The sequence below is a fragment of the Amblyomma maculatum genome, chromosome 6 (assembly GCF_055883805.1).
Source record: "Amblyomma maculatum isolate TAMU_Amacu chromosome 6, ASM5588380v1, whole genome shotgun sequence".
Classification (NCBI taxonomy): domain Eukaryota; kingdom Metazoa; phylum Arthropoda; class Arachnida; order Ixodida; family Ixodidae; genus Amblyomma; species Amblyomma maculatum.
This window is the reverse complement of record NC_139349.1, coordinates 106,200,723-106,344,901: the sequence shown is the minus strand read 5'-3', so window position 1 is coordinate 106,344,901 and position 144,179 is coordinate 106,200,723. Positions and strand designations below refer to the sequence as shown.

General features: G+C 44.9%; 3 protein-coding genes across 3 annotated transcripts in view; 2 read left to right on the top strand and 1 right to left on the bottom strand.

Annotated features, from left to right (window-relative positions):
• Nucleotides 1–44,233: 44,233 nt before the first annotated feature.
• Nucleotides 44,234–62,552, top strand: LOC146186512 (atrial natriuretic peptide receptor 3-like). Its single transcript, XM_084608056.1, has 4 exons — nt 44,234–44,460; nt 45,232–45,555; nt 56,130–56,254; nt 62,377–62,552. The coding sequence occupies exons 1-4, from the start codon at nt 44,234–44,236 to the stop codon at nt 62,550–62,552; spliced, it is 852 nt and encodes a 283-aa protein (XP_084464182.1).
• A 271-nt stretch (nt 62,553–62,823) lies between these two features.
• LOC146186511 (atrial natriuretic peptide receptor 1-like) lies at nt 62,824–123,096 on the top strand. Its single transcript, XM_084608055.1, has 21 exons — nt 62,824–62,925; nt 66,995–67,129; nt 67,517–67,655; nt 71,413–71,504; nt 79,035–79,179; nt 80,478–80,562; nt 88,763–88,901; nt 102,050–102,127; nt 102,227–102,304; nt 104,251–104,355; nt 104,838–104,909; nt 105,348–105,501; nt 106,070–106,246; nt 109,969–110,137; nt 112,775–112,924; nt 114,064–114,187; nt 117,285–117,353; nt 119,183–119,357; nt 120,207–120,305; nt 120,796–120,887; nt 123,025–123,096. Exons 1-21 carry the CDS (start codon nt 62,824–62,826, stop codon nt 123,094–123,096), a joined length of 2,451 nt encoding a protein of 816 aa, XP_084464181.1.
• A 20,654-nt stretch (nt 123,097–143,750) lies between these two features.
• Nucleotides 143,751–144,179, bottom strand: part of LOC146186510 (uncharacterized) — a 3,179-nt gene continuing 2,750 nt past the window's right edge. The window contains exon 2 of the mRNA XM_084605699.1: nt 143,751–144,179. This exon is cut by the window's right edge and continues 1,532 nt beyond it. The gene's annotated coding sequence lies outside the window, so the exon portion shown is untranslated.

Below are 144,179 nucleotides of genomic sequence, written 5' to 3'. Positions count from 1 at the left end.
GGGTGATATCATCCGCGTATAAGGCGTGGAATAGTGAGGGGCTAGCGTGAGCAAGGCGAGATTAAAACATAAGGAGGAAAGGACGGATTTTTAGGCGTGCCATTGCTACCGAGGGTAATAGGGCCTGAGAGTAAAGAGCTACAGCTTACTTCATCTGTATGGCTGGAGAAAAACGTGCTTATATGCTCGTAGGTATTGTAGCTGGGATTTAGTAGGGAGAGGTTATTGAGAATAGCTGCGTGGGAGACGTTCTCAAAGGCTATGTTTGTGTCGAGCCCTGGGACAGTTCTTGTACCCGCTCTGATAGAAAGATCGTAATATATCTCTCGAGATTTGAGCAGAAGCCAATCATAGTGGGAGGTAGGAGGTGATTATCTTCTATATAATGGTTAAGCCGGCTTAGAATGACGTGCTCCATCAGTTTACCAGCAGAGGAAGTGAGGGAGATGAAGCGGAGTCTGCTGTGGAGCTAGTGGTTTGCCGGGCTTGGGTATGAAAGCCACCCGTACATGTTTACATGCTGCGGGAATTTCACCCTCTGTTCAGAAATCACTTATAAAGACGGTGAAGGCCTCAATGGATGGGTCATCCAAATTGCGGAGAGTTATGCTTAAAATGTCGTCCGATCCCGGAGCTGAGCTAGGGCGCAGTTGAGTGAGAGTGAATCTTACCTCAGCCTCCGAAATATTCGCATCAAGGGCGTGGTTGGCATTGCCGATTTAGGGGCGGAGGAAAGAGGAGAGAGGTATTGAGATACCGGACACGAAGTTCATCGCGGAGGTCTTAGTCGCAGCCGGTGTGTTTATGAACTATGCGGGAAATGCTGTGCTGGGATGTTTTGCTACCGTTCTGGTCTGAAAGGTAGTGCAGAAGTTTCCAGGTGCAGATTAGCCCGAGCTGGCCATGCATATTGTCACAAACTTCGCTCCATTGGTGGGTAACCAAGGCAAGATTCCGAGCCACCAGTCTGGTGAGGACAAGAACAAACTGCAGAAGTGGGGATATATTCGTGGTCCTGGTTAGGGTAGCGAGCTCCGCAGAGGCGACACGTTGAAAGCTTAGAGCCGGGCAAACGTACTTCGGTGTCCAGTGCTGCCTCCATTTCCAGGAGATCAGCAGAACATTGCTCGCATGTCAGTGTGGAGAATGACTTGTGACCTACATAACCAGCCGATAGGCAGCAATTATTTAGCCACTTTCACTGATGTATTCTGGGGCAGGGGCGTAATCATGGTCACCTAATCTCTTATTTATGACCCTTCTTCTAACAGCTTTCATCTCTCCGTACATGCATTAATTATACATGTGGGCGGTAATCTTTCAGCATTGCATGTTAAACTGATTCCAGTGTCAATCTTCACGCAGTTTCTTGTTAGAACACCGAATAGCTGTGTGCAATTACCCTTTTAAAAGCGGCACAGAACTGTTGGATTACTGAACTGTCGTTGTGGCTGATATGTGCCCTTATAAATAAAAAACAAATATAGTTCTACATGATAGCGGCAAAACTTTGTGAGAGGAATGTTCTGCAGAAGGGGTTTCCCAACAAAAAATTGAAAATGACCAGCAAGCTATTTAAGCAAATAATAAAAATTAACAAACCTGCTTTTCGAGCATGCTCGATCATTCTCTTCCATTTTTGATCTCTCTTAGGTAGCAAAAGTAGAGAATTGATGTTTGAAGCATGTTTTTGACGTCACTGGCATTTATTTCCTTTGGTGATATTGTCCATCGTTTGTGTTGCATGTGTCCAGGACGTCAAAAAGATTGTAAACGGTGTTCAAAAGCTCCTCAGTCGGTCGGATGTCAGAAAAGCCGTTTAGTTTTAGTTCTTTGCATTCAGCTAGAGCTAATTCCTTCGTTTTAGCACACTTTGTGGTGCTTAACGTCTCAAAGCCGCTCAGCCTATCAAACACGCCGTAGTAGAGGGCTCTGGAAATTTTGACCACCTGGAGTTGTTTAATGCGCTCTGGCAACGCACAGCACATGAGCACACAGACGCTGAAGTGCCACTTTATTTTTGGGATCCGCTACCCACATCATATATACCCACAGAAAAAACTCCCACGAGGGCAACAAAATCTAAACACGTGGCGAAAAAACCGGCGCATACGAAAGCAAGGCGTCGAGTTTAACAAACCACAAGTTGATATATCGATAAATGTTTTAGCCTAACCCACGATTAACAGAAAAAGCAACGTGAGATGGAAGCAACATGACGTACCGGCGCGGACAAAACGGAACACGCTATTTCCTTCTCAAATTTTTCACTCGTTGCTGAATTTAAGCTGGTAGTCATGGTATGTGCAAACCGGTAGTAGACGCCAGCGCCTCTCATTTGGACAAACACTGTTTTCTTCTCTACAGTGCAGGAGGCGTGATTTTAATTTCAAGGGAAAATCGTGCTCCGTTTACTTATGTGCGCACCTGTAAGTCCTGATAATATAGCAGCCGCGGCGAAATTGCGTAAAAAAACAATAATTCCCAGTTCTTAACAGGCTTCATTGGCTAATGAGGTGGATGCGCAAAAAAAAAAAAAACGTTTTGTTTATAACAGCTTATTTGAAACCACAGATGAATACATGAGATAGTCAAAAAATGAGTGATACATCTAAGGATGGACAGTGATGTAAATGTTCAAACAAAATCCACAGCCAACTATTAACAAGCCAAAACAAAAACAAAACCAATAATGAATTCAAAAATGCGCCTGATATGGTTATAATTTATGTGGAATGAAAGGCAATGATAAAAAACAGGAATTAAGGAGGCATGAGTCTGAAAGGTTAAAATCTAAAAGAGCGCAAAAACCAGACTACAATTAATAAATATAAAATATATAAAACAATAGCATCCAAAGAGTGGCAATAATATCAATAGTAAAATCAAGCACAACCAGAGAGAAATGCAATTTCTTTGATCGAAAGGAAAACGGAGATGTGCTGACGCATTCATCCTTGTACTTCGCGATCAAGGCGGCTTCCACTATTTCGCGTCTAAGCTTGTTATGGTCGTCTTTTGAAAAGATGGGAACATTTTTAATTGATATCGCATGTGCGACAATGCAATGGTAGGTTTCTGGATGATGAACCTGAAAAAATCATTGCTGTGCTTCATTAAACGATTGTTGATACACCGGCCGGTTTAGCCGATGTATGCCTTGTCCCAAGATATGAGGAATAACTGAACAAGGGTAAATGGGGTACGCCTCAGTTCGCAGATGAGCCAACGTTTCGACAAGTGGACTTGTCGTACCCCATTTACCCATGTTCAGTTCTTCCTCATACCGTGCAAACCATCTTCTTCCTTTCATTCTACCTTGCCCCAAGTTAGGGGGATAGAGTATACAACATGTTCTGCTCATGATACGGCGGGATTCTTGTGCCGTGTGGTACAGCCATTTTCTCTCTTTGTCGTTTCGTTCACCATGCGACAAAGTCCAGATAGGCGGTGCGGGGCCGAAAAGACCATGTGAACACCTGCCTTCTTGCGAATCTTCTTGCAAAACCTTTTGCATATGAGGAATAATTGCTACCTTGTTTCGTTGTTGGACTTCAGCTGAAGGGCTTGTCGTGGTTCCTTTGGTATTTTTTTAACACTTTTCCAACAACAGAAGAAAGAAGTTTCTGCGGGTATCCGGACTGCGTCTGAACACTTGAGCTGAAAAGCTGTCTTGAAGTTCGTGCTCGTATGACTTCGTCAAAGCGCTACTAAAACTAGATTATACAATATTCTCATTACTAAGTTTGAGTAAGCAGAACCATAAGCTTAAATGGGTTTCTTGCTCCTTGGCTCATTTTACATATTTTATATTTTAATTGTAGTCTGTTTTTTTTTTTTTTTTTTTTTTTTTTTAGATTCTAACCTTTCACATTCATGCCTCCTTAATTCCGGTTTTTTATCATTTCCTTTCATTCTACATACCCATGTCAGCCGCATTGTTTAATTCATTCTTGATTTTTGTTTATGTTTTGTCGTGTTAATAGTTGGCTTTTGATTTTGTTCAAACATTTGCATCACTGTCCGTGTTAATTGTTGGCTTTCAATATTGTTTGAACATTTCCATCACTGCCCATCTTACATCTATCACTCATTTTTTGACTATCTCATGCATTCATCTGCGGTTTTAAATAAGGTCTTATAAAAAAAAAAAACGTTTTTTGCGCAACCGCCTCATTAGCCAGTGAAGCTTGTTAAAAACTGGGAGTTATTGTTAACTTTTTTACGCACTTTTGGGGGGCCACGGATACTATTATCAGGACTTACGTCATGTTGCTTCCATGTCATGTTGAGTCTTCTGTTATTCGTGGGTTAGGCTTATAAGTTTATTGATATATCAACTTGTTATGGTTTGTTCAACTCGACGCCTTGCTTTTGTATGCGCCGGTTTTTCGTTGCCCTCGTGGGTGTTTTTTCTGAGGGTATATATGATGTGGTTGGCGGATTACTAAAAATAAAGTTGCAGTTGAGTGCCTGTGTCTCCTACTCGTTCCTCCGTCCTTTGTTCTTGTCCGGCTACGCGCTGCAAAAAAAAAAAAAAAAAAAAGAAAGCGATGGAAAGCTAAGTAGCCCGACAGCTTGTTCTCTTGAAGCACACGAGTGCCTAGCTTTTCGCCTCCATCGAAAAGCGACCACCACGGCCGGTATACGATACCGCATCCTTGAGCACGGTAGCGGAGCGCCCTAACCAATGAGCCCCCGTTACGGGGGTAAAGAATAATCAGATGTGACGCAGAAGAGGAATGCGACAGCGGCAACAGTACAAATTTAAACCTGAAGCTATCGAGAAACAGTACCGCATTTGATGGTAACACGCAACACGAAGTAGTACATTATTTCACGAACATCACATAAAACGTGCAGAAAACATTCTTTGTGTTAATAAAATAACTGCTGTTATATTCAATTGGTTAACTGTATGCGACCAAGTCTGTATTGTCTTGGCAACCAGTTGTAAAACATTTACAAGCTGCATTTTCCTGCTGCTTTCATCTGTCTTTATGCCTATCTAACTACATACAGTGCAATGGCGTGAGTTGATGTGAAGCAAGATGACTTCAAATAGCCGACGTAATTTCATGTTTGTCATGTTTCCTAGGTTATTCATTTTTTCTTACTGTAGCGTACGTCTCACTACATTTACTGAGAGTCAATTTATGCAGCCAGATGTTCCATTAAACACGAACAGCAATAAAGAAATGTTTTTTTTTAAGCAGAAGAATGATTTCTTTTTTTTTTTGAATAACATTTCCAGCGGCGGTATGCATCGGAATAAAGAGACACGTGTTAACTGTCAGTGTTTCCCATAAAGTATTGCTTCCACTTGGGCTGCAAATGTTTGTTTCCGATGGTTGTGCGTATATCTTTTTTCAGACGTCTGTGCGGCGCATCTCATGTCGGCATTTTCTGATTACTCTTGTAACACACGCTTGCTTGTTGCCGGTCGTATCTTATTTCAGAACCTCTGCGCTTCTTCTCGCACGAGGCACTGCTAATAGGATTACCCGCAGAGCTGGATTGGTTTGCGCAACTGTACATCTCTTTGGCATTGTTTTTGCTGACTTTGGTGGTACCTTCTTTTCCGGAGTCATATCTCTCTTTTTTTACAGGTTCAATGATCGCTTCCAGTTTGTGTGGGTTTCGGATGACGACGGTTGTGCTTCAATGCTCTAGATGCTCGTGCTGCGACGCGCACCTCAAACTAGACGTCGATACCTCTCTTGCTACTCGCGCAGCTGGGTTTGTTTGCTTGTCGGTATACCATCTCATGAGTTGCCGACTTCGATAACTTCCTGTGTCAATTGTATCTTTGCTTCGATCGCCTCTAGCAGTATCGCTTCCGTTCCCTAGTGAAAAAAGCCGTATGAGTCACTATAACCTCATAGAGATTTCTCATACTAAGCTCATACAGATGTCATACAGTCTCATATATTTCTCATAGGTTGAATGAGATTTGTATGAGATGGTATGAGATTTTTACGAGTTTAGTATGAGTTTAGTATGAGAATTTGTATGAGGTTATTGTGACTCGTAGGGGTTTTTTCACTAGGGTTGTGACCCCCGCCGGGGTGGCGCAGTGGTTAGGGCGCTCGACTACTGTTCCCAAGGACGCGGGATTGAATCCCGGCCTCGGCGGCCGCTTTTCGATGGAGGCGAAAAGCAAGGCGCCCGTGTGCTGTGCGATGTCAATGCACGTTAAAGAACCCCAGGTGGTCGAAATTTCCGGAGTCCTCCACTACGGCGTCTCTCATAGCCTGAGTCGCTTTGGGACGTTAAACCCCACAAACCAACCATCACTAGGGTTGTGCCTCGGTATCGAACGGCGTTGTACATCGCGATTCGGCTCGTATCCATTTCGGCTCATCTGCGTGATGTACGCTTTACGTACGAGACATCCATCCCACGGCAACACCAGAGTCTGTTTCCAAAAGAAATTTATCGCAGCGCGCGCGCGTCAGGGCGTATATATGTTGCGCAGTTGCCTCTTGCGTCGCGTATATCAGGTGTCACTATCTGCATATCATCTCTTGCAGGTTCAGCGATGGGTTCCAATGTCCATACTTCGTCTTTAGAGAATGCCTCCACTTTGTTGGTTTAGATCGAACGACGAGGGCCGTGCACGCACGCTTCACCCTTTCGCGGCTATCAATGCCAGTCGTCGAAGCAGAAGGGAGGACGGGCTTGGTGAGGATGCGACTCCTTACATATCACGTTCGGAACAAAGTCGTCGCCTCGAGTCAGTGTAGATTAACTTCGCGAGCACACACACAAACACCTGATAAAGTAATTTATGGCAGACCTAAAATTCTGCAACGTTAGTGCATCGACGAAATTAAATATTATGAGGCATAGGATTGAGGACAGAGCAAGACAGAGGCGGACATGACTTTTTAAGCACAACACACAATTAACAGACTGAGGTAGCGACAGAGTGAGACTGCCAGCAGGCCTTGCTCGGGAATAAAGAATTATGTTCATGGTGTCGAATAGCACGATATGCCAACGAGCTATTATCACGTTCCGGTGACGCAAGGTCTCTCCGCAATCCATGAAGATCGCGTTCCCACGCTACGCACATACGTGCACGTACAAATTTACTGATTAGGTAGCTAGTCAGTAAATTTGTACATGCACGTAAGTGCATAGCGTGGGAACGCCTACAGAACAAAACAACTCACTCTCTAGTATTTTCATGAGCAGCATGCAAATCGTTTGCACGTCTACACCGACGGTTCCGTCAATGTCGTGCGTTCTTCAGGCTCCATTGTCATCCCCGCAACTACTGCGGATGACACCACCGCATTCACCGGACTTTTTCAACAGCCGCAGAGCTAACCGCTCTTGGTTTTCGCAATTCGGCATATCAGTCAGCAGAGCCCTCAGCAGTCGTCTATTTTCACAGATTTAAAAGCAGCCCTGCAAGCCTTAAAAGCGGCTTTTCGTCGTGGAGCCCATGAGCAATTCGTCGCTGAAATACGAGAACTTCATCCATAAATGGAGGACATGACATCCTCTACCAGTGGCTTCTAGGGCACAGCGGTATAGCGGGCAATCTCCGGGCGGACGAGGTCGCGCGAACAGCCCACCAAGACGGCGATTGTGTGTTGATCCCCTTTTCCAGGGCAGAAGCAGCGGGCAGGCTCCGCGCACTTGCGCGGGAACACACGCTCTCCTTGTGCAATTCTAGCCAGTTTGCGAACTGCCGCTTAAAATCTCTGGACCCTGACCTGAAACTCCGGCTTACACCCGGCCTACCCCGACGTGAAGAAACATTGCTGTGCCGCCTGTGGGTTGGTGTAGCATTCTCAAGCTCTTACTCTTTTGTGATAGGTATGGCAAATAGCCCTGGATGTGCAAACTGCAGACGTGACGCGACTCTAGGCCATTTTCTCTGTGAGTGTCCCACATACAGTGCGGAAAGATAGTGTCTCTGCCGTGTTCTGTAGCGTCTAGATGGACGCCCACTGACTGAAATCAAGATTCTAGGTCACTGACCGCGGCGATCGTGGGCGGTGAAGGCCTCCAAGGCACTGCTTCGCTTCATTAAAAGCACGGGTCTGATCGATAGGCTGTGATTTGACTGTGACGTGATGTGATGTGACGTGATGTGGCTTTGATGTGACTATACTGATTTCATCCATCCCTCTCTTACCCACCACTTTTATATCCACTCACTCCCTTCCCCCAGTGCAGGATAGCAAACCGGTTTCTTTTACCGGTAAACCTCCCTGCCTTTTCTCCTCCTCATCTTCCTCCTCCTTAATGATTAGGGTTAAAACAGAAGGGATGATGGACCAAAGATCTCGCGATATAATTTAAGTTTGCATATTGGAAGTCTATATAGCTGCCGACGAATGTAAACTCCGCGGCCACTCCCGAGTGAGAACACATCATTTTTACGAAAGTGTTTAGAGCCACACGGGCATCTTTCAGTAGCTGATAGTCTGTTCCGGCGGATCGAACTGCCCCTGCCCAGGGCTTCCGACGTGCCGCGGGTCTTTGCAGAAGGAAACCTTATTTTTTATAAGAATAAAAGCGCGAAATGTATGATGCATACTAGTAGCACGAATTAAGTCATAAGTATGTACGCATCTTCAATTTCATTTTTTCAGGCATTGTCAAGGCGAAGCAAAGGAAGCGTAACAGACAGTTTGGAAGAATGCATCGAGCGTGTTTTTTCCTTCTAGAAATGTTAATCTAGGATATAGGTCGCCTCATACTGCGCCTTTCCTTTCCTCACATAGCACATATGCGAGGTAAGAGTGCATGCTTTCTTCGTTTTTTTTCTTTTTTTTTTCAAGGCGAAAGCCTTTAATGTCTCATACTCAAGGACATGGCCCTGTCCGTCCGGCCACGAGAAGTGTCACACGTTTTCGCGAGATTCCGCGCGATACCCCGAGATTGTGATGTCATCACCTGATGGCGTCATCTGCCATGACACCCATGATTGTGAAACGTGCATCATAATCTACATGGTTAAAAAATAAAAAAATAATTCCTGTCTCCACCGGGAATCGAAGCTCCATCTTTTGGATCTCCAGCCGAGCGCTTTAACCGACTGCGCCACGCTGTAAAACTAAACGTGCGGAAGTACTTACTCAACAGACAACATGTATTGGATGGCCTATTTATTAACTTCGCTCTTTTCGTTGTAGCTGCGTACTCTGAGAACACAACTCCATGGTAATGCAGAGCGTTGATCGCACCGCTCAAGCAGCGTTGTGTTCGTGTGCCTCCATCGACGCGTTGACAATCTAGATGGATCAACACGCAACAAGTGCTGTGTACCCACCTCTAACCCACGCATGTGCACATCGACCACAGGGATGTTCTCTCTTGTCCTTCAGTGATATTCTGACGCTACTCCATTTCACCTCCTTGTGACTTTCAATATTTGTGACTTATTTTGTTTGTGCATTATTTTTAAGTGTTTCTTCCAGCATATAATGGGTAACCGCTGCCATTACTGGTTAATTTCTCTACCTGTACACCCTATTCTTGTACATTCATTTTTTAGAACTTTCAGTAATTATGTTCTGCTTTCTTCAGTAAGAAAACGATATGTAGAACATAATGTCATGAACGCTTCCACGCAATTATCATCTGCCATATTGATTTACGGTTCGAAACAACATTTGCGATATAGCTTCTACATTGGTGAAATAGTACAAACTTACCCGTTACTTTAGAACATCTTGTTTTGTCCTTTTTGTTCTGTTTATAAATTACCACAGTGAGGGTGCGTTCGGTCCTGCATGCTTATCCAAAAGAAACCAAGCAGGCAGGCCACCAATAAGCCGTAATCCTCCCAGACATGAAATGCGAAGAGGATTTAGTGATTTGGCGGGTCGATATACTGCGCTTTTTATTTTGTATCATAATTTGTAGACAGGCCCCCCCTGTGTTCTTTCGAAAGACCCGGGTTTACTCGGTTCAAAGATGGTTAAGGGCGTTACACGCGAGTGCAAATAATTCCCTGAGTTGAAAGGGGGGGGGACTTAAGTCCGAGAGGAACGAAACACAACCCGACCGCGCGGATAACAAAAGTGTGGGGGGAAAGAACCACGCATAAAATAATGTAAGCGTTGTTCGTAGCGTCACTATTCGAAAACACGTCCGACATATCCTGCTTGCTATCGACCTTGGATAAAAATATTCGTGCGAGTTGAAACCGTGCACACTGTCCCACACGCACGAATACAAATATAAACTGGGCGAATGTCGTTCTGTTCGTGCCTCTTTTCTTAAGCTTTTTGTCTACGTAGAAGACACGGTGCAGCTTAAACACATTACTGGATGTACGCTTGCAACGACGCCAGCATCACTGAACAAAAGCAGCCGCTCACTATACGATGACAAACTTTTTTTCTTTTTTGTTTTCTTTTTGGTGAACGTGGACATTAAGCAGTCGCCGTGGAGAAAGTCTGATTCGTTAGCTCGGGCATCCTTCAAACCACATGACTGATGGGATCGAAATACCGCTCGATACAAACAAGCTTATGTCGTTAGTATTCCGTACTTTTGTGGGAATGAGTTTGCCTATTTGAAGAGAAAATTTGGAAAGTCATGTGCCAGCTTCGTATACTTGTCTATATTTCTCGCTCACCTCGTTGGAGTCTTGTTTCCACTGACGTAAGCTACAGCGACTGTTCCAACTGCTGAGGAACCATGGGAGCTGAGTTGGAAGAGCGGCACCATACAGTACCACGGAAATAAATAACCCAAACAAGCCCAGAGAAATTTTCGAATGCTGAAAAAATAAGCTAGAAGAAAAAAAAAAAGGTAAGCCTTTAACGTAGTTGAACCGATAAAAACATGCGGAAGCTTATGCGCAGAGATGGAAGTTGATGCGATGCGTAGTGGAGAGTGTGTTGTTGTTTAACACACGGGTTACTCGGCCGAAGTTCCATACTCTTTTCCCAGGAGGAATTCCTGGGTTAGAATCCATTCCGCATCGAGAAGTCTTTTTCTCCTGAGCTGGACAAAGGCTTCACACAAGGTTTGTGGCTGGTTTTCACCACGTTACATATAGTGCTTTCGCACTAAGTTATTTTGGAAAAATATTTGAGACAAAGCGTACAATTTTCTCGTCGAAATATTGGTGACATTGTGAAGATACTTTCCACATACGTCAAAAGTTCGATGCGAAAACACGTTTTAATGAATTTTTGTTCCCGATGTCACTTACTTGGGTGTGACATTGACGGTAGATACTTTCTTCTGTATTCATAGTCATGGTGAGGAAAACAAGACGCCAGCGTAGCGACACTTAAAGATACGAGAAACGGTAGCTGGAGGGTTACCTTTCAGTTTCTGCCCGACGGGTGTTTCATGGATTCCATCCGGCTATAGTCTAACTCGAAGTTGGGAAATCCGGGAGCATGCTGTCGATAACTGTCGTCGCCAAGGAAAAAAAAAAGAGCGTAAGGTGACAGACAAGCCGAACAGTGCTCCTTTTGAAAATGTCTGTCGAGTAAATTGCACCAAATTTCAGAAGTTGATTGATGAGGCGCTGACGTGAAACGCTCGACAATTATGGGCTCGCCATCCGGGTGGCTCTTGCCGATGGAATATGGCAGCTGATAGGACAAGTAATAGAAAAAAAAAATCGGCGAAGAATATAAAGAGCTTCCCGTGTGCTGCCGGCACACGTGCAATGCAGTATTGTACCCTGATCTATTAGCAATTCATTTCTTTATCATCTCGCGTGGCATTTAGCGACGATGAAATCTTTGCAGGAATGACAAATAAATAAATTCTGTAATATTTGCTATGCACAAGGTATTTACTAAGGTGCAGAATAATAAAATGAAGGGAACCTTTAACTTCAATCAGCCAAATGATCAGGCGGAATTTCGTAATGGTTACTTGACAGCGGATCCTATTCACACTACCAACCGGGTGAAATAATAATTCTTGAAATATAACCAACCCTTATATAGTGTTCATACATTACAAAAAACCATTTGACTCAGACGGAACCTCATCTGTCATGTACGCATTGAGGAATCAGGGTGTAGATGCACCATATGTCAAGATACAGGAAGATATGTATAGTGGCTGCACCACAACCATAGTCCTCTATAAAGAAAGTAATAAAGTTCCCACAAAGAAGGGTGTTAGGCAAACCGACACGTCCTCTGCAGTACTATACACCGCTTCATTAGAGGAAGTATTCAGAGGCAAGAAATGGAAACAGTTAGGTTTAAGATTCCATACAGAATGCCGCGGTAATAACATTGTTTTGCTAAGTAACTCAGGGAATTGGAAATAATATTTAATGGTCTAGACAGGCAAAGCATAACCGTAGACGCAAAAAAAAATGGAGAAGAATAGGAGTTACAATTACTGCATCTCCCGTAATCGAGAATAGATTTGCCACCCTCGGAGACGACGAGGAAATCGTTCTTTAGCACAGCGCCTCTCTCGCCCTGGAGCTGCCCTCTCTCAAAAGCTCCTGACCGCAAACGGGTGCTATTGAAGTGCATGGTGCAATGTATCTGTGTTTTGACAAATAACAAATCAAATCATAACTTGATTCATCGCATTTTAAATGGGCAGCTTGAGTTCTCAAGTCATCAACGAACATTGATAAGAAATTTTTAACCGATTTTTGAAACTCGTTTGAGCAGAATCTAGCGTTTGTGTGCCAGTCCTGTGCGAGGGCAGAGGGCCCGTCTCGTTAATGATGGCCAGATGCTCCCGTTTCGGAGCCCGAATGGCGGTTCCCTGTTTTAGCTCGACGTCACTTCAAGGTCGCCAACAACGGGAGTAGCAACCGCTGCCATCTGAAAGCCCTGATTGCGTCTTACTTTACTGACCTACTGTAAAGCCATCCCAATGGCAAAGTACTTCATTTCATACATACGCCACAATCCGTACAACACCTGTTTGAGAGTTCCACGCCGACCAAGCTGGAGAGCGGACGTGCAATCGATGGGCTTCATCGACCACGAACGCTTGCGCTCTATTTCGGCCACTGGATTTCGGAAATTTTCTGGGATTCGACTCTATTCAGGAAGCGCTCACCGCGGATTATCAAGACTCCAAGGTGGGCCGATTCTTTCGCACATTTTTGAGGCTTTGAAGAACTTCGCAAGCCACGGGGGACACTAGGCCTAGTTAGGCCTAGGCAAACAAAGGCACCCCCGGCCGTTTAGAATTTCGGCGAAAATAATGGAAACCGTGGAGGGAACGAGCATAGACCCTGCGGAGCTGAAAGAACCTGGCCAGTGGTTTATTGCCAAGAAAAGAGGAAAGGCGGTGCCACTTGAGAACGAGGGACGCAGCGTCACCGATGATCAAGGGAGAGAGCGAGCCGCGTCCAAGCTCGCCGGGAAGAGATTGGCAGCAAAGTCGGTTGAAAGGCAATCGATCAAGATACCTGACGGAACTGACAAAATAATTCTCCGCCCACGGGGAGGAGTCAGCCGCCTACTTAAGTATGGCAACATTGAACTTGCGGAGTTGATCGCTCGCACCGCAAATATAAACATCAGAGAGGCCGCGGAAGACACCTTCTCGGTCAACACAAAACAGCAGTCTATCCTCATCGCAACAGACAGCGAAGACCGGAAAAGAAAATACGTCGCACTACGCGTCCTCGAATTCGAGGGCCAGAAAATTGAAATCACGGCGTACGTTGCTATGCCCGAAGACTGCGGTAAGGGGGTGGTACACGACATTCCCCTTCGCATCACCGAGGAAGAAATAGTGCAACGGCTACGCACGATCAAAGGCAACCCCCCCGTGCTAGGAGCCAGGCGCCTGGGCAGGAGCTCAACCACCGTGCTCATACTGTTTGAAAAACCAGAGGTGCCGAGGTGGGTGAAACTCTCACTTACATGGCAAAGATGTGTCTTATACAGAAAGAAATACGAGGTTTGCAACGCATGCGGGCGCCTAGGGCACCGCGAAGATGTCTGCCCAGATCCGAATAACGCTAAGTGCAGAGGATGCGGAGAAGAGCGCCCAGATCAGGGACACACCTGCGAAATAAAATGTCAGCTGTGCGGTAAAGACCATCCGCTTGGCGACAAGAAGTGCAGAGAACTCTACAGGACTCCCTACCAGACCAAAAAACGTCAATGGGAGCAGAAAATTGCCGAACAGCAGCAGCAACAGCAGCAGCAGCAGCACAACGAGCAGCATCAATATCCCAACACCACACCTGAGAGCGGCCGCAGAGGACGCTCGAAATTCAGAAGAGACCACCGTGACCAACGCGGATATTCTCAAGAAAGGGACGGAGGCTTCCGGGCGCAGAGCGGGGACTTCCCGCAGTTGGAGGACGCCAACCGACGTCACCGATCAAGCTCCCGCAGCAGCAGGGAGCGGTCCGGATCCAAGTCCAGGTCGGGGTCCAAATCCAGAGTCACGGCTAACTCCACGGACCCAAGGAACCCGTCGGCCACCCAAAAGCGAAGCCCGAGCGGGGACAGTAAAACCGTGAGTTTCAGCAGTGGGGTTCCCCAGGCTAAAGATGAGGAAAACAAAGAAAAAGATAAAGAAATAGAAAAGTTAAGAAAGGAAGTTGCGGAACTGAGGGAGATAATTAAGAAACTCACTCAGGACCAATACCAATCTAAATCACAGCCAAATTCCGGGGCTCCCCCGCCTCCACAGGCTCTCCCCGCAAAACAAGTAGCCAAACCGACACCTCCACCTGCGACGCCAAAGGTGCTAACACCACCCGCGGCGTCAGACACGGAGGAGGACGCTATGATCACTGAACAGTGCAGGCCACCTCCCCCGCAGAAACGAAGAGGCGGGGAAACGGATCCGCTGGCGGCAATAGAGCGTAGACTAGACGCCAAATACGGGGCGAGACTCGAGCGGCTTGAGACAGGCATGGCCAATATCATAGGCGCCCTAAACCGAATTCAGGAACAATCTAAACAAACAAACGCGGCTCTTGCTGCTATGGCAGAAAGGCAAACAGTGAGAGAAGAGATACTTGACCAATTCCAACATGGGCAAAACGCAACCAAAGATTAATTCGACGATATGGCAGTGGAACTGCCGAGGATTCCCGCGCAAGCGAGCGTTAGTGCAACAACACCTCGAGCAAATAGTTGAAAAACCTCTAGCCGTAGCCCTACAGGAAACTGGCAAAGGAGTAATTAAATTATCAGGATATCAAGCGTTTGCTAGTGGCCGGGGAGAAAAATCCCGGGTCACTACATTCGTCAAAAGGAACGTAGCGGTGATCGAACATGAAATTAGTTCTCGCGACATTGAGGCGGTTTTCGTTGAAATCATCACGGGCAGGAAGAAGGAACCCAGTATTTTCGTCCTAAACATATATAGCTCTCCTCAGCAGCGCAAAGTTAGGTTCAAGACATTATTTCGCAAAGCAATGAAGGCAGCCGGAGCTAACCCCCTGCTAATTGTAGGAGACTTCAACGCCTGCCACCAAGAGTGGGGATATAATAGGCAAGATCCGAAGGGCAGGCAGTTATGGGAAGATTTTCACCAATTAAACCTCACCCTGCAGACAGACTCTGGCTGCCCGACGAGGGTGGGAAACAGTGTGAGCAAAGACACAACCCCAGACTTAACATTTACCAAAAACATAGAGGAGCTTAGGTGGAACAACACAGAGCTCAACTTTGGAAGCGATCATTACGTCCTCGAAATAACGCTTAAACGGGGAGTCAAAGTAAGACGAGAAAAGATCATCAGCGCAATCGAATGGGAGAAATTCAGACAAATTAGGGAATCTGCCAACATGGACCAAAATATTGAAAATATCGACGATTGGGCAGAAACCCTCATGCACCACGTTAAATCCGCTACCATTACCCTAGAGGGGGACGATGCACCGAAAACAGTCGACAGGAAACTCCTACACATGTGGGAAGCAAAAAAAGGTATGGAAAGACGCCTCCGGTGTCAGAGATGGAACCGAAACCTAAGGCGAAAAATAGCCAGGCACAATAAGGAAATTGAGGATTATGCAATTAAACTCTGCGAGGAAAACTGGTGTAACAGGTGCGATGAAATGGAGGGCAACATGAGCCTTTCAAAGACGTGGAGCCTGCTACGATATCTTCTTAATCCCGACAGTTCGAAAACACAGTCAAACACAACAATAGCAAAGGCAAGACACGCGTTCGAGGGGACTGACGCGGAACTAATAACTAAACTCGTAGACACATATGTCGGCGATACAACATCCCTCCCTCTTAGGCAATACGCGGGCCCACCGAACGAGGCCCTCGACGCGCCCATCTCAGAAGCGGAAGTTAGAGCCGAAATCCTTAGCTTAAAGACGCGATCAGCTCCCGGCCCCGATGGAGTAACAAATAAAATGCTACGAAACCTAGACGACGCTTCCATAACGGCACTCACCAACTACATGCAAGAAGTATGGAGTAGCGGTCGTCTTCCCCAGCAGTGGAAAACTGCAAACGTTGTGCTAATTCCAAAACCTGGCAAGCCCCCGAAATTGGAAAACCTGAGACCTATTTCTCTAACCTCATGCATTGGAAAGCTTATGGAACGCGTAATCCAAACAAGGCTAACTAATTTCATGGAGAAAAACGACCTGTGGCCGCATGAGATGGTCGGGTTCCGACCGGGCCTGTGCACACAGGATGTAATGCTCCGATTACAACATGACATAATTGACTCGAAATCCAGAGACGCGAAGGTAATTCTAGCACTAGATCTAACAAAAGCATTTGACAACGTAAAACACCAGGCAATTCTCGCGGGACTACAGGAATTAGGAGTCGGCGAGAGGACATATAATTACGTAATGGATTTCCTGACAAACAGGACGTTGAAACTAAAGTTTCAGGACCTAGAATCCCCCACTGTCCACCTGGGAAGTAAAGGAACTCCGCAAGGCTCGGTGCTCTCCCCCTTCCTTTTTAACGTGGTGATGAGAGGCCTTCCTGCTGCCCTTAAAGTCATAAAAGACCTGAAGTTCAGCATTTACGCGGACGACGTTAATCTCTGGATGAACAACGGCAGCGATGGCAGCATAGAGGAACGCCTACAGGCGGCGGCGGACACCATTGTGTCCTACGCGGCCGAAAGGGGTCTTTCGTGCTCTCCGCAAAAATCCGAACTTTTCATATATAATCCAAAATCAATGAGGTGCAAGGGCGACTTTAACGTAGAAATAAAGGTCGACGGCAAAACCGTACCAAGAGTCCAGCAAATCAGAATCCTCGGACTTTTTATTCAAGAGGACGGGTATAATGACGGAACGATAAAAAAACTCACTACCTACGCGACGCAGGTAACAGGAATATTTAGGAGGATTGCATTCAAAGGCAGAGGCCTCAAAGAGAGAAGCCTCTTGAGACTGATGCAGGCGTACATAATAAGTCGAATATGCTATGCCACACCGTTCCTCAACATCAGGACCAATGAAAAAGAAAAGATAGACGCACTCATCAGGCGTTGCGTCAAGAGGGCACTGGGTCTACCCATCTCCTCTTCTACGGAACGCCTGATAGAAATGGGAGTGCATAATAGCTGGACGGAACTTGCTGAAGCGGTAAGAATCGCCCAACATGAAAGATTAAGTAGGTCGAGCACGGGTCGAACCATCTTAGAATGGGTGGGTCGAAAAATAGATAGGGGCACAGCCGACAAGGTTTTCCTACCACCACAATGTCGCGAGAACATCATTGTCCGTCCTCTCCCCCGCAACATGCACCCAGAATACCACAAGGAGAGACGGGAGAAGAGAGCAGAAGCACTGGTTAAAAGTGCAAAAGAATTCAGAGTAAAAGAAGTTGCCTACGTAGACGCTGCAAGCGGCCTATCAGGGGCGGCAGTCGCCGCGGTAGTCGATGGTAGCGGCGCACCAGTCGTCTCCGCCACCATCCGAAGTAGAAACATAGACACGGCTGAAGAGGTCGCAATAGCGCTCGCTTGCGTCGGAACGAAGGCTAGATTGATCTTTAGCGACAGTAAAACTGCTCTCTGGAATATCGGAAAAGGCAGGGTCTCACAAGAAGCCGCCCGAATTCTAAAAGCTGCAACTAAAATTGATCGCAAAATCACCCTAATTTGGGTCCCAGCACACACGTCCGTCCCCGGCAACGAGGCGGCCCATGATTTAGCCCGAGATCTCTACTTCCGGGCAAACGCGGAGCCGCCCGACTGCCAGGCGATGGACGAACGTTTGCAAACCTATAAAGAAATCATCGAAAATTATAGATTAGGAAGACGTCTGATGCCGCCACCGGATCCTAGCTTAAATAATAAAGAGGCCATAGCCTGGCGGCGATTACAAGCCGGAAATTTCCCGAACCCTGTCTGGTTGTTTCAAACCCAGATAGAGGAGAGAAAAAACGATAAATGTAAAGCCTGCGAAGCGAGGGGGACCCTCGACCATATAATTTGGGAATGCCCTAAGTCTCCGGGCGCTAGGGACAACATTAAAAGTAGAGAAGCCTGGGTAACCCTGCTGCGAAGCGACGTCCCCGCTGACCAGCAGAAAGCCGTCCGCCTGGCGGCTGAGGCCGCGAATAACCAATGTATATTCGCCAGTCCTTAGTCGCGGAGGTTCCAGCCCCCGTTCCTCAGGCCTGCGTGCCAGGAGCGGGGAGTAGGGGGCCTCCTAAATCGGTGGAAATTAAAGTTTTAATCAATCAATCAATCAATCACACCTGTTTGACCTCACACTGAGCGGGGAAGGCACCTTCCCCATGCTTTTTCGTTTTCTTTTGCATATTTTTGTCACGGCGCGAATCCATCGTCCACCTAAACTGCAGATGATGTACACTTTGCAGGTTAGGTGGACGGTGGGTTCCCTGCGTGTTGGCTCGCTTTTTTTCTGGGCTCGATGGCTCTGCAGACAAGAAGGCTCGTCATCTCGGCTCATTCGTGCTGCTGCAATAAATAAATATAAAATTCCACTTAAACTGTAACGCTGCAACACGTTTCGCTTATGATTTTAATTATGGACACATTAGAAAAATGGCCGTCAAGAATAGAGTATTGTCAATTTTTGTCATAAAAAAGGTTTGAAATATTATATTTAACAACTTTATTTAATAGCACAACACCTCGCAAGAAAAAAAATGCAGTATATAGAGAAATAGTTCAAACGTCACTTGTGTTCTTGATTAAATTGTCAGAAATAGTTAATTTATTCCATCTTAAGCAATCGTCAACACTGCTAATAATCAGAAAACGACTATATAAGCGTTGAGAAGGCTTTGGATATTGCATAATTTAAAATGTAACTAAATTCCGCAAATACCAAATCGAACTCTTGACACCTACTCCTTAAAGGGAAGCCATATAAGCACTTCTATAGAATGATAACATGCGTTTTGTTTTATATTTATTTCTATACACCGGTTTACATAGTGCAATACATTTTAGTAGCTGATGTTTATAAAGTACTTAGGATTGTTTCTAGGCGAATTCTATAAATATCGAAGGTGCTATAGTTTTTTAAATTGATGTCAAAGTTGTACATTCGTTTATCATTGTGATTTTTGGCCGATTACAAAATATGGTGAAAGAACAAAGAAGTGAAGAACTTTCAGTTATTTTAGAAATAGAGACCTAGGCCTGGATAATGTAGAGAAAACGTTTCAGTGGCAACGCTTTAATAAGTGGGGTCGAATTTTCACAAGCAGCGCTCAGTTTTATACTTATTAAAATTAAATTGGTTCACAGGAAGGGAAAGGCGCAGTAACTGTCACACTTGCTCTGTGGACACCCGAACCGCGCCGTAAGGGAAGGGAGGAAGGTCGGAATGAAAGTGGAAAGAGAGAAAGAGGAGCCGTAGTGGAGGGCTACGGAGTAATTTCGACCACCTGGGGATCTTTAACGTGCGCTGACATCGCACAGCACACGGACGCCACTTCGTTTGGCCTCCATCGAAACGCAGCCGCCGAGGTCGGGTTCGGCACAGTAGTCGGAACTCCGGCACAGTAGTCGGGCGTCTTACCTCTGAACCACCCCGGCGGGGCTCAGTTTTATACTTATTTTTATATTTTGAATCAAGATAATTCACCATTATTTTAGGTCGCATAATTTCTGAGGTACTGAGAATTTTTGAGAGGGATTTTTATAAAAATTGATGATCATGTTTTTCTTTTTTAATTGGAATCGAAGTTGCACCTTTGTGGATGTTTTGGAATCTCGGGCAAATTTGATGCGTTATGAAGAACGGACCTAACAGTCTAGAGTTTCCAAGTTTCCCAGAAATTAACGCAATGATCTGAATAATAAAGAGAAAAAAAATTTACTGCTAGCAACACAACGCCTCATGCCCGTATTTAAGGTTGAAAATGGGCTTTTTTGTAGCGCGTTGCTTCTGGAGCAATGTTTGCGATTTTTTACTAATTTACCTGCAACAAAACAGAATTTTAATATTTCTCATATGCGTAAAAATTCCATAAATATAGTGGGTAAAAAGGAAAGAATGAGAAAATTTTCGTACACTAGCAGCAGTCCTACAAATTCCCGACTTTTTAAAATGGCAAAAACGGCGTTTTCCAACTGTGGTGATATACGATTTTTTTTCCTGGGACATCTACGCCATGTCTCTAAAAACTAAAGTTCATTTATTTCTGTCGAGACATTTCCTCCCCACATATAAAAAATTCATTGAAAAAAAATGGTAATGGGACCTCAATTAACGTTGTTATCTGAACACACACATATAATATATAAACAGTTGAGATGCACATAAGGGACACATGAACAACATATTTCGGGATTATTCAAGACACGCTAAGCGGCGTGGCAAACGATAGCAAGAATCAAGAAGTACAAAAATAAAATCACAATAGCATAGTTTGATCAAAAACCGGAAGGCATTCGCCATTTTAAGTTCAAGTGGAACGGTATTCCATATTTTCACGACAACGTACTGGGCAAGGCGCTGTTTCGAGTACCGGGAAGGTAGAAATTTACATTTCTAACATTCCTGTATTCTTGGCGGCTGTAAAAGATAGTGTAATCGCAAGCATTAAGAATAACATCATTTACAGCAAGACACACTTTCTTTTCTGACGCAAGAGTAAAAGGGAGTTTGCTAAATAGTGAGAATAATGAAAGTGCATAGCTGAATGCCAGAGCGAGAAGATCATTATAAGTACAACCTTTAGTTTTTTTCACGACAATAAATTCTGGTATCCAAGCATGTTTTGAATGTGAAAGTAAATGCACATGACTTGCTGCGGTAAATTAAATAAAATAAATATAGTCGGAATATTTGAGAACAAACACTATTTCAACCATTTGTTTGCAATTTTGCTCGCTTCGCCTGATCCTGGTTTCAACTGACATAATTACAGTGACTGCTGTGACTTCTGGGAAACCTATAACTTTGCGCTTGAGGAGCTGTATCAGTCACGTGTGTGTGTGTGAGGGGGGGGGGAGGGGGGGGGTCTGCACGCTTTCTGGGTGCGTTTCAACTTGTTGCATGTTCACTATTCGCCATTACATTGTGAACGCGCTGTTCAACGTTTCCAAAGGTATGCAAGTTCCTTTGCGCTAGTAGGGGATGTCCAGGCGCAAAATAATGACAGTTGCTTTTTTTTTTCTTCTTTTAAATACAGTGTTTATAATGTATCCAAAGTCATATTCTGGGCTTAACGTACGTCGCAATCTTTACTCAAAACTTCCTGCAATCACCCTTAATACACAAGCGCTTGCCCAAGAGTCCGAGTGTTCAACCTATTGCAAGAGTCGCTTTGCAAGAGTCGCCTTTCTTCAGACAGAGCCGCTGAGGCTTGCAGAGCTGATCACTGCATTCCAAACAACTGCTCCCGTACGTAAAGGCACCTTATTGTGACTTCTAAAGATGCGCGTAGAAAGGCTTCGAGGCCATCGGTGCGGACAAATAATATTGCGGCCTCAGCAGCGGTTTATCAGGAAACGGCGTGAAGAGTTCGATGAACCACAGTATGGACTCTGGATGAACTAATTTAGATAAATTAGCTGCGATGTTTGCTTGAGATTTAGGTATATTTGGTGCGAAATTTGAACTACGTGCCGAGGCGCGAAGGCGGCACCCAGAGCCAGACCAAGGAGTCCGGAAGATGACATAGAAGTAATGCAAGCTTGAACGTGGCTGCTCTTCGGGCGCTGCTCTGGATGGGATGTAAACAAGAGGCCACGTTGGAGGCATTCTTCGGCATATAAGTTGCGGCCTGGAAAATAGTCGTAAATTCGACAACATTAGGTTGGTAGTGGAAAGCTATGCCCGACATTAAGGAAGGCTCATGGTCGTGCAGGATGACTAGGAAGTATGGAGACAAAACTGCGGTGACTTGAATAAAAGCTTAGTTGTGACCATAGGTGACAAATAGGACGGCGCGGTCCCAGAGAGACTGAAAATGATACACTTGGCCATATCATATCGCCAAATTGCGGTTAAAGCGTTCAATCATGCCAATTGTTTGTGAATGACACGCGAAGACAATGCGATGAACGACTTGGCATTCATAGAGGAGGGCAGCTACATCAGAGAGAAAGACGCTACCTCAGTCACTCAGGAACTCTTTGGTGACACTATATATGTCGAAAAATGATACGATGGAGGAGGAAGGAGGCCACATTGCAGACTGTATAACAGATTATTTATATAAGGGCCATTTTTCGCCGTATCGCGTATGATGGTCAATCGCAATGATGCGTTGACTCAGCGGTTGTGGGTGGATGTATTGATTTGGGAAGACAACCGCAGAGGTCGGTTCCAGCGTGTTCGAAGGGCACATCTGGTCAAGGTAGGGGCTACAAGAGAGTACTGAGAGGACGAAGCGGTTTCCTGCTGCGCTTACATTCGGGGCACGCCTGGACACAATGGCAGACGCAACGGTACATCTCTCGCCAGTAGTACCGAAGACAAAGGCAGCTGACAGTCGGCAATAGCTCCGTGGGGCCACACTAAGGAGAGTCGTGGAAGTGGGGAGCACAGAATGGAGCACAGGGGTGTCGGAATAACGAACAGCCACTTACAATCTCTAAGAAGGTGAATCCGGATGTACAAAAAAAAATGGTGGTGGCTTAGCTTGGTTAAGCCTGGATATTAGAAGCGAAAAGCTTCGGCGATGCCATGGCTTAGCTTGTGGTTCCTTGGCGTAGTTGGGGCTTACCTTGATCACGATTGCGCCTTATAGATATTGGCTTATCATCATGGTGAAACGTTGATTACAGCTGTACATCACATAAAATTAAACTGTATTCTGATTCCACATCGTCATCTCCGTTGCACTTCTGTATAGACCAACACTGATCTGTGACGTAAGCACGATGCGGTGGCGCTTCTATCGCCAGCGTGGTCCGACTGGGGGTGAAAAATAGGCTTAGCGCCCATAGGAATACATGGAAGCGAAATATTCCAAAGCAGTTTTCTAATTTCACGGGTCATCTGTGATGTCGTTATTCGGTACAGAGCAATCATGAACATCCTAGAACAGATCACGAAAGTATCAAATCTTAAAACACCGCGAAACGTATGCGGGTGCGAGTGGGGAGGGCGACCCATAGAAACACATGTAAACACAACTTACCGCAACAATTTACTCGGTTCAGCAGCGTTGAACCCTTCTCATTTTTTTGGTGAATGTCTTGTATCACGCCCTGACATCATGTTGCATGGCACATTACATTCCCTTGCAAGTACTGCAAGTCTGACGACTTGCGGGACAGTTCACAGCACAATAAACTGACCGCCCACAGTTGCAGACCACCATGCACCACCCGCTGTCGCTAGCAGACGCTCCGGAGCTAAAAGCGGCCGCGGTGGGTATCGCCAGAGACGCTTCCGTCTGCTGCAATGCGCGAATCTCGTTCGGTTCATATTGTCGTATGGTGTTTGACAACTGCTTTTTAAATGTAATTCTGTCTAGCACGTATCACTGGAGCGACAGTATTATCAAGCTTATTTACCCTATGCGGCAGCATATCAGAACGCGATTCGCTACACCCAGCTTGCCTTTTGGCGGTCTGGATTCATAACACAGGTTATTCGGGGAGTTTTAAAAGTAGACTGTCTCCGTAATGACGCATCCTACTTTATCACACACTTCTTCAAAGCGCTGGTCAACGTTGAACGACCGGCCACCACTTCTGATGCTCTGTGAAATGAGAAAAATGTTCCGGTAAGTTGTGTTTACATGTATTTCTACGGGTCGCCCTCCCAACTTGCACCCCCATACGTTTCGCGGTATTTTAAAAATACTTCGCCTCGTTAATGAGACTTCATACTTTCGTGATCTGTTCTAGGATGTTCATAGTTGCTTTCTACCGAATAACGACATCACAGGTGCCCCGTGAAATGAAAAAACTGCTTAGAAATATTTCGGTTCCATGTATTCCTATGGGCGCTAACCCTATTTTTCACCCCCAGTCGGCTGCGACGCCGCGAGCGCCCCCTTTGTTTGTAAACACGGTGTTGGTCTATAGATATAAACACAGCTCGGTGAAAGCATGCGGCACCGGCTAAAGGTCAACCGGCGGAGTCGCGGTGGCGGTTGCGGCGGCATCGGCGGCTCCGACCAGCTGCGCCTCTCCTGTGACGTCACGTGGTTTGAGCATGCGCAGCTGTGGCTTTTATACTACGTCAGGTCTAACCGCTCGTCGCTGTGTGCCGTGTCTGTGTCCATGACCATGGTCCCCTGGCAGGAGCTGCCAACTTGGGTATCTCGTTCACATGGGACGGTTATGTCAGACTCAGCCTGCTAGGACCCTTGCTTTCACATTACCCCTATAGGCTACGTTCATACGGCTTGGTTAAAGTGGGGCTTTATATGTGTTTCTAACGACGGACCACACGCGAGACTCGGAGTTGACTAGCCTAGTGAAGCTTTTCGCTTCAAAAAAGTGGCCTCAATTGACGAAATGGTGGGATTGGTGGCGAAGAATCTGAAAAGAAGGGCGCTTTGATTGTTTGGTTAGGACATCCAAAACTGAACCAATTCACAGATCCTTGTACTGCTCCGAATCCAGATCGGTGATGTTGAAAGGCAGGAGATTTTAGGGTGGATACAGAAGGGGCTGCTCTAAACGGAACTGTGGAACGTGAGAAAGCACGATAATTTACATGCTCACGTCTAGGCCGGTAACCGATGCTAATGTACTCATAGTATCGTATGCATTGCATCCACCCAAGCGCAGCCATACGGCTACAAAGGAAAGCTTTTCGTATAGCTTTCCTTTGTAGCCGTATAACTGCGCTTGGGTGGATGCAATGAGTAATTACTCCCTTATTACAATTCTACTCCACCTTGGGGGATTCCCCTAAAATATTTGACCTACTCATAGTATCGTTTAGGCCAACGCGTCAGTCGTCTGGGAGTATGTTCGATAGCGAAAAGCCTGTGTGCTTGGTGTTCGGTTACAATGTCATAAAGGCAGTCGTACAAATAAGGATTTTTTTTTTTCGTACATTGACCGGAATACCCGGGTTCGAAGCGGACCATGGCGGCCCCGTTTAGGTGTAGGTGAAACGCAAAAGGCTTTCGTGTACTGCGCGATTTTACCGCACGTTAAATAACTACAGGCGGTCGAAATGACCAAAGCCTTCCACTGCGGTGTCCCTCATGGTTGGTGTTGTTTTGGGACGTTAAATCAGTACACCACAACATACCATACCATAGCATACCATACCATACCATACCATACCATACCATACCATACCATACCATACCATACCATACCATACCATACCATACCGTACCGTACCGTACCGTACCATAACATACCATACCATACCATACCATACCATACCATACCATACCATACCATACCATACCATACCATACCATACCATACCATACCATACCATACCATACCATACCATATATACCATGCTATACCATATATACCATGCCTTGCCACGTTTTGCGGGGTGCAGACGTGCGAAAAACGTCCTTTCGGCACCATCACTCTGGTCAGTCACCAGAAAATCCTGCAGATATTAGACGCATGCATGGTTTACACGCGGGTGGCAATTACCGCGAATTTAGGAAACATATCAACTTAAAAGTAAGCAACCATAAAACACAAGAGAACACGACGTTAAGAGCGCTTGTGTCACGTAGTGTTCTCTTATGTCTTGCGGTTACACGCCTTCGCGTTATTACGTTCCCTAAATTCAAGTTGCACCAATTCGCCTTAAGAAAAAAGTTCTACAGAATTACAAAGTGGTTGGGAGACGCTCGTGCTATGATATTTGCCGATCGCGTTGCAAACATGCACATACCTTAGCGAGGCACTGTATACAGACGACAAATGACATTCCTGTAACGCCCTTAACAGTGATATTTAGCAAGGTGGTATGAAGTCGCCGCGTATATTCAGCGGCACGACCGCATTATCTCCCATAGTGTGCTCGGTCTCTCGTTTAGGCCTACACTCATGCGACGTTGCGGCAAACAGCGCCGGCGCTTCACCGATAAAAGCGTGTCCCTGCGGTTCGCGTGATGGAGCGTCCCAGACGTCGACGTGCCGATCACAGTACCGCTGTGAGCTCAGTTCCCTTTGATCTGCGTTGCAATGACGGTGACGACAGTGATCCGTCAACGGACAGACCAAACTTATCCGTCGGTCGGGGCCGTGATTTATGGAGTGCGCACTTAGAGGGGCGGATGCGACGACTCCGTCGCCCGCCAGAAGCGGCGGCGGAATGTCGGCATGCGGTCATCCCTCAGCGGCATCGGCGGAGCACTGGCAATCAGCAGTCTATTTTCAGAAAATAAGGGCATTAGGAGAAGGAAACGAATATATTGATATGAAACTGGGTGCGCAAGTTTTGTAATCTGTCCTCTCCTTGATCCAGCCCACAGAGAATGGGATGGTTTTGTGCGTTCCTGGGACGAAAGTTGAGTGCCACATACGAGAAGTTTTGCGCGCAAGCGGAGTCGTCGACAACGCTTCAGGAAAAGTGCGCATGTGATAGCAACAGCTTACAACATAATCTGAGTGGCGTTAATGTGCAGGAGTATATATGCCACTCCGGTGGCACATGCGACACGTCATCAAAACTTCGCCGACGCAGGAGCATATAGAACCCGCGTCCAAGCGTCGTTCTTATGACGGTGTCGTAAAAGGCGATGTTTCTTCGGCTCCTTGGGACAGCAGCCGAAAGTTACGGTGTTTGCGAAACAAGACGACGTGCTTTCAGTTCGGAAAATACCGAGGTCGGGAAAAATGTAAAAGGCAGGGTCCGTATTGCCGGGCGTAAGTTTCTAAGCAAAGCGTTTCGATAGCCTGTTAATGATCGAGGGTGCCATGGAAACCTCCAGCCATGCAAAAAAAAAAAAAAAAAAATGCATTGGTCCGGTTTTGAAAACTCCACATAAATTGAAGAAGAGCTGTGTGCTGGTGGCCTTCACAATGGGTGCCTTAAAGGTAGGGGTGGGGCGTTTTAATTGAAGCGAAACTAAACAAAACACGATAAAGGTACGCCGAGTTTTAACCGAAAAAAGCCAATATTCTTAGCATGTAAGGCATAGCTAACTGCATGCTAAGTTCAAGTCCCCCTCTCACAAAGTTGAATGTAACTAAGCAGAGCACGATGAGACTGGCGTGTTGTATAAGAAGCATGGTTCTGCGAATTGACTTATTTCCTCGCCAACTCACACGCTTCTGCAGACCAGGAAGTAACGCCTTCTGCTCACTATATAACTTCTGTCTGATGACTTCCATAACCAGCTTAGTTGCAGTTAGTCGATAACGTGGGTTACCAACCGAATGTAAGAGACTGATACGAGGCAAAGAGTGGCAGGCCACGAAAAAGTATGTTCTGGTTGCCGCGACTGTTCAACGGCAGTTGTATCATTTAGATCATTATGCAGACCACGCGCTGTCTGGTCCTCTTTCTCAACCCAGTGCGAACCACAACGTCGGTGTGCCCGCCTAGCTTTTAAAAGTTAACTGCAAATCTTTTTTTTGTCTCCAGGTATTTTACTAACCTTGAGTTAATTTTCTACTGATAGCTACTTTTTCCTAGAGCAGAGCTTCCAATTTCGCTATTCTCACGTCAAATAACAGTAAAGAAACATTTCATCCTGAAATAACACTGCGATAGTTTCTAAATGACTTTTATACCGTGTTTAATCACCCCGCTGAAACGCAGCAAACCGTCTCTCACTAATTCGTAGAAAACATTTTTCGCCAAAATCAAGCCGAAACTTGCATCTTGAAATAAACGCAGAAAGTTTTCCCAGTGAAGTCACTCATGCAGCTTTTCTGTATACGCGGTGTCTTATTAAACAAAATGTGTACGTTTAGAACACACAGCGCCGTTCTTTCAGTTACTTTGGGTGGTAGGGTAAATAGAGTGGCAACGCATATTTGAGAATAAAGTTTGAACACTTCCCCAACATGTTTCGATTAACTTTTCGGTGTTTCTCTCCGAAACCACCCGTGCAGTCTAAATCAGTGTTTTTCGTATTTTTTTATTTTGTATTTTATTTTCTCCAGTGTGTATTGCTCTCTATGCATCGATTTCATTTTCGAGCCAAAAGGCTGCTTCAGTGGAAAACATACCCACACATGCTTTTTTTAATAATTTGAGAGAGAAAAAAAGCTTTTTACCGCTGTTTTATCGCATATTGTACGCGTTCACAGTAACCATCAATATATCTGCAAGTTTCGAATTCCGCGTTATTAATGATCAACTGCCATCCTGTAGATTGTCTATGGCAGTTCTAATTACTCGTTGTGAGCGCAGGACAAACCACGAAAGCAACATTTTTCGACGCACCGGAAGCTTAGGCCATTTGTTTCAACTTGTTCAAAAAATTATACAACAATATTTGCTTGTTTCTTCATCATCATCATAATCATCATCACCAGCCTGACTCTACTCACTGCAGGGCAAACGCCTCTCTCATATTTCTGCAGTTGTTTCACAATTATGAAAAAAACAAACTGCCCATTGGTTATCTATGCCAGTTTAACTACCAGATGCTACCGCATGAAAAAAAAATTAAAAGCAAAAGTTTCGACGTGTTGGAAACTTAGACCATTCCCATCAACATGTACATAATATTATCTTATAATATTCTATCGCTGCCTCGCAATTTAAAACATGCATCAGAATCTTGTACTCACGAGGAGAATGAAATGTTCAATTAATGTATCTAACGCTGACTGCTTCCACACACAGCCGGCCAAACGAAGTTACCCGAACATTTTTTTTCTGAATTCCAGTCATAGGCAATGTTTTTAGCTGTGTTAGATGTATAACGTCCTCCTCGATGTAGGCATATACATATTCACTTTAATATGATAGCACTAAAGCTTCACTCTCGAGAACATCCGGCGTAGGCGCAATCCTTAGCTTCCCAGAAGGTGTCTCACGAATATAAACGCGACTTGCACCTCGATGCACAGAAAAGAGAAGGAGAGGGATCAATCAGGGAAATATTGGGGCGAGCTTACAGTTATCACCGTCAGAAACCGTCGCTGGTCAACGTGTAGCCATTTTTCATCCCTCTATTTTAGCGAGGGTTCACTTCATGGGGTGTCGCGTCGGCACAGTGTGTCATCAGTTTCAGCTCAGTGCCTTCGGTGGTCGAAGCCCCCCGAATCGCCTAATCGATCCTCATATGACATAACTTGTGAATGGGGTCTGCGCGATCGAAGGCGCCGACTGTTTGCCGATACAGACATAGAGAGAGCGCGTCCTCGCTATCTTCGCAGCACTGCCACAGGATTTACCGGAATCATTTGCACTGTCTTTCTGTCTCCATGCCTCGTTTGCAGATACGGAAGTATGGCGCGACTGGCGTCATTAGGCGAGCGTTTCGTAATAGCAGAAATCCCCCCCCCCCCCCTCCCACACACACACACTTTTTTTTTCCTTTCCCGATGAAACTTAGCTCCTGAACATTAAAATGTACATGAAGAAAGATGTAGAATTGAAGTAGAGATATCGTGCATTCAACGCCGTCGGCGGCGTGAAAACGTTAGAAGCACGTGCGACAGGGTTCATAGAAGTGGCATTGACGAAAAATGTGTCTTCATTGTGTGTGCAGTGTGTGGGTACACGTGTGCGTCCATGTGAATTGTGTATATGTGCGCATGTGTCTGGGTTGTGTGCGCATGTGCGTGTAAATGAGAGCACGAGGTAAATAAATTGTAAATTGGACGTTTTAATCTCCCGAAGTGACATGTGGGCTGTAAGGAACGCCATGGTGGAGGACTCCAGATTAATTCGCAGACCCGGTTGTTTAACGGGATTTGTATCTAGACGCCGCTCGCATCTTGACCCAGGTTTCCTTGACGTGCGCTGACACCGCGTAACACACGTGCGTGTCATGCGTTTCACCTCCTTCCAAAAGCGGTCACCGCGGCCCAGGTTTGAACCTGAACCCTCAGCTCAGGGACCGAGAGCCCTAAAAACTGATTTACTGCAGCAGATTTGAAAAAAAAAATATATGCGATAGCTTCACAGGAATACTGCGTGCACAAGTAATGGCACACCATAAATTCATATGGCGTAGAAAATGTTGATAAGGTTGACATTGTACGCTGATGAACAGCAAGCAAGAGCTTCAAAAAGTCCCCTTGCCTTCGTCTGACTGTGCGTCTGAATAAAGTGCAACACGGGAAAGCCAAGTTTAATCTTTTCCCGAAGGATTGAACTGGAGAGCAAACGCATGCGCCTTCACGTGTAGGGTATGTACAGAACTGGAGCACATCATTACTTTGAGGGCAAGAGAAGTGGCATACAACGATAAATGAAAGAGGAACGTTCATGTGTTCTGCAATAAACTTGTGTTTTATTCCAGTCTGCCAAACGCAGTAATCTTTCAGAGCCGATAGAGATCTTCATGGGTCAGTTCAGCAACCTCCTGTTTACAGTCACGCAGAATCGTGGCCAGGCTCTTTTCGACAGCTTTTCGTCCATTAGGAAAGTGAGGTATGACCGTTACTCGAACTCGCGGGCGGGCAACGGCCACTGCTCTCGGCGTATCTATCGAGTGCTATCGTCGATCACTCGCGGATGAATGGAGCCGCGTCTGTCTTTGTTCCGAGACGTAACATCGGTAAACGCACCGCTGCTGTTTAGCATCCGCGCAGTCGTTTTGCACGATCGTTACGTACACACCTGCTGGGGCAGCATGTTCGAAATAATGTCCACCCTTATTCAAGCGGTCTGGTATAAAGAGAAATTGTCTCTCTCATATTCCGCATTATGTACCGGGGCTGCTTTGACCAGGTTAACTACACCACCGACACAAGTATTTTTCTTCCCTGTTCTCGGAAGCTATGAGCTCGCTGAGTTGCAAGCCGCCCGGCACTACCCCACCAGAGGTAATGCATATATTCCTGTCGTAAATAGTTAATAGCATAACCACGCTTATTCGAGAGTTTAACAATCGGGGGATAAGGTCTGTCTTTGTGCGTCGCCATCAGGTAGAATCGAGTTGAACAGGCCTTATCTTAGCCGGCACGATTGGAGTCGATCAAATTCCACATTAGCTGTGGCATATGTACTACTCTTACGCGTCTTTTTTTTTTTTAAGCTATACTTGGACGAAGCTATCTGTGCGTCAACATTCATGTTCACGCACAAACATTCATGCTCATCACAATATAACGTAACTGTGATGAGTATTAACACCACAAAATGATTAAAAACTGAAACGTACGTCAATGCTTGTCACCGTAAACAATAACATTTAATCTTGCCCAATGGCCCTATGTTATTAAAAATTGTGGTCGCTGTTGTGCCGATGGGTTTATCACACAGTAGCCCACCGTCAACAGGGTTGTGCCAAGGAGTTGGTGGCGTAGCGCTCGTCACCCGTTTCGTGAACGAAGGCTGTCCGCTCCCTGAGCGGTAGCGATGAATCCGAGTCGGCGCTGGTGAGATGAAGAAAAGGCTTTATACACTATGTACAGGCATTTACACAACGAGTTCGGCTCTGGGGCCGAAAGCTAACATAGCCATAGGCGATTGTTCTCGCGCAGCGACAGCCGGGGAGATTCCGCCGCGTCCGCTCTCTCAGGAGCGAACTGCTCCCGATGGACGCTAGTGACGAACTCTCACTCGGAATCTCGAACGGAAGCACTTGAGTCTCCGTAAACCGAGAAACCGTTAACGCTCAAATGGTCCAATCCGACGGCAGCACTTTCACAGGGCCAATGGGAGAGCTTGCTGCGCTCTTGCTTCAAATATGCCGCGGGGCGAGAAGAGGTCCACCGCCAGAGCCACGGCGCCGAGTCGTCTGGATGCTCAGCTCATGTTCAAACACGTCGCTTCTCTCCCCTTGGCACTGCTCGCCTCCAGTGCACCGGTGCTTTGCAGAGCAGTATCCGGATTTTGAGAAGGAGGCGTTCGCCGGAGAAGTTTGGCGTCCGGCTGAATTTCTGGGCGGCTTTGGCCGGACACGACATCGCAAACAAGCATCTTGTAAGTCTTAAATGCGTAAATATAGGTATAAAGTGTAACAAATAACCACTATTATGCAGTCATTGTAGTGTTATTTTATTTTATGTATATAAAGGTAAGAAAAAGATGTTTGCCGACCCCAGTATCCGCTATCCGATATCTGAAGCACCTGAACTGGGCCGGCGGAAATAAAGGGATAGCGAGGAAGCGGTAGAGGAAATCAAAGAGGGGAGCGATAGGGGAGAAAGGACAGGGTAGGTAAAAATAAAAAGAAATATATAGGCTATGGCACAATATACAGTAGTTTGCTTGAGGCCCACCCGCAAACGTCTTAGGTCACTGAGCACTCGGCACATCTGGCGGGCCTCCGCAATAGCTGTGCGTCCATGCAACTGTTCACGACGCACGCACGTGCACCGACATAGCGTGCGACTGCCTGCGCGCTGCAAAGCTTCTGCCTGGAAAAACAAACCAGAGTAGGAAATGCACAGCAAATGCAGGTTCGTGGTGTTTGTATGGTTGGATGACAAATAAATAGGCCAGTGGAGTTGTTTAGCTTCTTGAAGACATAGTTCTTGCTTCTTGAGCTTCTTGGCATCTTTATCTTTGAGGCCAAGCCTGAAATCTGCGGGAGCAATCAAATGCCATGTCGGATTTCCGACCTAAGCAAACTGTAACGTGTTTTCTGTCTGGGAGTGTTTGACTGCAGGCACGAGCGAAAAGCAATGGCACGGGCCAGTCCTCGCACTCCGGAGGCAAAAGACAAGTACATATTAAGCAGAGCTCCAGGTATCGTCAGCCGCTGCAAACATACCGAGGTGTTTTCTCACCACCGGCGTCCAATTAACGCTTTCGGTCCTGGCATCAGTCCAGACTACACTGTCGAGCGTTCGAGTTAATCGTGCTGACCACTATACATCAGACGGAAGTTCGTCTGTCTTTTTGTGGGATTTTTGTATAAAACACTCTCGACGTCAGTTTTATTTTTGTGTTTTATGTTAGTATGGCCTAAGTCTACTAGCCTCTGCGCTAACTAAGATAAGACGGCAGTCGCTAGATTCCCTCGAAAATCATCCTGATCTCTAAGCAGCACTTTGTAGGCGGCAATAAACTCAACAACTTTAAAAGATCAGTGGTCAGGTTTTCATTCTAGTAGAAGTGTTCCTCAATCACAACTCCTGCCATGAGACACACTTAGACATATAAAAACCATTTCCTGGTTTTTGCAGCGTTTGCATAACTTTATCGGCTGCACCTACCGTCACCTATATGATCCCCACAGAACCCATTCATGGTATTAGGGATTATCGAGTGAGAAGTCACAGGTGCTTTCGCGGATCCACTGAAGATGAATACTGTAGCCTGACTGCAAGAAAAGAAAAAAGAAATGACTGTAGATTTCAGTTATTGGCAGAATCGAAAAACAAATAGCCAACGCATTTGGCCCTGGCGTCGTGCCAACGGCACTCGAACGCATCATTGAACGGCGCTGAAGGCACACTATTCGATAAACCACAGAAAACAGAGGATATTCAGTCTGTGCGGAAGGGGCTTAAAAGAACGTTGCTCAACGATTGAACAGACAGCATTGTGCACGCACAAGCGTGCACAATGCCGGCTGTTCAATCGATGAGTAATTTTTTTAACATATTAATTGTTCACTCCCAGCCGACGGAGCAATGGAAGATTTCTGGTAGAGCAGAAGTTTGGAGGCTAGCTGGGGCAAGATCATAATAATGAAAAACATCTCAAACGGCCCGAGATATAACTGAAGGAAAAATAAGACAGCACATGCGCTTACTCGCAGCTCACCATTATTTCCATAGTGGCCAGATTGCGTTGTTTAATTTTCATTTCGATTGCGTTGTTTAATTTTCATTTCGATGTGCTGCTGCTCGGCAGCAGCAGGATGGTCGTGAGGACCATCCTGCCTTGGTCAAGGTCCCTCCCGATTGCTTTTACATCCAGCGAGTGACGTTTGCTTTGAGAGCACAGCACGTGCCGATGTCTGCTTGATTAAGGACCCCAACGTGCCTATCATCACCGTTTCTGCGACTGCGCCATCACAGGGGACGTCACATCACGGGGACACCGACGCCTGTATAAGAAGACTCCCATCGCCGCCTGCGTCCAGTGGGCCCGGCAGCAGCACATCGAGCACAATGCTCAAGAACCCGTTTTGCTTCATTGCGCAGGTTGGTAACTCCTTATCTACCTGTTGTTATTGTAGCGACAACCGCTTTCTGTTGCTGCTGCCCTGCCCACTGTGTATAAGGAATGCTTTATCGTTCGTTTATTCTTTCCAAGAGGATCTTTTAAAATGTGGTGACATAGAATCAAATCCAGGCCCAGAAATGACGGAAAAGGAAATGCTTCAGCAGCTACTCTTGGGCCAAAACACCCTGACGTCGTCAGTCAACGACATTTTGGCAAAACAGGGTTCTTTCGAAGAAAAGATAGATGGCTTGACAGATCGAATTAAAAGTCTTGAAAATGAGGTAGCAACTATCAATACTTTAAAAACGGAAGTAGAGGACCTGAAGTCAACTGTAAATAAACTAGAGGCCACCGTTTCATACCTGTTAAACAAAACTGACGACTTGGAAAACAGGAGCCGTAGGAACAACCTATTGATTTACGGATTAAAAGAAGAAAATGAAGAAACAGAAGCGGAGCTTACAAGCAGAATAACGGAGGAAATTTTTGACGAGAAGTTGGGACTTGCAATAAGCAGCATTGAAAGGTGCCACCGAATAGGTATGAAATCAAAAAAGAACCGCCCTGTCATCATTAAACTGAGCGACTACCGAGAGAAGGCTTCAATAATGAAAGCATGCCCGAAGTTGAAAGGCACAGATTTTTCAGTTAGTGAAGACTTTTCGAAACGAATCCGTGACATCAGAAAAAAGTTATGGGAAAGCGCATCTCAGGAAAAGAGCAACGGTGCAAAAGTTAAGCTGGTTTTTGACAAGTTACGCATCGATGGTGATATGTTCGGATGGGATAATGTAAGAAACGCTCGGTATAAAATCACGAGGAAAAAAAAAATGACACCAGAAAGGGAACAATCCGGATTTCAAAATTCTTAACGTAAATTGTCGCAGCGTCGTCAATAAACTTGGAGAACTCGAAGGTTTACTGTTCTCACATGATGCGGACGTTGCCATGCTTACGGAGACATGGTTGAGCAGTGATGTATTTGACAGTAAATTTGTACCTAAGGACTGTAAGGTTTTTCGTGGTGACCGTGACAGAAGAGGTGGAGGAGTGGCATTTTTGTTTAAATCATCACTGCAAATTTTTAGAATGCCTGATGCTCCAGGCATTGAAGCCGTATTTTGTAAAACATACATCAACAAGGTCCGCTTTGTTCTTGGTGTTTTCTATAGGCCTCCCAGTTCTTCTGTTACGGTCTTGGAAAACTTAAGAGCATATTTACAATGTCATGTCAAAACAGACGATAGACTAATACTGGCTGGGGATTTTAACTTACCTAATATTGATTGGCAATATTTTTCATCACGCTCTGCCCATAATGCTGATTCTACCATGCTCGACATTGTGTTCACATTTGACTTGTTGCAAGTAGTAAAGAATTTTACGAGGGTGCAAGGAGCCATAGGATCCATTCTTGATCTATTTTTTTGTAAGTGGTGCTATCCGTAATCTCATAACCTGTGATGTCACAAATGGGATATCTGATCACAAAGCTGTACTTCTGAGTTTGTCAAATGTGTACCCAGATCGCCAGAATAATGTGCATTTCTTTCCCAATTTTTCGCGTGCTGATGATGAGTCTATTCTGGATGTGCTTGATTTATGTTTTGATAGTTTTAGAAACAGTACTGCTAGCGTGAATGACCTATGGCTGTCGTTTAAAAATATTGTCTCCGACTGTATTGACCGTTTTGTTCCCAAAATTGCAAAACAATCTGTTTACCGTAACCCATTGGATCTCTCGGGAGACGTTGCGCTTACAGCGAAGACTTAAAAGGTTAAAAAAGAAATCAAATAGAAACCTATCATTAAAACCAATCGTGGAAGAAATTTCCGAACCACTTAAGCAGAAAATAATTTGCGACAAAGAAAAATATTACGGAACGTTCCTGCCTTCGTTCATTAGAACGTCTCCTGAGAAGTTCTGGCGCCAAATCACGCCAAAGTCTTCCTCCACGAATGAATTTATTGTAGACGGCAAATGTGTACGTGATGAGGCGATGATTTGTTCTGCGTTCAACAAATTCTTCCAATCGGTATTCACACAAGACAATGGTTGTGTCCCCAACTTTTCGGTATCGCTCCCTGCCATAACTGATGTTGTCATTTCAGAGACCGGTGTTTTTAATTTGCTCCTGGATCTTGACGTGAAAAAATATTCAGGCCCCGATAAGATACCAAACGCATTTTTGAAACGGTATGCAAAGTGGTGCGTGAAATACTTGTCAATTGTATACACTAGATCTTTACGTGATGGTTCTTTACTGGATGACTGGCGGACAGCCGAGATTAAACCTTTGCACAAAATCGGCAAAAAAGCACACATTGAGAATTATCGGCCTATATCCCTGACGTCCACATCATGTAAAATTTTAGAACACATAATTCATAAACATATATTAGGTTTCTTGGAAGAGCACAAAGTACTTACAAATGTTCAACATGGTTTCAGGCGTGGATTTTCTACAATTACACAATTAGTTGAGACAGTACACGATTTCGCTCAATCGATTAATCAGGGAAAACAAACCGATGCCATATTCATGGATTTTCGCAAAGCTTTTGACAAGGTGTCGCATAACAAACTAATTCATAAACTAAGCTATTATATAAAAAACGACCAGATACTTACATGGATCACAGCCTACCTTTCAAACAGATGTCATTTTGTCACCCTAAACCATACTTCTTCCAACAGTGCCCAGGTTGTGTCCGGCGTCCCCCAGGGATCCGTTTTGGGACCACTTTTATTTTTGCTATTTATTAATGATATTGTGTCTGGCCTTTCTGTCCGCGTGAAGCTTTACGCAGATGATTGTATATTGTACAAAGAGGTTTCTTCAGTTGATAACCAGGTGTGTTTGAATAATGATCTAGAAAAGGTGATTGCGTGGTGCAACGATTGGCAGATGTGTATTAATTGTGAGAAAACCGTTTTCATGAGAATTACACACAATAAAAGTCCTCTTCATTTTGTGTACGGTACTAACAACACATCATTATTGGAGGTAACAGAATATAAATATTTAGGCTTATGGATTACTAACAACCTTTCATGGACAAAACACATAGATGCGGTTGTAGCTAATTCACTGCGCAAACTTTTTTTCTTGAGACGCTCACTGAAGTCATCTCCGCCCAGTGTCCGCCTATTAGCTTACAACTCCCTCATCCGTCCACTGTTAGAATATGCCGTAATTATATGGGACCCTTTCACCTTAACTAACATTCATAAACTTGAGCGCATACAGCATAAGGTCGTTAGGTTTGTATTTAATTCGTGGTCGAAATTTCCGGAGTCCTCCACTACGGCGTCTCTCATAGCCTGAGTTGCTTTGGGACGTTAAACCCCACAAACCAACCAACCAACCATATGGCCGTGCGTCTGTCAGCGAGCTTGTGAAGCGTAGTGGATTACCTTCTGTGACTGAGCGCAATCGTATCTGCCGATTAAAGTTTCTTTTCCAGCTCGTAAAAGGTCACTATAATATTAACACTTCCAATTATATTACTTACTCTTCAGGTTATAATACGAGACAAAGGCATGCACTAACAATAACCCCTGTGAACGCTCGAAATAACTGTTTTAAATATCCTTTCTTTCCGAGGACAATTACGGAATGTAATAAACTTAATAGCGAGACTGTAACTCAAAGTTCTTTACTAATGTTTGAAAAGTGCCTGCAAATTTTATGAATTTGAGTGCGTTTATATGCTTGTATTTCTTTTTGTTTTTCCCACCCTGCTATGATCTGTACCAGATCGCAGTACCTATAAATAAAATAAATAAATAAATAAAAAATCATACGAAGCTGCATACATTTCACTGTGTCTACGGAATGGCCCATTTTCAGCACGGTAAGCACAAAGAAAAATCAACAACAATGAAACTCCACTATGTCACAGGCTCCGTACAGGCCGTGTATTTGCAGTTATTCAATATCCATGAAAATACTGTTGTCTTTACGTGCAACACAAATGCCATTGATGAGCCTGAAAGAGCCTAGATCACCCTGGTCATTGCACGAACCATAACGCGCAACAGCACTAACTGGCTGCGTTTCTGTGCGCGTGTTTGAAAAAGTAGCGTCCTTCGTCTTTCCTGCACTTTATCCTCAACATCAGCTGGAACCGTGCCCACCGGACCTTTCTAACTGGTGTCTTGTCAGGAAAGTAACCATTCCTCATCATGAACTCGTGAACGCTTTGCAAGACCACGGCCTGCCGTTGGCAACCACAAAGCAAGAGCCGACCGTCCTCCTCAACGTAGTGAGCGTAAGTGGGAAGGTGATCATTTTAAGGCACATCTATTAGGGCTAAGCGCTCTGTCCATGCTTATATTTGCAAGAATACAGAATGCACAGGTCATTTTTGTCACATTCGTCCTTGCAACCTTCACCACAATGTTTCGGGGAGAATACAAATTACCTGGCTCACGAGCAAAATTTGTGCACCTACGATAACTCATTTACCCGTACACAGTGGATGGACCCCGTTGGCTCACCAAGGGGGAGGATAAATCATCCTCCGTTTGCACCTAGTGTTCCAATATAACAAAGTGCGGACCCGGAAAACGTAAAGAAAGTAAAAAAGAAAACCATCTCTGCAATAATCACACAGAAATTAACAAGCGTTGAAATGAAATGACACATCTAAAAAATTATACATAAAAAAAAAATCTCTGTGCACCCCGATTCTTGGAAGATCTCCCTTTGTGATTACGTGCGATCTGTAATGAGGTCAACGACAATGACACCTACGAATTGCCTTTTGCGCCACCAACCCGAAAGTTAGAGAGCATCAATGTATGCCGAAGTACCAAAAAGCAACTCAGGAACGAGCCACACCGTTTGTAGACGCATGCCATCACCGAGCGCATATTGTCACGTAGTGGTGACAACGCCGTTGGTGACAAATGAGGAGGCTTAAAATTATCTGGAATAAACTCTATTGGGCTGACTTGTGCTCGCAAAAAAACTAAGCAATCGGCGGAGGCAATAGCAGCAAGCGTGCTCGGTGGTCATCTAACTATATATGATTACCTTTTGCGCTTGTCAGGGCTCAATTTAATGTCGTCACAAAAACATCTAAGTAGAGGCGCATAATGTGACTAGCAGAACCGCGAACGTTGTATAAGCAGACGCGCGTGGCTGGGAGCTTTCGCACTACATACCGGGGCGTCCTGCGCAACAAAGAAAAGTGATAACACCCCGTCTCGCGACAACGAGCATGAACAAAGAGTACGAAGGAAGGAAGGAAAAACTTTATTTAGCCCTATATTACTTGGCGGTTTTTGGGGCGTCTTCAGGGATGTCTGCTTGTTGAATCCACAAGAGTCTTCTCCGTCGACCTCGTCCACTTCTGCACAATGGTCGGTTGCCCTCATTCCAGGGCTCCGCTGGTATACTGCCGCCCGTTGAGCTCGCTGTACTAGACCTTGCTGGTCTTCGCAGCGGTCGCTGGACAGCAGAGTATCCCATTGCTCCGCACTCGGGTTTCGAATTTTGGGGACCACATCTATGATTTGACAGGCCCATGTGATGTGATATAGTGTTGGGTTTTGATCTCACCACGGACATAGGGTGCATTTTGTTTAGTATGTGTAGGTTTGGGTATGAACCCATCTGTATTGTCTCCATTTGACAGCTCCCTCTCTGGTGAGAGAAGTGTGCGGTGGGGGATATCGCATTCTTCTTCCTCTATAGTTTTCTAGTATGGCCGAGTATGCCTTGGGTGCTGACAAAAGTTCCGCGGACTTGTCGGATGCTCGGAAAGTAGTGTACGCTCGAGCTATCCTCTCAGCCTCTTGGTTCCCTGCCACCCCCATGTGCCCCGGTACCCACATAATTTTGTGTCTAGTCTTGTTTTCTTCGTGGTTTTGAATTCTGTCGCTCGCTTCGAGGAGTATACGGAGTACGTGACGACCAATCCAACCATTCATGAAATTTCGACAGACTGTTTGAGAGTCCGTGAGTATCGTTAGCGACCGCCCAGTTCTATAGCCCTCCGCCACCGCTAGAGCAACGGCTACTTCCTCGGCCTCTGCTACTGTGCAGTGTCGGATAGAGGCGCTGGTCACTTCGCGCAGAGACGAATCGACCACCGTGGCCACTGTAATTTGGTTGTGTCCTCCTCTCGAGGACGCGTCTGCATACACGGTCAGGTCTTGAGGAGCGTATCTTATTTGAATAAAATCGGCCCTTGCTTCTCTTCTACCTTGGTGGAGGTTAGGGTCCATGTTTCTCGGGATTGGAGCTACCTTGAGGGACTTGCGAAGTTCGTCGGGGATCGTTTCCGTCCTAGCTATTTCTCGCATCTGCTCACAGTGCGAAATTGTTCCATGAGCTAAGCGATTAAGCCGTGTTCTAGCGGATGTTTATAACGGAGGAATAAAGTTTAAAATGATTCGCGGCAATATACAGGCGCCGCCGAACGACGACGCGACTGCCTTGAAGCGTGAATTGATGGGCCCCACATAAGATCTTCATTTTTTTGCATTGACCGCCCCTTTATCATTCCTCATGACAGAAGCTGCGTGGTGAGACCCGCGGGCATTTTCTCGTTTTCTAATCTTATCCTTTCTATGTATTGAAAAATACGTTTAACTACTAGCATTTGATTTAAGCAAACGATACAATATTTCCTCGCTCTTAAAAAGTCACTGAATAGGCAGCCCAGTCACTTGCTATCTCCTAGATCCCATTACTGTCAACACAGCTACGAATAAGTTTAATTCGTCGGCTTTTATTACGTTATTATCAACGCACTTTCTATCCTTCATGACTCGTAACACTACGTGCGCTCATTCACTTTGCTTACTACTGAAATTCCTGCCTTCCTTTTACCTCTACCTCTCCGAAACATACAAAACTCCTCCGCCAGTTATAGCACATACCAAGGTATACAAATCAAGGCCAAGACGTACCAAGGCTATCAGCCACTTTACTAAATTCAGTGTCACGACGTTGCCGCGTCTCTGCTTTTCAGAATGTTACTCGCACGGATTTTGCAAGGACGAGCCACGACAGATAACATAAGGAGGTGAAATAAATTACTTGTTAATAAACTGGTAACATGGTGTCTGTCCAGCTCGAGTAGAACAGACGTGAGTTGGTTTCGTGGCGATTCTCGAAACCATTGCAGCGTCGGAACAAAGAGTCACGATTGACCTTCTTCGCTTACCGCAGGCGCGTGGAGGTCGAGGGCCATTCCCTACCGCACGATAAGGTATATACCGTGCTTGAAGGCTGTTACACGACGCAAGCCCGTCTGGGTCTTTTGCTCTGTACACGCATATATGCTTGTTTCGCTATCGGACGTCGCCGATTAGCTTTTGAAATGCATGCTGGCAGAAAGAAAGATCCCAAGTACTTTGCACACGCCAACGGTACAGGAACAAGTTAGTTTCTTCATTGCTTTTTTTTTTATCTTTTCTCAATCTTTTTACGTTTATTCCCCTGATGTCGGCATACAGTAAGCGACAAGTTTATATGACAAAGCTCTTCCTTTAACACGCAGTGAGTCCCCTGAATGCATTCGTGTTGGCTTTAAAGTGCGGAATGCAGTTGCACAACTAGTCGCAGAGCGAGGTACCGAGCGCGCGGTCGTCAGGAGCAAAACAGGGATGCGTGCAGCTCCGCCATTTCGCGGTCGGTGGAGGGGCGCAAAGCGATGCGCTTTCCCCACCGGTCCCTCCTGGCGGGAACTAGGGAGGCTAGACTTCCGCTTAGCGCCACCAGTGGCGGCATCGGGATAATCACCCCTGGGCACGAACGCAAGCGCGAAAAGCCCCCTCAAAGTTGAGCACCACTCGGCGAGCCACGCGAAATAGAGACCGTCGGGAGGTACGTTTCTTTGAAGCAATAAAAGCACCTCAGGCACACACGAACGCACACCTAAGGGACGCTCTCACTAGTACAAGAGTGCGCTCACGTCATGACCTCGTTTCACCTTTTCTTTTTTTCGTATTGCTGACCATTACTCGCCACGGTCTCCTCTTGTTTTTTGCTTTTCTTCTTGCTGTTGGGAAGACGATTCTCGACCTCTCGGCCTTCTTCTGAGAGCCCTTTTGAAAGACTGAATGCTCGTGTGAGTTTAAAGCCTCTGTTCTTTGCTTTCGGAAACACGTGACCGACACAGACTCCGAAAGACTGCGGAAGATATGAGAAAAAGAAAAAAAAAAGAAAAAGAAGAAGGTCCTATAAAAGACACCAATGAAACCAGTTTCCCAGATAAATCGGCTCCGTGCAACTGTTGAAAGACGGACCAATCAGGTATAGCAGTATTTTTAACGTTGCTGACCCGCAGAAAAAAAAAGCGTGAGCTCCGAACAGCTTTCTTTTTTTTTTTTTTTTTCATTACGTTATTGCCCTTACTTGCTCTCAGTGGCGTGTCTCAAATCAGAGATAAACTTCGCCTTTATGGTCATTCGTTGAAATAAACTTTAGAAGCGTGGAATTTTGGGTCAGCTGGCCGCACACATTAAAACAAGGTAGAGCGCAACGGACACGGTGTGATGGAAAGGGTGTTGGCAGGACGGGCGCTTCTAAGAACCCTGGAGTTCATTTTGAGACACGTGTAACGGCACAGCAAGCACACCTGCTCAATTCGCCACAAAAACATAAAGTGAAAAAACTAAGATGAGACACGAATCATTAGCTATTAAACATTAATAGAGGGATCAAGATTATATAGAGCGATAGCACTTGATGCAGTTGAAGTGCATGAAAGTGCGCTTAAAAGAGTAATAGTATCGCAAGGCCAGTCCTGTCAGTATTAACTACCAACTTCGCCTTCATTCCTGAGTCATTCATTGAAGTCAAGAAAAAAGATCCCCCTTTGATTCAGTTTCAATGAAATGCGCCATTGATAACAGTGCCATTGATAATTTTATGACTATTTCTGCAGGATTTGATAAAGAAAGGCCATACGCCATTTCGCGATTGTTCATAACCAGCAAAAATCCTGGTTTTGCAAAAACACATTGCCCACTTCGGTAACCTTCACTTGGCGTTGTTCACTGATTCTAAAGCCGGCCAGTTTTCAAAATCAGATTGCTCGATCAGCGTTTGTTCATTATAACATCCTTTTAATGGGCATTGCGACGCAACTACTGATGACGTATTAGACACTTCCAATTTTTGTGCTCTTCGACAGCAATCGATAAATTGTCTGAACAATATATTTTTATGGCACCATTAGAAACAAACAGCTGAATACTAATCTTTCTACCCAGGCACAAACCAATCTTAGAATTATCTGTCGGTGTGTCAAGCATATTTTAGTTCGTCAGGATTTTCGTCGCCTTGACAGTTCCCACAACATCTCGTGTATAGGCCCCCTTTCGAGTGTTTTAGGCTCACGCTTTCAATGACTTCTCCAAAAAAGAAAAAAAAAAAGAAAAAAAGACAGCGCATTGTTGCGTCCTGAACGTGTGACCTGCCCAGCTCTGAGCAATTGCCGCACGTGTCAAGTGCTTTTCTCCTGGTACCTGTACGGTGCGGAGCATCTCTCACAGGAAGCGCGCTCGTCACGCCACCAGGAACCCGTACCGGGCGCCGACCGACCGAGGTGTCACGCAACATCACCACATCTCCTTCGCGGCGCATCTTGAGAGTCGGTGCGACGCCAGGCTGGGGCCTCCTTCAGAGTTGGCACTGGCTCCGGCCGGAGCGAACCATGCTCTGTAGCGTGTTGATCTGGATCTTGATTAGCGCTAGCGTAGGGCGCGTTGAGCCCGTCGACTATTACGAGTTCAACGCCACGATAGTAAGCATCTTCCTCAACAGCTCAGAACTGGCTTTCGACTCCAACGTCGTCATCCCGGCCATAGCAATGGCCGTGGATGGGGTGTCCAGGATTTACCCACACATCAAGTTTGAACTCGTTGTGCGGAACAGCTCCAGGTGAGCGCTGATGCCACATTGCAAAGCAACCGAAGTTTCAAGAGCCCATTTTTGAAGCATCCTTTACTATGCAAATGATTCGGAACTTAGAAGGTAACGTAGACACTGCAGTAAAAGCAAAAGCGACCGACTGGTCCCATGTCATTAAAAGTGTCATATCTGTACCTTGTTTGTAGCTTGCTTATGTAGAAGCGGAACTGGATGACGTTATACACACAGCAGAAGTTTGGAGAACATCATTTTAAAGGCGCCCATGGTTTTGGACACGTTCCTCTATTGTACCGATCCATTGTTGCCACCAGAACATTAGCATTCATGCATGCCGTTGTAAATAGATGTTAGGCAGGGACAGCTGTTACCCTCCACCGAACCTATAAAGCCTGGAGCTTGGGCCGTCCGACTGCAGTCTGTTTCTTAGTACGAAGCAATATTCAATGGATACCCGATTCCAGTTTGTCGAAGAGATCAACATGTGGTTAAATTGTTGGGTTTTTAGTAGCGGTCGTTTCACGCATGTTGTCACAGTCAAAAATAAAGATCGCGGAATATTTTTTCGGTACCGACACGCATATGCTCTCTGCTGAACACCGCGGTCCCCAACTTTTCATGGTTATTTTCGTTCCATCTGTTCGCTTAGTAAAACCTTGCCATGCGCGTCATGAGTTCAGCCAAACGGTATTCCCATTTTCGTGGCAATGTTCGAGTTGACGTAAAGTTCTGGAAGTCATCCTGTCCATTCGTCTCACTTGCTATGTTTGCCGATTTTCGCAGATCTTGCATGGAGCACCTCGCGGGAGCGTTGGCTGCCGAGGTGTACTACACTCAGGGTGCGACGGCCTTCGTCGGTCCCGGATGCAGCGCGGCGTTGGACCACGTAGGCCGCATGGCGTCCTTCTGGAACGTGGCCGCATACACAGCCGGCGGCCTCGACGACAGCTTCACGCGCAAGGGGATCTACTCGACGCTCACACGGCTCAGCTTCTCGCTGGACCGCATTGGCGCCTTTGTGATCACCATTCTGCGCGAGTTCAACTGGCACCACATTGCCATCTTCGTCGACGAAAGCAGCCTCCAGGACGTGCTCACATTGAAGAGGTGGCTCCCAGATCTCTACATTTTCACGGCGCGTTATTTCTTCCTATTCGTAGACGTAGACAACACTATGGCAGACAGCTTGAACAAAATTCCTAACTGGAAGCTTCAGCAAGCCTGATTCTTCCTCTGTAATAAAACTGCGCGCTGAAGTATAGGAGTCGTTATAAAGTGCCAGCGTAATGAATAGTTACACCGCAGGAAGAGTGACGCAAGGAACCACAAGCAGCTAAGCCTTAGTCACATGTTCTTCGTGGCCCCGCGACATGCTTTTCATTCTCGCAGTTCAGCACGTCTTGCTGGTGGAAAAACATATTAAGCCACCTTCGTCTAAAGTATCGTTAAAAAACAAAGTGGTCAACTCGGAAAGTTTGATTACCGCTAGCTGAAATTCGTGCTACTCGCACTTCGAGCGTTTGCAGCTCCAGGTCTTGTCTATATTGCAGCGTGCAAGCAAGCGGAACATGCTCTACGAGGTAGGGTTCTCGATCTGCTGGAGCAAGCATAGGCAATTGAGTAGCTGTTTAAATAATTAATTAGCTTGGAACTATCACGAGCATGCGATCTTGTTTCGACTAGTATAAACGTTTCCGAAGCTGCTACCGCTCCTTTTATTAGCGCGAATTCATTGTCTTGTTCATTCGTGTATACAGCTGGGTCGAGCATAGGCAGAAAGGTATTATAAGTACGAGGACACAAGCGGTTCTGCTCACATTACGATTGGCGTTACAGCGGTGTTGAGAACTGCCATGAGCGTCAATGCCAACTGTTTTCGAGATCTTTCCTTTGCCTACATCAGTAAACTGCTTAGCATTGCGCTGGGTGAGAATGCAGTGGTGCATCAATGCATTTAGCAGCGACAACGGTCATAACGAGTGGTGTGACAATGTTCCCATAAAATGGGCATGCAAAATAAAAGAGCTGTATTGGGAAAGTTTAGAAACTATGTCCGTAATTTTGATCTCTTCATCAAAGAATAATTTGCCTCGTAAGACTCCAAGAAGGTGCAGTTTGTAGCCGCACGAAATACGCTTCTAGAAGTTTGTACAAGGTGAGATTACACCGCTAGAATGTGGAGCAGGCTGTTTACCTCGTTTGTATTCAACATTGAATTGAAGTTGTTGGGGAGCCCGCTTTCCGAATGTGAATGAGCTGTAGCATGCGAATAAATACTCCCAAAGAGCATGGCTACACCCCTACTATTATTTCGCTTCCCACTCTTTTCTTCCGTTTATTTGAGCGCTGATTCAGTCGAAACCACAGTGGTCATGCAGGCACTGAGAAATCATGATGTAGATGAGCCATATGTTACGTCACTAGAAGATGTCAATACTGGTTGCACAGCAGCCATAGCTCTCCATAAAGGCAGTAATAAAATTCCGATAAAGAAAGGTGTTATGTGAGGAGAAGTGATCTTCACAGTACTATCTAAAGCTTGCTTAGAGGAATCATTCGAAGACTGGGAGCAGTTAGAGATAAGGGTTGATGGAGAATTAATGCCTCAGTAATATGTACATCCGCTGAGGACATTTTCTTGCTACGTAACTCAGGGGCCGAATTGCAAAGAATAAATAATAACCTAGAAGAGGAAAACAGAAAGCTAGGCCTGAAACTTAATATGCAGAAGACTAAGCCAATATTCACCAGCCTCAGAAAGGAACAGCAATTTACAACAGGTAGCGAAGCATAGGAGATGGTGTCAAGCAGGAAGGGGATATACTAGGAGAACAGGATTAGGATGGAGCGCATTTGACAAGTATACTCGCAGGTTATCACTAGCAGCTTACGGGTATCGGTCAAGAGGAAAGTAAACAGTTGCATCTTACCTGTACTCAGATGTGGAGCTTAAATGTGGAGGCTAAATAAAAAGAGGTTCTACTTAAGCTGAGGACAGCGCAGAGAGCTATGGAGTGGAAAACGGTATGTTCAACGCTAAGAGATAGGAAGCGAGCAGAGTGGTCAGAGAAATAGCTAGAGTTTCTCACATTCTAGTGGAAATCAAGAAGCTAGAAATGGGCGTGGGCCGATCATGTAGTGTGCAGAGAGGATAACTGACGCTCGCTAAGTGTAACAAATTAGATTCCAACGTAAGGAAAGCGTAGCAGGGGACGGCCGCAAATTATGTGGAGGATTAGGTTAAACAGTTCGCGGGGATCAAATGGAAGCAGCAAGCACAGGACCAGGTTATTTGGAGGATTATAGGAGAGGCCTTCGCCCTGCAGTGGGTATACCCACTTCAGGGGTTAAATATAATTCGGATGATGACAATGAACATGAAATTACTACGAATGTGCTAATCTAGCACATTATGGAGAGCTTCAATATCGAATAAATATTACTGCTTACGATGTTCTCGTAACAAGTTTGCCATAACGAAATGATTGACTGGCATTAACCATCTGCCTTAATTTCTTCCTTTGGATTGTCTATGTTCATTACTTTCATCAACATTTGGAATAAAGGGTTAGCGCTCCACCTTAGACCACCATGCAAACGCCTCAATGCACGTCTTACGGCGCTACGATTGTCACTGAGCAACCGTGATGACTTAAACACGTCGCTTGTCGACGAAGGCGAACTATGTCGGCGCTGTAGCGCATAACTGGTCGAAGAGCTTGTATATCTATGTTTAAGCTGCTATTTGGATTGTGCATGTTTAGTCACTCATCCTACAGGGCTACATTTTGTTTGTTTTTTTCGTTTCCTTATCACCTCCTGCAAAGGAAACTTCATCTACTATACTCCGTTATGCAATTTTTTAGCTCACATTTTCCTCGGCAGTATTTGAAAGAAAACGAGAACGCAAATTTTATTGCCAGTAATATAGCAGACACATAGCGGAGAAGAACGAAAAACAACACCTGTTCAGACCACGGCCCTGAATTCTAAAATTGGGACACGTCAGAAGCAAGGCAAACCATTAGGTAGCAGAACGGCAATTAAAATTTACCGCAACTATGATTCAAAATCTAACGACCTAACATTCAGTCATTTGAAGATACTGCTGTTCGACCTTGCATACAATTTCGACTGTTATGTGAGAGATTATTCCAATCTCCCGTGATCCGAGCGCAGAGAGGGAAATGTGCCGAAACGGAGAGAGGCGTTACCGAGATGCAAATGTGGTCTCAGAGCGGTTTACTGCTCTGTAGAGGAATCATCACTGTCTCCTCCTTTTATGCGAGAAATTTCGCGAAACACAACATTTTTGGGGCTGAGGGGCCCATAAATCAATTTCCAAAATATGACCGCAGTATCCCACCTCTCAAAAACAGTCTTTATGGAACGCCCATATATATCCGCCTCTATTCCTGCCACCTCTGGCTCATCAGGTGTGATGCAGGAGTTCGTTCCTTGTGATAACCGAATTTCCGCGATCTTGGAGAATGGCCAAGAGCTCTCACAAAATTTGTCTAACCCAAAGGATTCACCACTTATGGAACAAAGAAAACCCGAACAAGATTTAAGCATTTATTTTCTAGCCACACTAAACTTGCCAAAAAAGCTTCCGGAAATTAGCACATAGCACATAGCATAGCAATCTTGTTGCTCTTTGCAGGCCCAAAATAGTGGTAAAACAGTCCAGCGTTTCTGGTTGTTTGAAGGCACTCATTGACAATTTCTTGATAAGTTGTACGCATCCACAAACGAATAGTCATGTTCATGAGAAATATTTAAACATTCGGTGTCCTAGTATCTCAAGCGCGATGTTTACAAAACGTCTATTATGTTCCAACAGGTTCGGAATATTTTCTCTCATGCTTGCATTGCACTTAAACGCGCTAACTGTCTCGCCTAGATTCAGTTACTGGTCCCCAGCTATTATGCTGTCATCTTAAGTTTAAAGTGACGAAATCGTCATTGCAGTTAACGTTATGTGAAAAATATATTATGAAAATTGATTATTCATTCGTCCGTACTACCTACAGCTTTTCTTTTCGTTCCAACAAATTGCCACACTGAGCACAATATATAGTCGATGTTCAAGAATCAAGAAGTTTTATTCAATGATACAAGGAAACATTTATACACAGATATTTGGACCGATAGCCAATGAGGCTAGTCAGCGGTCCAATACAAAATAACATAGGTCAGCTGTGACAAACACATTGAAGAAAAACTAAATTTGTAGCCTTGCTCCGATTCCGAGAAAATGTCTTTTGCATGCCAGTTTGAAATTTCTAGATTGTTTTATTTCTATTGGCAACGAGTTCCAAATTTTCGCTATTGTAAATTTTATTTATTGTGACAAAAGAGAAGATTAAATTTGCCATTGCTTGCTTTCCTAGAGCTGCGGACTGGAATATTGAATATACTAAGAGGTAAGCGGTAGTTGGTACGTAGAATATTATTAACAATAAGAGATATTTTGTAGTCGTGTAAGGTTGCGAACGACATGAATTGTAGTGCGTCAAAAATGTTATTGTTAGAACTATCGGAGGTAGGTAATCCCATGATTTTCAATGCACGTTTTTGCAGTCTAAACAATGGTGATAAATACGTTTTTATGTGGTTCCCCATGGTTCACTGCAATAATTAAGATGACTGCGAAATAGTGAAAAGTAGAGTGATCTAAGAATAGCGCGTGGAAAGTGCCGCTGTGCATTTGCCAAAGTAAAACAACCGTACGCAACCTTTCTACACACTCAGCTCAGCTGTTCTTCCCAAGACAAGTGGCAATCAAACATAACCCCTAAATATTGAAGTAAGACACACTTTCAATAATATCTTTATCAACACTAATAGAAAAAAACTACTTGTATCAATACACTTTTGTTTTGAACAAAAAATAACGTATTTGGTTTTTTTCACTGTTTAAAGCTAGATGATTATTATGAAACCAAGTGGAGATACGTAGGAGTTCACTGTTTATAGCATTTTGCATTCACTGAATCAAGTTACCAGTAAAACTAAGTGCAGTATCATCCGCTTACATCAAAATTTGATAACATAGTAATGCATTCGGGAGGTAATTAATAAAGAGGGATAACAAAAGAGATCCCAGATCTGAGCATTGGGGTACACAACATGTCATGTATTGGTGTGCAGACTTGAAGTGCTTGAAGACGACTTGCTGCTGTCGTGAGGATAGGTAACTTTTAACGCATTCAAGGGCTCTGCTACGTACACCATATGCTTCCAGTTCCATTAAACGAATGGAATGTGAAACAGCGTCGAAAGCTTTCTTGAATGAAGTGTGAAACAGTATCTATAAATATGCTTACAGGTATGTTAAGGTTATGAAGAGCAGATAAAAAAAGTTGTGATAGAGTAAATACAGCCGTGGACGTGGACCTACTAGAAAAAATATCCATGCTGCTGAGGACAAATGATATGATTAGTACTAAAAATGTTTTCAATTGGGAGGCAATTAATTTTTTGAACAATGTATTGATGATACTTAGTACAGATATTGGTCTGTAACTAGACGGGTTGTTAGGTTCAACACATTTGTGTGTCGGAACAACTTTCGCAGCTTTTAAAGTATCGGGGTATAAGCTAGAGTCTATCGCAGATTGAATATTCTGCATAATGGGACACAAAGCAGATCAGCGTTGTCCTTGAATATCTTGGCCTGTATGCCATCTGGTTAAGCCGCTTTATTCGTGGCCATGTTTGCAACAATACATTTACCTTCTTCGCTGGTAATGTTCGAGAACTTGAATTCATTAACAACTCGAGAAATGTCTGATGTCACTGATGCTGAGGAAGTAGGTTGTGCACTGTTCTGACCGCAGCTTGTGAAGAACTTATTAAACTGGTTGGCAGTCTTTGCTGATAAATTATCAGGAACGATCTGTTTTCTTTTAACTGTACCAGTAACTTCCCCTGCAATCTTCCATACCAGCTTAGTTTCATTTGACTGACAATTAACCAAATTAATAAAATTTCTTTGATTTTCTCATCAGATCCACGGACCTATTTCTGTAGTACTTAAACTAGTAGTAGGCGTTTGTGCTGTTGTTTTTTTAGTTTATTGTAGTATGAATCTTTTCTTTTCAACACTTTGAGTATTTCCTCAGTAATCCAAGGACATATGCATGCTTATAGTTGCGTCGCGAAACCTCCCGTGTTGACTTGGTAATTGCATTTTAAATAGCAGATATAAGTTAGCAAGTTCTATACGAACGTCACTGTGACACAAATTGTCTAAATGAATAGATTCTAATAAACGTCTAATGTGTGCGTAATCCCCTACTGCAATAACCGTGAATGCATTGGTGCGGTTAGGACAATTACAGTTGAGACTCGAACACGGCAGAAAAAAAAAATGTTGAACAATGATCAGTAATGCATAGGTCACAAACACCAGCACAGGCATTAATATCATGGCTGCATAAAATGTGATCAATAATTGTTGCAGACTGATGAGTGATTCTTGTGGGCACATTGATAACATTCTTAAGATTTAATGATTCCGACAAAAATATGTAATCTGGACAGTCATCTTTTGATAGGTCAATATTGAAATCACCAACTATACTAATGGATTATTAAAATACATCAGGAGGAACAAAATGGATTCCATATCAGATACGAATTGACTACTGCACTAGTTTGGCGGGCGATATACTACGCCAACTATGACGATGTGCTACCGAGGTACAAGAAGTTCGCGAAGTATCAGCAAGCTGTTGATAATCTGTTATTTATATTAAAAAGAGCGTCGCCGCCACCTCGTGCGGTGCTGTCGCTCTTGGTAAGGATAGTGATGTGCAACCAGGAATGTAGGGTATCGTATTGGAAATAATGTTGCGATAAATGTACAGTAAGTTGGTCTAGGTTTTTGTTTATGCTTCGGACATTGCAGTGGAAAACGGAAAGGTTCTCGTTCTCGTGCCACTTAGCGTTGATTTCTTCCAAAAAAATGTGATTATATTAGACTACCAGCGCAAGATCACCGTCACAAGTTGTATGCAGAACATGCTAGGTATCCGTCTAGCGCATCAAAATTTTGCCATCTGATATCCATGTGTGTTTCCACTGTTTTTCCTTTTTGGCTTTCCGCGCTTTACCCTTCAAACATTTTTTTTTTTTTTGCTTGGCACAAGTGTTCATTGATAAAAACAGGATTTTCGTCACCGTCAAAGTTCAAAAGTGTACTGTTCAGTCGGTGCTTTTTCGCAGTTTTCAAAATGCAGTCTCTGGCTTTCCTGGAAGAAAACTTGGCAATGATGTTGGGTTTTTCATTGTCTTTTGAGGGTACACAATGGATAACTTCAACATCAGACTCACTAAACTTGGTGACAAAGCAATGAGAGATTGATGTTATCACTGAAATCAGATTTTCACCGGGTGCCGGAGCCTTTGATTTCGAGGTTAATGCTGCAGTTAAATTAATTCGTACCTGAGAGCTTTCACTTCATTTGTGAGTCGGTTGTTTTCCTTTTTCATCTCGTGGTTTACGTTTTTAAAGTCAAAAGGGTCTGTTTGAGCTCAGCAATTTCAGTTCTAAATTCTTCGAACTTTTCATTGGTAAAGCCCATAGACGTTTTGACAGATTCCACTTCAGATTCAATCGCATTCTTTAAATCCAACTTTAGTTCACTTTGGTTAGTGTCAAACTTTGTACTCAATTCAGCCATAGCCTTTACAAGTTCTTTTATGTTTGAATGAGGCTTATCACCCATACCATACGGAGCAATCCAGGAACCTAAAAACGATGTTTGCAATTGAAGATACAGGATACACACCTGGAGAGAGAGAGAGAGAGAGAGAGAGAGAGAGAGAGATTCTTTAATTTGAAAACAGAGAATTTTGCCGGCATTTAGATTTCGCTGGCATGCTACTTTGTGTGGGTAGGGGAATTCGGGAGGGAAAGATTGAAAAAAGAATGGTGAGGGAAATAATAGAATTGAAGGGGTAGATAAAACACGGCCATTAAATTCGTGTTAAGGTGCTTCGTGGAGTAATGATATAAAGTCAAATAATGAAATGGATGATCCGACAAATGTGCTTATATATTTCACAGCTTGCAAAATGCCTGAGGGAAACATGCGAGGTGAATTTAGAGTTTGTCAAGGAGTCCAATGTCTTTCAAGTATGTAAATAAAAAGTTCATCGCGAGTCTCTGTTGCCTAGGGCAGGCTAAGGGACCTAAACCCCGTTCATTGTTAAAGGCAGTGGGGAGAGCTTCTCCATGCTGTGTTCATAGTTTGCACGCTCGTCAGCTTACGCAGTGCACTCAAGTAGGATATGTTCCACAGTTTCAATCGAGCCACAGTTGTCACAATACAGGCTGTTCATTTCACCGAAACGGTAGCGCAATCCATTGTGTATGCACAGTTTAGACGAAGTCGGTGGTAAAGAGTTTCTAGTTGGCGAGGATATTTCGGAGGAAGTCTTGATTTTAGATGTGGGTCAATAGAATATAGAAATTGGTAGTGATGCGTCGGCAAGCTCCAAAGTCGATACTTTGTTTCGAAAGCAAATCTTTTAGCCAGTTGGGATGCATCGGATTTCGTGAAGAAGGTCCTAATGTATCATTGATGTTGGTGGCTTTTGCGAGCCGCTTCATCTGCTTTTTCATTGGCTTTAATGCCACAGTAAGCTGGTATCCACTGAAATGTTATGCAGTGGCCTGCGGCAATAGCCAAATGATGAAGATACCCGATGTCAAGGGAAACAGGATTATTATTGTTTTTCTTCAGCAGGTTATTCAGGATTTGCAGAGATGCTTTGGAATCAGTGAAGATAACCCATCTTCCGGGAGTTTGGCGCAGGATATAGGAGAGAGCTTCTTTAATGCCATGGAGCTCAGCTGTCGTAGATGATGTCTTCCGCTGCAGCCGGTAAGACAGGATATTGTTTTTGAGGGTACATAAAGGCCACAGGATGAAGTCTCTTGAGCAGTTGAACCGTCGGTGAATATATTGTGTGATGCGTATATTCCTTGACTATGTAGGCGAGAGCGGCTTGCAGAAGTGTTGCCTGTGGCATGCGGCTTTTCGCATCCACACCAGAAACAGACATATTCACCTTTAAAGACGATAGTGTCCATGGAGGAAAGGTGACTGATAGTAAACTACGTGGCTGAATAATAGTAGGGAGGGGCAGAAACTGTATTGCTTGACCAAAGCCAGAGTTGCTGTGAGTTTGGTGGACACGATGCAAGAAATGCTTCTTCCCTTGGAGGACATGTCGGAGATGGGTGCGCATAGTTTCTTGGGCGGCAATCACATCTAGCGGGAGGCATCCTGCTTCTGCAAGTGTTCCTGATGCAGAGGATCCCTTTGGGAGTCCAAGGCATATCCGCAAGCAGTTGTTCCGTGCAGCCTCAAGAATCTTCTTGCTTGTTGGAGACAATCTTTGAAGTACCGGTAAATAGTAGCGTAGCGTTCCTTCAACGTAGGCCTTTTCAAGCAGAACCATCGATCGTCATTTGCTGCCCCATCGTGTTCCCGCCATGAATCTGAAAACCTGTAATGCTGCAGTGATTATCTCATGGCGTTTTTTAATCTGAGGGGCCCAAGACAGGTTACTGTCAATTATACCCCTAGGAACCGGTGTGATCGTACTTAGGACAGTGACCGTCCACCCAGAAGGAGCGGGTATCGAGTGATTCTTTCCCTTGTAAAAGCCAAAGCAACACTCTTTTCTGGTGAGAGCCGAAGACCCTGGGGAGCCAGGTACATTGAGATGTGCATTAACGCTCTCTGAATTCGTTGCTGCGTTGTATAACGCGAACGTGATGCACTCCAGATGCAAATATCATCTGCAACAATTGTAATGCATACTCCACGGAGAAGGTTTCTTGTTATATGTATAAGGGCAATATTGAACAGAAGAGGGCTGAGCACAGCTCCCTGAGGTAGGCCCCTCTTCACTGCATAAAAGGCAGTTTGACCATGTGGAGTGCTCATAAAAATTCGCCGATCTTGTAAATAGTGTCCAATCCAGTTGTAAAGCTTTCCTCCGAGGCCAAGGCTGGCCAAGGCTGGCCAAGGCTGCGAGAATTGCATGATGAAATCCAGAGTCAAAAGCAGCCTTGATGTCAAGGAAAACGGCTGTCGAGATGTATCCAGCGTGAAGGTACTCTTGAAGTGATGAGACAAGGATAATAAAATTATCAGTCGCAGACTTATTCTGGCGAAACCCGTTCATTTCTTGAGGATATTCATTTCTGTTCTCGAGGAACGAACCTGGAACACACATGAAAGAAACGAAGAATGCAGTTAACTTGTGTTTCGATGCGAAAGCTGCCTGGATTGCTTCGTGAATGATGTGGGTTTCGTCGTACAGCAATATATAGGAGACGCCGTCGGTGTTGGGCAGTGGTGCGCAGGTGCGGTTTTACGGCAGGGGGGAGGGGGGGGGGGGGAGGTTACGTGGACACGTGTAGGCTTCACCAGTGGTGACGGTGAAGCAGCTTCAGATCTCGTTCCTCAAGGACGCATTTCTGGAAGGAATGAAGAAGGCGGTTAGCCTCTGTTTTGGTGCGAAGGCTGCCTGGATTGCTCCATGATGTTTATGATGTGCAGTACATCCTGTGTCGCCCTTCTTGCGTTCGAACTTGTATAAGGATAAACTCAGTGCTAAGTTGAGTTATTATATGTGCCTACCTCTTTCTGTCGCAGCATCGAGCAGGCCATGAAGCGAGTGCCCGAGTACGAGCTTCTGCCCGAGCGCTACTACTTCTCTCGGAGCGACCCGCCTGAGGCGATCGCCAAGCGACTGCGCACAGCGCGAGACCGCGCCAGGGGTGAGAGCTCCTTTCTCCTTCTCTGCCGGGCAAAACAGACTCGAGTTCATGCCGAAATCGTTAAACTAACACGCGCGATTGAGAAAGCTCGAAGCCAAACAAAAGGCTCGGTGAGAAGTTTGTTTGCGCCTCTGATATAACTTGCGCAAATGACGCCCTCCCGAGATTCGTGCCTGCATCTGGAAAGAAAAGCAAAAGCAACAACACAAAAAAAACGTTTGTTGAGCTTAATTGTTATTCGTTAGTCGCGATGGCAGTCACGCGAGAGATTACGAGTGTTTAGCAGGCTAACGAACGCTGCAGAAAGCGTGAAGCGAGCTGGGTTTTTCGAAGCTTGGTTTGACCTTCCAGAAGCAAGAAAAAACTCATTAAGCTGCACTGAACAAAATAAATATCAAGCACCTGAGCATCCGTCCCTGGTTTTCGACATGTTCGTAACGAGGCACACTTAGACATTCTCCCTTTTAGGATTTGTTCTAGAAGCACTAAAGCAGTTCCTCTCTTTACGTTGACTCCCTATATTCTTCTGTCTCTTCCTAAAGTTTAGCATAGTGGCGTAATCTCCAATTTAAACAATCAAAGGAAATAAGCACTCAACGTGTAAGCAAAAAAAAAAAAATTCTAGTGTTGAACTTCTCCACGTGCATTTTGCTGCAGAAATGAAAAACAAAATATATATATATTACTCTGAGTTTACCTCCGCTTAGACCGATTGCGAAAGTACTGACTGTCATGGTTTTGCTTGGCGGTTTAGCAATAAGAGACCGGCACAAAGTTTGGCAAAGTATTGAACATATATTTAATTCGTCTGGAGTTAGGAGAAAAGAAGAGCGCCGCATCTGTCTGACTTCTCAGTGGACACAAATACAAGCAAGATTTTTGCTTGGATCCGAAGACCATACGAGTGCATCTGATATGAAAGAAGTATTATTAACCGTATAAATGGGGATAATATTAGAATATTAGTACAGCTTAGTGCGTACTTGCTGTCCTATGAGTAGGTGAGCTTTTCGATGCTCTCGACTCTTCAGCCCCCCCCTCCCCCTTCCCCCTTTATAAATTGACTAACAAATCACTGAATTTGAGACAGTCGGCACGAACCAGTGGTGCCAAATTGTACCTTATTACGAAATTATTCTTTGCATAAAGCAATACGCCCCATCCTTTCTTGCCGAGCCGTCGGCCTCGTGAACCTCGTCCCGGGCGCATCGCTGTGACTGCAAACGGGGACGTCTCGCGTATTTTCATCCGAAACGCAGCTTTGTTGGATTAGATAGCACGCCACTGGAGCGCCGACTCACCGTCTTCATTATTTTGTAAAGAGGCAAGATGCGACGGGCTGTCACCAGCGAGCTCAAGAGTGCTCCGCGCGGAGAGGACAGAACTCCGGACATATGCCAACATTCGCTGGCTACTTCTAGGCTGCGCCTGTAAATGCAGACGTGAGGAAAGATAAACAAACAAAAAAATATCAACAAAAACTAATAACATTACAATCAAACCCTGCCACAATGGCGTTGTGGTTAGGGCGCTCGACTAGCTGATGTGGGATCGATTCCCGGTCGCGGCGGCCGCTTTTGTATAGAGGCGAAAAGCAAGGGGCTCGTGTGCTGTGCGATGTCAGTGCAAGTTAAAGAACCCTATGTGGCCGAAATGTCTGGAGCCGTCCGATACAGCGTGTCTCATAGCCTGATTCACTTTGGAAAGTTAAACCCCATAAACCAAACCAAACCAACCATAATTATTAATAAAAACACATCAATAATAGCGAACAAAAAATGAATGGATCTTTGCACTCTCACTGTACGTAGCCTAAAACGTCATGCGCTGTGATAGCTACGGCAGTCTCACGAGGCGTTGTTTGGTTCATATAGACCAACGAGCTATAAGTGAATAAGTTAAATATTTGGTCTACCCTTAGGTTCCGCTTTGATGTGTCCGACGCACAATGATAATACATCCCGCTTGCAGTTCCTTTGCGAATATCTGTTTGCGCACAAGTACTTTACTACTCAGCCATTAATATCGTAAATTGAACACCTGCTAAATGGCACATACTGAGCATCTTACCCTGCATACAGGACACCTCAACCGCGCCGTAAGGGAAGGGAGGGAGGTGGGAGTGAATGTGGAAAGAGAGAAAGGGGAGCCGTAGTGGAGGGCTATGGAGTAATTTCGACCACCTGGGGATCTTTAACGTGCGCTGACATCGCACAGCACACAGACGTCACTTCGTTTCGCCTCCATCAAAAGTTTCCTTCTTTTTTTTTGGTTCAGAGAAGAGCAGAGGTCAGAGTACAAAGAATGAAGTTGTAAGGCAATACCAGATATTATTTAACGCAGCTTCTGTGTTCATTGATGTCTACTTCCGTTTTTCATTACATTGCTTACTTCCGCACTTTTTGTTTAATGAAAAGAGGAACAGCGCACAAAAAGATACGGGCCGTGTCTTTTCGTGTCAAAATTGCACTTTAAAATCATCAAATTTGATTTGTGGGAGGCGACATAGGAGCCATTTTTGTTTTATATATGACTAGCATCGTCTGATTGTCAAAATTCGCATTTTCAAGAAAAAAAAAATAAGGCCAGGCATAATGAGCAACAACAATTTTACGGCGATTTAGGGTTAGTTGATTCAAAGGTGGAAAAGACTACATAATTATGAAGCCGCGAGATGCTGCCTAATAACCTCGTTGTAATACATATTCCCTTCAATGACTACTCTTTTACGGCGAAGTCTAAGGACTAGATTATAACCAAGAGATGACGTGAAAAGTATTCCGTACGTGTCCTTTATATATCCAAAAATTGAGCAATCTCCGCTGTGGCCTCTATCACTATATCAGAATTAAGCTTGCCTTAATTGTGATTCTGAGGTCACTTAATTAAGTTACCTCAGGAAGCTATCCTATGGGCTAGCTCAGTAGCCATCGGAAAATTTTGGAATTGATTCTCAATGCCGAAAATTCAAGAGCGTCGCCTAGCTTTTGCCAACATTTCCACTCAGCCCGTCGTATTGACAACAAAACACTAATCACCAATATCTTTATTCAAGATATTTTTTAATGACTGCAACCTTTGTCTTGCATTCGCATAAATACTCGCATGGTCGAATGAGCCTACGTCCCTGACCTCAGCCGCCTTAGACACAGCTCTGTATTTTGCGGCTGCAGGCGTCAGGGAAAAAAAAAAAAAAAGGAAACATTTGAAGTAAGGAGGTGCGGGTTGGGCAGTCACGCGTTCACGTAGAAATGGACCCATGCCAAAACACTTTCTCACTGCCTTCCGCACTGTCTACGCTGCTAGGCTTCGCGTACACTGGCGATGCATTATAGGAAGGCAAGCGCTCACTGGAGACCACGAATAGAAAACGAGTAAAACCGCATTCCTTTTTCTTTATTCTCTCTATCTGTTTCGCTTATTATTATTATTTTTATTTTTTTGCGTCTGTCAGACAAACCTTTCACCACAATACGAGTTCTGCCCTCGGCAAATGTCACTGGCGACATAGTGCTTGTTTTCACGAATTTGATTTCATTTATTATTTTATAAGTTGCCTACTTTCTTATTGCTTTCTAAACGACAACGGGATACAAGGCTGTCTGCAGAGAACAAACCCGGCCCTCTCCATGAGAAGTGGCGGGTTGACACAAGTTTATAGAAGGACTCCGGCGTCTTAAAACTGGATTTGAATTGAGCAAATATAAAGTTTACGTAAAATGAATTCATCACAGCTTCGCTAACTCCTTCCCCGCTACAATCCTGTCGTGTTTTGCTTCGCACATAGCAAGTCAAAATGTCTAGACTGGCAATGCACATAGCATTCTTTTTTTTTTCTCGGAGGGGGGGGGGGGGGGGGGGGAGGGGGATATTTGCCCCCTTTTTGTCTATTTTGCCATAGTTTTCTACGACTCCTCTCCAGTTTACGGCCTTATCAAAATCCATGATAGAAACAGTACAGGTTGCAACAGCCTGCACTCGTGGCCATAAGTTATAATGTTATGTTCAAAAAAGAAAGTTGATACGTAGAAGGTAGAATAAACATAAGTGGGTCCTAAATACCTCCTGCGCATCATATGGGCATGCATCAAAGTGACTCGCGTTATAATTTTAATATTATGAAAATATATTAACAATTTTTTATGTGATGAGAATGAAATATTCATAAAATACATCAGTGAGCTAGGTAAGATTTCATTCCTAAAATAAGTTCACATTTTCATTAACATTGATGGAAGGCAGAAAAACTTAAAATTTCAAAATTATTGTCATTAATTATTTTTTCTTCTTAAAATAACCTTAGCCTTTCTTGGCTTAGGTGGCGCGCTATTGGAAGTTTTGGCGCCAAATATATTTCAAAAGCCTGGCCCTCGGATATCGGGATCGGTAGCACGAAGTGAGTGACGTTCAGGAGCGAAAACATTGAGAGGTTTATTATGCTGAAAAATGTTTCCTCTCCCGGCCTGTAGGGTGAAGGGAATAAGCCTGACATAAAAAATAATTGTGCTATTTTTTGTTTTATTGTTTCATTTTCCGCTCAGAATACAAGCACTTAATGCTGAATAATATTACGCGCGAGAACAGGCATTTATCGTTAACGTACAAACCCAGCGGAAGTAATTAAATGTGACTAAAAAGGGTGTCTAGAGAAGGGGCAAGGAAAGGACGACTTGTCCTTTCTCTAATCACGATGCTTTTTTTGTTTGTTTGTTTGTTTTTGTTTTTGGTTTTTGCGGTGATCACTATACACTAACTAGACCAACTCCAGATCGCATGCTCGTATGATCGAGTCTGTGGACTGGAATTGTCAGATAGCGCTTGTGGCAATGAGATGTTCATATAAGTGTCGCAGGCACATCTGCAAGAATGTGCACACTAACACGAGTGACTATGGATGAGCGCACAAGTAACAAAATGCAGTATAATAAAGGGGCAATAACGAACAAGCTTGAAGCACACCAACTTACAAAGGACCGCTCTGCAATGTGATCGTGTTCGTTTGTTGTTAGTGTCCGTGTCACTCCACAGCATTTAAATAAATAGAGGGCTAATGAATTTCTGTACGCCTAACACGTATCCGCCGACTGCAGTCCTCGTACTTCACTTTTATGGATGTAAGGTAAACGGAAACACATACGCAATTTAGAGCGTCGTTGTTAAAACTGATTTAGACCTCTAAGGGGCACGCTGCCTGAGAGTGCTATTTTAAATAATGTATGTTTAAACCTCGCGTTACATAGCTACCTGCACGCAATTTATATGTTTTTCTTTTACAGTAATGTGCACTGGAGCGTTGGAGATATGAGAATAAATAAAATGAAATAAATGCACCATAGCACCACATTTCAAGTGCATGCTCGTTGTGCAATGTCCCCGAATTTCTAATAACCATGGTGTCCATCACTTAAGTCCTCTTATTCGTTCTTCCTTCATTTTTCAATCGATTTGTATGTTTCTAAGTATTTCTGAAAAAAAATGCGGAGATATAAAGGTCATGCGAAAAAAGTGAAATTCTGGCAAAATCATTCCTAACCTATTCGACAGGAGGCTAAGGTACGCCGCTATATTCAATTTCTTTCGGCTTTAAACACGTTACAAACGTCAGGTAGCTTCCTGGTCCTGCCTTGAAATCTTTGTCGCCGAAATTATTTGATAGCTGCAACAGTATGTTTTTTGAACATATTTCGCCTATTGTCAACTCACAAAACATCATTCGTATTCAGTGAAAAGAAATCGGCGCAAGAGTAGGTCCTCTGGCAATTCTAAGTTGGCGAAGCAATTTCTTTCTAAAGCCTCGCGCATACATTTCCAGAACGAACAAGTCGCGACCTCAGGAATGAGTCCACGGCTCAAAGCTTTGCCGCGCCCTTTTTTTATTGATCAGTCGTCACCGCAGCATTCTGGTGAAACATTAAGTGTGCTTGCGATTAATGTTGCACCGTCATGGCGTTTCGAACGGAAATGAGACCACAAAGGACGTGGAAAGTTTACAACGTGGAGCTAAGATGGCTGTCATAAAAAGTGCACGACTATAGCGAGAGCTGTTTTTCGGGTCACCTGTAACGCCTCAGACGTAGTACATGTGTACTTAGTGAGTTTGTGCTTTCCCCTTTTCTGCGCAGTGTTTATCGTTTTGTGCGACGGGGACGTGGTGAGGAAGGTTTTGCTCCTTGCCCACGGCCTTGGGATGGGCAACGGAGAATTTGTCTTCATAAATGTGAACCTCATCGAAAGCCAGAGTGAGCAGAACGGACTCGGCTGGTTCAAGCAAAATGACCGGATGAACCGGGTGAGTTGACGACACGGCCTTTGTCTTTATATGTCGGAAGCGCATAGTGGGGACAAAAAAAAAAAAAAAAAAAAAGAAAAAAAAAACGTAACAATCTTTCTTTCTTTTCTTTTTTTTTTTTTTTTTTTACGGCATACAGCGCCCGAATCGAGTCACGGTGCCTGTTTGCAGGTACATAGTCTCGTGAGAACGTTTGAAACAAACGCGGATGAATAGAAAGCAAGAGAACACAAAAGAAATAAGTTCTGATATTTTTGCCGAGCGTGTAAACAAAGATAACATGACAAATCGCCGTTCGAGTGATCCTTATGGCACGGAGACGTCGCATGGCAGTTCATCGCTTACCGCCGACTTCGTGCGGCAGTGGCAGCTAACAAGGAAGGCAAGCTTCTTTTCCGATAACGATACCCAGAGCGGGATAAATCTGGGTCAGGTAAAGCTGCAGCTACAGAAATATTACTATCCCGGGCTTTTTCGTCTCGTCATAACGTGCAAGACTCACTTCGCTTTAAGGACCATATTTTTTCCTTTCCAGCTTTATCTTCCCCGGCCAGTCCCCCTGTTCACGTGAAAAAAGAATATCCCTATATATTATGCCGATAGTGGCCTGTCGGAAAGTTTTTGATATGATTTCAGCTGCGTAGTTGCAGCCTTAGAGATAAAATTTTTTATTGATTGTCAAGTACCCTTTCCTCGGCTTCAACTTGGTCCCAATATGGATCGAACAAGAATTTTTAAGAATTCCTCTCGCTGCCTTCTCTAACAGCAAAACGAGAATAACATATTGACGTCCTACTTACTTTTCATTGTCGTCGCAAGTTTTGGAGTGAGCCTTGCGCCAGCAGGCAACGTGCGTACTTCGATTTGACGCACTCTATAATGACGCACAGCTTGCTTAGAGGAATTATTGAGATACTTGGAATGGGAGCAGTTAGGGATAAGGGTAGATGGAGAATGCTTCAGTAATCTGCGATTCGCTGATGACATTGCCTTGCTAAGTAACTCAGGAGATGAACTGCAAAGAATGATTGGTGACCTAGACAGGAAAAGTATAGAAACGTAGGCTTGAAAATTACTATGCAGAAGACTAAGGTAATGTTCAACAGCCTCGGAAAGGAACAGCAGTTTACATTAGGTAGCGAAGTACTGGAAGTAGTAGGCGAATATGTCTACTAAGGACAGGTAGTAACCACAGATCCGGACCATGAAAAGGAAATAACAAGAAGAATAAGGTTGGGATAGAGCACATTTGGCAAGCACTCGCAGATTATGACTAGCAGCTTACCGGTATCGCTCAAGAGAAAAGTATACAACAGTTGCATCTTGCCTGTACTCACCTATGGGGCTCTAACGTGGAGGCTAACCAAGAGAGTTCTACTTAAGTTGAGGACAACCCAGAGGGCTATGGAACGAAAAATGGTAGGGGTAACATTAAGAGATAGGAAGCGTGCAGAGTGGGTCAGAGAAATAACTTAAGTTACCGACATTCTAGTGGAAATTAAGAAGAAATGGACGTGGGCAGGACATGTAGTGCGAAGAGAAGATAACCGATGGTCGCTAAGGGTAACAAACTGGATTCCAAGGGAAGGAAAGCGTAGCAGGGGGCGGCAGAAAGTTAGGTGGGCGGATGAGGTTAAGAAGTTCGCAGGGGTCAAGTGGATGCAGCTAGCACAGAACCGGGTTAAGTGGAGTAATATGGGAGAGGCCTTCGCCCTGCAGTGGGTATAGTCAGGCTGCTGCTGCTACGGATGATGATAATGACGGAAAGCTGCGTTAAATAGTTCGGGTAAAAAAAAAATTACTTCATATGCTGTTAGTCCATGCGGCATCCAACTTTTAACTCACCTAGTTAAAAGGTGTTAAAAGAAAGCGCTGCATTATTTGGTGACGTCGCTTTTTCGTTGCAACTTGGATTTCTGCTGCACATCCAAATATTGTTAACAACGAACTCCGTCGCTTTCTCTAGCTTTTTAAGATGATAGCCACGTTACATTTTATAAAGCTCCCTTTCTTCCTTACCATAAACCGTTTGCTCGAACTGTAAGTAACTTGAATACTCTTAAAGAAGAATCACTAAGGAAAATGACTTGCTTCTTTACGTTGCGTTGGGGCGCACGTTGCCGGTAAAAAAGCAATGGACAATTGCATGCTTCAACCATTAGGAGCTGAATTCTTTTCTTTTCCCTAAACCTAAATACAAAAATCTTGTCTATTTACTTGCTGGACTGCGCTCCTGTTTGAGATAGGCTGCAGAGAACCATAAAGTAAGACTTACCCCATACGCCATGGGGGATTAGGTTGCAGGCCGTTGGACCAGGCGTCTACAAATACGGCGGCAACTTTTCTCTTGCCCAGCACAGTATTTGGCGAAGATGCACGGTTGCAATGAATTGTGTTTTGGAGGAGCGGTCTGTTTGCGGCCACTTCAAAGGAAACGTTTCCCAGTTCAGTTTCATGAAGTGCATAAAAAAGTCATGTTCTAATAATGGATCAGTCGGGCTCAGTGAAAGGGCTCTCATTCTTGGCCACGAAGCAAACGCTTCCCTGGCCCTGCTTTTCAGACACCAGCATAGAACATAGTGTGCCCGTTCCTTGTTATTTAAACGAGGGAAGAGAGAGAGAGGATGCGGAAGTGTCAAAAATGACGAAAAATTTTTGGTTGGAGTTTAAGCCTGGTTTGAAACTATTTATACGAGCGAAAGCTAAGTTAAGCATGGTTTCGCATGGTTTAGCAAGACCATATACACGGTCTGACGGTTTGGATTAGAGGGATACTTAAACTTCGCCTTATTATAAGTTGATTTTGGGGGAAAGGAAGAAGCAGTGTCTGTTTCACTTTTCGATGAACACCCCCCTACACCTAAGTCAACGTTACCATCACACTTTTATCCACCATTTTTTATATTTTTGTTTTAGTAGGTTTTGGGGGAAAACATAGCATCTGTCTCACTTTTAGGTGGATACCTACACCTTGTTAGGTCATTCAGACCCACCGAGGCGAAGTTTGATGTTGCCCCCCGAGTTATAGAGATGACGCTCTAAAATCGCCGCGGGGGCCATCAGGTCAGATCATTCACCTCGTATGCGAGAGGGGCAAGATTCCACTGTCGGAGATGCCGGCTAGCGACAGGATTTTACCAAGCTGCAATATTTGCTCTTCCAGTGCGCTCGGGTGCTCTGCAGTAAAACGCTCAGAGAATTTGCGTCTCCCCCAACCACAAGCAGACCAAACACGCTAGACATGGTGTTTTTTTTTTTTTTTTTTTTTTTTTGTCGAACTTCTTTAATTACGGCCGTCAATACTTTTTCTTCGGGCTTATAAAATCGCAATTGAGGCACAATCGCATTATTTCTCGTACGAAGAATTTCGCCTCTTACAGAACATTATTGTCTACGTCTCGTCACTTTTTTTTTTTTCTATTCTGGTGGAGGTGAGGATGGGTAAGTTTTGGTCTTTCGGCTAAGGACGCTGCTCGTTCTCTGAGGGCAATGGAAGTGGAGGTCGTTGTGTGCCCACATTGCGCGGGATATCAAGGCAGCTACACCGCGGAATGAAAGGAAACGCCCTTCACACTGACACTGAGTGTGATGACACTCTGTTTTACTCAGCCTGCTCAGAGAACAAGACCGAACAATGGCTACCCTTAGGTATCTTTACTGTGAAGACAGATACTACCTTTTCTGCGTCTTAACAGGACACTTTATCTGCGCACCACAATGCACCGGTGCCCATTGAGGTGAAAAACGCAAGGTTCGGCTCCTAGAAAAAGCACTTTCATATACTATACCTGTGTTGCAAACTGCTCTAGGTACCTTGCCCTATACGGGCCTTGCAGTGCATAAGGGTTTCCTCAAACGCTCCATCATCCAGAGAGTCCTCAACGTGCGCACTTTACATCGTCGGGGTTGTCATTCCAGAGGCTGTAACTAGGAACGTAATCAGTGAGGTATCGCTCTTATTGGTAGCTCTCTCTTGATCACGATTGCCTCGAATGGCGGCTGTATTATGAAGCATGCGACCGGACGTCACTTCCGGCTTGTGACGCGGCGCCTTTATTTCAGAACAACCGGGGCGACATCCCGGCTCCAGCTGAGCTGATGCGCACTTCGATTGCCAGTGCTCGCACATTAAGGTCATTTTCCTACATCAGCTACTCAAGTGTAGGAAAGTGTAGGAAAGAAAATACCAACATTACAATTTTGCTACACTAGTGTAGCGTTGTAGACAAAAAAAAAAATGGCACCGCTGTGATGAGTTCCCAAAGTAAGACCACCTGAAGTTCCGAATGGGACTAAAAGTGATGCAGCCTACTAAAATACTTATCCAGAAAATCTAGTTTACCGTAATTTATTTTTCCCGCTGGTTAATATTAAATTTTTAGTCTTGACCGTCTGAAGTAAAAACATATACTATGTACAAAAAAGATTTTTTTCTTCCTCATCATTTTCAGGTGGCTAGACTTATGTACCAATCGCTCCTAGTTGTCCGTGTGAGAGTTCCCACAACATTGGACTACAGGAATTTCGTGGCCTTGCTAATCAAGTACGCAAAGGACAACTACAACTTTGGCGTCTACGAATATGACGTAAGTGAGCAATCATTAGTGAAGTACTGCTCTGCAAAAGTGTTTTGTTGTGAAACTGAAGGAAACAGCACCTTATTTTCAAACTAGCGCACATGTAAAAAGTCTATCAAGCGTCTGAATTACGACCTCACTGAGCTTTCTTGCATGTGCGTGTGCGCAAGAAGGTTCTTAGATGTACGTCGTCGTGCTACTAATTATAAGTCCGGCGACCACGTGAGCATTATGTTTCTTTTCCTGTGTGCTGATCTTTTTTCGATAGTTTATTTTTTCTTGGTAGACATGAATAAACTGGCCCGGCAATTCACCGTTCTCTCGTTGTTAGGCTGCGTCTGCCCTCCTCGTCTCCAGAATCCAACAACCAGAGTGCGCACAACGTTTTCCTTGCAGATTAATCCTGTTGTGGCGGCTTTCTACGACAGCGTTCTCATGTACGCCTGGTCTCTCAATGAAACCTTAGCCGATGGTGGAGATCCGAGAGATGGGAGAACGTTGGCGCGGAGACTGTGGAACACGACCTTCAAGGCAGGTGAGTGAGTGCTGTACCCGTCACGACCTAAGGACAGTCGACTACTATATATACATGCAGCCACCTCTAAAAGGTAAAAACAAAATGCGCGTATGGATGCACATTACGGAAGCACTGTGAACAAAGACAACGAACCGTGGTTGAGCGATATAGCTTCTCGAATTGGGGATGCAGTGATACTTACTGATTAAGGCCTGCATATAAATTAACAGCTTGAATTTGGACATACAGACATGTTATAGAACAGGAACAGCGTATAACTTTTTTTTTATCGCTGCCTCAAAAAATAAATAAAGTATTCTTTTTTCTGTCATAGCGATGGCACCAGTGATATATGACAGCGCTGAAGGTTGGCAGAGGCTGTCGGCAAGTGCTTCACCCGCGTCCATGCATTAAGAAGCTTCTCCTGCCACTTTACCATAATACATGTGGTCTCTAAAACCTTCAAGGGCATTTTTTGTTTCATCCCGTGCTCCATAGTTCGCGATCCTTCGCGGTGTACACGTACAATGTGAGGGACTTCGTCCGATGAACGTCTGACACGTAAGGTAGCCCAGTGCGCCTCAGGCCTGCCGCAAAAAACGGGGCACGTTAAATGGAAGTGATGCACTACTTGTTTAAGTGGCCATCAGTCTGGGTATAGACAGAAATCGATATCGAGAATGCTGCTGTTCAGTGGAAAAGAGCATTGAATGTCTATGCTAGAACTCCATGTATTCGTGAGCTTAATTATGTTAGTCACTTTGAAAGCATTCATTATCTTTGAAAACTGTTCTCCGCATCATGGCCATGAAAGGATGACTAAATTTTGAGTTATTAGTGGCAACGTTATTAATTATACATTTACGGCTAAGTCATTTTCATGGTATCGGTGCTTTAATATGGCTATCTTTTTCCTCTATGAACAAGAAAGCCGCGCCTTACACTGCCTGATTTATTAAATCAGCCTTGAGTGAAAACATGGCCAACAGAGAAACAAACTAAGAATTCTTGCAATGATTCTTTGCTGGTTTTACTTTTTTCAGTAGTACATTGAAAGAATTTCGTTTGTAATGCGATTGCATGGTTGCAGAAAAAAATGCTTTTAAAAGGGGGCAAATCTTTTTGTCTTGGGGGATGGCAGTAACAAATTCGAAGCCAGATATTTAGAAAATGGACCTGTTTCGTTATGTATCGCGAAATAAGTATTCGGCATGCTACATAACTCTCTCGAAATCTTCAATTCCTGGGACTAATCGTGATGTTATCCAGCCTCATATTTCCTTGTATGCACGATCAAGCTCTTGAAGTAACAGCGCGGAACGTGGACGGGAGCACAAGATCAGAAGAAGACACAACGAGCGTTCGTTGTGTCGTCTTCTGATCTTGTGCTCCCGTCCACGTTCCGCGCTGTTACCTCAAGATGCATAACCAACATGCCCAAGCTGCTATTCTAACGATCAAGCTGTTTGGTAAAGTAATTCAGAGATCGATTCTTATAGGCTTGTGTTAAGCTACCTGCTGTCAGATGTCAAGCAGAAGGCCGGGTGACAACGCATTCGAATCAAGGCTTGACACAGGGCAAATATTGTATGTAAAAGCATATAAGGAAATAATGAAACGTTCCTCTCACACATCTGACCTGTCAGTAGCTAAGCCCGGAAAATTTCTCTGTATTGTTGAAGGAGCGTTACTCATTTAAATAGATTTATTGTACAACAAGAAGAAGTAAAATATTCCATCAAAGTGTGTTAGTGGGCGATTTGGTGACGACATGGTAGAAGAAAATAGCGCAGGAGACGGGAAAAGGAAGTAGACACAACACGAGCGCTGACTAACAACTGAACGTATTCAAAGCGTGAGCGTATGAATACACTGAGCGACAGATGTGCACGACAGATGCGCAGGAAGGAAAAAGAAGGGCCGCAACGTCAGCACGAAAAAAGGCCATGCTCATCACTAAGAGTTAAGATATGCCAGCTCGTGGCACGACAACGAAATAGAAGGTATGTTTGCGCATGAAGCCCCTTTGCGGGCGATGATAAGGGCTTCAAAGATTTCCCTCGTATGTTTTTCAGGGTAACATTTCAGAATGATGCACTGTTCAAAAAGCGGAGCACAATTCAGACAGGACTTACAATGCAGCGCCAAATTGCTTTTGGGCGCAATGTCAGCAATGGACGACGCATGTTCTCTAAGGCGATCGTTAATGCATCGCCCCGTCTGACCTACATACGAGGCCCCGCAAGAAAAAGGCACCTCGTAAACAACGTGGGTGCGGCAGGCAACAAAACTCTTAGTATGCCTCTTGTCCCATGCAACCATTCGAGGACCTGAAAAGTTAACATTCTTGCACATACGCTCCAGTTTGTATGGAGCTCTGAACAAAACATGTGCGCCTACCCTGCGCGCGACATTCTTAAGTTTATGGAACACTTGATGCACGTACGGAACAACCGCAATGTTTTTTCGGCTCATCAGCTTCTGTTTTTTGTGGCCCACAGAGTTCCGGCACTTTCTTAATAAACCCTCAACAACACTGAACAAAACAGGTTCCGGAAAGCCAGCTAGCTTCAACCGTCCCATCTGAGCGTGGAAACTGTTCTGCACCTGGTATTTACACGACCTGGTGATGGCATTTTGGGGGGCTCGTGTACCAACTTGTCGTTTGACGACCTTGGAATGGGCGGGCGTGTATGGCGGGAAGCTTTCTCGTGCACGGGGCTCGTAGCGCCAGCAAAGTTGTTCGCTGTTGTCGATGACTGTCATGTCCAGGAAACGTATGCGCTCTTCGTTTGGTAATTCCTTGGTCAGACAAAATGAGAAAGGTTAGTTTTAAATATCGTGGAAAGATGGCCCACACGGGAGGTCACGTTACTTGAGTCATTTCTAAAAATTACGCAGAAGTCGTCGGCATAACTAAATACTTTTATCAAGTCGGGGCCGGTCAGGGCATCCTGTGACTGCCTGTCGCAATGAGTCAGCATGATGTCACTGAGCAGAGGAGCAAGACAGGCTCCAATGCAGATTCCTTCTTTCTGTATGTAGAGCGAATCTTCGAACTCCACCACAGTTGACTGCAGGTAAAAGGACAGCGCTTCCAGAAAATTAGAGGTACTGATGCCGGAAGAATTCTGCAAATGTATTGCTCCGAACTGATCGATAGAATAGCTGATTACCTGGCAAACTTTTTCTTGGGGCAGGGAGTAGTAAAGATATTTGATGTCGACAGACAAAACACCAGCGTCAGTAATACTGCCCTGTGCGATGAACTGAGCCACTTTCACTGCGCTTCTGATAAGAAAAGGATCACGTATGGGCAGACTTTCTTGTCCCGTCTCCTGCGCTATGTTTTTCAACCATGATGTAAAAAATTCCATCTAGGCTGCTTACGAAGGTATCAGCAATTTGTCATCTCGAGAGGCAATGAAAACTGCAGTAGTTCGAATAACAATGTGGGCCTTGTTCAGTCCAAGCTCATGCCAAGAGAAGCATGCAAATTCGATAAGCAAGTGCAGAAATGTTATTGAAAGACAGTTAATTATCAACTCTAACGGGATCCTTGGCATTTCCTTTAACCTTGTTAACAACATTGATTTTTGCACTAATTACTTAGCATTATTAAAAAGCAGTTTGTAGTAAAAAAAAAAAAGTGATACACTCGCTACTTAAACAATCATAGAAAATACAATTTTATTTTAAACGTTATGCAGAATCTTGTAATTTTAGTCCTCTGTTCATAAATTCAAGTGTCGACCATCGCACTGTTTTTGGATAGGACTAAGTGGCGACATCACCATTAATGAGAACGGGGATCGAGAGGCGGACTACACCCTCAACGATCTGGACCCGGATACAGGTGTGATGGTGGTAAGTGGAATTTCATTTGTGCAGTAGACTTCCCCACTAAAATGTCGGCCAGTGAGGCGTTGCTACGTGACTTGGATGACCACTTCATATGTATTTCTTGCCCGTGTGTGTCTCGTTTCCGTCCATGATCGTGTTGAAGTAATGCGCTGCTGAAATACAGGGCTATCCAAAATATTTGTTCATTTCAACAACTTTTGCCTTCGCCGCTCAGTAACAGTTTCACAGCCCAGGAGGCAACATTTACTGAGAATGCTCTTCGTACTTTGATTTCTTTCTTCGGTGGGCTACCGGCGTAATAAAACTCACTGTAAACAAACACGCGTCATTTCTCTGTCTTTGTCTTGCACTCTCCGGACAGGGCGGCTTGAGATTGCGATGTACTCTTTTAATGAGTGCAGCAAGCAGCACAGCACCTATTAAAATGATTCACAAGTACCTACATGCACCCTTTCTGGAGGATTCGAGTTATAGAAACGGCAGTTCACCTTTAAGCATTTGGTTTTGTTTACGGTGTTTTCAAAGCGGGGACAGAGAGGGGCAACTGATGCTTGGGCGAGTTGGTATGCCATTTTGAAGAACTGCGTTACTTGGACAAGGACGGAAGGAAGGCTTACACGGACTGGCGCTGTCTGTGTAAGTCTTCCTTCCGTCCTTGTCCAAGTCGCGCTCTTCTTCAAAAAAGAGAAGAGCAGTATACGATAAATGACGCTTCCTTGTTTTGATAGCAATAATCATTCTCTAAGCGTTGGTAACACGAGAAGCATACTTTATTTTATGCTTCTGTGAGTAGCCTTTCGTTCGATCGAACTATCGCCTTCATACATTGTCGCTTATTGTATACGCCCAGCGATTAACAATGGAAAGAGACGGGGCGTATACAGATGAACATCAAGGAGGATGCAGAAATAAATTAGCTTCTCAGATGCGAATTCAGTTCTAAATTTTCTACCGATGAGGTGCTGTACCACGATAGAGCGCGCACGCCACAGACAAAAGGCGTTAAGTAACAAGTGAAAAACACAGAAGGTGGAAATTGGATAAATTCTATGGAAGCAAAAACAGAGTGTGGAACGGCACCGAAAGTGGAAAGGCAGATCAGGAAGGAAGCTTTCCTTGATAAATCAAGAAGCAATGCCCTACTTTTTGAAGCTAGATAGGGGTGCCTTAGAACACGCAGCTACAAAAAGAAAATTAACCCTGAAGACGACACATGTGCAGTATGGGGTAAACCCACCGAAACAATTAACCATCTTATACTCGAATGCGATGGTATCCATCCGGAAGTCGATGCAGGCGCAGTCACTCTTCCTGGGGCCCTTGGATTTATAGATACCGGTGGCCGGGTGGCGTATTTGGGTTTGCTCGGTACGGTGGCTCCGCAAGGGACAAAACGACAGAAGAGACGAAGAAAGCGGGCTGTTCCGACTAGCATCTACCTCCCCCAGAAGCCGAGCAGCCTAGCGATTAGCGGCGCATGCGTTTTCAATGGGCGTCACGTTAGACGCGGCACTAGCTTGAGAGAGCCTATACTACTACTACTACTACTACTACTACTACTACTACTACTACTACTACTACTACTACTACTACTACTACAACAAAATAATAATAATAATACACAGTAATACTTCTCTGCTAAATAATATTATTAATATTATTATTAGTAGTAGTAGTAGTAGTATAGAGGAAGACTCGTTTCACGAAGTTGGCACTGAATTGTCTGTAGGTAACGGCCGAATTAACTGGCTAAATATTATCTTCACAGTTTTAATTATTAATAATAATTGGTTCACAGGATGGGGAAGGCGCAGTATCTGTCACACTTGTGTCTTGGTGTCCACAGACAGAAGTGTGACAGATACTGCGCCTTTCCCTTCCTGTGAACCAATTATTATTATTATTAATAATTAAAACTGTGAAGATAATATTTAGCCAGTTAATTCGGCCGTACCTACAGACAGTTCAGTGCCAACTTAGTGAAACGAGTCTTCCTCTATACTACTACTACTACTACTACTACTACTACTACTACTACTACTACTACTACTACTACTACTACTACTACTGCTACTACTACTACTGCTAATACTGCTGCTACTACTACTACTACTACTACTACTACTACTACTACTACTACTACTACTGCTAATACTGCTGCTACTACTACTACTACTGCTGCTACTACTACTACTACTACTACTACTACTACTACTACTACTACTAATAATAATAATAATAATAATAATAATAATAATAATAATAATAATAATAATAATAATAATAATAATAATAATAATAATAATAGTAGTAGTATTATAAGCTTTCTCAAGCTTGTGCCGCGTCCAACGTGAAGCCCATTGAAAAAGCATGCGCCGTTAATCGCTAGGCTGCTCGGCTCCTGGGGGCGGTAGATGCTAGTCGGAACATCCCGCTTTTTTCGTCTCTTCTGTCGTTCTGTCCCTTGCGGAGCCACCGTACCGAGCAAACCCAAATACGCGGCCGGGTGAATGAACCTGCGGTGGAAGCTAGCAAAAACCAATTGGAAGATTGGTGGCTTAAAAGCAAGAAAGTAACACAATGTTAGTAATGTAGAAACAGAAGTTCAATAATTGGAATGATGGTATAATTAACCGATCTAAAACAATAATTAAGATATATGGGGAAAAAATGAGCATAATAGCAACTGCTACCACCCCGTTTCAAAGTGGACGCTCCTATATTCTATCCATCCATCCATCCAGCCAAAGGGCCGCGTTCTCGTTATACAACACCTCTACGATATGAACAACCAAATAGACCAAATTCTGTTCGACCGCTTTTCTTATATTTCGTACGTGCACATACACTCCCCTCCTAATGTTTGATCACGCAATCTTTTTGAACCGATAAATAGGAGAGGATGACAGAAGAAAATGCGAAAATGAGCTTGGCTGGCCACTATAGGTCCTATAATGTAAAAAAGAAACAAAAGTGATACAAGATGAGTTACAGGTGCACACGAAAAAATATACTCCAATAAGCACAAATAGTCGATGAAAATCATGCATAACTGTGCTTCATTAAAGCCACGACCGGTAATAAAGCCGGTCGTGATTAAAGCTATCATTGTAGGCGCGTGAGCTAAGAACAATTAGGAGACAGGGTAACCAAAAAGCATTTGATACATTCCAATAAAAGCAGAAATTTGTAATGCAGTAACACATTTATCTGGCTTGTTAACATAAGTGCGGGTACATAAGGGATCATATCATGTATACAAGCTGTTTAACAGCGTGTAACAAATGAAATTTGCTATACACCAAGGGGAACGCAATAAATTGGCCTTAAAACCAGCGCCAATTCTAAGGCCGCTGTCAGCAATTCTACTAAAAATTAATGGGCGAAAATGAGACAGCATCAGCGCACCATTGTTAAATCACGAGTTAGGTATATCAAACGACTCAGTACACCACGGTGAGTGCGTGGGTGCGAATGGTACCAATACCGCCATGTCAGGTAAAAAGAACATTTTTTACCTTTGACTTTTTGTTTGCAGCGTTGAACTAAGCGTATGCCGTCAGGTGAAAAATGTTACGTTTATGACGCTGAAGACGGTCAGTATCAGAAAAGTCATTGGCTGATTAAATGACATTCGGTGCCTTTTTTTCTGTACACAATGAATATTCGACAGGCTAGCTGATGATGATATACCTCACGACACATCGCATTTATGTAGGTGTCTTGCGAACAGAGGTTTCAGTTCAGTTCAGTTCAGTCGTGTCCGACTCTTCGTGACCCTGTGGACCATGTCACGCCACGCTTTCCGGTCTCTCACTATCTTCCTAACATCACATAACTTCATCTGCAGTGCCTCGAGGATGCCATCTAACCATCGCATTCGCTGCGTATACCCCTTCTCCGGCGACCCTCAACCTTTCCCAACATCAAATCTTTCTCCAGAGGCTTACGTACGAGTAATTTGATAGAAGGAGGAAGGATATGACGATGCCAATACACGCGTCTTTTAGAGCCACAAAGTTTACAAGTGCATCTCGAAATAATTTGCTTGTGAAAGACTTCAAAGAGCTTAAACGTGCACATGATTTCAATATACTCTAGGCTCAAACATACCTTCGAAGTAACGCTCGTTTTATTATCTTAAGATTTAAAGATATGGCTTCTGTTTTATTCGCATTTTGGTTTGTTTTAGTTTGGTTAAATTAAGTTAAATTGGTTCACAGGAAGGGAAAGGCGCAGTAACTGTCACACTTGCTCTGTGGACACCCGAACCGCGCCGTAAGGGAAGGGAGGAAGGTGGGAATGAAAGTGGAAAGATTGTTTTGTTTTATGGGGATTAACGTCCAAAGCGACTTAGACTATGAGAGACGCCGTAGTGGAGGGCTCCGAAATTTCGACCACCTGAAATTTTTTAGAGTGCGCTCATATCGCACAGCACACGGGCGCATTGCTTTCGCTTACATCGAAAACCGGCCGCCGCTGCCGGGATTTGATCCCGCGTCTTTGGGAACAGTAGTCGAGCACCCTAACCACTGCACCACCGTGACAGGGCATTACGCTTTGGGTGCACTAAACTGGCACCATCGAGAAAGTACCTAGAGTCTTCTGTTCTCTCGATGAATCGTTTTATCACGATCACCTCTAAATAACTGCGCCGCATTATTTACTAATAGAATAAAAATAATTCCTTCTATAATAAAGCATCAATAATATGAAACTAAATAGAAATATACTAAAACTATTATCCGCGGCTCTCCATTATGACTTGCAGCACGGCTTAAAAAAACTAATTACCTCTATATATCGCCAACGCTGTGACACGATGATAACGTATATTATTTAAAAGAGGTAACTCGAACTACATACGATAATAGCTAGAACATTACATTGACTTATAAAGTCAAACGTTCGGGTACCGTCAACAAAAAGAGGTTTAAGTTTTGGACGTAAACTTTTCGCTATATAGTTATCTTTGGTCTTGAAGGGAAGCTGTAGTTTCATGTTTCTCTTAAGTCCTGCTCTATAGTGCTGTGAGACTGGTGTGTTTCTTAGGAAAAGCGGACTGGCACGTGGGAGCAACTCTTTCAAGACCTTTAGGAAAGTCTGGTGATAAGGGTGTTCATAGCACTTTTTTTCAAACACCGTAATAACTTTATTGCATCTTGGATTTCAGACGAAGAAGATAAGGGGGGGGGGGGGGGGGGGGGCGAGACCACACGGGAGGCATACAATAAAGATGTGCACATATAACGTGATAAGATATAACCGGTAGTATCTGTATGCCTGTGATATTGCCGAATTAGCTGCTGTTGTCGGAGAAACAAAACGCCAATAGCTTTCCCTGGTGTATCAGGAAGAAGACGCTAGCAATGAACCCAAAACGATGCCTTTATGAAATTTGTTAGCGGCAACCGGCTACGCTGAAAGCCGCACAGGTGTAACTTACCCGGAGGTTTCTGTCCATTTCCGTGGTCCCAACATCGTTATGAAATGTTGTAGTGAAACTGATTAAAATAATTTAAAAAAAAAAAAAACGTGTGCAAGAACCGGCATTTGCCATTGCGCTCGGAAACACCTGAGCTGCGGCATAGACAAAGAGACAGTGAGCAGATAGCAAGATGAAATAAAAGAGGGGAACTATAGGGTTACAGTACACGGTATGAGTACGGCAAAACATAATAAAGATTAGTATCAGAGCATAACGCCCGCATGCGATTGTCTTAACTCAGCTCGCCACTATCTCATTCTGAGCATGCGCAGAGGGGGGAGACGCGCGAGGGGTTGCAGGGCGGCCGGCGCGGCGTAAGCGGAAGTGCGTCCAATCATTCGAAAGCCGCCTTCTCATCGATTCCCAGTGATTATTCGAGTTTGCGAACATATTTATGTGGCACTGGCCTTTCATCCTCTGATATCTGTGTCTAGTTTCATCCGGCATGCTTGGTATTTAGCCAGGAAATCAAGGTGCTTTTTTTTTTTTTTATTTTTTATTTTTTAGAAAATGAAGCATCGCCCTTATATTTACTTCGCGACTGAGCAGCAAAGCAGGTATCCAGAGTTCTCAATGCCGCTTCCATCTGGCATTCTTTTTGTAGGGAAACCTGTCTGGATGTAGGTACACAAATTTATGAATAAATTTTTGTACCATACATGTTTGCATCATTTACCGAACGCAAGTTATCCCACTAGTCGTTATAACCGCACTCTATAGGAGCTTACGTGGCGTAATCTCTTAATAAAAATACGCATGGTGTGCACGGGTGCCCCCCCCCCCCCCCCCCCCCTCTCCTTCAAAACAAAAGTGATAACTGCTGCAGAAAAAAGAAAGGAAATTATAAATCAGGCCAAGAGTCTTCGCTATATTTACGGCAAAAAGGAGTAAGTGTTGCGCTTCTGAGGTATTTAATGATCTCATTAATGGCGTTTTCATTATCAAAAAGAATACGGTAAATGTCGGAAGGTGGCGCTTAACAATAATGCAAGACTGATAGTAAGATAATACTTCTTGACAAGTATTTGCTTCCTTTCCTGGCATTCCTTTTCGTAGCTTCACTTTTCTCTGCTGCTCAAACAGGGCCAGGCCGGGCTGCCCAGCAGACTGTATTCGTATTTAGAATGCCTATAATGCACTTAACCTAATTTACTTTTGCTGACAAGCTATTAAGACCGTATGCCTCTGCAGCAGAGTGAGCGGAATTATCTTTTTCCTTCGTTATAATCTAACTCTTACCTGAAAGCGAATCCAACAACTTTCAAGGTTCCGAAATGCGTGAGAAGATTCATTTAGAAAGTTTACCACCATTCAAAACCAAGAAAACAGCGATTTATGAAAAGACTTCTGACATGTCTTCTTTCATCTTGACGTAGGGCTCAAAGTAGAAACTGGAAACTTCTAGCGAACAAAGAATTTCTGAACGACAGGAACAGGATGAAAGTGCCGGCTGCGCTAACTTGGTCACGCAATGTCAATGGTCACTATAGAATGTTGCTGCTGCGATCCTTCTGCGGTTCTCCTGGATTTCACGCACTTTGCTCTAAGTGAACAGCATAGCCGTTGTTGCCCTTTCTTGGCTTCCAAGGAAGAAATAAAACCACTGGAGTTTTTGTTTCTTTTGTTTTACGAGGGCACAAGGGGGAGGGGGGAGGGAGGAGGAGAGCCTGTTATACGTATGCGTGGATTCTTCACCCCTCGCTGGTTATCACGCGTGTCAGGTGCGAAGGCTACATAACTCTGCGTACTGGCTACTAACTTCCTTCGCTATACGATACATTAAGCCTCCGAGACGTAGCACCTTTACCATTCTGACTTTTACATGCATATTTGTCCTGATCGCATATGTAACCAGGTAAATAAATAATGCAGTTAACTTATTCAAAAACGAATTTTCACGCACACTTGTGCTCAGCGTGCCAGCCACTATCAGGCACCGCGGCAAGCAAACAACATATACCTGGAACCGCAATTTAAACATTTCGTGTCTGAAAGGTGACGCCCGTTGTGCACTGTCCACGGATTTACGCCGATGCCTATTGCAGCCGGTGGCCACGTTCCTGGGAGCGCGGCAACAGTTCGAGTACATCCCAGGGACGGACATCCACTGGCCCGGAACTCGGGGCACTGCACCACTCGATGTTCCCGTCTGCGGCTTTCAGGGCGACGCCCAACACTGCGAAGACGAAGGCAAGAGAAATCATATCCGATGCGCTGTCCACTAAGAAGCCCTTCTCCGGCATTTTTTTTAGCTACGATTTTTGGAATGCTCGATACAGGTTGTTGAAAAGAAGGATCAGGTGCAGAGCAAAAGGGAAATTGCGCTCAGGCAGCTGGTGCATTTCGCGCAATTTTGGACGGAGGAGAAATAACGTACCATATGTTAGGAACCAAAGCTGCTTCTTTTAGTCTGTTGTTCGTTTGTTTATATGAGCTGCCTTCTTTTGGCATTTTTATGGATTAAACCATCTGCAATTTCGTGCTGCATGCCCTGCGTCCGGTATACACCCACGACAGACGACGCTGGTACATTTTTTCGGGATAGATGCCCCTGCATTCACTTATTCGATTCCGATTCTAGGTTTGAGCGTTTCAGCACAATGTTTGGCGAGCGCGTTTATCGGTAGACTGCCGCCGCTACGTCCATACAATTCACGTATCAAAGATTCGTGCGCAATACGCCGCTAGAGCGATACTTTCAACTTGTGTTCAGCTGCATGGCGCATCCGGGGCAACGGGTGATAACGATGTAGACCGCTTGGATTATACCGTAGTAGCTGCTTGTGCGTACTACGTGATCTTGCAGGAATGTGATGCTATCCGGGCTTGCTGCGAGACTGCGATGCGGGCTTGGCACCCTGCAGGGCCGATTGGATGTAAAACGCGTCTCTTGTGTTTCACCCTACAGTTCCACTTACAGGGGCAGATCATGAAGACAGCATAAATGCTATCCATATAGAACGCATTCGGAGGGTACCAAAGAGTAAGCCTGCACTTTTACACTCTGTTCTTTTCTTGTATATAAAAGTATAGGTCGCAAACCCTTACAGTAAGGATGCCGCCAACCAAATTCGCCCATTTTGGGGGGTTCTACATCGCTGAAGTTTGGCCAGAAAGGTAAGAAAATTATAAGTAGCGTAAGAGATCCTGGTCGACAAAATGATCGCGCCCCCGGACTCCGCGCTTTGCTGACATTGCGTGGGCGACAGCTAAATGCCACTGACCTTACCAGCTGGCCGACAAAGTTTAACTTTTCATCCATTGCATGCACGAGCGCTACACCCATGATATTTTTGCTGGGACAATATGAACGAAGCCACGCAAGTGATTATTTTTTACGCCAGCCTTTCCAAAATTGTTTTTTTTTCTTTTTTAATGATTTTACTCATTGGAGTATGTGTGCAAGGAGATGTACGCCTCCTCACTCGAAGCCGGCCACTCGTTTTACGTCGTTTTTGGTCTTTCGTATTTTTGTTCATACCTCGCAGAGCCCTTCTCTCCATACGCTACAGCTGGCATTGCGTTGAGTGGCTTCATTGTCATCGCAGGAATTTCTGGATTCTTCATAATAAAGTGAGTCTGCTTCTGCACATTTAAACGCCACCGTAAATGCATAATAACGTTTTGCAGCTAGCTCGCACGATAATGGTGAAGTTTCGCTTAGTTGTTCAGCCACTGTGAAAAAGAGATCACCAGAAAGCTGCAGCAATGCTAGAAATGGAGGCGCAGACAAGAGCTAACTTACGACTATATTTTATTCAAAACCGTGCCGGAATAAAAATTAGGCCGGCACTTGTATTGTGACGGTGCATTCTTCTGTGACGATGACATATATACCACATATTTGATGTTGCTATAGCAGGTACGAATAGCAACCTCTCATCGGTCACTTTGTAAACTTGGTTTAAGACTGAGCACATTTAATTTAATTCAGGGCTTTCTTTAGAGAGGTTCTTTCTCGAACTGCGAAACCGAAAGGCTCAAATTTCGAGTGAGGTGAATGCTTTCGCTTCCATTACTGTTGCCGGTATTGAATGCACAATAATAATAAAAGAAACCTAGTGATAATTACCATACTTCCAAATGCGAAATTTCAGCGCAGTTATTTAAGCATTTTGCGATATACGTATATCCAGGGAAACGATTTGAGAGATAGATAGAGATATATATTTTAATGGCAACAGGAGATGTCTGCCTGGTGGTAAGCCTAGCATGCTACTCCTGATGAGGGTTGAGGGATAAGGGTGACAGATTGTGGGAGGGGAAGGGGAAATAAATGAGAAAAAAAAGAGAATCGGTGTCGCACACTTTCACACGCACATAAGCACACACAGATGAGTTTTAAAGGGTATTAATCAACCCTGTGTCCTTCAGAAAAGTTACTAAGGCCTTGGTAGCCCTCGCAGCAGACGATCCGTCGCACCAAGGACCCAGGACATGTTCAAGGCGCAAGGTTGTTTCTTTAGGTAAGCTTAAATTATTGCGCAGTGTCCTGCGATGTGCAGTAAACCGTTGACAGGAGGTTACCAAATGTTCAAAATTTTCCCACACATCACATGTAGAGCACAGAGGCCTGCTCGCTATGCCTATTTTATGTAGGAAGTAGTTTGTGTATGACACATTTAAGCGGATTCCGTGTAGACAGTTTCGATGCCACCTGTTCAAATTGTGAGGAATTCGAAAGACGCAAGTGGGATCTATTCGGTGTAGAGGTCGATATTGATGGTTCGGGTCACACCACAGAGAGCGTTGCAATCGCCACGATTCAGTTGCTACAAGTCTTGCTGCATCTCTTCGTGAGAATGGTATTGAAATTGTCCTTGTGGAATCTTTTAGTTCTTTTGCAGCGGCGTCTGCGAGGGTCGTTGCCCGCGATGCCGCAGTGAGCAGGTAACCACTGTAGTACAATGCTGTGACTGAGGTCATAGGCCTCTGTGTGTAGCTTATTTATGTCAATGACGAGCTCTTCCTGAATTCTTGATGATTTAAGCAATTGTAGTGCAGCGCGACAATCGCTGAAGATAACCCATGCTGCAGGGCGTTGTTGTAGAATATATATAATTGCTTCTCTCAGAGCTGTTAACTCAGTAGCCACAGCTGAAGTGCGATGACTGAGTGTTGCCGAGATTGTGGTGTGCATTGATGGTATCCACACGCCGATGGATGAAGAAATAGCTGTGACAGAGCCATCAGTATAGATGTGGCAATGATGACTGTAGCGTGCACAGATGTGCTCAAGGGCGAAGTATTTAAGTGCGGGTCCTGGGGTGTGGGCTTTTCTTTTGATGCCAGGTATAGTTGTCGAAATTTGCCATGAAGCAAACCTCCATGGTGGGAAAGATGACAGTACTGCACGTTGATATTGCGCAGGCAGTAGATTGGAGAGTGATGTCATGCTTTGCTCTGAAAACGGGTGGGTAGGTTCACGTGCAAAGCGCAGCTGGGCGCGAAGCAGCTCCTGCGGTATCAGCACGGTTACAGATAGACGTCTGCTCTCCGCCAGAGTGCCCACTGTGGAAGTGTTTTTTGGAAGACCAAGGCACACTCTCAAAGCTTTGGCCTGCATGGCTTCAAGTAGTTTAATGCTTGACTGCGAGAGGCCTTGAAGAACAGGGAGGCTATAACGCAGAAGACCTTCACAAAGTGCTCCATAAAGCCGTAATAAGGAATCGGTAGAGCAGCCTCTTCTGGTCGTTGAGAGCATACGGAATATAGATACGTATGAAGAGAGTTTGGTCTTAAGTTGTTGAACGTGTGGTGACCATGAAAGGGATCTATCAAAGGTCACACCTAGAAATTTTTGATGGTTGACATACGGTATAGGAGTGCCAGCAACTTTCAGTACATAACGGGAGAGATCACGTCGTGAAAATGAAATTGCTGCGCACTTTTCTGGAGATATAACAAGACCTCGCTTGTTTAAAAATAATGCAATGCCAACTATTGCTTTTTGTAGCCGAGCATGCACAATGCGCCTGTTTCTTCCGGAGCACCATATGCAGATGTCATCTGCGTAGAGGGAGATTTGAACAGTAGGTGGCAAGGACCTGTCCAAACCAAGAAGAGATATATTGAAGAGGGTTGGACTTAAAATCCCTCCCTGAGGAATGCCACGAGACACATGATGTAAGGACGTGTCACCTTGATCCGTTGACATGTAAATGGTCCTATCCCGAAGATAGTCAGAAAGCCAGTTATACATTCGTCCAGCAATGCCAATTGAACGCAAGGCTGAATGAATCGCCTCGTGCGTGACATTATCAAATGCTCCTTTAACGTCAAGAAAAACAGCAATAATTAGAGACCGCTCAGCTTTGCTGCGCCTGACACAGTTGGCAAGAGCAATAACATTATCAATACTGCTTCGGCCTTTTCGGAAGCCAGACATTGATGGAGGGTAAATTCCCCTATTCGTCAAGTCCCAGGTAAGGCGTGAATGAACCATTTTTTCCACCAATTTCCCAACACAGCTTAGCAGTGCAATAGGACGATAAGCGTTTAGATCAATTGATGGCTTACCAGGTTTAAGAACGGGTATTACGCGCGCAGTCTTCCAGCTCTCTACAAGGCTGCCTGCTATCCAAGAGTTGTTATAGATGGTAAGCAGCTGAGTTTTGGCTTTTCTTCCAAGACGCGACAGCGAAGTGTAGCTAACATGGTCAGGCCCTGGGCAAGATCTTTTGTTGGTAACTGCTAGCGCAGCTTGAAGTTCTTCCATAGTGAACAGTTCGTCTAGGAAAGAAGTGTTGGGCGACGGGACAAAGGTGGGGAGCACATTTTGCAGTGAAGGAGCTGCTAATGGAGCAATCATCTTTGAACAGAAAGTCTCTGCTACATGAAGACAAGTAGTATTGGCATTTAGAGCCACGCACTCGAAAGGATGTAGTTGTGAAGGCTGACTTCTTAAGCTTCGCACAATACTCCACACTTTAGATAGTGGCTTTCTAGGATCTAATTTTGCACAAAAAGATGTCCATTTCCTTCTTTCTAGCTTGTCCAAAATGGCGTTGAACGTGTTTTTTGTGCGCGCCTAGAAGTCCGGATATCGTCTCTAGAAAGTGTCTTGCGCGCTCGTCTTTCTGCTCTGCGACGTATTGCTCGAAGTTTTTTCATATTCGGCGTCAACAGCTGAGTACACCCTTTGGCAGGTGGAGGACTCTCGTGTGCAATGTTTGAGCATGTGCTACTGCAGCAATGAAGGAGTCATAACTTAAGTTCGACAGATCCTGCTTTTCTACGGGCATCAGCGAAAGCTTCCCAGTTCGTGTAAGCGAACTTTATGCCGCTGAGAGGCGAGAGAAAAGCCACAAACCTCAATATATGTAGGTAGGTGATCGCTGCCATGAGTCTCGATGTCCACAGACCAGGTTGTTGAAGCTGACAGATCAGCAGAGATCATGGAGATGTCAAGAGCACTGGACCGTGCTCCTTGATAGTAAGTTGCTTGGCCGTCGTTGAGAAATAATAAATTGTTGGAAAGTGCGAAGTCGAATAGCTGCCTGCCTCTGCCTGTCGATCTGACGCCTCCCCAAGCAGGATGATGTGCGTTGAAATCTCCCGTTATAATGTGTGGCGCAGGGGTACTTCGCATGATATCTTGTAGGTGTTCAATATTGAAATTAGCACGAGGTGGTATGTAGGCAGCAATTACTGTAAACTGCATGTTCATGCACTTTAAAGGGGCTGCAACGTACTCATTATGTGGATCAGTTTGTATAGGATGCTGGATGAAGTTGACGTCATTCCGGATAGCCAGAAGAACTTTACTGAGGTCTGTACCAGTTGTTGATTGCAGTACTGTGTAGCCTGAGAGACGGATTGTAGTATTAAGCCGAGATTCTGATATAGCAATTATAGGGAAACGATGCTTGAAGACGAAGTGTCGAAAGTCAGAGAGACGGGGGCGGAGGCTGCAGGCATTCCATTGAAAGATGGTGGCCTTATTTCGGATGGCTTGCACGCTGGGTGGAGCAGACGACTGACTGTCTGCTACCGCCATTGTGCCAGGAGAGGAGATATGAAATCAAGAATTGTAAGGATGGCTTTCGCCACCGGCGAGGAGAGTGGTATAAGAAAAGCACGAACAGCCTCAACAAGTGAGCACAGTTGGGAACTAGAAATGTCAGAGTTTCTGCGAATAGAGGTTTCGCATGAGCGGTTCCGGGATGCACTCCTCGAATGAGGCTGCTGTACAGTAATTTTTTGTGGGCTTGGTACAGATGGTTGTTGAACCTCTGATTGTTGTGGAAGAGGAGGAAATTCAACCACGTCATCAATTCTCGGATGACGAGCATCATCTTTCTGTGACTGTCCTTGTGATTTCTTTCCCGTCAATGGTTTTTTTTTTCTGTGATGACTACTCCTGATTTGATTTTGGTCAATTAAAGCAGCTTTTGCTGACTTGTAGTCGGTATTGTTGGATATCTTGTACTTATATATTAGTTTCTCCTTTTGGTAGGCAGTGCAGCTGGAAAACGTTGCCTCATGCTGCTTTCCGCAGTTGGGACAAATGGGGATGTCACTTGGGCACGTGGTACGGTCATGATTTCCCCCACAGCGTGGGCAGCGCAAGGCTAGTCGGCAAGCTGTAGTCACATGGCCGAAGCGCTGACATCTGCCACATTGTCGTGGTTTTTGGATGTATTCATGCACACGGTATCTTGTATATCCAAGAATAACGTATTCTGGCGCAGATTCTGTCACAAATACAATGCGGATATTTTCGGAATTTCCCAGACGGCGCACCGATTTTATTGGAACTCTCTGTAATAGTGCCGAGTAGATATCTTCTTGAGAAAGATCCAGGGGCACACCCTTGATTACTCCTACGCCACAGTTGTTTGGTCGGGGCTCGTATGCTTGCACTGCAATTCCTGCTATTGATCGTATTTGTAAAAGGCGTTCAGTCGCGACCGCGGTTCGGGTGTCAACTGCCAGAAGATTAAGCCGCTCGTTGGGGCGAACTTGAAGGACGGCATCTGGACCCAGAGATTCAAATGCTTGCCTCATTGCCAGCGGATTAAAGCGAGTAATACGATATCCGGTATCTACTGGTTTTATGATTACTGTGAGGTTGCACTTGGGCGCTTTAGAAGCGTTAGTTGCGTCGACACTGAAATTCGACCGCCTCGAGCTGCGGCGACGCTTCGATGGCACTTGAATAAATTTGTCTGGCTCTTGAGCAGACTTCGCCGCAGCATCTATACAGGTAATGGCAGACGAAGTATCTGAGCTATCAGGAAAATCATCCTGACCTGTAGGCATCAGCCGATCCCAGCTTGCGGTGGAAGGACCAGATGCGTGTTGTAGATGAGCATCAGAGGGTGAGAGTCCTGAAGTACCTGGTGATGACAGGTGACCGCATGATACACAGGTTGGGATGACGGGTGATGATTGCAGAGCTGGCACAGTCTGCTGAGGTAGGCCTGACGCGATGCCAGAAGAACACTCAGGTGATGATCCAGGGTGCGGCATCGGTGGAGCCGCACCCGCCGCTGATAACATGTCAGGATCTTGCAATATAGGCTATTTGGGATATATATATCGAGTATTAAATGGAAAATCAAACAGATTTCGCAGAGACGAGCAGGCAGCCTGACAGCTCCCTGACTTCTTCGTCTTCCTCCGATTTGAGAGATGTATGTATGTATGTATGTATGTATGTATGTATGTATGTATGTATGTATGTATGTATGTATGTATGTATGTATGTATGTATGTATGTATGTATGTATGTATGTATGTATGTATGTATGTATGTATGTATGTATGTATGTATGTATGTATGTATGTATGTATGTATGTATGTATGTATGTATGTATGTATGTATGTATGTATGTATGTATGTATGTATGTATGTATGTATGTATGTATGTATGTATGTATGTATGTATGTATGTATGTATGCATGTATGTATGTATGTATGTATGTATGTATGTATGTATGTATGTATGTATGTATGTATGTATGTATGTATGTATGTATGTATGTATGTATGTATGTATGTATGTATGTATGTATGTATGTATGTATGTATGTATGTATGTGCGTATGTACGTACGTACATACAGGGGGGTCAAAAGTTCCCAGGCCACAGGATCTGCTTCTGAGCAGTATAGTCAGGCAGCTACGACGGCCCCAAATCTCAAAATACATGTGGAGGGTAGAAGAAGCATTATTCCAACCTCTAAGATATTTAAAGCTTTAATGGGATCTCGCGTGTCAGAATATGCTGACCAGAAGCAAAACCTGCGGCCTGGGAACTTTTGACCCCCCTTGTGCGCATGTAATGTATGTATGTATGTATGCATGTATGTATGTATGTATGTATGTATGTATGTATGTATGTATGTATGTATGTATGTATGTATGTATGTATGTATGTATGTATGTATGTATGTATGTATGTATGTATGTATGTATGTATGTATGTATGCATGCATGCATGCATGCATGCATGCATACATTTCTAGTTACAAAGCATTTTTGTGTCTCTCACGAGCCAAAGCGAATTTCTCAGAAGAGAAACTCTGGCTTGTGACTTCCTCGCGGCTCGTGACTCTATTTCGCTCGGTTACTCCGGCAATAGCACCAATGGCGACGCGGATCAACCGCCGAACGGAAGCATGAGAGATATGCTCAAAAACGTTATCGGAGCACGGTCAGGTGTTTTTAAAAGCCACGGTTCACTGCCGTCCTCCCCTCGAATACAAGATTCAGAAGGTGCGTGGCGGTAGGGCCTCAAGAAAGAGGGCACGACTACCGTTTTCAAATTCCTAGATGCACGCAGTGGCTGTTAGGAATATTGTTTACAGCGCCTGTGTTCCTTTCTCCGTCCTCTTTTTAAGTGCTCTATGAGGATCCCTGGGGACGCTTTCAAACATTACATGTACGAAGTAGTTGCCAACCTCGCTGTCGTTCTGAAGACTCAAAGCTATGCGAACGAAATGCGTCAAGCGTGGTAAAATTTAGATTAAGGGCACATTTAAATATTGCTAAGCACACTCACACAGCATTTAACCGGTGATTGATTATCTGTGTACTATGATTATAAATGGCCCTTTTCGGTCTTTGTTTGTTAAATTATCTTGCTGCAGATTTGTCCACACTGTATTATTCCCAGTTCAGCGCACAATTAACGACAGCCTATGCATTCGAGTTCCCCTTTATGTGCCCGTCACAATATGGCGTTGAACTGTACACCAAAGAAGCTGCGGCCTTATTGATTCAATGTGAAATAGCAGCACTGTTTCAAGTTAAGTCAACTTAAGGCAAGTTAAGAAGACACTATAAAGCGCGATGCGGGCACACTCGACACTGACACGAAGTCAACAAAACAGGCGAGCGAAAGAGAAGCGAGCTTGGTTAATTTAATAAAGAAGAATATTTCTGCTTCCATCAAGTCAACCTTACTTGTATGGTACTTTGGAGCACTAGACGCAATTGTTTTGAACCCATCACCGAATACCCCCCCCCCCCCCCCCCCCCCCACACACACACACCCACCGTAAAGTCAAATTTTTTGTTTCGCTGCCTTTAGTACGTGTCGTCATAGTATACGCTTGCTTGCGAAGGAGTCCGTATGCAGCAAATAAGCATGAGGGCAATGCACCCATTGCTAAAGACTGGCTCCACGTAGATAAAATAAAATATTTAACGAGTTCTCTAGACCACGCAGCTCTCCGAGAATCTGGTCATAACAATGCGTGACAGTGCCGTCCAGATATTGCGCCATCCTGACTCTAACGCCGGCGCAATGATTGCGCGCGCAGGAAGCTCCAGTACGAGTCCCAGCTAAACGACCAGTGGTGGAAAATCTCTTGGGACGAAATTACGTTGCCAGGCAAGTCCCTGAGCAAGTCTAGAGTGAGCATTCCCAGCCACAATGAAAGCAGTATGGCCAGCCAACACGTACGTATACATGCATGCTCCAATATCCTTTCTCTACTACTTATACACAGGCATACTTCCACGCAATCTCCATGCATGCATCCTCGTTCTTGATTCAATTTACCTCGCTAGCTAGGCTATGTAGATACTGTCTCTTGTGCGTGAGTGTTTTGTTTATCGTATCTGACCAACATTGTGGTTCTGTTACGCAGCACTCTTTCCGTGTCTGTCTCTATACTCTTTCCCTGCGCTGTTCATTCTCTCCATTCTTTCCTAATTGGAGATGGGCGAAACGGCTTCCTCTGAACCAAGCATGAGCGCAGTCACACTACGTTTATGAAACTGCATCATGAAACTGGGATGCAAACAGCGGTTCAGTCAAGTACCATGGCAACCTAACCATACGACACATTTAAGCAGTATTTTGTGATGCAGCCCAAAAACAAGGTGACTTCCTGAGAAAGCTCGCTTAGAATAGATAAACACACACACACACACACGTACGTACATACACACATACATACACACACGCGCGCGCATACATACATACATACATACATACATACATACATACATACATACATACATACATACATACATACATACATACATACATACATACATACATACATACATACATACATACATACATACATGCATGCATGCATGCATACATACATACATACATACATACATACATACATACATACATACATACATACATACATACATACATACATACATACATACATACATACATACATACATACATACATACATACATACATACATACATACATACATACATACATACATACATCGAATCAAACTTTCCTTCTGACTTAGCATTTCCTCACAATCTTTATGCACAGTTTCCCTGGCGACATTGAACGTTCCTCAGCTGACATCGTCTTTGAATACTTTTCGCGAACGTCAAATCTTTCCCTTGATACCCTTCCTTGATTTTGATACACTTTCTTCGGGTTGAGGACAACAGCCAATTAAGAAACACAAGAGCTCTGTATAAGGTAATCAAAGATATCAAAGGAAGCTTCTGTGCTAAGCTGGGCGTGATAAAGGACAAACGAGGCAAGGACCTCACTGAAGCCTCAGAGATAAAGAAGAGGTGGCAGGAATACACAGAAGAACTGTACAAGAAGGACCCGAATGCGCAAACCCAACATAAGACGGTTGTGATTACTCATCTCGAGCCGGGCGTCCTGAAGAGTGAAGTTGAATGGGCCTTAGCCAGCCTTGCTAAGAACAAAGCTAGCGGAATTGATGGCATTCCAGCTGACTTGCTTCAAAACCTCAACCATGACGCTGTTAACATTTTGCATACATTATGTCAGAAGATTTGGACAACCCTGCAGTGGCCACAGGATTGGAGGAGGTCAGTTTACATCCCCATTCCAAAGAAAGGCAGTGCCAAAGATTGTTCTAACTACCGCACGATCGCGCTTATTTCGCATGCTAGCAAGGTGATGTTGAAAATCCTCCAAGGAAGGCTGCAGCAGTATGTGGATCGGGAGCTTCCGGACGTGCAAGCTGGGTTTCGCAAGGGCAGATGAACTAGAGACCAAATTGCCAACCTTCGCTGGATCATGGAAAAAGCAAGAGAGTTTCAGAAACCCATCTACTTCTGCTTTATTGATTATGCGAAAGCGTTTGACCGCGTAGATCACAGCAGATTGTGGCAAGCTCTCCAAGAGGTGGGAGTTCCAATTCACTTCATCTGTCTCCTCAGGAACCTGTATGAAGGGCAAGAGGCCACAGTCAGAACTGGACATGGTCTTAGTGATTGGTTTCCGATCGAGAAAGGAGTGAGGCAAGGCTGCATACTGTCGCCCTGCCTTTTTAACCTATATGCAGAGTGCATCATGAGGAAGGCTGGTCTGGACGAGTCTTCAGCTGGAGTGAAGATTGCTGGAAAACGTATCAACAACCTTAGATATGCGGATGATACCACTTTAATGGCAGAAAGTGAAGTGGAACTCAAGAGACTTCTGATGCGCGTACAAGAAGAGAGTGAGAAGTTTGGGCTTAAACTGAACATTAAAAAGACAAAGGTCATGGCGCCTTGCCCTATCAAGTCCTGGAGCATCAATGGACAAGAAGTGGAAGGTGTGACAGATTTTCCATTCTTCGGCTCCAAGAGCCATGAAATCAGGAGACGCCTGCTTCTGGGAAAGAGAGCAATGGTTAGCCTTGACCGCCTAGTAAAGAGCAGAGACATTAGTCTACCAACCAAGATCCGTATAACTCGTGCTATGGTCTTTCCAGTTGTGATGTATGGATGCGAGAGCTGGGCTGTGAAAAAGGCTGACCGCCGAAGAATTGAGGCGTTTGAATTGTGGTGCTGGCGAAGACTCTTGAGAGTTCCTTGGACTGCCAGAAGATCAAATCAGTCGATATTGTCGACCATAAACCCTGACTGCTCATTGGAGAGTCAAATTCTAAAGTTAAAGCTCAGCTTCCTTGGTCGTCTGATGAGAAGAGAGGAGTCGCTGGAGAAAGATTTGATGTTGGGAAAAGTAGAGGGTTGCCGGAGAAGGGGTAGGCAGCGAACTCGATGGTTAGATGGCATCCTCGAGGCACTGCAGATGAAGTTATGTGATGTTAGGAAGATAGTGAGAGACCGGAAAGCGTGGCGTGGCATGGTCCATAGGGTCACGAAGAGTCGGACACGACTGAACGACTGAACTGAACTGAACCAGCTGGAATTGTTTTGGCAGTGTAGATTAAAGAAAACTGGTTAGATCCCATTGCAGCCCTACTGAAAAAATTGTATCAGTCAATAACCTCACATTTTCTCACAGAATCTCACTCAATTCACGTAAGAAATCACATACAAGTCGCATATAATTGCTTAAGGTCTCATAGCTTCCTGCACATTATCATACATTACGTACGATATTTTATGATAATGATGTGCACCATTTGAGAGTTTATGCGGTTAGATCAGATTTTATGAGGTTCGCCCCGTAGAACTTTTGGTTTTTCTGTAGGGAGGCGCTGTGAAACAGTTCATTACGATATTAGGTACTTGGGGGTGTTCGTACTGAAAATCAAACGTTATGCGACGTTCACTCCTTCCAATGCCTCATCCCCTGAGTTACAAAGGGGCAGCCATAGTTTTTCCCTTTTTGTATGCACACATTCGGAGCGTTGCTTCTCGGTTCTTGGAAGTAATGCTTTCATTGGTGAGACGATGAAAGCTGGAAGTCTCTTTACGACTTTCTAATTCACTGATTGTGAGAAAAATAAAGTCAGCAGCGGAACTTTACCTTGATCAGTCCGGATCAAGCTTTCGGCGTTGCTGATGAAAAGAACCTCGCGATAAGGGACGCTAGCGGAATGGCGTGTGGTCTTTGACCTCAGACGCCCGCAATTATGAAAAAAAAAGCATTGACGTTATCGCACTTGCGGTGGAAATTCGCAAAATTGGAGTCATGTCTCTATTCAATTTTGTCGCCTTTTCAGGAATATAAAAGCCGTCTTTCCACTGATCGACAACGGCTGTGCAATTATAATATGGTATTTAATCGGTGTAGGAGCGCATATTTGTCATCACAATGTGGCTTTGTTGAGTCATTTATGTGTCTGGTGTGCCTGCGACACCATAAACCTTTACTATATCAAGCAAAAGAAAAAATAGAAAGGTTTTCAATATTGGGCGCCTTCTCGAAGGTACAACAACCATAGTCTTTTATCCCCTTCAATTCCATTTGATATTTTCCCGTGTTCGATCCTCTGCGTCACGACTTCCACCTCTATGCGTACGCAGAGGACATTGCTTTCTTTTCCTCGTCGGCAGATATTGGACATGAGATATGTGTTTCTTGTACCATCCTCTGCAACCTTATCTTTCTGACGTGGCCATCTGGATTGATTCTCTCTCCTCCTTACTAAATATCATCAAGTTATTGATTCTTGTTCTTTCTTTTGTTCATCCGTTGTTCATATCTCTTTCGTACAACGACGATCCAATCAGTGAGATTTATTTTTGAAGCACTTGAGAGTTTTTCACTTTGTATATTTGAACTGGCAACCTCATATTGGGCACATCTTTCGTGAAATAGAGAACGCCTGGGGTTTGCTGGGCGTGCAACGAGATGCACGTTTTATTCTCAACTGCAAGTTTATCCGTCTCAGCACTGCGTCTGGCTGCGTCAGTTTTTTTAGGTTTGTTGTTACGCCGTTGGCGAATGGCATATATCCAAGCGGGTGCGTCATTGCCCATCAGGTCCCTCGAAACGTAGAAGACGTCCCTTCGAGCTTCGTGCGCCTGCCAGGACAGTATTGAACCAATTTTCTAACCCAGGTCATTCACTGAGAAGCTTCAAAATTTCTGTGTGCCTACCAGGACAATTTTGACCTTCACACCACAATTTTCTCCTCCTCAGATATTCGCTCAGAAGCTTCAAATTTTCGGCGACCAGGACGAATAAAACGAAGTCCTTGCGTTTATAATACTTTCCACTAGAGCTAACCATTTTGCACGTGCGTTAGTAGGTTCTTCTGAATGGACTTGTAGCTTCGTCTCGCGACAAGCATTTTTACTGGGTGCAGAGCCATATAGCAGATATGGGACGCCTTAGCATTCACGTGGCACGGCAACCTCTATAAGTTGCCATGTTGGCTACTCTGTTGAGAGTCGCCGTTATGGCAGCAAGGGGCGAAGTGACAACTTTGTTCGGTAATAAGCAATGCACCAAGCTGAGTGTCTTTCTACAATGCCTACATGCCAGAATTCACGGACGACTACACGTGGACCTCGCTTCGTACGACATCGATTCGCCGTGCACGAGTATGATGCGAGTAAGTGAGCGCTCGGCTCAGTTTTGGGGCTCCTAGGCAAAGTGGTCTGAAGAACGGACAAGCTCAGCACGGTGGCAGCTGTGACCGGAGAGCGCATTCTCTCCATGCACACTGAGTGCGAACCTGAAGACTGGTTGCTCGCCGTTCACCTCGCTGACGAACTCTTGTTCGACACGCATACCGGGGCCCTTACGGCCGGCCTAAAGGACATTGCTGACCCAGAAATAATCGCTTCTCCTTTCCATCAAAACTGCGAGCTGGACAGCCGCTGCTTGTGCTGCGTCTAGTGGCTCGTGCGTCTCCATTCGACGAGTAGCACAGGCAGTCGGCGCCCCATGGTGTGTGGAAGGTGGTGCACAGCCAGTTCATTTTTCTACTCTTCTATCCGGGCGAAGCGTGCTCGTCGTTATTGTCTAGATCGGAAGGACTAAGTCTTCCTGGTGCACCGTCCTTTCTGTCGTACCTGCCGGAATTCAGGCGAACTTTCGGAGGCTGATTATCGCTTAATTATTTGCTGAGTCAACTCTCGCCTCCTGTTAATAGCTGTGTACCTACTGCAACTACCCGTGGCTCAAAGTATAGCGTATTGTGCTTGTGAATTGGCATTTCCTATTGACTTGCTGGAACGTGTGGTTTCTACGTGGACATAGGCCCCAAACCACCGCGGGTTCGAGCGTCGCGCGAGCCGAAGCCCCGATGAGCCGTCACCACGCGCACACTGAAACACCCCAGCGCGCACACAACCTCCACCGGGAGGAGAGCACTTCGCTGCAAGGACACAAACCTCCAAGTTCACAAAGGAGACGTTTATTGGAACGCCCTCCTCCAGCGGCACACACACACACACACACGCATACCCATATATACAAAACGCACATACACACACACGCATACCCATATATACAAAACGCACATACACACACACGCACACACACATACACATATATACAAAACGCACATACACACACATACGCAGTCACCGTGTCAAGGGAGCGCGCGAGGAGCAAGGCTCCCCTGCGCGCACGAAGTGACACGGAGTGCGCGCCGCAAGCACGCAAGGGTGTGCTGTGATCTCTCTCTCGCAGTGACCAGAGAGTTCCTTTGAGAGAGAGTGGGCAACCACCGCAAGGTACGCCTGTCTCGGATCGTTGGATCACGATCGACAGGCTCGAGCTGCACTCTCAGGTACGACCCGGAGCACGCGAACTCGAGTACACACTGGTCTGCGCGGACAAAGGCCGGCAGACAAGAACAGTAGCGTACGCACCTTGCGATGTTTCGGAGGAGTCCCTCCCTGGGCCCCGCTCGGAGGGTCGCGCGAGCGCGGCCCTGGAAGCGGTGCCGTGTTCCCGCCAAAAGGCGCCAATGAGAACAGCCACTGGGACGCCAGGGCGGAGCTGTGGCCCGAACGACAGTGACAAGTCGTCCGAGCCCCTCTCCGCCGGCTCAGGCGGGAGAAAGGGAACCAGGAGAACAACTGGGAAGCGGGCGGCGGCCGCGCAAAGGGCAGCCGCAGCAAGCCCGAATCCCACATCCTCCTCTCCTTAATTGCCCTCCTACCCATCAGCGAAAGCACGCGGCAGGTCCCCAGCATGAGGAAAAGAATGCTATCCTCACGCAACAAGTCAACTACACTTCAGTTCCAGCAAGAAAAGATCTCGAAAAGACAGACACTCAAGAAAGACGAACATTAGCAAGGCGCACACAAAAAAAATGAACAAGATGACATGAAGAATAATGTACGAAGTTCCGACGGCGAAGTAACAACAACTATGTACAGAACACACTATGTACAGAACACAACTATGTACAGAAGTTCCAAAGTTCGTCGGTGCAGCTCAGGGAGCCTGCGGTGACTCACCGCTCGTTGACTTCTGGGTGGCCAACGTTCATCCTTGGCTGCAAACGATCTCGGTCGGTGGTGGTACAGGTGAGGTGCAGGGACAGCGAACACGCCGGAGGGGCCCCAGACGTGGAAAGTCCGTGACTCCGTGGCGATCCAAGGCGCATATGGGAAGACCGCGCGGGGCTTCCTTTCCACCGCGCTCCGCACACGCCGGCAAACACACATGGCGCGACGTCGTCGCCTCCACGCCCAGGCACGCACACGCACAGCCACTGACACACCAAAGGGTGATGCCGACCTTCCGCGGCGAACCTGTCCCGAGCACCTTCGCAACCACGGCGGCCTTGGGTGAAAGGGGCATCGTCCATGCTGCCCGTCCCCAAACGGCCCCAACTTCATTTCCACACACACCGAAAAAGCCGCGCGTCGGGGCTGCCTAATGAGCTACCCTCGCAGTTTCAAGAAGAAAGAGGAGAGATGGCGCGCTGTACAAAAGAAGGCACTCACTGTACAATATTTACAAGATAAGAAGCATGAACGGAAACAGAAGAAAGCGAAAAATGGGAAAAGAGACACAAAAACAAAATAAAATACAAAGGCTGGAACTGAGCGAGCTAGAAAAGGTAGAGACCAACCTTGCTTCCGGGTAGGGTTGAACGAGCAAGCTCGCTCGTTGAAGCGGTATGCCTTCGGTTGCGGGAAAGGCCCGCCGTCCGGCATCAATCACATAGGTGAACGTCGCCTCACCTTGTACCGGTGCGGGGCACGGCTGCGTTCCACCGCATCGGGTGTGCCTCGGCGCTTGCTTGTGGTGACAATGGGCACCAGCGCAAGCTTGTCAGACCGTTACGCATAGGCCTTCAGGTCTGCAATGTAGGCACGGCGGGCATTCCCCATAGGGGGATTCTCCAGCAATGAGCCCCTGCTTGTTACTGAGGAAATGCCCCATGAAATCGCAGGTGGCCATCTGCCATGGACGCACACTGTCAGTTGGTGTCGTCATGCCCGGTGGCTTGCACACCCCTTGACTTATCCATTTGACAGACATGACAGGAACGGCAACAGCGGAAAATGTCGCGCTTCATGCCGGGCTGCAGTCACCGATTGACTCAGTTTCTTGAAACCTTGGAGCCACTCAGATGACCAGCCAATGGTGTGTCATGAGAGAAACGCAACAGAGCGCCGCTCAGACATTGGGGAATAGCCACTTCAAATGGTTCATGGACTCATCATCCGTGGCTATGTATTTCAGCGCGAGCCCGTCATGGCCCAGCAAATATGAATCCCCGGGGCACGCCGCGACACACGCTGGCTCGTGCCCCCCTGCGCCCGCTCAATACATGTAGCGTACCGGCGCTGCGCCCGCTGCAATACAAGCAGCGTAACGGCGCTTCGTCTCCCAGAGACCGTCGCTGACATCGCGACAAAACGGGTCATTTTGCTGGACCGTCGTAGCTCTTCGTGGCTGAAAACGATCCCAGACATCCCAAAGGAGAGCCTGGTTTCGTCCCCCCGCAGGTTCGCAGCAAAACTTCCGCTGGCATCGGCGTTTCAGATGTGCTCACAAAGAGCTTTCACCCTCGCCTGTTTTGCGAAGCGCTGCTTACCCGGATAGCGGAATGGGGAACCCGTCTGCGGGCGTCCCCTCCGTGCCGCGGCTCGTCCGCTGTTTCGCCCCCTTCGCCAGCCGGTGTAAAGACGCCGCCGCGGGCGAGTGGGGCACGGAATAGCGCGTCAGCTACCACGTTCGTTCTCCCCTGTAGATACTGCACCGAAAAGTCGAAATGCTGTACCAAGAAAGAATGGCGCGCCAGCCGGCTCGCAAATTCACGGAGCCGCATCAGCCAACTGAGCGCCCTGTCGGCGCGGTTTCCAGAGGGAGCCCGGCCGACGCCTCGCCGTTCCCCAAACAGAAATGGCTGCTAGCGGGGTACGGGTGCTGTTGTGCGGAGATGCCGGCAGCGGCGGCGTCGCGCACATTGCTTCCGCAACGGCGTAAAGCTGAAACAGCGGAGGCATATGGTCAACGGTCGCACCACAGGGTGGTCCGAAGAACCATGTAGCGTGTTTCAGTGCCTTTGCCGAGTGCCGCGCAAGGGGCGGCAGGCATGGCTCATGAGCTTGATCGTCAAGGCGACCGGCTCGGCCGATGTGCTGTCCAACGACTCATGGAGCCAGGGACAATTCACGTTGGGCGCCAGTTGTGGTTTCTACGTGGACATAGGCCACAAACCACCGCGGGTTCGAGCATCGCGCGAGCCGAAGCCCCGATGAGCCGTCACCACGCCCACACAAACACCGCAGCGCGCACTCAACCTCCACCGGGAGGAGAGCACTTCGCTGCAAGGACACAAACCTCCAAGTTCACAAAGGAGACGTTTATTGAAACGTCATCCTCCAGCGGCACACACACACACACACACACACGCATACCCATATATACAAAACGCACATACACACACACGCACACACACATACACATATATACAAAACGCACATACACACACATACGCAGTCACCGTGTCAAGGGAGCGCGCGAGGAGCAAGGCTCCCCTGCGCGCACGAAGTGACACGGAGTGCGCGCCGCAAGCACGCAAGGGCGTGCTGTGATCTCTCTCTCGCAGTGACCAGAGGGTTCCTTTGAGAGAGAGTGGGCAACCACCGCAAGGTACGCCTGTCTCGGATCGTTGGATCACGATCGACAGGCTCGAGCTGCACTCTCAGGTACGACCCGGAGCACGCGAACTCGAGTACACACTGGTCTGCGCGGACAAAGGCCGGCAGACAAGAACAGTAGCGTACGCACCTTGCGATGTTTCGGAGGAGTCCCTCCCTGGGCCCCGCTCGGAGGGTCGCGCGAGCGCGGCCCTGGAAGCGGTGCCGTGTTCCCGCCAAAAGGCGCCAATGAGAACAGCCACTGGGACGCCAGGGCGGAGCTGTGGCCCGAACGACAGTGACAAGTCGTCCGAGCCCCTCTCCGCCGGCTCAGGCGGGAGAAAGGGAACCAGGAGAACAACTGGGAAGCGGGCGGCGGCCGCGCAAAGGGCAGCCGCAGCAAGCCCGAATCCCACAAACGCTACGGGAGAAACTTGAGGAACACACCCTAGGGCGCGGTACGAAGTGATTAGTATGCGAATTAAAACAAAATGATCTATCATTTACCTTATCACGTGCTGGGCTTGCGCTGTAGAGTATCATGGTATCGCGCACACTCGCGTCACCTGAGGGTCATAGAAAAAGTGAGGTTTGGAATATCTCTAGGACCAAACGGAAAATAATTTTTGTTTTCATCTAGCGTGGCTTCAATGGGAGGCACCCAACTTTATTAATGAGATATTATCATGTACGTAAGGCTGATAAAGCAATGCTTTACAGTTGGTGAAATCCATTGCTTACGTCTTGCGAGGACAGCTCCAGAAGAGCCGATTTTGAAGCCGTGACTGCGCCTGCTGCCCAAAGTGAATGGAGCACAAAAATGAAAAAACAAAAAACAAACGACCGAGATCTAGAAAGGAAACAAAGAATTAGCAGTTGGGGTAAACCCGGGGGGGAATGCCATCTAAATTGAAGCTAGGAAGGTGGCGAATGTGTTGCGGTGATTTTTCAAAGCGAACGCAGAAAATAAGAAAACAGAAAAAATAACAAGCGAATCAAATGAGAAGGAGCAAACGTTGAAAGCCGAAATGAAAACAGAATAATTTTTCTCGGTATTTTATTTTGCTTTCTTTAATGTTTTAGCTCATCTTTTGCTAACTGCGAGGGCCGCGAATTTCAAGGGGTGGGTGACGACTCGCTGGTTTTCGCATAATCGATATTTTATCTCAAGTGGGGGGTAGGCGATAGCTCGGGGATAGTCGATGACTCGGGATATATTACTATATTACGGTAGTTACATAACTACCCCGGCACAAATAGTATGGGCATAGATTGTACCGCTGAGCCGGACACAGAAGCGCTCACAATTCTCACAACACTTAAATTTACTCTTTCGCGTGGATTTTTCAATCAATACTTGAGGTCACAATTCGGTAAATATCTCTAAAACTGAAGCGAACGCCGAGAATTCATTTCCTCACTGAAAGACACCACGAGCCTCTGTAGTCCTAATTTTGTGATGACTGTTATGTGTTTATCTTCCTATATTTCTTGTCTTCCATAACGCGACTCTATGGCGAAACGTTCTACGTGAAAATGAAAGTCTTACCTCAACGCCGTCTGCACAGAGTACTACAGAAGCCGAAAAACTCCGGGCGCAAGCGTAAACAAAGGCATTGCCAGATGTCCTCGCTTTGCAAAAAAAAAAAAAAAAAAGCAACATAATCCCAGTACACCCCTATGATCTGTACAGCGCAAACGTGAAAGACCTCGGTTCCTAACCCCTTCCTTTTTCTCAGTTCTCTCCTTCTTTTTTCGGCGTTATCCTTCCCCGCAAGCTCACCACCACGGTAGAAAAGCCTTGAGGCTCACATCGACATACACGAACCTGAAAATGGGTCGTTTAAATAAACATTTGTTCTCTCTCTCTCTCTCTCTCTTGAGCTTCCTGAGAGCTCCTGCGCGGCAGACCGTTGCCTTTCTCAAAGAACAATGTGTGATGCGGTGCCCTTTTGCCTGGCGATCGTTTCCGTTTTGTCCATTCGCCGTTGTGCCCCTTATTACGCTGAGGTATTTTACGTCTCTTTGCATCATCGCCGTTCGTGAATCCGTCTATCGACTAACCGCGGTACATAATACTGTTTCTTTGCGGGCCCATGTCTGCCGGACAAGTGGCTGCGTGGCTTACATCAGTCACTGAATGAAGCCTTTCAGCTCTGGTCCTTCTCACAATGTTGCCAACCGTAGGCATACGCCTTCTGGCCTATTTTCTGTCTTGACGAAACAGCAGTAGTTTGTCGTAGTCAGAACAGTCTCCCTCTCCATCGAGCGTATAGCTGTCGCAGCTGCCTTTTAATGCGATAGCCTTAAAGGCCTCTTTAACCGAAACGTCGGAATCGACGCTAGCGTTAGCGTTAACGTTAGCGTTCCGAACGGAAACTCACGAGCATGGTGATGGCTGGAGACATGGCCGCGCAATGAGCACACGTAAGGTTGGCTGACGTTGCGTTTGGCAGAAGCTGCCAACTGAGGTCTCTCCTTTCGGTCACATCAGAATGAGCCTGCCATGACACTTGCATTCACGTTACTCATTAGCCATGCAGACACGCTCATATTTTGTTGGTTAAAGAATGGCGTTACGTGTCGGGTGGCAGCCTACGCTAGAGCGTCGTATCTTGAACGCGGAGATTAAGTGTTCCCCATAATTTTTTCTACTCTATCGGTTTGAATTTCTTGATACCCCAAGTCTCCTTTTGTTGTGCTCCAAACTTTAAAGAAACATGATTTGTGTAGCGGTGTAGCGTACGTTACTCGCCAACGAAACGTCGTCCCTTCAGGTCCTATGTCCACCGTACCTTACACCCCCTCGCTGCGCTGCCTGTCAGTCCTTATAGGCCGGCTTTTACCATTCTCTGTGAACCTGCATGCAACTGCAGGTCGTCGACCCCGTCCTAAAACGGGAAGGATTGGTGACTTGCGTAAGGACGGACTGGAATACTGAGGGCTCCTGGACGGTTAGGAGCCCTCCAGGGAATTAAGAGGGAATTTATTAAGGCGAAACTCATCGTTGTCAGCAGAAGTGTCACGCTTTTGGCAGTAGCTGCCAACTCGGGTCTCTCCTTTCATATGAGAGGGTGATACCAGAATTACCCTGCCAGAATCATTTGCATTCTCGTTACCCCTACGACACGCAGGCACGTTCATACGGTTCGGTTGAAGCTTGACTTTATACGTGGGCTCGTAGCTTACGCTCTCGCCTCATACCCTTAAAAAGATGAGCTTAAATGTCCCCAAAAATGTAGCTCCTTACACTGGTATGCATTACCCTGATTGGAGGCGTTAGTACAGTAGACATCAGCGGCGTTTGAAATTGATTTACATAATAATAGAAAAGGCTCAGTATCTGTCACAATTCTCCGCGTACACATGTACCATGCAGTAAAAGAAGGGACGAATGTGAAACAGTATTCACCCTCTTTACTCGAAGCATCATTCACCGCCACATTCGCAACAAATGTGTAGCAGAATGTGGCACTCAGGGTTTCGCCTTTCACCGCTTTAGTCGCCAAAGTGTCTCGTAATTTGTTTTCAGTAGTGAAATTTATTCTTTCTCCTTATCCTTTAAATTACCGTGTAGATTACCATGTAAATTACCATGTCAGCCACATATCGCGGCCTGCATATCGGGCTGGATCAGCGTCTTGCTGCTTGCTGAACAACTTCGCCGTGCTGTGACGCTTCCGTTTTTTCTTTACAATGACGCAGCAGCTCCACGGCAGCTGGGGCTGCTGCGAAGTAACGATCTGTGTTCTTTATCGACCTATATGATAACCATTATAATGGTTAGAAGTAGGAAACGGCTTCAGACTGATTAACGCATTTTGTTGCTCTTTCATTTGTTGCTCAGTCATACATGAAATCAACATCCAACGTGAGCACTCTTCAAGGCCTGCAGATATCTGGTGTCCAGCTGGGAACAGTAAAGGTACGAAGCAAGCTCAAACTGGGCTTGCACATGGCTACCCGAGCTGCGATGTCAGAAACTGATGTGCGGTAAATTATTCGTTTTGTTACTGGTTGCCAGGGAATACGAGTGGCCATAAAACCGTTGAACGTGAAAAAGATCAACGTCAACCGGCAGCTGCTCGCCGAAATAAAAATGGTAAGCCATAGAAAGTCATCCTTAGTCGCAATTCTTACGTCAGCAGAGGTTTTTAGTGAGTGCGTGAGAGCGCGTGAGAGCGCGTGAAAATAATCCCAGTCGGACAAAGCTACAGAAAATTTTCTGTACTTATGACAGAATTTCTGTGCAGATTTTGACAGGAAACCTGTTGTGACATCAGAATTTTATGTTCTTACAACAGAAAGCTACTGCAGAACTACAGGCAACAGAAAAATACTACACAAAAAACTACATAACTACAGAAAAGTACTACGTAACTACGGAAAAATTAAACATTTACGACAGAACTACAAAATATTTTGTCGCATTTTTACACATTTCTGTAGCCTCAGCTATTGCATAATGATCCCGCCTTTTTCTTCTCCCAAACTGCATGCGAACCATTTATCAAAATACCGCCGTTGCACGGCAATGAACCAACCTCCAAGTGTTTCATCAATGTAAAGGAATCTTCAGAACTTTTCAGTGCGCTATCACGAACACCCCTACTCACTGCCTTCGCCGATATCTGCCGAAGCCTTCGGGTTCGTGCAGCAATGAGGTTATAGTGCCACCCATTCGTATCAGTGCTGAAGAAGCAGAATCTCTAGTGTGAAGTTCTGTCCACTCACATGCAAATAATGTTACCGCTCTTCAGCCAGAGGAAAGATATGAACAAGGTCGCACCATGCGCTAACCCGGGAGGTGTGAGTGGACATTGATATAAGAGCACTGTGTGGGTGAGTCTTGCTGTGCGTCGTCTTGAGAGGTAGCCATGGGCAATCTGGGGCCATCCCATTTGTCTGAGGAGGAACGCCGGGCTCGACGAACAGAACATCGATGAAGAAGGCAATTGCAACGCAAGTCGAGTTAAACTGAAGAGGTAGTTAAAAAAAAACAAAGAAAAAATTGTCGAAACATATGAACTGCGGAAACGTGTAGCACGGGGCAAGGGAAACGGCTCAGCAAAGCCAGTGCAACTCCCTACCACATTGCTAAACAGCAATTGCTAAACAGCTCAAAGTCACGGCTAAATGTAATGCGGCGCCTAAGTCACATTTGGCTGTAACCGTGAGAAATTGTTCATTGTTTTGACGAAAATGATCTAACGGCTCATCCCAAAGTCATAGCGTTTTCATCATTATGCAGCTACTTTTATCAGTATAGGCGCAGTGCATAAAACGTGGGATTCCTATTAGTAATAACCTTGGACTTTATCAGACTTTCACGCCACCTGTGGCATTCAGGTAAACCTTCAGTGCCGTTCCAAGCCCGGTTATGAAGCGGTATACGGCGTCTGCGATACGTGAATACCTAGAAAATAGGCAAACATACCACCTGCTAAACTTCAGTAATGAGTTTAAATGACACCTCTATTTTTATTATGTCTTTTTAATTGATCAAATTAAAAAGCTCTGGTCCGCTGAGACGTGATAGGTCTTGGCGGACGTATCACCCTGACAAATCCGGGCAACAACCGCTCAGCAATGCATCTCAAGCACACCGCTCAAAAGTTGGAAAAACATTCTCTCTAGACAAGTTTAAGGTAAAAAAAAAAGTACATACGCTCCTGGTCTTTGTAGGAATAGAGGAAAATGTCCGGAGATACCTGCAGCCCCATCTCGTCTCGTGACATCCACGTGTGTTAACCAACGAGGCTGCGCGCGTGTGCAATGCGGGCTAGGCAACAGTGTTGAACAAATAATACTTCCACATTTCCAGACGTAATGTCTAGAAATGTAAGAAAAGAAAAGATAAAGAACTCGTTTTCTCTGAAAAAGTGTTTTTGGCGCGAGCGACATCCAATAAAAGAAAGAGCGGCAAAGACGCTTGAAGCGCTCGCGTAATTGAGCATATCTATAGGCGGCCCGCTGCTAAAGCGCGGGAACCTTACTTCGAAAACTTATCGTGCTTCAGACTACTTCATTGAATGTTTGCTTTTATAGGTTCACGATCTCACGCATGAAAACCTCGTCCGTTTCGTGGGATTATGCATCGAGGATCCTAACGTCTCTATCATCACAGAACTGTGCCCACGGGGAAGCTTGAGGGTAAGAACAGGTTATCAGCACAAACCCTTGGCCTGTTGCTGCTTCTCACTATCACTTTTGAAGTGCGTCTAAAATAAAGACAGCGTCTAAATCAATATCCTCAAAATAGAACACAGCCTGAACCAGAGCATCCCTTCAGTGGAGATTATATGCTGTCTTGTGATGAACATATGCAAAAGTTGCCGTCGATGGTCCCCACCTAACTGCCTTTCTTAATGAAGCGTTCTTGGTCTTCATATAACTTATTTTTGTTTTCTATTGTTTCTTTTCGTGCTTTTTCTGGTGTGTTTCTCACAGCCCAAGCATGATTTCGGGCATTTTTATTATTCTTTTGTTCTCTTCTTTGTGTTTCTTTTTTTTCCGGTTTCAAGGGCCGCACTGCACTCAGTCAGTTCGTTTCATAGCTCCTTAATTTTCTCATTACCTTCGCAATGGCCTGCGATATCTCTTTCCTGCATTTCCTTCTTCCATTTCGTTCCAAGGACATGCTCGAAAACGAAGAAATCAACATCGACTGGATGTTCAAGTGCTCCATGATCACTGACCTCGTAGAGGTGAGAACGGATGCGTGTTTGTCCTTATTAGAGACTTTCAGTTTACCGTTGCCGCTTACCGTGGCCGTATACCGTTACCGCGCGCCGGCAGCACAGCACGCGCTGATTGGACCCTGCATCCGGAGTCCACCGGAACTTGACAGGAACGTGGCGCCATCTGTCGCCCTCGGGGCAATCTGCGCATGCGTACTGAAGCTTGCGCGGTAGCGATGAACGGTAGCGGTAAGTGGTAGCGCTAAACTAAAAGTTTCTTCTATCAGCTGCATAGCACAGGTGGTACCGCCCGATCTCCTTCGCAATTTCTGTGCTTACTTTACCTAGACTAAGATATGTACTTCATGCCTTGTGATCCTTTGTGACCCTTTCGTTGCCTAATTTATATGTGGAAACTCCTTCTGAGTGTGGTATTAACGTTACGGTGATTTATTTCCCAAAAAGGGCCTGTATTACCTGCACGGCACACCCATCCAATACCACGGGAGGCTTAAGAGCACGAAATGCATAGTGGACGGACGGTTCGTGGTAAAGCTGTCCGACTACGGGCTGCGACATCTCCATGCGCAGCTGCCCGAACCAGAAGACAAGAACCCAAGTACGTTTATAAGTAGATTAGCAAAATGCTTCTCACGCTCATTACCTCGAGTTTTTATACAAAATCGGCACCCTATTTCCGCTGCAGAAACTGTATTCACTGGTCTACACCAGGGGTGGAAAAGTATTTGCGCACTGAATCGGCTCTTGCATCAGCGATGCAGTGTTACAGGAGTAATATATTTAAATTTAATATTATTGAAGTTTAGTACTATTTTAAAAACTGCATCATAGTACCGCAATCGAACGCTGCGTGAGTCATATATGTTGGCGTTTCTGTTTTGTTTTGTTTTGTTTTAAATTAAAGTATTATTGCTTGGAGAAAGTTGATATAGCCGTTGCCGAGGGCGCTCGCTGTGAGAGTGGGAAAGGCATTCTGATATTATCTGTGTTGTTTTTGTTTTTTCAAACTCTAGTCACCAACTTGGTTTTTAAAATATTTCTATTTTTCCCCCGTCTTTAAAATGAAGAGATAGTCAGCGATGATATCCTAGAAGTTCATAACTTGCTTAGTATTTTCAATGCCTGATGATTAGAGGAAACCTACACAAATTTCCATCACCGTGCAGGATCGATGTTCTGGACGGCGCCCGAGTTTCTGCGCCTCAAGGAGCCGAGGCTGCACTCGTCACAGAAGGGCGACATCTACGCCTTCGCCATCATTCTACAGGAGGTGATCACCCGATCTGGTCCGTACGAGTCGTTGGAACGCATTGGCCGCACCAGATCTGTCATGGAACCCGAAGGTACAGCTCCGGCACGCCTGCTCCCATAGTCGTTCACCATGCACATCCTAAATGCGCTTTGCACCGGGAATCCCGCACTCGTCTATTACCATCTCGCTGATTCGTCGCATCGACGTCCAGACCACGTAACTATTACTTTTCTCTCCATTACTTCCTACAATTCAATATTCCCTGTTCGTTTATTTCTTCTTCATTTTCTTCTTTTCGTTTTCGGCCCTCTAAATTTTACAGACAATATGCTGAGGCCTACATTATGTATCCTGGAAGAGCACTAACAAGGCTATTTCACTGATATTGGGCCAACATTGGAACGAAACGCAGCTGAAAAGCATTGCGTATGCGCTCAAAAAGCTTCGAAACATGCAATTCATGTGGTTTTGAAAAGCTCTTGAATAATAAGACGCACTTATTCGCCAGCGCAATGCTAAAAAAAAATAGATCAATGGTAATCAATGTTTATACATTTGCTTTCTGCTGTACTGCGATCATCTTGAAAATAAAACTAAGCGACTTCCGTTCGAGTGGGACCAACCTGAAATTTTCCACGAGCATGAAAAACTTTGGAAAAATATCTGCAAGTAAAACCTCTGATATATAGATAAAAAGAAGAGCAAAGTATTTAATTCTTATTCCAATAGCGTGGCGGACCTTGGAGATATGAGTGCGCTTTGATGTTTCGTACGGATGTAATTCAAAGCGTATGCTTTCGTTGCAAGAAATCCAACGGTTTTCTTGCGAGTTTTCAAAGAGAGGCAACAGCCGAGGCTTGATCGGTAAAAATTCTGTCACTTAACTTTCAGAAAACCGGAGCAGGGGGGTTATTGCATATGGAAATTGAATATTGCGGTTTGGTACCCTTCTGCAAAACACAGCCAGCCTCTGTGCTGAAATTGGATTTGTCGTGTATGTTCAGTCTAAAATTTTTGATGTACACTTACGCAATTTGGTAGGCACGACAAACGAATGTCGCTTCTAAAAAAGAATAGCTCGAAGAAGCGTCCCTTCAAAGTTTTTTGATACGGCCGACTACTTTCGAGAGCTCGCTCTTGAGTACACTAAATGCGACACCAAAGTAGCCGAAAAAAAAAAGAAAAAAAAATGTAATTGAGCCACACTCCACAAGCCACACGAGCCACACTTGAAGGAAGATGTGAGTGCGGATTAAACCCAACTCATCGGGCAGACTCTATTTCTTGCACAACATTGATCTAATAACTAGTCTCAAAAACGTGCCGCAATGAAACCGATATTTCTTACGCTGATGAACGAAGAAAGAAGACACTGATAAAATAAATCACGCAGAGAACAAACATTTTTACTTAAAATTTGCCCTCAATTTTCGTCAACGGCAAAATGTGGTCAACCGATGGTACCTCTGTATATTTCGATGCTCTTATTCAAAAAACAAACGAGAGAAAAGGAACTAGGCATTTTTATATCTTCGTACAACTACAAAACAAATGGAGGATTTTAATTGATCCTCGCGCTATTTATGCATTATGGTGGATATCAAGGATTCTAGAACCCTTGGATCCTGTGTTAAATACACTGCCCTAATACCGCGCAGGCACAATAGTAAGGTACGGTTAAATAAATGCTTTTACACCTATGTCACTCGTGGCACCTTGGGCGATATACGTCACAGACCTCCTCAAAAGAGCGCATGCCTCAGGCAGCTGATAATGAAACGACAGCGACAGCACTGGACCCATATAACATCTAACAAGATAAACTAATCTAAGTTACTGGCCTCGCACTTCAAATTGTGTTTAGCTGCCTTAAACCGCTGCATTTTTTGTATAACAAAGCAGTAACTTGTGGCCTCCACGTTCCAAACAGATGTCTGAATAAAGACCACAGCAACAATCCATGTCCTTGATTAAATAGAGGACGCAGATGGTATCGTCTATAATTGTGCATAACTTCATCACAGGAAGAAAACATCGTTTCAAACCAAATTCATGAAAATAAGCACAAATAATCCCGCTGCTTTTGTAATCTCAGAATATCAATCCCTGAACTCTGGTCTGAAGAAAGCATCCTATCAAACGTTAAAAAACTATACGATTTCACGATTTCATTATTTAATAGTATCCTATTACTGTTTATCATGTCGTTTAGCTGCGCAGATAATATTCAGATTTTGCGTCGGGTTGGCTCGTTTCTATACGTGTGTAATACTGGTGCACAATCGAGGCGTATCAGCTTGTTTTGACGGCGAACACGGCGTAGGTGATAGGCTGGCCCATATTTAGAACACCACGTTTCTGGCCACATACTACCTTTAGTAAGACATAAACGTGTAGATAGACGTTGCGAGACAGTTATTTTCGGTGACATAATTGCGGAGTATTGCCGCGAGTGCAAAAGGTCACCACGAAGGAGTTTGGGGCCAGAGAAGAGCCCGTGAAATAGTGACTTTGAACCCTGAATGAAACAACTTAGTCATACATTAATTCGTTTTCCTCTCTCTGTATGGCGGCGCTGTCCATCGCTTTCTCTAGGCCCTTTATCAAGAGTGGATTTTTGCATCCAGAGTAGGAACCACAATCGAGAAGTGGGAAACCGTACGGTAGCTTCAACCTTTTCTTCAGCAATTCGCCACACTCGTCCACGTCCTCAAGATTTACCATCAAGTTCTAACTTCGTTGTGAATTGTGACAATGTTTTCACTTCACCACATCAAACATTCACGCTATCAGCGACAAACACTTGGGCCTCATTGTTTTGATCCTAAAGTAAAACAAACATATCCAATTTCTGCTTTTTGCACAAATGGCTGTAACTCACGGAGGACAGTTTCATTGCTCCGAAAACGAGCGCCTACACCTCAGTGAAAATTTTGGTGTGACTTGAAACAATTTTCGTACATCCTGAATTAACGAGGTCATTCGGAAGATCAGACTTCGTGATAAAAAGAACATAGTGACATGGAGGTCCGATGCAGACCAATGTTTTTGTTCTTCATACTGTCGGTGTTTACAGCGAAAACAAGAAAAGTGGCCGATGTGGCTTTTTTATAGCGACTGTTGTTCCTGTAAAGCCACGGCCGACAGGTCACCAGGTCAAGCAAGACTAGTTGCTGTAGGTCAGAGAAACCCAAACATTGTTGCGCAGCTTCACTACTTAAGAAATAGAAAATGCTCGTAGGCACGGTAATAGAGAGATTTAGCTTACCGTGTTCCGCGATCCGCCACCGCGACTCTCTACTGCGCGTGGGCGTGCGCTCAAGCTGATTGGTCCCGACGCGGTAGGTCTGTGTGCTGACATCCAGTATGTGGCGCCATCTATCGGCGTCAAGGGGGTCTGGGCATGCGCAGTGGAACGCGCGGTGGCGGATCACGGTAGCGGATCGCGGATCACGGTAAGCTAAAACTCTCTATTCTCTTTGTAACTCCATTTTTCCGCACTAACTGTAGTCACAAAACCGAAAAGACAAATTCTTCTAAAAGTACACCTCACTCCCAGCTATGACACCGTGGCTCTACTGTATTGACGTCATGGCTGGTGCAAAGCGACTGACCTCGACTTCGTTTCAGTAGCATGAAACCATTGGTAACAAGTTCTCATGTGAAAAGAATTTGCAGATTAGTTCTTGAATCACCTTTGACAATATCTTCTCAGTGAATGAGGACAATTGTCAAGTGCGCTACCAACGATATGCACGCGGTGCAGTGGCTAACGCGGCCACTGTATGACTACAGCGCTGTGCTTCCCCGCAGAGATCCTGGACCGCGTGAAGATGGGCACGACGCCCCCGTTCCGTCCTGAAGTCTCGCCAGATGAGTGCCCCGCCGACGTGCTCCGGCTGATGCGCGCCTGTTGGGCCGAGGCTCCCTCGGACAGGCCTACCATCGGCGAGGTCCGACACGCCGTAAAAAAGATCACCAAGTGAGCGGCCCTGTCTTCTGTGCGCAGACAACGCAAGCTAAGCTGGCGAACGAGTTTTCCCAGAAGCTTTACTGAACAGCGCGTGAAAGGAAGAAGGCAAATGTAGACAGCCACCGCCACAAGGGGCTGACTTTGCAACTGTTATAGGATCTTATAACTATGCTTTTTGTACACTCCACACTATAGCGATGAAACGCCAGCTGCAGCCAAGCTGCATGAATGGCTACGGCTTCGCCAAGCTATTTCTTGTGCCGCATACGAGATTGTCCAACCTTAGTTTCAAAACTGCCCCTGGCTTCGAAGCGCCATTACGTCGGACGCGGCCGCATACCGAAGTAATGTGATGCAAGAACAGGGACACCTGACGGTCGTACTTCGTGTGACCTGCCACCTACAGCTTCTTTGCGTGATCGGGTCGGGCGCAATGGCGCACCGAGGTGAGTGATCCTGTTGAAACTAAGAGTGGGCGAACCTGTACCTGTGGCCTGAGGTCTTAGTAATGGTGGGTACCGAAATCGCTTTGATAGTGTTATCGATAGGAGCCTTGTGTGGTGGAGTTCGCTAGTTTGCATGTGCCTGTAAGACATTGTCTGCGTCCTTTTACACCTATAATATCGCCAAGGCATTGTTCTCAAAACGCGCATTTCAGAGCACGCTTAAGCACTTAACGTATTGTACCTCGCTGCCAAGTGATACTTGTGGAATTACTTCTTTTATAACACACGATTATGCCTGCATTGAAAAAAAAAAAAGAAAAACTCGTGCCGATGTGTGCGAGGTAGAATGCTTTGGTTTGCAAATTCGCTCCTTAAATTGACATCTGATTCGAATATAAATATTCTTTCTGCTAGGAACGAGACGAAGTGAGCTCTTCTCCAAACCCTAATTTCTCTGAAGCGCTCCGAACTCAATTGCCAAACTTCAAACTGACAGACCTTAACTGTCAAACTTTAAACAGACAGATCTCAACTGACATACTTCAAACTGACAGACCTCAACTGCCAAACTTCAAACTGACAGACCTCAACTGTCAAACTTTAAACTGACAGGCCTCAACTGTCAAACTTCAAACTGACAGACCTCAACTGTCAAACTTCAAACTGACAGACCTCAACTGACAGACTTCAAAACAACTTCTTTGTTTTTGTACTCACCAGAATGAATAATGAGTTTGGCGATATTTGAGTATGTAAGATGGGGCTTTATTGAGATACTCAGACTGGGAAGATCAGCGGCGAACACAGTCAGGTCCAACGCGCGCAGCGATAACGATGCCACTGACTTAAATGTTCCCCATACACTTTTTCCTCTTCACAAGTAAAATTAAATTAGACCGGCATGAAAGTCCTCGCGACAAAATACCTGCAGCCCTGGGTCTTTTATAGTAACAGCGTCAAATCATACTCAGGGAGAGTACGATGAGAAGCATAAATGACGATGCATGAACTTCTTTCCTGCGTTTCGTCCTTTGCCTCGTTTCCATGTTCAAATCATTCGTTCTCGTGAGTCACTCTTAAATACCGAAATCGCTAAAAGCCGTTTAAGCACGAAAACTCGTTATCGAACTCAATCTTGAACTCCTCGCGAAACGACTGTGGCAATAATTATCGTGTAAATTCCATCTAATCGTCCGCGCAAGTCCCTTAAAGAGTTTTCTTATTGTGCCAACCAATATTAATCGTGCGCTACGAACAACAGCTTACGCATTGTGGCTGCAATGCGCTGCAACATACATCATCTATCCTTCCTTAATTACCTTGAGGCAGCGTTATCATCAATACTATGACGTTCTAACGTAACTAAAAGATGGCGTTTTTTCCGTCAGCAAACATAGCTATCATAAAAGTGACAACAAAAAAAAATGTAAGGCGATCATTACAAAGACGGCCGACCACATAATTGCCTCGTACTTTTAAGCACTTCTCTGAGCAGCAAGATTTTGAACACTCAGCCAAAATTAGAGCACGCAGTGGTCTGGTCCAGACGCAGGTAAAATATTAAAACGCCTTGAGAGTTCCGAAAACCTAGGATTTGGAGGGAATCATTTTCAAAGGTTGCAGCCTGATGAGAATGCTGAGATTGTCGACTTTATACGACTTTTCTAAGTAGTGGAAAAATTTTGTCCGCCGGGTTTTCGTAGCAAGTATTAGATGACGTGATGCGCTAGGATTAAGTTCACCATCGATCAATATTATGTTCGTTACTGCTTTTATATATCGCACAATTCATCGTAATTGATTTATAATTGATCGTAACTGATCCGCCAGAAACCATGTCCTGGACGAGGTTTCCATCATTTCTCGTTGATAAGTTTCAAGCCTAACTGCTTGAATGATTGCATCATTTTGGCTTGAAGTGTGCCTCCATTTTCGGTTTCTGTAGAATGCTGACTCTGGGTTCTTGTGTCTCCGAATAATTGATTTTTCCGGTCGCAAATTTCTAAACTTTTTTACCACTTCGTGAAAGTCTCATCTTTCCCCTTAAACTGCCAAATTTGCTAAACGACACATAACTGTATAAGCTGCTAATTATATCAAGGGCTCAGATAGTGTGTTCAATTATTTTTGCTTACTTATTTAACGGCTTACTGTTAATTTGGAATCGCAGAAAAGTGCCAATAACGCTCCGTGTTTTTAGGGGTCTCTCGAGCAAGAATTTCTTCGACAACCTGCTACAGCGGATGGAGCAATACGCCAACAATTTGGAGTCATTAGTGGAAGAGAAAACGCAGTCCCTGCTGGAAGAAAAGCAGCGCACGGACGAGCTACTCTACCAGCTGCTACCTAGGTAAATGCCGGACTTGGTTTAATTCCGTTCAGATGACCTCAGAATTTAACGACATTTAGAGTTATCTTGCTATCCACAGAATGTCAGAATGATTGAGTGATGTTGCATAAACGTGAATTGGATACATTCTAGTTTCAATTTTCGTACAACTGTCGACGTCAGATCTAAAAGTGCCGTTGCCTCTTGTTGTTTTACGAGGCAAGGAACGATAAATAGGGGAACAAGAAATTACAAACTCCACTTGTTCAGCGCTCTCAACTTCACTGCATTCATTGCAAGCACAGCTAAATACACTGTAAAATGAAGAAACTTGCCTCATTTTGCTGACATACAAGTGCTTTATCCCGGAACCAAAACTTACGCCGAAGTTTATCGCTAAATGCACATAACTTCTCACAGAAGGGGATTCATCATTATCTTTCTTCTATGTCAAAGACGTGTTTTTTTTTTCTTTCTTCCGCCTATCTCTCCTCCTTTCCGCCCTCCCCGCTTTCCTTAGTCTCTCTCTCTCTCTATTCGTTTCTCGTCTTTCTTTCTTTCTTTCTGTCTTCTTTTCTACCTCTCCTCCTAGCCTTCTTTTTATTGTTTTCTTTCCACCTAAATTTCGTTTCAAGGTGCCGCATTTGCCATGTTTTCCGCGGAAATCGTTATTATTACACCTGGCGAAAGTTCCCGGGGAGACGATCCATTTATCAAAAATCGGTGAACCTGGTCAGCCGATTTTTTGAGTAAAACGGACAGCTGGGCTAATTGGTACATCCTAAGGAGAATAACATCACTGAGACGAGGGACAAAAGAAGAAGGCGGGACCAACGCTGGGGGGTTAATTCACAGATTGTGGCGACACCCATGGTCACCTAAGTAAACTACGTCCAAGTTAACAAACTTTGAGATTGTTGATAAATGCGCGACCACTTGGCAGCAAAATCGTTTAAATAGAAACAGTATCAAAATTTCACACACATACCCAGTCTAAGATATAAATGAATAAGTAGAAGAATTGTGAAACGAAAAGCTTTTTAGAGGATAGCAATGACAATGAGCGACAGAATCCGAAAAATTGCTACTTAAATCTGTCCCTTTTTGGAGCCACTTTCCGAATTGGTATGGTTCAATGGCTGTTTTTTTTTCCTTTATAGATACGTTGCAGACGAACTCAAAAAGGGCTCACACGTGCAGCCAGAAGCATTCGAATCTGTCACAATCTTTTTTAGTGACATCGTCGGGTTCACATCCCTCTCCGCTGACAGCACCCCTATGCAGGTGAGTATATTCATCCACGAGGGTTCGCAACTAAGGGCTTATTCTGTTATACCTCAAAGACAAGCAATAAATAGAAGCATTTTACTCAGAAAAAAGCCTAAAAGCATGTTATATTTCTCGTACTTTGCAACCAAAAAATATAGTTACTCTAAAGATAACATATTTGGACCAGTTATTAATTGTAATTGGCTCTGCTACGGCTTATCGTTCTACTGTAAAAGAAATTAGAGGATGATGACTACACGAAATCTACCAACAGCTGGAGGCCTGGAGCCTCCACAACACAGCGACCCTACTGAATGGTTACTTCAAGGGCGAAGTGGTGAGTGTAGTAAAGGGTATAATGAAGTGGGAGTGAACGAATCACACAAAATATATAGGAAAGCAATGTATCCCGAGAACACAATCTCTGACCTAAGGTTTGGATAAAAAAAAAAAAAGTTTTTTTCCGGCTTCCCTATGTATGACAAGGTGTTGCGCCCACCCTACGGAAGCTGAACTGTTTTGTTTGCTGCCCGACACCTTTGCTCGGCGATTTTACTTTTTTTTCAATGAAATTATGCCCACCAAACGATATTTCGTCAAACTTTAGATTTCATTGCTCAAGAACGATTAGAGGCAAACAGCAGGCGGACGAAATTAACGTGCAACTTTGATTCTTAAATCTGAACTGATGCCAGTGAATGCGGAACTCTGAAAAGCAGAACGTTCAGTTGGGATGGTTGGTAAATATGCATATTTGTAAAACAGCACGAACAACACGGGGCAAGAACAGAAAGCATATGGGACAGCGCTCGTCCCGTGTCCTTCTTGTTCGTGCCCGACGTTGCTCGCGTTGTTTTACAAATATGCATAGGAACTCTGAAAGCTTCCTAGTATTGCTGGCCGCACCGGCACACTATGAAGCGTGTTTTCTGAGCAGTGTGTCTCAAAGAGGCTCAAGTGTTTCGTCCGGTGTAGGCGGAAGAAGAAAATAACATATGTACTAATATTGAAACACTTTTAATTCAGTGTATGTATGAGCCATAAAGAGTCTTATATTTCAATATATTCCCAAGCAGTGGTATACTAGGAAAGGGACTTAATGAAGAGTGACAGCCTAGCGGTACGAAATATACCACAGCCAACCTAATCCTCACATCCATGAAGTGCACAACACTTGCGCAAAAATAAGGTCTCCGCGCAGTGCTCCGTAGCGGATGGGGAACCGTGCAATTGCTGTCATCCGGGATTCAACAACCGCTCTGCGCCATCCAGTGGCGTGTGAACCCGTCAGCAGGAAGAAAGAACGGTTTCTGAGCGAGTGCGGTATAGTGTTACGCGCCACTGGCAGCGATGCGCTTAAACCCAGGTGACAGTGATGGAAAACCTGCATGAGTTTTTCCGAGGCCTAGTAACTTGACCAGGAGCGGAGTGCCAGGCGTATGCGTAACTCAAACGTGTCTTTCAAAAAGTTCCTACCCTGACTTCTTTGACGTTCTTAAAATGTTCATTTTCGACAATGCGTTGCCTAAAGCTGATCGTGTCTTATTGCTTAAAGACTATAAAAGTGGTAACAATGCTCGCTCCAGGCTAAGCAGATTTAGTAAATTGTAAATCTCTTCTTCGCTCTATCTCAGTTATGTTCTTAGCTTGTTTGGTTATTTTTTATTTGTTTTCAAATTTTGCTATGCAATCAGTTCGTCTAACACCACCGATATTGAACGCCAACTGAAGCAATTTTGAACAGCCTCTGGCCCTGTCATTTTGCCAGGTAAAGCTTTCGGTTGATTGCGATTGATTGATTGATTGATTGATTGATTGATTGATTGATTGATTGATTGATTGATTGATTGATTGATTGATTGATTGATTGATTGATATAGGCAACATACTTTAAAGAGTAGCTTATATGTTATTCATTAAGTTCGAGAGTTGAATTTGTCGAAGTGGAATAATTTTGACAATGCATGCAGTGCCAGGGTTGTTTTGTGTTGCTGTAATGACCATCCAATATTCTGCAAATTATAGTCGCGGCCATAATATTACAATGCTTGCTTCGACCATCTACGCTTCATTACTAGCGAAAACATTGAAGTACTTAACTCTGCCACCTCCATGTTATTTCCAGAAAAGAAATTTATAAAATTCCTCTTTCCTCATGTCATTGTCATTTCATGAGTTGTTTGAGCGGTTCCTGATCCTTATTGACACAAAAATGCTTTTAAGATTAAGGTGATCATAGGAGCCTTTCCTAAACACGTGCAACCACTATAAGATCCCAAAGTTTTAAAACGCGCAGTATACAGACGCATTGTAAAAAAAAGCATCAAAAGCCTACACGCTTTTCTATATTAGCGCAAAGGTCGCCCCGCACATTCACGAGTGCCAAGCATCGTCGTTGTCTTCTTCGGAGTCTATTTTCGGATCAACAACTACGCAAAACACGTGTTCGGAGTCATATCTGATACCTTCGACATCAACACTGTCCAAATCGTCGAAAGAAACAGCTCGTTTCCTAAAAATGCCGTCGCCATCTGCATTGATACAAGGAGACTGCCATTTCTAAATAACCATTGCCGATGCATTTGAAAAGGCAAAACACATTTTTTTCTGCGTGTTTTCAGGCTCCTTAGTATTAAAAACAGAAAGGGAAACCATTGGCCAAACCTGCATTGTCTTTGCCTGTGAAATTGGAATAACGTTGGGCTATAAGAGCGGACTCGTCATTGGCGATGTTATGCATAGTCCGAAGTCCTAACATCGCTAGGGAATTCAATAGTTAATGCATTCACTAGCAAAATTCTTCGCTACGCTCACCGCAAAATCCTAACAAACAAAATGCGTGAGAATGGTTGAAACGCTGATGCCTGCCTGCCCAGTACGTTTAGACCCCGCCCATACACCGACATTGCACAGCACACCTCGCCTTCATCGAAGTTATTGATCGCCTTCTCTGAAACCTCAGTCGAAACTAACCGATCATAAATCGACAGATCGGTTTATTCATCGCCCTAATTCGTTGTTCTAAATCAGCGTTTAGCCACTGCCGCAGCTCGTGATGGTCTTTGCCTAGATTGATATTTTCTTTCAATAATGCATTGCCTCATTTTTCCAGGTGGTTACACTGCTGAACGATTTGTACACCTGCTTCGATGGCATCATAGATAAACACGATGCTTACAAGGTAAGTTTCTCTAAATACTACCCCATAAAAACGTTCCTTTCAAGGTAACTTTCTACGGACACTGCATCCATTCCCGCTCTCAGTCTAACGCCACCGAGAGCTTAATGAGGCCGTTACATCACCCTTAACTCAGCAGCGAACGTCACGGCTACCGGATTGGCGGCGATGGCTCTGCAAGAGACGCTGTATGCACGGCTATGAGTAAAGTGGCGAGGGGAACCACGTGACTCAACACACTTCAGCGCTGACAACTTCATTTGATGACCTCTCACGCTGTATCCCACTGTCATGACGTAGGCTGCCCGGGTGCACTGGCCTTGTCGGATTCTCGGGGATTACATATCAATGCAGCTTCATCGCAGTGCAACCTTATGTCGCTACTTAGTGAAAGCAACAGTGTCTTTTGATTGGGCTTTTCAAAAGGCTTTCAGAGTCAAGAAACTTCGGGGAGGCCCCCCTTCCCCCCCCCCCCCCCCTTGTTTTTTTTTTTTTTTTTTTTTTCGTGGCCTGCAAGAGCAAGCAAGCATAGGATTAGGCGTTAGGTTAAGGCGGCGAAGTTCTGACAATATTTTTTTTTTCGCAAACGCTGTAAAAATAAAGAGAAATGTAGGCTGGCAGCCATTCCAGCTTTTCCAGCTCGAAGGAGTAAAAGATGCAACAAAACATTGTATTTGTGATCCCGTCACTGTTCGTTTACTGGAGGATCTAGGTTTTCACTAGGATTTCACCGTCGTGCTCAGGTATTTTTTGTGCATTCTGTCATCCGTTCTTCCGCACACAATACTTGGGAAGTACAATAAACATAAAATAAGTTTACATACCAACCAGATTCGAAACTACGCCCATTAGGTGCGCACCCAGAATCATGTGTGATGCATTTAGTAGCATAGTTGTCGCTCGCAGCGCGCATGTGGCTGTTTTTGGGTGGCATTTTCAATCACCAATAATTAGTTACCAATATTGAGTGTTATGAACCGACTGCTAGATGAACGAAACGCAGAGCACGAGCATGAAAAACAATGCCAAGAGGCACAAACGCAGGATGAAGGCTACATAAGCCATCCCTACCGCGGTGAAACGTTAGCTAGTTCCTTTGATAAAATATTACGCTTCATCGATTCAACTTATGTTGAGCATATACTTCCTACAGACGGCTACACAATTCGTTCGAAAGGCCCATCTATATGGTCGTGTCCGAAGATGGAGAAGGCTGATTCATTGTAAGAAGACCAGGGCGAGCTGATGCACGTAACGGAGACGAGCTGAGCTAGGCTAATGCATTCTGCATCGTGGGAAGCCCCAACCACGGTCGATCTGCGAGAGTGCGATCGGCATAGCGTACGACAGTCGATCTTCCACTATGGACGAGCAGCGTGAGTGGGGAAAACTTCTCAAACTACTAAGTACCGGCGCAGCCCGCACAACTTCCGGCAGAAGGGTAGTTCAGGCTTAGTTCGGCACCGAAACCACGATGAGATCCATCCACAACTTTTTAATACGCGTGTCTTGCGTTTTCCTTCTTTCGTGCAGACGAAGCGAAAAACGATAATCCATTGAGGCTGGTTAAAATGCTAGCTAGAAGTATACTAGAACGTCAGACCAAAATTATTGTGCTCGGTTTAATAACGCATGACATCTGAAAAGGTGTTTCAGCAACGGGATGCCTAACAGTTAAGGACAGCAACGGCAGTATTTCACGGTGCGCTTCTTCTCAGGTAGTACGGTGACAGGGATGATGGTGCATAGTGCTAAGGTTGGGACGAAGTGTCGCTGCCACGCGTGTTATGGTTTATTATACGTTTTCATGTTGTTTTTTTTTATCGTTACAGGTGGAGACGATCGGGGATGCCTACTTGGTCGCCTCCGGTCTCCCCATCCGCAACGGCAATGAGCACGTCCGGGAGATCGCGCGCATAGCGCTAATGCTGCGTCAGCAGCTGCAAACCTTCAAGATTCGTCATCTGCCCAAGAGGAAACTGCAGCTTCGCATCGGCATTCACTCCGGTGAGCCTGCTACTGCGCGCTTGCTCTGGAGCTTCTATCCAGGCTGCGACGCCTTCGATCTATATTTTCCTTACATCGATTTCATGCGATGGCATGAGAAGGCACTTCCCGAAAAATAACCCCGCTTGGTTAGTGATAAATTCGCTGACCGGTCGACACAGTGTTGTCGCCACCGAGACACGTGACATACTAGATTTGGTAGGTACACAGCGACAGGTGGAAGACGGCAGGTGACACGGTGGCATCTCACCGAGATGAAATAGCCTAAACCAGACCTTCAATTACTCATCAACAATTTTCTGTTTCTTTTCGTTCATTGCTATCGCACTAACCTGTCCTTTTACAACGGGGTAATCCTCCAATCCAGGCTAAGTTGGACATGCTGCCTACACCTCACGAAAAGAAACTTTCTAGAACCATTATATTAATCTCATTTAGCACAAAACACACGACGAACAAAAGACAAGAACACTCGGGACGAAACACGGGCGCCTTGTGTTCGCTTAGTCACGCGTGTTCTTTTCTTTTGTCCGTTTGGCGCTAAATGAGATTATCCTAATGGCTAGAAGCAGCTAGATCTTCAGTGAACTCTTCTGAAACTTCCTAAAATCGCCACGAAAAGATCCTCGAGCGTAAGTTTGATGAACAAAATTCTGTTTACTTTTCCAAGCAGCGTTCTTTTTCATTATATCTTTTACCTCCTTCCCTTAAGCAGTTACTGTAGTCTGCGATAATTAGAAGCAGATTACGTGGCAAAATTCAGTGCACTGTTCATGGACCTTTTCCGACCCCGCTTGGTAGCAGCAAGTTTATTGTAAACTGTAACCCTTCCTTTATTTATACGTATAGGTCCCTGCGTGGCGGGAGTAGTTGGTCTGAAGATGCCCAAATACTGCTTGTTCGGCGACACAGTCAACACTGCCTCGCGCATGGAGACTACAGGAGAGCGTAAGTCTTAGTATCAGTTTGTGGCAACGCCATGCGAAATCCTTCGGGAGACATGTGCAGCTTTGTACAAAAGTGTGCTGCCATCGGGGCGCCGCCTGTCAGCCGTCGATGACGGGCCGCAGGAAATGAACGTCATCAATCATAAGACGCCCCCATCTAGAAGCAAAACGAAACTTTAGAGAAGGAAAGTAAGGCACAAGACTCCATGATACGCATTATAAGAACGAGGAGTCGAGCGACCTTTTGTCTCCGTGACACTGGGGCGATAATCGGCGCGCTCAAGGAGTTTGCGAAATGTGCCAAAAATACTATCATATATTATGCGAGATATTTTACGTTTCAGTACGTAAAGCGCATATGTGTCAAATTCAAACTCGGCTCAACGCGGGCGAAATAAAGAAAAAAACTTATTCGATCGATTACTCATACTCCTTTTGTAAACGTATTTTTTTTTATGTTCTCCTTTCTCTTCTGCATGCGTTTTCAACAGCGCTGAAGATTCACGTGAGCTCGAAGTCAAAGGAGCTCCTCGATAATTTTGGGAACTTCGTGCTTACTCTGAGGGGAGAAGTGCAAGTGAAGGTGAGTGCATAATCACACAAGTCACGTCTCTCAACTTTCCCGAAGCCACGCTAATACTCTTCGTTCATGGTTGCACTGAAAGCGAAGCGGAAATAAACCCCGCGATATTTTCTTTGTAGCAGGCAACGAGTTTTTCGATACCTGTGGTCTCTAAATGTTTGTATCACGCGAGCTTTCCGTTTCAGACTTTTTGGTACACCTTTTAGTTAAAAAAAAAAAATACAAAGAATGTATGTCCAAAGTTATTCACCCTGTTAAAATACCTAGCCTGGAAATCCCAATTCTCCATAGGGCTTAACAACTGACGCTAGCGTTAATAGAAAAATATGATTTAATTTATGCTCACATTTCTATCTTCGGCTGTTCGGTCGATGTGAAGTAGCACGTATCTGCGTTTCGGGTACCGTTAATGAAAACGGGAGCGCGTCCAAATGCACATTTATATGCCGTTACCGTCACCGCGGAGCATGCACTCCAGGAAATGAGCTTGCACATGTATCACGAGCATGCGCAATCAGTTCTTGGCGGGTGCGATAACACTCACAGTAATGCGAAGAACGGGTTATAAAGTTTGAGGAGAATGGCTCAGTGGGCAATACAATGGACTCAATATGCCTTCTTAGCATTTGTTATGTCTCCTCTCAAACTGAGAACGGGAGTTAATAACCCTTTCCTATAATTATACAAGGTGGGAGGCTGCTCAGCAGTCAGGCTTCATCCGCTCACGACTGCTTACTTTAGAAGAAGGTGGTGCATGGACCTTTTAAACATTTAGTAATCACTCATGCACAGCATGCACCCCGAGTGGAGTCGTAATTATAATATTACTTACTCTCAACTTCCAAACCCGTCGCACTTTGTGGTGAAGATCTCCTTGCGCCAGTTTTTGTTGAATATGATCCCTGTTGCGCGATGCAGACGAAGGAGCCAGTGTGCATTTTTCGCTCAATTCACACATTACGATACTGGAAAGTTTTCCTGAGGCGAAGGTCCAGAAGCTGATACATATGCCTACGCATATGGTTACTGACATATATCACTGTCCTCTGTTCGTTGCAACATTTGTTCGACTTGTTAAAAAGGCAGGTAAAAAAGGTACTAATAGATGCACTATTCCCTGTCCCCGTGTATGGGCACGTTTACCTTGACTTTACTGGCTCAAGCATATTAAAATGAGTTCAGCGAATGTATATTTAATCTAGTGCAAGAACCTTCTTTTAGACTCCACACACACTCCACCCGTCAAGGCCAGGCTGACGTCTGAGGGGGCTTTAGTGGCGTGGTCGGTGAACTGCTGCCTGTGCAACCAATGGACTAAATACGGTTGACCATTGCTTTGAGTGATACCTCGATGCTGTGTTTTTATACGGGTGTACTTCACTAGACAATTCAAAAATGACATTGTGCTCGTACCTTAAACTGTGTAAGGTTTCTGCCTGCACATAATGACTCCGCAATTCCGTGAGGTCTGATAGTGCTGATCGGACTTCTCAGTTTGAAGAAAAGCCGCATTTCAAGTCGCCACGCACCTAAATCTCTGCTCAGAGGACCGTGCACCTTGGTGCGGTTGGTACACGCTTCTCAGGGTCATTCACCTGAATCGTTGCCTGTCCATGGGGCATGTATATGACTCCCGGACACTTTGATATGTGGATGGAGCAAGATTTATGACGGTATAAAAATACACTTCGGCATCGAGTGATTCTAAGCGCTAAGCGCGTTTGTAAAGCAATTGGCACGCCAGCGAGATTGATTTCCATGAAGCAAAGAAAAAAAGAGTCTTCAGCGGTAACCAAGGGGTAGGGCGCCCGCCTTAAGATCGAAAGTTCAGTGTTTCGGTCCTCCGCTCGGCAGGAGGTTTCTAATATTTATTTTACAAGGAAGTTTCAATATAGAGTGTGTATATCGTCCCTGCAAAGAGTGTGCGCTACAGTCTGCCTTAGCAGAGCTGCGGTGATCGAAAAAGGAGTGAGATATGGGACAAGCGTATACTCAATCGAAAGGCACTCCTTCGGTTCTTTTGAAGGTTCTTGAAAAACTTGCAAAAATAAAACTGGAATCTCTACATGCGGCGATGCAGTGAGCGGTCGTACATTTTTTTTTTTCTCTCTCTCTGTTCGCCCTGTCCACTTTGCAGGGTAAAGGCGTCATGACGACCTACTGGCTCGAGGCGGAGAACAACAACAAGCACCTTGAACCGGAGCAGTAAAGAAGCAACGACCAGGATGACACTTGGGAGCCTTCCCAGCCAAAGTGGCTGAAAGAAAACGTCATCCGATAGGGGGAATAGGGGCCGTGGGGGGGGGGGGGGGGGGGGTAAGAAATACGGATGGCAGGAAAGCAGACACTGGAACAGCTACACTTTTTCAATGACTACGTATGTACAAGGCCTCCATTTATCGCCATCAGTTATTTTCAAGCATCTGTCTTTCAAGCGCAGCAGATGGCAGCAGATGGCAGCAGATGGCAGCTGATGTCGATAGCGGCATTGTCCGAGCCGCATGATACATTTTGCCACCGACGCAACAGCGCACAAAACGGACCCTTTCATTATAAGGCATGTAGTACGACTAGTCGTACATGTCTCGTGCTTCTTAGTACGGCACCACTGCTATTAGTTGTGAAGAAAGAGCTGAGGGGAAATGGGGGAGGGGGAAGCGCTAATCCGTTTTGACAGCAGCACTGCATCACAGATTCCGACTGCATCTTCCTCCCAACTGCTCTCACAGCTTTCTAATCGGCTACTTTGATTCACAAGCACTTTAGTGTTCTTGACGTAAAAGGCAGCACGCATCAAGGCTTGACAGGAAGTAATTTGTACCTTATTGAATGGGAACGTACAAAAAAGAAAAACAAAGGGGGGGGGGGGGGGGGGTCCAGCTGCTCTCCTATATGGGTCCTGAATTGTTAACATTAGTCAATTGTGACGCTGCCCGATTACTGTTTGTGCGTGGTATTTATTGCACTAATATGATGTATGAGAGCTATTTAAGAAGCAACCAGGAAGTAGCATCAAACCCAACTAACAACCAAAAACACATCACAGCACACATAAGGGTAGACACTAGAACGAAAGCATGCCGAGAAGATGATCTACCTCATAGTAGGCAGATGTGCAGGTGAAATTAATATTGCTAGCCTTCCTCTTATTCGTTAGTGAAAAAAAAATTCTAATTTTGTTAATATGTGTGACTGATTTATCGAGAGTGTGGGTATTTCAGAGTAGCGCATTGTATGGGAAACGGAAAGCTGGACGAAAACAAATCGGCAGCCTAAGATTTAGGGGCTTGTACAGAATGATTTTAGGGTCTTTTATGAAGATTTAGGGACTCACCGTGGAGGAGAACGACTAGAATATAACCTTTAAGTATGCAGGAATCCATAATTAACAAACAAGGAGCTTTGAAAACTAGGGGAAGAGGACGTATGTTAGGAAGTAGACTTAGTCAATGATAACAAAGCAGACTATGGGCCTGTATGAAAGTCGTAGAAACTAAATGAGATGAAAGTGTCGTTTTATTGTAATTCAAGATAGCCCGCCTGTTTGAAGTGAAGTCAAGGTGTCTTAGAAAAAGAAGCTGCAAAAATAATTTTAAACACGATAACTCACATGCAGTATATGGTAAACCAGTAGAAACAGTCGAGCATAATTTGATAGGATATTGCAGCATTCATTCAGATTTGCAGGCACAACCAATACTTTCTACACCATAGAGTTCAGGCCGGTGCGTCTTTAGAATACCCTAGTCAGAACAAGTTGGAAGATTGGCGGCTAAAAGCAAGTCTGTGATCTAAAGATACAGGCTCAAGCTTCGAATTGAAAAGTGAAAAAGTCAATTAAGTGGGGGAGGGGGCTATATTCTTAACTTGTGCCTAGCGCGAACGTCTGCTTCGATGGCGGATGCTCCTCTACAGAACGCAGCGTCATGAATGAAATGCGATCGTAATATTGTTCCCTATATTTCCCGAGGCGCGTCGCTATACTCGCAGAAAACTTTCTGTGGTACTGCATGCACCTAGCGCTTGACAGGCAAGGGAAGGAGCCTTTGTTCGTGTGCCATTGCGCCAAGTGGAGCCCGGCATGTGAACAAGCCTGTTTCCCATTTTGTTTTCTCTATTGTAGTCAGGAGTGTTAGATACACATTGAGGTACAGTGTTAGATACGCAAGGGACTTCCCTTCGAAAATGGCATCGTCGTAATGTGGTGACTGAAAGCTTCCTCGTTTTCTTCGCGGTCGTTAAATAATTTTCCTGATTGGCACGTGCGTAGGTGCTATCCATAGAATGCCTAATCCTCACTGGACCCAGCTGGGCAGGCGTTGCCCATGAAAGCCATGCCGTTATGTGCAGTGAGGGGGAAGCAGGGATGTAATCACCACTGTCATTTCTTTGTCCTTTATGAAGCTCGGGAAACGGTTGTCAGTTATTGACGCGATAGCGTTGTAGGCCCCAATCAGCAGATCATCCAGCGTCGACGTTGTGGACGAAAAATCAGGAGCATCGCGTTGACAGTCGGTAGCTGGCAGCGGACATGACCGCGCACTCATTGAACGTAGGGTTCTCTGGAGCTACCAACTCTGGCCTTTCCTTTCATATGGGAGGGTGATATCAGAATCAGACTGTCAGCACCCTCGCATTCACGTTATCCCTAGGCAACGCGGCCACTTTGATAGGACTTGGTTAAAGTGAGGCTTTATATGTATGGTGGTAGCGTACGCTATCGTGTCATGCCATTAAAGGTAGAGCTGAAGTGCCCTCTTATATTTTTTTTTCTAGTGCCTGTTTGACGAAAACTACCAGATCATGCAGAGATGATGATTTCAATAGTTACAGGCAAAAGTATCTAAATTGATTTTTTTTCCTCTAAGATAGCGTGTTTCTTCGAAAAAGGCTGCAGTTTGGGATCTTTCTTATAGACAAGCCTGATATTCTGATATTCTAGCAGAAATTAAGGAAAAGAAATGGGCATGGGCAGGTCATGTCATTCGAAGAGAGCTTAACCGATGGTCTCTAAGAGTAACCATTTGGATTCCAAGGGAAGGTAAGCCCTGTAGGGGGCAGCACAAAATTAGGTTGGTGGATGAGATTAAGAAATTCGCAGGGGTCAAGTGGATACAGCTGGCACGGACCGGGTTAATTGGAAGAAAATGAGAGAAGCCTTCGCCCTGCAGTGGGTATAGTCCGGCTGATTATGAATGAATTATAGGCAAGCAAGGAGATAACATGACTGCTGATTCCGAGAATGACGTCCAGATCTTGCATTATTGTGGTTTCGTCGTGTGGCAGCATTCGCGAGGCAGGACGCCACATCACGCACCGCGTGAGGTGAGCAAATAGCTGAAGTTCTGACCGCGAGCGCCATTGGAACCTGTGGTGGCGCGAACAAGCTTCCCTAGCGGCTGCATTGCACCTCTAAGCCATAACCGCAGCTTAACTTCCCGCGTGTTAAATAGATAGTCTCTCGCTGTGATTTGACTATAGCTGTTTTCATCAACCTCCATCTGTTCACAAGTCAATCAAAAACCCGGAACACGAGGCATTTGCAAGCGAAATTCGAAATTTGAACTCACGGTCACTTTGCTGTCAACAACAACAAGACGTTAGTAAGCGAGATCTCGTGAGCATGCAGCAAATCAGTGATCTGGACAAACTGCTGTAATCATAATTGAAGTGCATAATAACTGGAGCTGTAACATTACCAACGAATATTAATATTTACGCGCGCGTCAATTTTCAGGGATGAGTTTTTCAGAGGTGGCATTCCCACTGGCTTGCACTCACTTCAGAATATCTAAAGAAAGAAAAAAAAAAAGGAAACCTCTTGTCACATTTTTGTTTCTTTTCGAAGTTTAGTATTGTTGCAACGAAATCAAAATTATTACTAAAAGACGAATTCTGAGGTTTTAATAGTGTTTGTGCAGTTTCTGTGCACCTAGTCGTACTTATATATCTTTGAACCTTTAATATAAGTCTCGATTCCTGACATCCTCGATGTTGAACTTCGTGGTAGAATCCTCGCCGGATAAAGGCGACACACACGCATATTTAACGTCATGCCTTGAAACAATGGACGGCATAGATTAGAAAGCAGTAAACACTTGCTTCGTCGTTCAGTGCTATAAATGATATCGGCCGCTCTGGAACGCGATTCCAGTCGCATGTTGTTCTCTCGTTGAATGTGTGATCGCAGTATGACACGAAGAAAACCTCAGATGAGTCAATAAACCTATCGCTTATTAACTTTCAGTGAGCAAAGATATAGGGTTACGGACTAACGACACAATGTGGCTTCCTAAGGCCGACTGATTAGCTGTATACTGCATGTGTCACGCTTGTAGCACCCGGTCACCAAAGCACGGGGGCAGTGTAATAGTTTCTCCCAAGCTCAACCTACCTTACACCCCATTCCGCAGTACAAAAAATAATAAGTTTGGTTAAGTGCGCAGAAAGTCAGACTTCATTCAGGACCTGGTATCAAAATCAGGACGAGCAATGCTAACAATGTTTGGCCCATGTTTGCACACGACCCTTATTTTCTACCAGCCTATCTGATATATGCTTTCTGAAATTTGCTCCAATCTTGTAATTCCTATGTTATTATGCGGACCCTTCGACAACCAAGTCCAGCTTTCTTGTCAATAAGTTTAAAATGTGGGGCGACTGTCGATTATTTCAAGATAGTGTAATGAAAATATTGAAGGGTACTATTCAATGAAGAAGCTTGGGCAAGTTGCTGAGAATTCATTAACTGCAAGAACGCAGCAAAGACGGGCGCTCGCTTCAACTTCTTCCTTACTCTAACAACGTAAACATCACACACAAAAAAAACTAAAATACCAATTCAAAAATAGAATAAGCAAGAGAATAAAAAAGCACAACAAACCAACACAAAACTCGCCATACAAGGCGTGAACTGACGCCCACGTGACCAACACAACAACACTCACGTGTCCTCCACGACAACACTCTGAACGGCGCACAAACATTGAGCACAGAACTTCGCACTACCAACCGAGATAGACAGTCTTTAAAAATCCTAGCTCATCCTGTAACACCTCAAGCGCCAGGCTTTATTTTGTTGTTTTACAGTTATTTAAAATTTTTACTTACGTGCTTATTTTATTTCATATTTGTGTTTGTAAATGTGTGATGTTTACGTTCTTCCCTGAGGTAAAGAAGAAATCTGATATCTGTGCTTTGTCCGCGTTGCTGCATTCTTCTAAGTTATGATCCAAGCTTCCGATTTTTGATGCACAGCCAAACCTTTTCTTTAAAATTTGTTCTCCACTGGCATCGATTGCTTAAAACTGACATAGGAAGCACAGGCAAACTTTATAAACGCAGAAAAAATGTTAGTAGCAAAATATATGAAACTCCCGCCAGGAGATGTGCGGATATATTGATATGGTGAAATCTTATAATACTTCAAAAAAAAACTAAATTGCGTTCATAAACAACTTACCTTTGAAAAACGTACCTGTCCAGGATTTCTGCTATGAATCCCTCTTGCTCACACTTCCTGCACAATGCAAAAAAAAAAAAATATCTTTAAGGTAGCAAATTTCAAGCGTTAGAATTTCCTTTCCACAACGCACTAGCCTGCCACCACTTTAATTTACAGCAAAATTCTAGTTATTTTCTCCGCGCTCAAGATCCACCTGTGTGCGCTTTAAGAAACCAACACTTTCGACCAGCCATTTTCTCGACAGACAACTGCAAAAGTACATTGGACATATAGCGACGGAATTGCCTGCATTTTGCTGTCAGTAAATTGTCGCACAAATACATTTAACACAAGTTTGACTTAATGAGTGGGTTCGTTTCCATCCTTAGAGCGTGCGCAAATTCTATTCTCTCCTTCCCAAATATTAGTTGGTTTTAGTTTAACCTTACTCTTTAGGCCATGCCTGGCGTTAAAGTAGGCCCACACAACGTGGAGTGTTGCACACCTAACAATGTACTGTTAGCAAATGTATGAAGACGCCTGCTGCCAGCACTTCTGACCGCCATAAGAATCGAAATTGAAACCAACAAGTTGCACTACAAGCCGTAATGCACTTCTACATGTGCGCTGAAAAGACGATGCGAATGACAGTCTCGCCGGAAGATAAAACGAAAACAATAGCTGAAACTTTATCTGCTGATTTCAGTTTGACCACGCAAGCTGAGCAGCAGCTGCTGAGTTTCCTCTAAAACTTCACACATTGCACATGTTGCATGTCCGCCTTTTGTTAGCAAGAAGTGCGATTTTTGTCATGTTCGAAAAGCAATAAAACACTGAGAGAGCTTTCGCAGCAATTCTCATGTGTGCTTGCGCCCTTTGAGTACTGTCTACTTTTAGACCCACTGCAGCGACTCATAATGGCGCTGGCGTTGTGATATTGAACACGCAGTTGTGGGTTCGACTAACTGGGCTGGCGACTACGCTTCGAAGGAGGCAACACGTAAAAAACCCCGTTTAATGAGATTTCCACGTAATTTTAAAAATACGACGTGTTCAACATTATAGTCCTCCGAAGCTCAGTGTTCCATCGCTTTGCCCAAGCCCACAGATCTCAACCTTATCTTCGGCACCAATCGCAACCTCTGAGACCGTTATCGCCCCCCGCACAGCATATCAGAGGCCAACTTCAGCACTGAAACCTCCTGAACCCTAGAGATAAAGTTTTTTTGGCACATTGTAAAATCTGGAGACGTTAGGACGCACATACTGCTCTATTGTGACAACAGCAAATAAACGCGTATTTCATTAGCAAGCGGCATATCATAAAAACCATTGCAATATGCGATGATTGCGTGCACAAATAGCTGCGCCTTTCCTCAAACACCATTACGTACCATTTCCTCAAAGTTCGCCGAACTTATGCCTTATTGCACCAGAGAAGGCGCGAAAGTGCGTAAGATATTGAGCTGTTGTCTTTCCACATAACCTGACATGGTGTCCTATGCACATAATTTTCAGAAAACACTCAACAATTTATTTCCTTGCCCATCAAATTGCGTTTTTACACTTCCATTTTTATGTTGTCCTGCATCGTTTTCATTAACTTCCATGCGCTTGTCACTCCACCTCTGTCTTTTCGTAGGTGACTGCATAAAAATGGGTTAAAATCTTTCGTAGAAGAATGGCCCGATAGAAAGCAAAAATAAAAAAAGTCAATACAAATTTAATCACCTGCAATACACAGGGACACCTGAAAGTGCTTTTTTGAAGCAAATTGTTGTGTCAAAGCTGATTTATTGAAAACAAGCACAGAACACGGCCGTTTATATCGTACACAAGAGTCTGAAAGGAGCGCGGTGAAACAGAGGCGAACTATACGTCGATTGAGAGGAGTCGTTTGGTTGTCTTATTACACTGCTCAGACGAGCAGCTTCAGTGTGTCTCATCTCAAGCGTAGGCAGAGACTAATGCGCACTAGGTAATACTTCTTACGTTTTTCGTGGTCTAGAGTGCATTCAAGCTATGCCTAGCCCTGAAAAGCTTTGAGTCAAGTGCGCACTCAACAAAAGAACGTGCACCACCAAAATAAAATCGGCGCTACCCAGGGATAGTGCATAACAGATATGCGGTGAGCATTAAACCAAAGATATTTGTGATTTGGCCCTCCGGAGACCTCCATAGAAAAAGAGAAATCTACGAAAAACGTAACTATTGTAAAGTTGTCCTGTTTGTGGAACTGCTGAAGCAAAAAAAAAAAAATGAAATAAATATGTGCATCTAGATTGGATCTGGTGCATGAAACGCTTATACGCTTGTTGTGACGCACATGGTTGGAGCTAATCGCTTGCATTGCCTCACACAAAAATAAAAACGGTCCGGGATTGAAGTAATGAATCAAACAAGTCGTGCAGTAACCCAAATCTTTATTTTATGCTCCCCAGGGATATTATGATTTTCTATACGGGAAGATTTAGGCGTCTTTTCTGTCTTGATCACATGCACCATTGTGCGAAAAAGTTAAGGAAGAAACAAAAAAGAGGAAAAGAGGAAGCTAATGTATAATGCGTTAACTATAACGGAAAGGCCGAACGAAGAAAGCCAGAGGGTTTAACCTGGATAAGGTATTCCGAACGAAATTTCCATAAACAAAGGTGTTAGACAAGCAGACACAATGACAATATCCACAGTACTGTTCACAGCTTGCTTAGAGAAAGTATTCAGAGGCTTCGAATTTGATCAGTTGGCGATAAGGGTCGATGGAGAATAGCTCAGTAATCTGCGGTTCGCTGATGACATTGCCTTGCTAAGTATCTCTGGGGATGAACTGCAAATAATGATTGATGACCTAGGCTTGAATGACAAGAATAGCAGAAAAGTACGCTTGAAAATCAATGTGGAGAAGACTAAGATAGCGTTCAACAGCCTCGAGAAGGAACAGCAGTCCCCAATAGGTATAGCGAAGCACTGGAAGTGGTAAGCAAATATGTCTACTTAGGACAGGTAGTAACCGCGGATCCCAGACCATGAAAGGGAAATAACTTAGGAGAATAAATTTGGGATGGAGCGTATTTTGGCAAGTATTTGCAGATTATGACTAGCAGCTTACCGATATCGCCCAAAAAGAAAATATACAACAGTTGCATCTTACCTGTACTCACCTATGGTGCTGAAACATGGAGGATAACGAAAATGGCTCTGCTTAAGTTGAGGAGAACGCAGAGGCCTATGGAACGAAAAATGGTAAGTGTAACTTTAAGATATAAGAAGCGCATAGTGGGTGAAATAAATAACTCGATGTAATTATATGCTAGTGGGAATCAAGAAGAATAAATGGGTATGTAGTGCGTAGAGAGGACAACGGGTGGTCGCTTAGGGTAACAAATTGGATTCTAAGGAAACGAAAGCGCAGCAGGGGGTGGCAGAAGGTTAGTTGGGCGGATGAAGTCAAGGAGTTCACAGGGGTCAAGTGGATGCAGCTGGCACAGGACCGGATTAAGGGAATGAGTATGGGAGAGGCCTTCGCCCTGCGGAGGGTATATTCTGGCTGATGATGATGATGATGACGGGGGTGGTGATGGTGGTATTCTGGTTAATCACTATAGACTAGAAGAAGTAGAGGGGATGTAAAAAGGACGCTAGAAGGAGGGATCAGCGTCGGCAATGTGTGAAAGGCAACTAGTCAAAGAAGCAATGTGACGAGTGAACGAGTTGGGTGCCTTTCATTTAGCCGCAGCAATAATATTCGAATGGGTTTTGGGACCTTGCATGTGACAAAGTCACTGCCCAAGAATGACGACCCCGAATTGTTGCGGAAGTCTCGCCGACACCGTCCATTCGTCTCGCCCAAAGAGAAAAGCTCGGGAAAGACGGCCTCTCTCCTGGGGAGCCAGATATCATATACAGAGATGACAAAGAGAGGAAAGGAGAAGAGAAAGAGGAGGGGGCTGTCAGCATACGTACTGCACATATCAGAGGATGAAGACATTTCCGTGACGCTAAAAATGACGCGAACAAAAGCCAGATTGCGAGCTGGCCATTGTAATGCACTCGCCTTTCCGTTATTTCATTTCATTTCATTTATTAATACTGTCAGCCACCATAAGGGGCTGTAACAGGAGTGGAAAATACAAAACAAAAAATGAGCAATATAGAAGACGATGAAAATCAATAGTCAATCAAAAATTGTCTCTGAATACACACACAAACAAAACAAAAATGAATTACACAGGAATCAGAACAACAGCCATCCTACACAACAGCAATAGAACCTCATCACCCTGTGGTAGAGCCATAGATGAAATTTTCTAAATGGCGTACAAATTAAGATAATGATGATGATCGAACAGCAGAATCTGGAAGAGAGTTCCAGTCCTTACAAGTTCGCGGGAAATAACTAAACTTGAAGCAATTATTTTTTATAGCCGGCAATGGAATGAACCTACTATGACGATGCCTTGATGTCTCATTAGTTTTGATCTCAAAATAGTCTGATTTATTAATTTTTAGGTAATTATTGATAATGAGGTAAAGAGTTTTTAGTCATACCTGGTTCTGCTTTCTAACATTGGTTGTTGGGCTTGTTGGCAGAGGTCTGTTGAAGAATGGTTACGGTGGTATTTATTATATATAAACCTTGCAGCGAGCCACTAAATCCTATCTCTCTCTCTCTCTCCTTTTTTTTTTTTATTGCGGTTGCATAATCTGCTTGACAGTGCCTACGCACGACAAGCTTTCAGAAGAGCAATTTCCGTGCGCTGTAGCGCGCGTCGAAACCATATGAAGGAGTTATCTCAAACGTCACGCATACCTAGGGTGCGTATCTACGTGTTCTTCGAAGTCGAACAATAAAACCAAGAATGATGTTTTTTTTTTATTATTTCTTTGCACCCTCTCTATCTCATCGCGATGACGTTTCATGTAAAAGTAGATTACGATGTAGGCCCATTTCACAACATCATTCGATATCTTATTTACGTCCATCTCGTTATCATCATCTTTTATACCCCTTCATCTGTGAGCTGCCTGGCGATGGTCGCGTCAGTGCATCCTTACCAGGGTAGCTTTTGTGAGCCAAACTTCAGCACCTGTTTCTCACTATGAACTGAGTCCCAGAAGGAAACGTATAGCTTACTAGGCCTCTGATAAATTTAAGGATGCCTGAAATCCTGGCTCAGACTGCACCAACGATGCTCATGTTGGCAAAGCCTGAAGCGCAAAAAGTACGGAGGTGTGGAAGAGACGCAGAACACGTCCCTGTCCTCTCACGTCCCTGCCCTTTTTGCGCTTCAGGCTTCGCCAACACGAGCTAATTCCACCAACTAACCCAAGAACCAGCCTTTATGCACCAACGAGTCTCCACGAAACCAACTTTTAGCTCTTTGAAAACCAACTTTTAGGCTTTGAAAAACTTGTCTACCACCTGTCATCACCAGGTAACAGTAGGAAATGCTGTAAAGTAATGGCATTGATACCCACAACCTCTACTTCCCCTTATCTTCTAGCGCCACCTCATCTTGAGTCACATGACATGTAAACGTGCATTACCGGCCACTCATGTTCGGCGTTTATGGCACTCGGCTGCAGACAATGGTGTAGAATATGGCAGCAAGTTACAGAGATCGGCGTCACATCCCGGCCCCTGCGGCCACGTTTTACTGGAGCAGGCATGCAAAAAGCGCATGTAATCTTCGGGATGTCGCTACGCTACAATGGACCCCAGGTGCTCGAAATTTATCCTCATTTTTTTTTTTACTACGGCAACTCTTTCTCTCTCCACTCAGCCCCATTTTTAACTCTTCTCTAATCACTTGGTGTTCGGAGGGGAGGGTTGGAGAGATGAGATTAGCCGGTGCGTGTTGCTTCAGAAAGATAAAAGCCCCTAGCGTAGTCGTCCAAGAGACATCAGATTTTCGGGGAAAGACGGTCGAGGTTGAGTTGTACTCAACTTCGGCTTTTGCGGCAAAGCACTGAGTGGCCCTGCTGGCTAGGCAAACATGCTTTTGAAATGACTACAGGCTGCTGCTACAGCTTAAGAACCAAGGAGCAGATGCCTCTCAGAAGGGCCCTCCAACGAATGTCATCTATCATTGTTTTTCTTCAGATATTGCTGTCAATCCTAAATCGTCCTAACTAAACGTGAGCAAGGGATTAAATGTGGCAATATTAGCCATACAGTCGTGAAAATAAGTCGACGCCATTGGTTGGCGAGCCTCCTCTGAGGGGAATTTTCCGCTTAGTTCTTAAGCTGTGTCCTGGTGTAGCATACCGCTGGCCGGGAACAACATACAACTATTGTCAAAAATATGCAGCTCATCAAGTTTGCTTCTGGCTCACGGAGTGCAGCTCGTTGTGCATTGTTTGTGCAAGAAAGACTGTTCTTGAATACTCTGTAATAATTCAACATAGTACGCAGCGACAACAACACAGTAGACATAAAGAAGCACAGAGGCCCAAGCATATAGAAGCTCATGCCGGGATCTGTTCGGCTTCAAACCTACTATATCAAAGTATTACTACAACAGCTTGGTGATTCCACGTCTTAAGATACAGCGCTGTCTTTTTGATAGCTTCAGCTGTTCTTACAGACCGTTCCCCGCTTTTGTGCCGACTGGCGTCGGCCTCCTCAAGCCTATCGGTGGACACTGACCGCTGAAGAGGCAGTTCAGTTCAGTCGTTCAGTCGAGTCCGACTCTTTGTGACCCTATGGACCATGTCACGCCACGCTTTCCGGTCTCTCACTATCTTCCTAACATCACATAACTTAATCTGCAGCGCCTCGAGGATGCTATCTAACCATCGCGTTCGCTGCCTACCCCTTCTCCGGCGACCCTCTACCTTTCCCAACATCACATCTTTGTCCAGTGACTCCTCTCTTCTCATCAGATGACCAAAGTAGCTGAGCTTTAACTTTAGAATTTGACCCTCCGATGAGCAGTCAGGGTTTATGGTCGACAATATCGACTGATTTGACCTTCTGGCAGTCCAAGGAACTCTCAAGAGTCTCCGCCAGCACCACAATTCAAACGCGTCAATTCTTCGGCGGTCAGCCTTCTTCACAGTCCAACTCTCGTATCCACACATCACAACTGGAAAGACCATAGCACGAGTTATACGGATTTTGGTTGGCAGACTAATGTCTCTGCTCTTTACTAGGCGGTCAAGGCTAACCATGGCTCTCTTTACCAGAAGCAGGCGTCTCCTAATTTCATGGCTGCAGTCTCCTTCCGGGGTAATGTTGGAGCCCAAGAAGAGAAAATCTGTCACAGCTTCCACTTCTTGTCCTTTGATGCTCCAGGACTTGATAGGGCAAGACGCCATGATCTTTGTGTTTTTAATGTTCAGTTTAAGCTCAAACTTCTTACTCTCTTCTTGTACACGCATCAGAAGTCTCCTGAGTTCCACTTCACTTTCTGCCATTAAAGTGGTATCATCCGCATATCTAAGGTTGTTGATACGTTTTCTAGCAATCTTCACTCCAGCTGAAGACTCGTCCAGACCAGCCTTCCTCATGATGCACTCTGCGTATAGGTTAAATAGGCAGGGCGACAGTATGCAGCCTTGCCTCACTCCTTTCTCAATCGGAAACCAATCAGTAAGACCATGCCCTGTTCTGGCTGTGGCCTCTTGCCCTTCATACAGGTTCCTGAGGAGACAGATGAGGTGAATTGGAACTCCCATCTCTTGGAGAGCTTGCCACAATCTGCTGTGATCTACGCAGTCAAACGCTTTCGCATAATCAATAAAGCAGAAGTAGATGGGTTTCTGGAACTCTCTTGCTTTTTCCATGATCCAGCGAAGGTTGGCAATTTGGTCTCTAGTTCCTCTGCCCTTGTGAAACCCAGCTTGCACGTCCGGAAGCTCCCAATCCATATACTGCTGCAGCCTACCTTGGAGGATTTTGAACATCACCTTGCTAGCATGCGAAATAAGCGCGATCGTGCGGTAGTTGGAACAATCTTTGGCACTGCCTTTCTTTGGAATGGGGATGTAAACTGGCCTCCTCCAATCCTGTGGCCACTGCAGGGTTGTCCAAATCTTCTGACATAATGTATGCAGAATGTTAACAGCGTCATAGTTGAGGTTTTGAAGCAACTCAGCTGGAACGCCATCAATTCCGCTAGCTTTGTTCATTGCAAGATTGGCTAAGGCCCATTCAACTTCACTCTTCAGGATGCCCGGCTTTAGATCAGTAATCACAACCGTCTTATGTTGGGTTTTCACATTCGGGTCCTTGTACAGTTCTTCTGTGTATTCCTGCCACCTCTTCTTTATCTCTGAGGCTTCAGTGAGGTCCTTGCCTCGTTTGTCCTTTATCACGCCCAGCTTAGCACAGAAGCTTCCTTTGATATCTTTGATTGTCTTATACAGAGCTCTTGTGTTCCTTAATTGGCTGTTGTCCTCAACTGCTTGCACTGTATGTTCAGGAAGGCATTCTTATCTCTCCTTGCTATTTTCTGAAAATCCGCATTGAGAACCTTGTATTTTTTTCTGTCCCCCATAACTTTTGCCATCCTCCTTTCCCCCATAACTTTTGCCATCCTCCTTTCCTCGGCTATTTGCAAAGCCTCTTCAGGTAACCAGTTTGCTTTCTTGCATTTCTTTTGCTTTGGAACTACCTTAGTAGCATGTATGCTGAAGAAGCACCTCGCACCTATTTTCCCAGCACTTCACGCATACAAGGAGAATGTGGAGACCATGGCAAATTCGGCCACCCCTACGGCTGCCAGTTATTCGTTGCTGCTGGCGTGCAGCGGTTGTTCCCTATGGCTTCTACTGAGAAGCTTTATACACGGGCGAGAAACGCCATAACTGACCTTCAATGTCGAATAATGCTACTTTCTTGCAACCCAATCCAAAACATCTATCACACCCATAAACACGTGCATTGATCATTTTTTCAAAGTAAAGATATAATTGAATATATGCGACACATAACGAGCTATTTCAGAAGTCGCAAAGCCATTGCGCTACCTTAAGAAACTGCACAAATAGCAGCATTCTAACATGCTTATATTTTTTCAGCGTCGCAGGCCAACTGAAGCTTGGTCATGCTCACTGCAAACTTGTAATCGTCCTGGGACTTGTTTAACAAACCTTGCTAGACAAATCATAATTGCGTACGACATTCGATGGCGGCATTTACCACTTTAACAGTCAAATTGTTCTGTTCTTCTTTGCTCCCCCTTCCATTTCCTTGTCGATCTACGGAATTTGTGTCATGCTTTTATTTCTCTATATATTTTTTATTATAACATACTAGACGACAAAACGCTGATGCTGCATATATGGATTTGATCGACGGTAATCTTCGGCCGAAACAATAGAGAGCTTGATGTAAACGACGCTAAAATCAAAGTGAGCGCTAAAATGAGAAAAGACTGCAGGCATTGATAGAGAATCCTCCTCACTAAGGCCCCTCTTTGACCATATCAGCACAAATCATGTTCACACGTTTTCTTTGTGCCTGTTTCTGTTTCGTATACTCGTACAATGCAATTAAGAGATTGACAGGACAGCTCGTACAGCTCGTATTCCTCGCACAAGTGGAGCTGAAGTCAAGAAGACAAATTAACAAATTTTTTCTCCTGATTTTATTCTTTTCCCGTACTACTCACTGCCCGCTTATCAGGTGCGTGCTTCTCGAACTGGGCGGTCGTCGATAATGAGAACCCCCAGCGCGGTGAGCCTCTTATCAGGCCAATCTTTCAGGACAAGAGTTGAAGGCACGTTTCCCCCGTGGCAGCCGTGCAAGGCGTCGGCGCCTGCACGCCTCCCACGGCGACGACAGGAAAGGTAATCCGCGAAAACAGCCTGCATTGTTCTTGCGGCACAATAAGTTACTGACTGCAGCAATCCTCGCGTGGGATTGAGTGGGCGAATTGTGTTTTGAAGTAACTGTCGTGTCGCTGAAGAAACCGTCTGTCTCTTCCTAAACTTACTGAGTTTCGAACTCTTTTGAATGTTGAGCCGAGAGGCTGAAAGCAGTCGTCAGTAACTATAATGCGCTGAATATCGACACCAAAAAAAAAAAAAAAAAGGAAAAAAGAAAAGAGCGCGTTGCGGACCTACCGTCAGTGGATACGGACACCCAGTTCCGTGCACGAGCTCTTTGAGCACTGCCGCCAAAACCATTCGGCGCCTAGCGCAAAGAAAAAAAAAAGGCAAAAAAAATAAAATAAAGTGATATCAGGGGCTAAGAGAGTCCTGTAGATAAAAGAGATTAGGAAGAATTCGGGCAGGTGTGATTAGCGATACAGAGACAGCAATTGGATAAGGACCGGGTTCAGTGAAGGTCATATATGTAGAGGTTCTGCCCCTCGGTGAGCATGAGTGCGCGTATGATGATGCTGGCGACAGAGGAAGACAAGGGTGACTCTTAGAATAAGAAAGAAATACAAAAAGAAAAAAGTAAGGAATTAAGAACAGAATGGGGCATAGAAAATATGCTGGCTTCTTTGCCGAGCAGTACCTACCCAGAGCAAGGAACGTTCGTCCGACAGTGAGGAGGTGTCAAATTTCTGGTCAGTGAGGCCATCGATGGCCGAAGCGATTCTCACTGAAACAAAAATAAACTATACTGTTGCAAAGCGAAGCGGTACGCATTACGACTCGCCTTAGGAAACTTAGCAGTAATTTCAAATTACCGAGAAAGCTATTTAAAAACAAAACATGCATACCATGATCTGCTGACGCAAGGGTCAACAAAACTACGCGGAAAAGCGAACACCCACGCTCCCGAAGCTCGAGTAGCAATGGTCGCAGTCAGTGTGCCGGAAGGAACATACCTCTACACAGTTGCATTAAAAGATTTCTTCAAGTCATCCCCACTGTACAACTTGCCTATTCGAGGGGCAGCAGCCGAATGGCGCCGCTTCTGTCGGCACCGTTCGAAGTGCCCTGCATCATTCGCCACCTCAAACCTCCGTTCCTCTGGCAGAGGAATGTTATTGCCGAACAAAGCAGCTATGCAGCGGTGCAGTGAGCAATTTTCTCCGAATGATTACCGAGATTTATGACCGATTATTTCTGAATGTGTGTGTCACATGTTCACTTTATTTATCAACAGTGACAACAATGCTGACCGGTGTGCGACGTGCCGTAGCAGTAGCTCAAACTCGCCGGCCTACGTACGCTTTGACAGCTCGCTTATTCAGTGAAGTGCTTTTTTTGTCGGATGAGTGGGCTGAATGCCTTAAATAGGCTTCAACAGGTCTGGACTGTAATGTGTAATAAATAAATAAATCCAGCATTAACGCGCAAATAAACTGCCTAGGAAAGCGCCGCGCAGCAGCTGTTCAAAGCGCAGTGTTTATACTTACTGCGTCACGCGGCCCTGCTAAGAGGTGGCGCCACGGTATGTCTTCGCGTCCAATAGAGGTGGTCATGAGAACACGCCCTACAATATTTTGTTTTGGCGAGCTTGCCGGCTCGCCATTGTGCCGATTAAGCCATGAATACAGATTTTTCTCTTCTTTTATTGCCTCTGCTGGTCCAGATATGTTCACATTAAAAAGGCGCAATAAAATTGACGATGGGTACCAACATGCAGCCTCTAAAGTATGGCTGCAAGACGTTCAGGACTTTGACATTTTTACGAAGACGCATCCATCAACCAGATGATGTCACCATCTTACCGAACCATCCGCAGTATAGCTCTGGTTTAGCTTGTAATACCAAGGAACCACGCACTAAAGGGCATGGGTTAAGTGTCTATATTATAGCTTTATGGACACAAAAGCGCAAGCCCGCTGGCTGGAAACCCATTAACTGTTGATATGCCCGAGAAGCCCAGAATACTATTCATGCTAAGAAAACGCTTAAATCCGCTGTATTTTTCACCAAGAAAATAGTATGCTCTCTAAAAGGAAGATCTTAAGCTCATAAAAGCTGCTGTAAATAGTACGGGGAGAACAACACAATCTCTCGGCTTTAACGTGCGATAACGACGGTCTGGTTTCGTCGCTTGTTTTTTACGGCTGTTTTTTTGACTGGGAGAACAGGGCAATATCTCCACTTAAAGCCCAGCGACGGTTCAGTTCCCAAGCTTGTTTTTAAGGCTGAGTCCGTTCAGCGGTTCAGCAGCTTCGCTATTGTTGTCGGTATAACCAAACTAGAGAGAGTCGCGAGCCGAAGAGATGTTCTCAGAAGTGGCTCGTGAGAAAAATAAATAGTGCTTTGTAACTCTACATGCATGCATACAAGTATCTCTAAAATTATTTGCCTCAAAATATCGTAAAAGTCCTTAAATAAGCTGCGCATAATCTGTAAACTCGCATTAGGGAGTATCGCAGTCGTTTTCAGTTCTCTTTCTTTTTTTCTTTTTTTTTTGCCTACAAGCAACCTTTGAAGAATGTATATACTGTAAATCTTTACCCCTGGCTCGGATGCGTTTTTTACCATCGCCTGTTGAGAGACCGCTTTTAATCACAATGTGCGATGCCTCACTTATTTAGGTATTTCTGTCCATTCTCCCAAACCTTATCGTCCAACACTCTGGTGGGCTTATCAGCTTCAAAACAAACTGTTACTTGCAGCACGCATCACCAAATATCTTGAGCAAGAGCAAAATAATATTAAGATCAGTCTAGTCTATTTTCTTTCATTTCTACCAATCGTTTCATGCTCTTTGCATGATCCTAACATATACAGTCGATAGGGCACCGCCACGCGATATAGTTATGATCAAAGCCTGCTATTTAGAGGAGATTACTAATAAACTAGATGAATTGCGTGCTCTCATGATGCGATAATTCTAACGGCTTAACCGTGTCGCTATGTGGTCCGGCTATGTGTTCCATTCACGTGCTTTGCACGTTGTCCCTATACAACTGCGCTTCCAGTGCATTCTTCAGCGACGCGGCTCCAAACGACGATAGGGCGCTATCACGAGAGCGACGCGTGATTCGGCTGATCATTCGACGGATGGCACGTTGCAGAGCGATGCCGGAAACGCTGATGAGTGTTGTCGCTTTATTTTTAAAGAAAAAACGAGCGCTGGGACGGTGTACTAGTCAGCAAAGCAGCTACCGTTAATTATGCATCAACACTGTATAAGCGCAGCTCACACGCTACCAGCAACGAATGAAACACGGAAAAGAGAGCTGATAGGCCAACGTAAAGACACAAGCGTATCACCTCCTCAAGAGGAAATATAGTTACGTTTGATTGGCAGTTCTTCAGGGTAGTCTTTATGCCTTCTAAATAAAACTTACCTGTATAGTACTCTGTATCTGATAGCTTTCCATTTTTCCGTTTATGTTTCAATTCAATTGTTCGCGTTTTATTACTGATATCATACACAGCTTAGATGCAATTAAGGCTGTAGTGTTGAGCGGGCGGGATGAATGCTTCTAATATTCAGCCCCCCGTTGACGCCCCCTCTCCACTTCGAACAAAATTGTTTGGCTTAGCAACTCCAATAACTGTAACGACCTTGAGACACATCTTTCTTAGTTTGATTAGTCTATGCTATACATTTCTTCCGATTCTCTGCTGACACTGTGCTGGAAGCTGTACGCTTAATCTCGGCGCCAACTATAACAAAGATGATCCATGAGCAGACATGCGTTATTGTTGCTCAAAAAAGATGCAAGCCCTGCAATGCATCCAGAAGAGCATTCAAGGCAAGCGTCTTCATTTAGGTCACTTTCAGGTTGCGTAGCATTGCATAGACAGTTACGACTAGCACCTTAAAGTGTTAAATCGCGCTGATCCTACAGCCGTAAAACGTACAAAAATACTTCACCTCGGCATTGAAGTTTCATTTTTTTTTATGCAGGGCTGTGACAAAGCTGATTGCGGAAGACTGCGTCCACAGCGTTTTTAGATTGTCTCGTTTGGCATCGCTTTATTTTTGTTGGTTCATGCAGGAACACTGGATGCGTAGTGTGATAACAATGTGACGCATTAAATTCCACCACTGAATAAAAACACCCTGCTTGACAGCTAGATCTCTCGCGGCTATTGTGGACAGCTTGCTGCGCATAAAGAGTGACTGCCTAACGACCGCACATAGCGCCAGCATATCGAAAAACAACTTAATTGATGTCATTAACTGTTCAGGAAAAGTTGTAGAGGGCAGTTATGTTTATCTTTTTTTTTCTGCTATCCAAGAATAAACACGTTGTTTTATTGCTTTAAAACCAATTTTCCAGCTAATGGGGACATCACAGCATTTTTACGCCACCGGCAGATGCCCACCCAGTAAGTTCACACTGCTTAACTGTTTATTTTTTACATCGAAACACTGCATCATACTATATCGCACTATATCGAAGCACTTGCGCTACTGTTCACTTTCAGGACCGCAGTCTTCATAAGACAGAGGCCCATCAAGTAGGGATTAAAAGCACGTTTTTTGTGTGTTTGTGATCACAGCGGCACAATGAAGTATGCTTCAAGAGCAAGAACACATCTTTCATTTCAAAGTTAGTCACAGAAAAGAGACTATACGAAGCTAAGATGGCATTATCAATGCAGCATTAATTTGTATTTAAGTATTCGTTTTCCCTAACACAATTCCGTACTGGATAAGCTTTCGAATGGTGTAGTTTGTGCGCCTGATTTCCAAAGTGCTGTTGAGCTGTTGATCTAATGTATTTCTTCCAACTCTCGTGCGTTTACCAGCGCTGTGTCGAATTATGTTACATTACACTGATACTACTTGTGAATTCATTTAGTCTTCTTTAAATGTGTTCTGTTACTTTGCTGACATGTTTCCCAATATCTTCTTTGCATGTGGTATTGTATGTAATTATATCCCCCCTACAATAATGCCTCATTGGCGCTGTAGGTACTTGCAATAACTAAATAAACAAACAAGCGGGCCTAACTTAAAAAAAAAAAAAGCAGTGTAGATATGTAGGTCAGCCGCATGAATGTAGAGAGCAGCGGACTTTGACCTGCCCTGAGATTTGGCTCCCTTTCCTCTCATGGGTAGAGAAGCAGGAAGGTGCTGTTATTGTTTTCAATTCTTGATCTAGCTGATGCTAACATTTTCTTCTCTTATTTATCTCAGTATCTGTTCTGCATGAGTGTTTTGCGTCTGCCGGGAAACCACTTGTGACGTATGTGCCGTGGGTACGCTGCGTTTGCTGTCTTGTTTAGAAAGACCTCTTGCGTTCGCGTGAGCTCTTTCGTATTATCAAACGCCGGCGTTGGGGTCGCTTCAGGTAGCCTAAGCCTGCTATCGTCTTTTATACTGGTACGCACGTAGGGCATCATTGCTCTGTTAGGAACTGTATACAGCAGACCTTTGAATATCTTATGTGGCACTGCACTCTGTATTTTGTTTTTTATTTGCGAGGAAATACATATTTGAGCATGTATTGCACGTGGTGACACGCTCATCCTATAATTCACAAGATACGAGCAATTACCATTACACTACATTCCACTGCGACATATAGCAGTCAGGAAGGTCTGAGGTCTGCTTCAAAAAGGGTGAGAGAGATCGACCAACTACGCGCAGCTCTGAATGATGTGAAGAATACTGAAGCTGTTTTTTAACCTACACCCCATCCTTCCTAATTCCCTAATTCCCAAACAGCTCCGGGAAGCCATCTCTTCCTTTGCAATAAAGCCTTTATTCAACCATTCATTCCTCAGAGCAGTGACACGATGATTATGCATCAAGTGACTCACACCGAAGATGCCATGTACGTACGGCAACGACCTGTACAAGAAGCGTTGACACGGACCTTCCCACTGCGACGGAAAAGTGTTTGTCTCTACCGCGCCGGCGCGGCGGAGTTCACTACACAAAAGGACAAAAAGAAACCACTTCGCCTCCAGACAGATAGCTCAAGCACGTTACAGATAAGCGGCGCCCAGAAAAGCCAACACTGTAC

What these genes read in the sequence shown, in the direction of transcription:
- LOC146186512 (XM_084608056.1), top strand. Translation starts at nt 44,234, where the DNA reads ATGCTCTGTAGCGTGTTGATCTGGATCTTGATTAGCGCTAGCGTAGGG. An exon ending in GACGTGCTCACATTGAAGAG is followed by an intron (nt 45,556 to 56,129) that starts GTGGCTCCCAGA and finishes TTTCTGTCGCAG; the next exon opens with CATCGAGCAGGCCATGAAGC. An exon ending in AGCGCGAGACCGCGCCAGGG is followed by an intron (nt 56,255 to 62,376) that starts GTGAGAGCTCCT and finishes TTTTCTGCGCAG; the next exon opens with TGTTTATCGTTTTGTGCGAC.
- LOC146186511 (XM_084608055.1), top strand. Translation starts at nt 62,824, where the DNA reads ATGACAAATCGCCGTTCGAGTGATCCTTATGGCACGGAGACGTCGCAT. An exon ending in GCAGTATGGCCAGCCAACAC is followed by an intron (nt 88,902 to 102,049) that starts GTACGTATACAT and finishes TTTGTTGCTCAG; the next exon opens with TCATACATGAAATCAACATC. An exon ending in GGGGAGAAGTGCAAGTGAAG is followed by an intron (nt 120,888 to 123,024) that starts GTGAGTGCATAA and finishes TCCACTTTGCAG; the next exon opens with GGTAAAGGCGTCATGACGAC.